At 40.6% G+C, this 109,615-nt stretch overlaps 2 protein-coding genes across 11 annotated transcripts; both read right to left on the bottom strand.

Annotated features, from left to right (window-relative positions):
- Positions 1-18,609: 18,609 nt before the first annotated feature.
- LOC141580688 (double homeobox protein 1-like) lies at positions 18,610-33,548 on the bottom strand. The gene is made up of 5 exons (XM_074383170.1): positions 33,524-33,548; positions 32,404-32,549; positions 25,166-25,271; positions 21,697-21,842; positions 18,610-18,891 (listed from the first exon to the last, which is right to left on the bottom strand). The coding sequence occupies exons 1-5, from the start codon at positions 33,546-33,548 to the stop codon at positions 18,610-18,612; spliced, it is 705 nt and encodes a 234-aa protein (XP_074239271.1).
- Positions 33,549-48,350: 14,802 nt separating this feature from the next.
- LOC101027507 (cyclin-Y-like protein 2) lies at positions 48,351-108,843 on the bottom strand. Of its 10 annotated transcripts, XM_074382473.1 has the most exons (10): positions 80,793-81,769; positions 78,481-78,540; positions 75,801-75,835; positions 69,085-69,185; positions 65,750-65,785; positions 61,604-61,655; positions 60,702-60,821; positions 59,629-59,795; positions 50,944-51,106; positions 48,351-49,760 (listed from the first exon to the last, which is right to left on the bottom strand). In XM_074382473.1, exons 1-10 carry the CDS (start codon positions 81,400-81,402, stop codon positions 49,650-49,652), a joined length of 1,455 nt encoding a protein of 484 aa, XP_074238574.1. In that variant the 5' UTR covers positions 81,403-81,769; the 3' UTR covers positions 48,351-49,649. The 10 variants fall into 10 exon arrangements, 1 of the variants encoding a protein (XP_074238574.1); XR_012512864.1 differs by lacking the exons at positions 48,351-49,760; positions 50,944-51,106; positions 59,629-59,795; ... (3 more) ...; positions 69,085-69,185; positions 80,793-81,769 and adding exons at positions 94,007-94,161; positions 95,118-95,219; positions 95,410-96,156; positions 101,752-107,860; positions 108,755-108,843 and having other exon boundaries at positions 75,811-75,835; XR_012512861.1 differs by lacking the exons at positions 48,351-49,760; positions 50,944-51,106; positions 59,629-59,795; ... (5 more) ...; positions 78,481-78,540; positions 80,793-81,769 and adding exons at positions 81,818-86,956; positions 88,166-94,161; positions 95,118-95,219; ... (2 more) ...; positions 107,671-107,860; positions 108,755-108,843.
- Between the last annotated feature and the right edge of the window lie 772 nt (positions 108,844-109,615).

Below are 109,615 nucleotides of genomic sequence, written 5' to 3' on the forward strand. Positions count from 1 at the left end.
TCCAGGCTTTTAATTTTTTTTCTTCTCCCTCAGGAATGTCTATATATTATATGTGTGGTAACTTTACATCCTTCTATATTTTTCAAAGTCTTTGCTCATTTTTAAAAATTAATTTTTCCTTTATTTCTGTCTGACTAGGTAAATTCAAACAACTGGTCTTCACACTCTGAAATTACTTATTCTTCTTGATCTAGTCTTTTGTTAAAGGTTTCATTTATGTTTTATAGTTCTTTTGATATATTTTTATTTCTAGAATTTGTTTGGTTTTTATTTTTTAAATATCTATCTCATTAGTAAATTTTTCATTCATATCCTGAATTTTTTTTTCTGATTTCCTTATGTTAGTTTTCAACTTTCTCTTGTACCTCATTGAGCTTCTTTACAATTCATATTTTAAATTATTTGTCATTTCAAAATTTTTATATTGGTTAGAATCCATTGCTAGGGAGCTAGTGTGATGCTTTGGGAGTGTCAAAATACTGATTTTTCATAGTTCTAAAGTTCTTATGCTGATTTCTTCTCATCTAGAGAAGCTGTTACTTTTTACTTTTGAACTTATTCTCATTTGAATGGGATTTTCCCCCCAGTTAAGGTGTGACTGTATGTTGTGTATGATCATTTGGCTTCAACTTTATGTGCCTTCCGTGGGTCAAAGCTCTATGTGAGTTTCTTGGTTATAGATAGCTTTTGTGTGGTGGCTTTATTATGCTGATTGTAGTAGCAATGTATTGGGCATATGAGCAGGAATACTGCTTTCTGAGGGGCTGGGAATGAGTAGGTCTCAGGAAGTTTATCTCATTCCTTAGCTCTATGCCCTCTGTCAGCCTGTTTTTTATTTGGTTGTGCAATTCAATCTGTATCCCAATAAGAGCTGGCTATGACAGAGGCTGATGGGTATTTGGTCCCAGTTTTCTGGGAGGGGATTTCTCTTGTCACAGGCAGTTGGCTGGTCTGTGGATGGCCTGATTCCCTGAAGGGGACACAAAGCTTTGGATGGCAACACAAAACTGAGTGGAGCTAAATGACCAAGCTCTCCCTAGGAAACCCCAACGATGAGCAGAAGCACCTGCCCTGATGGGGGTAGAAAGGGGAGCTCATGGTGAAATGCACTGATGTCTCCACCAGAGTGGGAAGCAGTGTACCAGCTCCACATCCTGGGCAGGCAGGAAGGCAACCCACTTTCCAATCACACCCTTGTCACAGAGCTTGTGACCTTCAGTTCAGATAGACATTGTCCTTCATCTCTAGGCTGCAGTGCAATGGAGGTCTGCAGAAAACACACATCCTGTGGCTACCACCAAAATGGCCTTGGGATAGAACCTCTTCCCTCAGCAGCTCTGATACTCCTCTGCATTCTGTTATGGGAATGCTGCTGCTCCGTATGGGGAGGAGGATAAACTCTGACCCTTGTGCAAGCCTTGACCAGTAGGCACACCATCAATGGAAGTGCAGCTCTCCCCCAGTATCCCTGAAAAACTATGCCCAGGTGCACTTCTACCAACTCCCAGCAGAGACAGCCAAGGGTCTATCTGGAGCCATGAGTGAAGGGGTAGGAGAAGACTCCCTTTCCATGTTTATTCCCAGGCACCAGTGTCACCTACCTGCTTGCGGGTGCAGAACCACACTCCTCCCCTTCAGATCCCAGCACCGTGCCTGTATCTCTGCTGGAAGGGGGTTAGTCAACCTTTTATCACAAGTGGGGAGCTCTCAGGCAAAGGAGAGCAAACAAATTATTGGTTTATTTTATCTGAAGGGGTATATTGGCACACACACTCTCCCTTCTCCTGAGGGCTAGACCTCTAGGAATTCCATAGCTCCCCCAGAGACCCACCTGTCCCCTGTAGGTTTTGCAGTCTGAGTTCTTGGGAATGTTTGTGGAGGATCTAGTGATGTAGAAACACGGGACTGAGATTCCCTGGGAAGAATAGAGACCCACAATGGGTACATAACCAGTATGGCACCTGCCACTTCAGCTCAGGTTTTGGGGAGAGCAAGTGAGCCTGCATGAGCCGACCACCCAAAGCTCTTCCCTCAAGAAGTTCCCAAATCATCACTGACAGCAGTGCCTGGGCTTATAGGTGCAGAGGGGCTTTCCAACAAGTTCAGCAGTCTGTAGTCTGCCACAGGAGTGAGGGGAGCAACTCCTGCACCTACCCTCTCCATGAGACTCTATGTTCCTTGGGGATCAATCTCTGCCAAACTCTTCCTTTCTTCTTTTTCTGCACTACAGCGTTTTCCTGGGGGTTCTCCAATAGGTCGTATCACTCCTTCCTCAGTATTCCACTCAGACCATGATTATTCAACTGCAATTTTGGTTCTTTGTTCTGAGGAGAACTGGTATGCAAAGTCTCTAGACAGCCATCTTGGGGAAAGGAAAATTCTACTTGTCTTTATAATTACCTTTACCAGTGAGACTTATACTTTGGTATGCATTTATGTTTCTGTTTAACCTCTTTTTATTTTAACTTCAAGAAACTTTCTTCAGCACTTCCTGCAAGGTAGATCTAGTGGTAACAAACTCCCTCAGTATGTGTTTGTCTAGTTTTTATCTTTCCTTCACTAATAAAAGACACTTTGCTAGGTATAGAATTCTAGATTAACAAGTGTTGTTTTTTTTTTTTTTTTAATATCTTTAATATATCATTTCATTCTCTCCTGGTCTGCAGGGTTTCCACTCAGAAATCTGGTTTCTGGAGGTTTCTGAACCTTTTGGAGGTTCCTTTTTATGTGACAAGTCAATTTTCTACTGCTGCTTTCAATTTCTTTTCTTTGTATTTGACTTCTGACAAACTAATTATAATGTGTTCAGTATAGACCTCTTTGGGTTCATCTTATTTGGGGAATTTGGGCCTTCATGAATCTAGATATCTATTTCCTTTCCTAAATCTGGTAAGTTTAAAGTTACTGTTTCTTTAAATTGGTATTCTGCCCGCTTTTCTCTCTCTCCTACTTCTGCAACACCCATTATACATAGATAAATTTCCTTCATGGTGTCCCCGTAAGTCCCATAGGCTTTCTTTACTTTTTTTAATTCTTTTTTTATTTTTGTTCCTCTGATTGGATAATTTCAAATGACATGTCTATAAATTGCTAATTCTTTCTTCCACTTGATTGAATCTACTGTTGAAGTGCTCTGTTCAATTTTCAATTCAGTTCCAGGATTTTTGTGGGTTTTTTTTTTTAATGGTTTTTATTTCTTTGTTAAACTTCTAATTTTGTTTATGTATTGTTTTCCTGATATTTTTTCATTGTCTTTCTGTGTTCTCTTGTATCTTGTTAAGCTTCTTTAAGATGAGCATCTTAAATTTTCTGTCGAGCAGTTTGTGAATCTTCATTTCTTTTGCTTTGGTTACTGGAGCTTTATTAGATTGATTTCATGGTGTCATGTTTGCCTGATTCTTTATGAACCTTGCATCCTTGCATTGGTGAATTTGCATTTGTAGAAGAAGCCAGATCAGAGATTCTGGGTGGGTTGGCTGATGGGGTCAGCAGACAACCAGCTGTTGGTGACCACAGGTGGGCCTACTGCTGAAATTGGTGGGTAGGTTTGCTGCTGTGATCCATGTGTGTACTTGCTGCACGTGTCCACACGTGGGAGGACCTGCCGCTGGAGTCCACAGTTGAGCAGGCCTATTGCCATGGTTTGCAGGTGGGGTGTGCCTGCTATCAGTATCTGCAGGTATATTTGACTAATGGTTGTGGGTAGGGGGGTGCTGCTGTAGGGGTCTGCAGTGGGAAGGTTGCCTTGGGGGTCTGTGGGTGGAGAGGATCACTACCCAGTCTGTTCGTGTGCATGGTCACTGCTGGTTTGCAGGAGGTGGAGCTGCTTTGAGTTCTGTTGATTAGCCTTCTACTGGAGCCTTGGATGGACAGGCCTGTTACTAAGGGCATAGGGCTTCCTCTCAATGAGGCTTTTTGCAGTCTTAGATACCCCCAAGGAACCGAAATCTTTTACTTGGATCCCAAAGGTTTTATAAAGATATTATGTCCATGAATGGTTGTTAAATTGGTATTTCTGAGCAGGAAGGAAGGCTGGGGATCTTCTATGCTGCTATCTTGTTGGTGTCATGAGACTACAATGTTTTGAATAGTAAGGTTTTATCTTAAAATATTTACCATTTTGCTTTGCAACTAAATTGCAAAGAAAGACAAACACAGGGATCCTGAAGAAAAAAAAAGTGCCATACCTTATGTTCTTCAAAATCTAGAAGCTTGGTAATATGAACCTGTAATCCTCCACCTTCTCCCTCCACCACAACCACACAGAAAGGGTAGGATTGCTTACACTCAAGTGCTATCTATTGATGCAATCTAATCTATTCACTAGATTCTGCAACAATTGTCAATGGGCTGAATCCAACTCACATGCATATGCGTGTTCTCTGAATGCCTAACCTCATAAAAATGACAAAGTGAGAGTGCTTGAAACTACCTTTTTGAATGAGAATTCTGGACACTTTACCCTTTGTTTCTTCAAATATTAACACATTCAATAAAGGAAAAACACTTTACTGTGTGGCTCTATCCTTCACTAGAGAAAGGAGTGCTTAAAGGGAAACATCTCTACTGCATCCTGACTTGTATTATTTCTGTCTCCTGCATCATTTGAAACTACTGGAAAAAAGTATGTCTTTTAATCTTACTGTTGATGACTGAGTCAAAGACAAGGAGACAGAAAAAGAAATATGAGGCAAATGTTGGCAGGAAGTAAAGAGACACAACTATACATTTCAGGAAAAAACAGAATATTCATTTAAAAGCGTGACTTAAAAAACTGTTGTAGAATCCATCTGTTTATTGTGAAAATTTAACATTGTGAGAAAAAAAGTTTAAAATCACCAACACTCTACCTTCCTTAGAATTTTTGTGGTTTGGTTTTTGGTTTTGAGTTTTGTCAATAATCAGTTTTAACATTTTGGTGATCATGTCTTTATTATTTCTCTATGTATGTGTGAATCTGTGCTCTGTGTATGTAAATACACACACAAATAAATATTGTTATATATACTTATATACAAAAATATACATTATATGATGAAAATAATGTAATGCATTTTTACCTTATTAATAGCTTTATTATTTTCTAAAGTGATTTTTTAGTTATTCTCCTGTCTTCCTCTTCTCCATTGACCAGTCTTGTTTTTTAATTCCAGTGGCCCCCACAACTAAGTAACATTTTCCATGTGGAATTTACATTCACTTGTCTATGCTTCTGTGGTCATTTATCAGCATGTATTTATGCTTGCGTGTTGGGAGGGTTTCCATTTTTTAAGGATCATATTAAACTTGCTTCTATTTGTTAAATTTTTCTTTTTAACACTACCTTGTAAAAATTTATTCCATGCATATAAATTTAACCCACTCTTTTTTAGAGCAGTATAATTTTGCATGGTATAAACTTATCAAAACCTTTTAAATATTTATATTAAAGTTGACTTTTTCAGGTTTTATAACCATGAAAAAGTATTACAAAAAATTTCTTTGTCTCTTGTATACATATATATACACACACACATACATATATATATCTGCATGTACGCATCTATCATCTATCTACCTACCTTTCCTTATTATTGGTGTCTTTGTATTTATTAAAGAGATTTCCAGCTAGACACAGTGGTTCACATCTCTAATCCTAGCATTTTAGGAGGCTGAAGTGAGAGGATCATTTGAGGCCAGGAGTTTGACGCAAGCCTCAGCAGCATAGAGACCCTGTCTCTGCAAAAAATTAAAACATTAGCTGGACATCGTGGTTCATTCCTGCAGCCCTAGCTACTTGGCAGGCTGAACCTGGGAAGCTGAAGGATCAGTTGAACCCAGGAGTTCAAGACTGCAGTGAGCTCTGACCACCACTGCACTCTAACCTGCATGACAGAGTGAGACCATGTCTCTTAAACAAGCAAACAAACAGAAATCTAGGAATGTGACTACTGGATTGGAAGGTATATGTAGTTTCATTTTAATAAATATTGCCAGAAGCTTTCAAAAACCTGGTATGGTATCTATTTCAACCAAGAACATCTGAGTACTTATTCCTAGCATCATTGCTAATTCTGAAGTATTATTGCTTTCTCATTTTGCTAATTCTGAAGTATTATTGCTTTCTCATTTTGTGAATATAGTGAATATTAAAATCTTATTGCTATTTTAGTTTGCATTTCTATGATTATTAGTGAGGTTGAATATCCTGTTATGAATTTATAACCATTTGGAACTCCCCTTCTCTAAAACAACATTTACATAATCTCTTTTGTCCCTGTTTCTATTTATTTGTCTCTTTCTTGCACATTTTAGGAGATTGTTATATGCAGTGAGCTTGTGTTTATCTCCCACTTACAAGTGAGAACACGCGATATTTGTTTTTCTGTTCCCATGTTAATTTGCTCTAGGATAATGGCCTCCGGTTGCACCTATGTTGCCACAAAGGACATAATTTCATTATTATTTATTGCTGTGTGGTATTTCATGGTGCATATGTATCCCATTTTCTTTTTTATATTTTATTTCTTAAAAACACATAATAGTTGTACACATTTATAGAGTATATGTGATATCTTGACACATGCATCCAATATATAATGGTCAAGTCAGGATATTTGGGATATCCATCACTTCAAATAGTTATGATTTCTTTTAGTTGGAAATTTAAAAAAATAATTTCAACTTTTGCTAGGTGCAGTGGCTCACACCTATAATCTCAGCACTTTGGGAGGCTGAGGCAGGTGGATCACAAGGTCAGGAGTTCAAGACCAGCCTGACCAACACGGTGAAACCCCATCTCTACTAAAGAGACAAAAAATTAGCTGGGCGTGGTGGCGTGTGCCTGTAATCCCAGCTACTTAGGAGGCTGAGGCAGGAGAATCACTGGAACCCGGGAGGCAGAGGTTGCAGTGAGCTGAGATGGTGCCATTGCACTCCAGCCTGGATGACAGGGCGAGACTCCATATCAAAAATAATAATAATGTCAACTTTTAGATTAGGGGGTGGCTATGCAGGTTTGTTACACGGGTATATTGTGTGATGCTGAGGTTTACAGTACTAGTGAGCCCACTACCCAGGTAGTGAGCATGGTACCCAATAGTTTTTCAACACTTCCCCTTCCCCAGTGTCTATTGTTGCCATCTTTATGCCCGTGAGTCTCTAATGTTTAGTTCCCACTTACAGGTGAGAAAATGCAGTATTTGGTTTTCTGTTGCTACATTCATGCTCTTAGGATAATGGCCTCCAGTTCCATCCATGCTGCTGCAAAGAACATTTTATTCTTTTTCATAGCTGTGTGATATTCCATGATGTATATGTACCACGTTTTCTTTATCCAATCCACTGTTGATAGGCACCTAGGCTGATTTCATGTCTTTGCTATTGTGAATAGTGTTGCAATGAATATATAAGTGCATGTGTCTTTTTGTTGGAATTATTTATTTTCTTTTGGATATATACCCAGTAATGAGATTGCTGGGTCAAAAAGTAGTTCTGTCTTAAGTTCTTTGAAAAACATCCAGACTGCTTTTCAGAGTGGCTGAACTAATTTACATTCCCACCAACAGGGTATAAGCATTCCCTTTTCTTTCTTTTTTTTTTTTTTTTTTTGAGACGGAGTTTCGCTCTCGTTACCCACGCTGGAGTGCAATGGCGCGATCTCGGCTCAACGCAACCTCCGCCTCCTGGGCTCAGGCAATTCTCCTGCCTCAGCCTCCTAAGTAGCTGGGATTACAGGCATGCGCCACCATGCCCAGATAATTTTTTGTATTTTTAGTAGAGACGGGGTTTCACCATGTTGACCAGGATGGTCTCGATCTTTCGACCTCGTGATCCACCCGCCTCAGCCTCCCAAAGTGCTGGGATTACAGGCTTGAGCCACCGCGCCCGGCTTAAGCATTCCCTTTTCTCTGCAGCCTTGCCAGCATCTGCTTTTTGTTTTTTTGTTTTGTTTTGTTTTTACTTTTTCATAACAGTCATTCTGACGGGTGTAAGATGGTATCTCATGGTTCTTATTTGCATTTATCTGATGATTAGTGATACTGAGCATTTTTTAGTATGTTTTTTGGCCACACTTCTTTTGAAAAGTGCGCATGTTTGTTGCCCACTTTTTAATGGGGTTGTTTTTTGCCTGTTAATTTAAGTTCCTTATAAATTCTGGGTATTAAGCTGGGTGCAGTGGCTTATACCTATAGGAGGCCAAGGCGGGCAGATCACTAGGTCAGGAGTTTGAGACCAGTCTGGCCAACACAGTGAATCCCCGTCTCTACTAAAAATACAAAAATTAGCCAAGCATGGTGGCGGGCACCTGTAATCGCAGCTACTTGGGAGGCTGAGTCAGGAGAATCACTTGAAACTGGAAGGTGGAGGTTGCAGTGAGTTGAGATCATGCCACTGCACAGCAGCCTGGGCAAAAGAGCGAACTCTCTCAATTAAAAAAAAAAAAAAATCTGGATATCAGGCCTTTGTCAGATGCATAGTTTGTGAATATTTTCATTTTCTCCACATCCTCAACAATACTTATTATCCTTTGTCTTTTTTTATAGCAGCCATTTTAAAAGGAGTGAGGTGATATAGTAGTTTTAATTTGCATTTCCTCAATAATTACTGATGTTGAGCATTTTTTCATATACCTCTTGACCTCTGTATGTCTTCTTTTGATAAATGTCTGTTCAGATCATTTGCACATTTTAAATCAGGCTATTTATTTTCTGGTTATGGAGTGCTTGAGTTCCTTATATAGTAACCCTTTATCAGATGTATAGCTTACAAATATTTTCTCCAATTCTGTAGGTTCTTTTAACTCTGATGTTTGTTTTTCTTTGTTGTACAGAGGCTTTTAATTTGAGGTAATCGGCAGGCACAGTGGCTCACACCTGTAATCCCAGCACTTCGGGAGGCTGAGGCAGGCAGATCACCTGAGGTTGGGAGTTTGAGAGCAGTCTGAGCAACATGATGAAACCCTGTCTCCTTAAAAAAAAAAAAAAAAAAAAAAAAAAAATCTGGGCACAATGGTGCATCCCTGTGGTCCCAGGTACTCTGGAGGCTGAGGTGGAAGAATCTCGAGCCAAGGAGTGTCCAGACTGCAGTGAGTGAGCTAGGATGACACCACTGCACTCCAGAATTTAACAGTATGTCTCTCTCTCTCTCTCTCTCTCTCTCTCTCTCTCTTTCATTTTTAAAAAAATTGAGGTAATCTTATTTGTCTATTTTTGCTTTTATTGCCCTTGTTTTTGGGGTCACATCCAAAAAATAATTGCCCAGATTAATGTCATGGAGTTTCCCCCCATTTTCTTCTAGTAATTTTTTCAGGTCTTATATTTACTCTTTTTTTTTTTTTTTTTTTTTTTTGAGACGGAGTTTTTTGCTCTTGTCACCCAGGCTGGAGTGCAATGGCGCGATCTCAGCTCACCGCAACCTCTGCCTCCTGGGTTCAGGCAATTCTCCTGCCTCAGCCTCCTGAGTAGCTGGGATTACAGGCACGCGCCACCATGCCCAGCTAATTTTTTGTATTTTTTGTGGAGACGGGGTTTCACCATGTTGACCAGGTTGGTCTCGATCTCTCGACCTTGTGATCCACCCGCCTCGGCCTCCCAAAGTGCTGGGATTACAGGCTTGAGCCACCGTGCCCGGCCCATATATTTACTCTTTAACTCATTTTCAGTTGATTTTAGTATATGGCATGAAATAAGGGTCTAATTTCAATCTTTTGCATGTGAGCATTTCATTTTCCCAACATCATTTGTTGAAGAGACTGTTGTTTCCCCATTGAGTGTTCTTGGAATCTTTGTCAAAAGTCAATTGGCTGAGAATGCATGAATTCATTTTTGGTTTCTCTATTCTGTTCTGTTTGTCTATGTGTCTGGTTTTATGCCAGTACCATGCTGTTTTGGTTACTACAGCTTTGTAGTGTATTTGAAGTCAGGTAGTATGATGCTTCCAGCTTCATTCCGTTAGCTCCATATTTCATTGCTTATTTGAGGTCTCCTATGTTTCCATATAAATTTTAGGATTACTTTTTTCTACTTCTGTGAAGATTATCTCATACTTTGATAGGAACTACATTGAATCCATAGATCAGTTTTGGTATTATGGTCATTTTAACAATATTAATTTTTTCAAACTGTGAACATGGGATATATTTTCATTTTTTGTGATCTCTTCAATTTCTTTTGTTAGTGTTTCACTTGTAGAGATCTTTTATCTCCTTGTTTAAATTTATTACTATGTATTTTATTTATTTTGTAGTTATTGTAAATAGGATTGCTTTTTTGATTTCTTTTTTCAATAGTTCATTGCTGGCATATGGAAATGCTGCTGGGTTTTGTGTGCTCATTTTGTATCCTACAACTTTATTGAATTTATCAGTTCTAAGAGTTTTTGTAAATTATATAGGTTTTCCTATTTATAAGATCATGTTATCTGCAAAAACAAAAAATTTGACTTCCTCCTTTCCAGTTTGAATGATCTTTAATTATTTCTATTATCTAGTTGCTCTGACTAATTATTTCTATTATCTAGTTGCATCATCCAATACTATATTGAATAAAAGTGGTGAGAGTGGGCATCCTTGTCTTGTTCCAGTTTCTAGAGGAAAATACTTCAGCTTTTCCCTGCTCAGCATAACACTAGCTGTGGGTTTGTTATACGTGGTCTTTATTGCGTTCAGGTATGTTTCTTTGATATCTAGTTTGTTGAAGATTTTTATTATGAAAGGATATTAAATTTTATCAAATGCTTTCTCTGTGTCTATTGAGATTGTCATTGTTTTTGTTCATCATTCTGTAAATATTATGTATCATGTTGATTGATTTGCATTGGTCAAACCATCCCTGGGATAAATCCCAGTTGACCACGGTGAATGATGTTTTTAATGTGTTATTGAATTCTGTTTGCTAGTATTTATTTTGAGGATTTTTGCATCTCTGTTCATCGGAAATATTGGCCTATGGTTTTCTTTTTTTATTGTGCCCTTGTCATGTTTTAGTATCAGGGTAATGTCCTCATAGAATGAGTATAAAAGAATTCCCTCCACTTAAATTTTCTGGAAAAGTTTGACAAGAATTGGTATTAGTTCTTTCTTAAATATCTGGCATGATTCAGCAACAAAGCCATCAGGTTCTTGGCTTTTCTTTGAAGGGATACTTTTTATTACTGATTGAGTTTTGTGGCTCGTAATTGATCTGTTCAGATTTTCTACTACTTCTTGGTTTAATCTTGGTGGTTGTATGTGTCCAGGAATTTTTCCATTTCCATTGGGTTTTCCAATTTGTTGTCATATAGTTGCTCACAATAGTCTTTAATGATCTCTTCTGTTTCTATAATATCAATTGTAAACTCCCTGTTCATTTGTGGGAATTCTCTTACATGCGACTTTATGCTTTTCTCTTTCTGTTTTTAGATTCCCTCTTTGTCTTTAACTTTTGATAGATTGAATATAATGTGCCTTGGAATTGACCATTTTGGGTTGAATCTATTTGGAAATCTTTGACCTTCATGTACCTGGATGTCTATATCTCTTGCAAGACTTAAGAAGTATTCAGCTATTATTTTGTTAAATAGGTTTTCTATACCTTTGTTCATCTTTTTTTTTCTGGAATCCATAGGAGGATGACCCTCCATGACCCAAACCCCCTCTCAATAAGGAATAACTTTAGACTACGTTTGTCATGCTGCAAAGCTCACCAGGGCGTCATCTTTAGGAGAAAGGTATCATTCTTATCACACCAATCCAGGCCTCCTCTCCTTGTATGCAAATTTAGTATAATGCAAAGGAGGGGGGAAACAAGAAACACAATAAATTGGGGAGCAAAACTAAGCCAAGAAGCGTCAGCCACTTTAAAACAAAAAAGGAGCATTTTGACTCAGTCCTATGGATAGCACATAACTTCCATCCTCACTTCATGACCTAGATAATTGTTTCCAAGCTCCATATTGCCCCTAGAGAAAGCATGGGAACCAGGCTATAAATGACTTCCCTGAATCTATCATTTCCTGGGAATTGTGTATCATGCAGAAACTGGAACCAAACCAAGATGATGAGAATAGGTGAAAAGGGGACATGTCCAGACTTTTCTCCCTTTCGGCAAGTTTGAAAGTCAAACCTGAAGGCAGGTAAATGGGTAGAACATGGCAGGGTGCTAGATTTTCTCATTCTGTGAGTTCATGACAAGTTTTTATCCTAGCTCTGAGAGTTCCAAATGGGGACTGGAAGTTACTTCACTCTCCATCTCTCAAGGATTAACTCAATGAGCTTATATCCATCCATAATACTGAGCTGTTTTCATGTGTGATTTTCCCTTTGAACATTGAAACAGAGAGAAAATCACAGGAAAATTTACAATAGCCCCATCCATGAAAACATTAAACAAAGTCTATAAACATTAATCTTCCCATCTTGTTAGCATTTTTGTAAATATTAACATGCATATTATGAAGCTGCTCTTTTTATTATAAATAAATTGTACAATAAGTTTAAGCCTCTTGGTTTTCTTCCTTCATTTGTGTCTTCTCTTTTCTATTTTTGTAGCTTCCAAGGATACAGCATGGATTTTCAAGCTCTAGGGGAGTTTCTACTGGTACATTAAAAATATCGTTGAAAACAAAATGTTCATTTTTTTATGTTATTTTATCAGTACACCTCTTGCTCATCTTTTTACAATTCCATTAGTCTTTGCATTGTCTCCTTTCTTATATACACATGAGAGCAAGGACGGGATGCCTAGCTCTAGTTCAGGCGTCCCCAAACTACGGCCAGCGGGCCGCATGTGGCCCCCTGAGGCCGTTTATCCGGCCCCCTGCTGCACTTCAGGAAGGGGCACCTCTTTCATTGGTGGTCAGTGAGAGGAGCACAGTATGTGGCGGCCCTCCAACGGTCTGAGGGACAGTGAACTGACCCCTTGTGTAAAAAGTTTGGGGACGCCTGCACTAGGTTCTGGATAGACCCACCTCCATGGGAAAGTACTCTCGGGTCCTAAATAAACTTGAAAGGCAGTCTAGGTCACAAGGACTGAAATTCCGGTAAGTCCCTGTGCTATGCTGGGCTCAGAGCCAGTGGACTTGCTTGAGGTGTATGTGGCCCAGTGAGACATCAGCTGGAGTGGCCAAGGCAGTGCTTGCATCACTCCTGCTCCAACTCCAGGCAGTGCAGCTCACAGCTCTGGGAGATAAAGGAGTAAAGAGGACTTTGTCTTGCAACTTGAATACCAGCTCAGCCACAGTAAAATAAAGCACCAAGCGGAGTCCTGAAGCCCCAGTTCTAGGCCATAGCTCCCAGATGAAATTTCTAGACTCATCCTGGGCCAGAAAGGAACCCACTGTCCTCAAGGAAAGGACCCAGTCCTTTCAGAATTTACCCCCCTGCTAACTAAAGAGCCCTGGGGCCCTGAAGAAAGATCAGTAGTAGCCAGGCAGTAAGTACCATGGGTTTTGAATGAGACCCAGTACATTGCTGGTTTCACTTGCAACCCAGCACATGCCCAGCTGTGGCGGCCACAGGGAGGGACCCCTTCTGCTTGAGGGAAGGAGAGGGGAAAAGTAAAAAGGACTTTGTCTTGTAACTTGGGTATCAGCTCAGTCTCAGTAAAATAAAGCACGAAGCAGATTCATAAAAGCCCCAATCCCTGGCCCTGGTTCTGGGAGGGCATTTCTAGACTCACCCTGAGACAGAAGGGAAACAGCTGCACTGAAGAGAAGAATTCAGTCCAGTTCAGTCCTGGCCAGGATTCATCCCCTGCTAACTACAGAGCCCTTGGGCATCGAATAAACATCAGCGGGAAGCCAGGAAATGGTCACCAGAGGCCTTAGGTGGGACCCAGCACAATCCCCGCAGTGATGGCCATGGGAATGCTTGTGTCACCCCTTCCTCAACTCCAGGTACCTCAGCATGGATAGAGAGACTCCGTCTGTTTGGGAAACACAGAGAGAAAATATGGAAAGAGAGCAAGAGACTCTGGTAATCCAGGGAATTCTCTCAGATTTTACCCAAGACCACTAAGGAGGTGCCTTTATGAGTCCACAAGAGCCACAGAATTACTGAGCTTGGGGTTGCCTCCATTAAGTATTTGGCTTCAGTGACCAAAGGCTTTGATTACAACACTCAATTCCCTTTGAATACTTAAAAAGGCTTCTCAAGAAGAACAGGTACAAACCAGTCCAGACTAAAAAAATTAGAATAAATACCTCTTTAATGCCCAGACACTGAAAAATAACCACAAGCATCAAGACCACCAGGAAAAACATGACCTCACCAAACAAACTAAATAAGGCATTTGTGACCAACTCCAGAGTTACAGAGATATGTGACCTTTCACACAGATAATTGAAAATAGTTGTTTTAAGAAATCTCAGGCCAGGCGCAATGGCTCACCCTGTAATCCCAGAATGTTGGGAGGTTGAGGTGGGTGGATCACAAGGTCAGAAGTTTGAGATCAGCCTGGCCAACATAATGAAACCCTGTCTCTACTAAAAATACAAAAGTCAGCCAAATGTGGTGGTGGGCGCCTGTAATCCCAGCTACTCAGGAGGCTGAGGCAGGAGAATCACTTGAACCTGGAAGGCAGAGGTTGTAGTAAGCCAAGACTGTGCCATTGCATTCCAGACCGGATGACAGAGTGAGACTTCTCAAAAGAAAAAAAAAAGAAAGAAAGAAAATGAAATTCAAGATAACACAGAGAAGGAATGCAGAATCCTGTTAGATACATTTAACAAAAAGATTGAAGTAATTTTTAAAAATCAAGTGGAGATTCTGCAGCTGAAAAATTTAGTCAGCTTGAAGACAGGATATTTGAAAATACACAGAAGAGTCAAAAGAAAAAATAATAAAAATAATGAATTTTATAAAATAGCTTTGAAAAGGCAAATCTGTTACTGGCCTTAAAGTGGAGGTAGAGAGGAAGATCAGAGTAGAAAGTTCATTCGAGGAGATAATAACAGATAACTTCCCAAACCTAGAGAAAGATATCAATATTCAAGTATAAGAAAGTCATAGAACACCAAGCAGATTTAACCCAAATAAGACTATCTCAAGATATTTAATAAGCAGACTTCCAAATGTCAAAGATAAAGAAAGCATCCTAAAAGCAGCAAGATATAAGAAAAAGATAACATAAAAAGGAGCTCTAATGCATCTGGCAGTAGATTTCTCAGTGGAAACCTTCCAGGCCAAGAGAGAATGGCATTATATATTTAAAGTGCTGAAGGAAAAACTTTTATTCTAGAATATTACATTCAGTGAAAATATCCTTCGAACATGGAGAAATAAAGAATTTCCCAGACAAACAAAATCTTAGGGATTTTATCAACACCAGACTTGTCCTACAGGAAATGTTAAAGGGAGTTCTTCAATCTGAAAAAGAAAGGACATTAACAAGCAATAAGAAATCATCTGGGCGGGGAGGATGGAGAGGGATAACACCAGGAGAAATGCCTGATGTAGGCAAAGGGGGTGGGGGGATGGAGACAGCAAACCACCACAGCATGTATGTACCTATGCAACAATCCTGCAGGATACAGGACATGCACATGTACCCCAGAGCCCAAATACAAAAAAAAAAAAAAAAAAAAAAAAAAAAAAAAATCAATGAATAGAAAAGAAAAAAAAAAGAAAAAAAGAAATCATCTGAAGGGGCCAGGCATGGTGGCTCACGCCTGTAATCCCAGCACTTTGGGAGGCCGAGTCAGGTGGATTATGAGGTCAGGAGTTCAAGAACAGCCTGGCCAACATAGTGAAACCCCATTTCTACTAAAAATACAAAAGTTAGCTGGGCATGGTGATGTGTGCCGGTAGTCCCAGCTACTTGGGAGGCTGAAGCAGGAGAATTGCTTAATCCAGGGAGGCTGGTTCACACTTCACCTCTAAAGATGCACATAGATAAAAATAAAGGGATGGAAAAAGATACTCTGCAAATGGAATTCCATGCAAATTGAAAAGGACAGGAGTAGCTATACTTACATAGATAAAATAAAGTTCAAGATAAAAACTATAAAAAGAGACAAAGAAGGTCATTATATAATGATTAGAAATTGATTCAGCCAGAGGATGTACCAATTGTAAATATACCTACACCCATCCCTGGAGCACTGAAATATATAAAGCAAATATTATTAGAGCTAAAGAGAGAGAGAGACCCCAATGCAATGGAATAATGGTTGGAGACTTTAACATTCCACTTTCAGCATTGAGCAGATCATCCAGAAAGAAAATCAACAAAGAAACATCAGACTTAATCTGAGCTATAGACCAAATGGACCTAACAGATATTTACAGAATAACTCATCAAATGGCTACAGAATACATATTCTTTTCCTCAGAACATGGATTATTCTCAAGGCTACACCATGTGTTAGACCCACAAAACAAGTCATAAAAATTTCTAAAAAAATGAAAATTATATGAAGTATCTTATCTGACAAAAAGGAAATAAAACTAAAAATAACAAGAGGAACTTTGAAAACTGTACAAACACATGGAAATTAAACAATATGACCTATATGACCAATGGGTCATTGAAGAAATTACAAAGGAACATTAAAAATTCCTTGAAACATGAAAATGGAAACACACACACCAAAACATGTGGATATGGCAAAAGCAGTAATAAATCCTCGCATCCACAGTGAACTCATTTTCAACAAAAGTGCCATAAACGTACACTGAGGAAAGAACAGCTCATTTTAGCTCTGATTTTGGCTATTTCTTGTTTTCTGCTAGGTTTGGGGTTTGTTCTTGTTTTTCTAGTTTCTCTAGGTCTCTAGGTGGACTATTAGGTGGTCAATTTGAGATCTTTTAAATTTTTTGATGTGGGTATTTAGCACTATAAACTTTCCTGTTATCTGCTTTAAGGCTGAGTACAATGACTCATGCCTGTTATCCCAGCACTTTCAGAGTCTGAAGTGAGAGGATCTCTTGAGTTCAGGAGTTCAAGACCAGCCTGGACAACACAGTGAGAACTTGTCTCTTAAAAAAAAAAAAAAAAAAATTAGCTGAGCATGGTGGCACATTCCTGTAGTCCCAACTACTCAGGAGGATTACTTGAGCTGGGGAGGTTGAGGCTGCAGTGAGCTATGATCACACCATTGTGCTCCTGAGCGCCAGAGGGAGACCCTGCCATAAACAATTAAAATACTGCTTTAACTGTGTCCCAGAGATTTTAGCATGTTGTATCTTTGTTCTCATTGCTTTCAAATAATTTCTTGATTTCTGCCTTACTTTCATTGTTTACCCAGAAGTCATTCAGGAGCAGGGTGTTTCCGTGTAATTGTATAATTGTATAATAATTGTATAATTGTATAATAATTTCCATGTAATTGTATAGTTTTAAGCAATCTTCTTTGTATTGCTTTCTATTTTTATTGCACTGTAGTCTGAGAGTATGGCTGGTATAATTTCCTTTTTTTTTTTTTTTTTAAAGATGGGGTTTCACCATGATGGCCAGGCTGGTCTTGACTCCTGACCTCAGGTGATCCACCCACCTCGGCCTCCCAAAGTGTTAGGATTACAGGCATGAGCCACAGCGCCCGACTAATATCTGTTTTTCGTAAATTTGCTGAGAATTGTTTTATGCTGGATTTCATGGTCGATTTTAGAGTACGGGCCAGGTACAGTTGAGAAGAATGTACATTCTGTTGTTTTGGATTGGAGAGTTCTGTGGATGTCTGTTAGGTCCATCTGGTCAAACGTTGAGTTCAGGTCCCAAATATCTTTGTTAGTTTTCTATCTCAATAATCTGTCTCATATTGTCAGTGGTTGTTAAAGTCTCCCACTATTATCATGTGGTTATCTAAATCTCCTTGTAGGTCTCTAAGAACTTGTATTATGAATCTGGGTGCTCCTGTGTTGGGTGCACATAGAGTTAGGATAGTTAAGTCTCCTTCTTGAGTTGAACACTTATGTAATGCCCTTCTTTGTTTTTTTTTTTTTTTTTTTTTTTCTATCACTGTAGGCTTAAACCTCTGCCTCCCAGGTTCAAGCGATTCTCCTGCCTCAGCCTCCAGAGTAGCTGAGATTACAGCCATGGGCCACCACGCCCAGCTAATTTTGTATTTTTAGTAGAGACGGGGTTTCTCCACGTTGGTCAGGCTGGTCTCGAACTCCCAACCTGAAGTGATCCGCCCACCTTGGCCTCCCAAAGTGCTGGGATTACAGACATGAGCCACTGCACCCAGCCAAAGATGTTATCTTTTCCTAAGAATCTGTGGCAGACAGGAGTTAATCTAAAAGGCTTAAGGTTGGCATGGTCAGTCAAGTGCCGTGATGGCTTTTCAGGGGCTGGGGCCTGCGCTGCCACCAGTGTCTGAGTTTGCCCAGGAGATGCATGTCCATGAGCAATAAGGGACTGGAGACACCCATTCCAACACTGCATAGAGAGAGCTGTGTCTTGCTGGCCCAGATCCCGTCATTGCTGTTTAGGGTCACCAGGCTGAGGCTGAGCCAGATTCTTAAAGGGCAGGACTGCCAGGCCAGTGTGCTTGCTCCCCTTGTCACCTTGGCATCTTCCTTGGTATGGGAGTCAGAAACAAGTCTGCATATGTGACAGCCCCATTCATAGAAGTGGTACTATTGACACAGAATTTCTAAGTGTCAAAGGAGGGAGGAGGGTGAGAGCCTTCTCTCTGCACAGCCTGGGTAGGCTAAAGCATCATGATTCCTGGTGCCTGACTCATGTAGCTCCCAGAGGGATCCCAAGGAACCAAGGACATGTAGAATGGGAGAAAAACCAGTACAAAGGACTGTTTGCTGCTGAAACACTTGGAAGGAGGAAAGGGACCAGAGCTACATGGGGCAGTAGACAGGCTGCTTTGCTCCATCTTCACAGACATATGAGGTCTCTGACTTGGGCCTGCTGCCAGGGAATTCACAGATCCACCTCTGCTCGAGTCAGGGTGCCGAGCTCTTCGGTTCTGAAACCATATCTAAGACAGGAAAAGGGATACCTAGACATCAGCAGATGTAAAATTCCAGCTGTTTCTCATAATCTGTTAAGCAAGGAGACTATGAGTGTAAGGCCTAATCTCAGGATTATCTGAGATATGTAAATTGTTCTTTAAAATATACCCAAATTAAGGGTCACTGTTTACTACTTTTTTCTTTTTTTTTTCTGAGACTGAGTCTCACTCTGTCACTCAGGCTGGAGTACAGTGGTGTGATCTCAGCTCACTGCAACCTACGCCTCCCAGGTTCAGGCAATTCTCCTGCCTCAGCCACTCAAGTAGCTGGGATTACAGGTGCCCGCCACCGTGCCCTGCCAATTTTTGTATTTTTTGTAGAGACGGGGTTTCACCATGTTGGCTAAGCTGGTCTTGAACTTCTGACCTCAAGTGATCCATCCGCCTCAGCCTCCCAAAGTGCTGGGATTACAGGCATGACCCACAGCATCCAACCAGTTTACTTCTGCTTTAAGATGTATTCTACATTGATTTTCTGAAACCCCAAAGTTGTGAAACTTTATCCATGAGTTCTTTTCCCTTTATATTTCTGGAATTACATAATTTTATATTACTCTTATTCTGTGTTGTGGAACAGGGGTTCCCAATCCCATGGCTGCTGAACAGGAAGCGAGCAGCCAGCAAGCAAGTATTCCTACCTGAGCTCCGCCTCCTGTCAGATCACCGGCAGCATTAGATTCTCATAGGAGGGCAAATCCTATTGTGAACTGCGTATGTGAGGGATCTGGTTCTTATAATAATCTAACTAATGCCTGGTAATCTGAGGTGGAACAGTTTCATCTTGAAACTATTTCCCCCTAACCCCATCCTTGAAAAATTGTCTTCCATGCCAGGCACAGTGGCTCATGACTATAATCCCAGCACTTTGGGAGGCTGAGGCAAGCAAATCATCTGAGGTCAGAAGTTCAAGACCAGACTGGACGGCATGGTGAAACCCTATCTCTTCTAACAAATACAAAAATTAGGCAGGCATGGTGGTGCATGCCTGTAGTCTCAGCTACTCAAGAGGCTAAGGCATGAGAATCACTTGAATCCAGGAGGCAGAGGTTGCAGTGAGCTGAGATGGCGCCACTGCACTCACTCCAGCCTGGGCAACAGAGACTACATCTCAAAAAAAAAGAAAAGTTGTCTTCCACAAAAAAAGAGTGGTCTTCCACAAGACCACTCTTGTGGAACATATAACTTCTAAATCCTTCACCCTCGCCACAGAAGTCTGCATGAAATTTACACAAGCATTCATTCCTCAAGACTTTTTCCCCTCTCGACAATTCCTGTAATCCAAATCTACTTCTTCTGGTCAAGATGTTCCTTCCTAATTTTAAAAATTTTTTTATTTTTTGAGATGGAGTGTCACTCTTGGCGCCCAGGCTGAAATGCAATAGCACGATCTCAGCTCACTGCAACCTCCGCCTCCTGGATTCAAGTGATTATCCTGCCTCAGCCTCCCAAGTAGCTGGGATTACAGGCATGTGCCATCACGTCTAATTTTGCGTTTTTCATAGAGACAAGGTTTCACCACGTTGACCAGACTGGTCTCAAACTCCTGACTTCAGGTGACCCACCCACCTTGGCCTCCCAAACTGCTAGGATTACAGGCATGAGCCACCATGGCTTGCTCCTTCCTAATTTTGAAGTCAAAATTGTAACTCTGGGCCATAAGTGCAGTTGATACATATACAAACACATCGATCAAGGATGGAGGTCATGACACATGCAGCCATGAACTGTAGATGAAATAATACTCTGGCTGAAAAGACATAACATCTAAAATCTACCCTCTAGCTTCAATGCTGGATCAGAAAAAGAGCTCTCTTGACCAGGCTGAATTTCTCTCTTCTCTATCAGGGAGCACATAAGAGCACAAGCCTTCTGAACAGGTATAAGTATGGTCATAGATATTCAACAATACAGGCACAGCATGGTGGCTCATGCCTGTAATCCCAGCACTTTGGGAGACTGAGGCAGATGGATCACCTGAGGTCAGGAGTTTGAGACCAGCTTGGCCAACATGGTAAAACCCTGTCTCTACTAAAAATACAAATATTAGCTGGGCATGGTGGTGTGCGCCTGTAAGGAGGTGGAGGTTGCAGTGAGCCGAGGTCACGCCATTGCACTCCAGCCTGGGCAACAGAGCGAGACTCCATCTCATAAAAAAAAGGAAAGAAAGAAAGAAAGAAAGAAAGAAATACAAATGAAGGTTTTGAAAGTTTCTGCCTAGATTAGCCTATAAATGTGCTTCAGAAATTACCAACATTTAATGTACATTTAACCACAATCCCCATAATTTGCAAAGAACAGGCGTCTTTAACTGGGGCAATCTTATCTTTAAGCTGATGGCGGGTCATTGGAAATATTCCTAGACTTTTTAGGTTTTTACAAAAGTGGGTGGGATGAGGTCAGCATCTCTACTGGCATTTGTAGACCCTGGATGCTGATGAACATCCCACCACACACAGGAGAAAGCCCTTATAACTGTCAGGCTGAATCAACACTGCCAAGGCTTAGCAACCCTAACATTGACTCTGTTCTCAAAATATGTCACCTTTCACGTTTCCACTTCTGTCCTGCTATTGTTTCTCAATGTATGCAATGTGATTAGAAAATACATCCCTTTGCCAGACTCTAACTTGCAATGCCATATGTTTACTATCCCATGCCTTTGCCCTAGATCACTGAGATAACCCAAAACAGCTCAAATATATCCAGCAGCATCTCAGGAGGAAATACCACTCCTCGGTGGGCCACATTTGGTGCCAAAAACATAAAGTTTACCTGAATTCTGGATTCTGGAAGGCTGGTTTGTTTAGCCAGTTCTTCCCTGGTAGCAATTCCAGGGAACTGATTCTTCTCAAAGGCTTGAACTAGGATACTGGCTTGAGATCTTGTGATACATGTTCGAACTCGTCGAGCTTCTTTAGCTACAGAGAACATGGGCACAAAATAGGGTTTTTAGACCAGTTTTCACATTCAAACCTGAAAAATCAAATTTTTGAATACCATTCTGACAACCTTTACTTTCTCTGAACACGCCCTCTGGAACTCAGCCGCCAGTCCTGTCCCTGGGATAGAACCCTAGAGATGACAGGAGAGCAGGACACTGCACTGCTCAGCAGCTGCAGAAATGGGAGGGTCAAAACCCTTCTGTTTTTGTGATAGAGTTTTGCTCAGGCTGGAGTGCACTGGCAGGGATCTTGGCTCCCTGCAACCTCCCCCTCCCAGGTTCAACGATTCTCCTGCCCCAAGTAGCTGAAATTACAGGCAAGTGCCACCACACCCAGCTAATTTTTGTATTTTTAGTAGAGATGGGGTTTCACCATGTTGGCCAGGCTGGTTTCAAACTCCTGACCTCAGGTGACCTGCCCACCTTGGCTTCCCAAAGTGCTGGGATTACAGGCATGAGCTACCACACCCAGCCGAAAACCTATATTGGTAAGAACCTATGTTTCCCCTGAGACAGAAATACAGGGTGGTCACAGGAGAATAAAAAATCCAGGCAGCAGTTACATGCAAGTAGAGGCTAAAGGCTGACAAGACCCTGAAAAACTGGGTGTTGGCCAGGCATGGTGATTCACCTGTAATCCCAATACTTTTGGAGACAGAGGTAGGAGGATCCCTATTTTTTTTGAGTGGAGAGAGTTGTATGTTTTCAACCCCGTGTAATGCACGCATAGGGAACCTCTATTTAGGAGCTGGCGGCCTACACTCAGCATTGCACAGATAAAAATATATGACTTTCAACACAGATCCAAATACCTTCACATTTTAAAAATCAGAATATCCTACACAAGATTTAAGCTGACAGGACTCAAGTTCTGAGTTTTCATACATAGCTTTAATTTGTATTAAATATACATTTATTTACAACAAGAAGAGAGAATAAGGGGCAGATAAGCTCATTTTCTATTGTGAAACACTGTAAAATATGTACATAAGTTCAAGACCAGCCTGGGCAACATGACAAAATTAACCAGGTGTGATGGCATGTGCCTGTAGTCCCAATTACTTGCGATGGTGAGATGGGAGAATTGATTGAACCCAGGAGGTCAAGAATGCAGTGAGCCATAATCACGCCACTGCACTCCAGCCTGGGTGACAAAGTGTGACTACAGCTCAAAAAATAAAAATAAAAACCGGATATGTGGCCAGGTACAGTGGCTCACACCTGTAATCCCAGCACTTTGGGAGGCCAAGGTGGGTGGATCATGTAAGTACAGGAGTTCAAGTCTAGCCTGGACAACATGGGAAAATACCGTATCTACAAAAAAAAAAAATGTGAAGAAACATAAAATAAATTAAAAAAAAAAAAAAAAACAAAAAAAAACAGACATGGACAAAGCTGGCTGAGATAAACTGGATCCAACATGGTGCTGGATTTGAGCTAGGTTTTCCCTAGGATCTCCTTATATGCTCATTAATTCCCTAAATTACACACCCACCAGTGTCATGATAGTTCTGGGAACACCCATATTTAGTGTAAAAAGAGGTGACACCATAGTTCTAAGAAATCTCCACCTTTTTCCAAGAATCTTCATGAATATTCCATCCCTTGGATAAGAAACCCATAAAGGTAGTGGCCCAAACCCTTTGCACACGACTCGAATACACCCACACTCCCCTTTCTTGAGTGTATACTGAAATTGAAGCAGGAGAATAGGGTCTGGAGACAGAAAACCCAAGGCCAGTTTGTGCCAACTCCCTGGAACTAGATCATAGGGAAAACCCCACCTCTATGCCCAAGTAACAGGGGACCAGAAGCTACTTCTCCTCCATACTCCCCACCCAACTCCACTGTCTCACAAATGGAAAGTGCCTCTGATTGGCTGCAGGCCACTCTTATTTGCATAAGGTGCCAATTCACTCAATCCCCTGATTGGTGGAGGGCTGCTCCTTTGTTTGCATAGTGTGCCAACTCTGACCACCTCTGGTCAATTCACTTCTGCCTCGTTTAGCTGCGGGCCAAATCCTTCACTCACTTAGTGGATAACCAACAGAAAGCCTCTAAAGGGTGCTTAAATTCCACAGCACTTTGCAATCAGGACTCTTGCACCAGTAAGTCCCGCTCCCACCCTGTAGAGTGTACTCATTGCAATCAGTCTCTGCTTTTGCTGTTTGATTCTTTTGTTGCTTTGTTTGTGCATTTTGTTCAATTCTTTGTTCAAGATGCCAAAAACCTGGATAACTCACACTCAAGACCTTCCTTCCAGGCACAAAACTGCTTTTGGAGAATTATAACTGACACAGTGATAGACCTCACCTAACCAACTCCATCTTGCTTCTAACATCCAAGCTGTCCTTGTTCATTAATGTGTGTAGGCCAAACTAACTCTGGGAGGAGCCTAGTTTATAGTTTAAAACAAAGATGGTAACAGCCCTTTCCCAAAACAAACCCCCTTCTTGGACTGGTGACTAGACTGCATTTGTAGAACTAACAAGTTAGCCACAAGATCAGAAATTATGGTTTAGAAGCCAAGCACCTAGAGGCCACGAGGTTCTGACCCTCCCCAAATTGCTCCTGGGGATAACATCACTATTCTAAAACCTAAGATCAGTGCTTGAGATACATTACAGACCCCGTGCTTGATGGATCAGCTGGCGCCCCCTAGATCAATAAACCAGCTTAATCTGATCTTGTGGCCCCTACCCAGGAACAGACTGAGCCCAAGAGGACAGCTTTGATTCCCTAAGATTTCATCTCTGACCTGATCAGTCAGCACTCCTGATTCACTGTCTCCTCACCCACCAAATTATCCTTAAAAACGCTGATCCCTGAATGCTCACGGAGACCGATTTGAGTTGATAAAACTCCAGTCTCCCACACAGCTGGCTCTGTGAAAATAACTCTGTATTGTGATTCCCCTGTATTGATAAATTGGCTGTCAAGGCAACGGGCAAGGTGAAGCCATTGTGCAGTTACAAGACTTTTCACTTTGCAGTGAATCTCCCTGCTTTTACTATTTTCTGACTCATCCTTGAATTCCTTCATGCAATGGTGTCAACAGCCTAAATACCTGCTGGGGTCAAGGTCCCACCTGCATTTGAGGACCTACCCCAGGCAACCAGTATCACCCCTACTCCAGATAGTGAGATGATGTCTATATCTCTGATACTAGGATGCCCAGAACTACTATTTAGTCCCTAGTCTAAGCATTCTTTGCAGAAAAATGTGGACACAGCATGCATAGTTGTCTATACACTCAAGGAGATCCATTGAGGAATTGTATTCGGACTGGTGGGTTCTTACCTTGAGTCCTAAACTGAGGATTAGTCTGTCCCTGGGTTTGATATTCCTCAGAAGTGCATTTTAACCCCAGTCGTCTCTGTCTCGATCTGTGGTTCTGAAACCAAACCTAAGTGACCCAAGAAGATGTGGGGAAAGAAGATGTAATTCAGATCATTTCACACAAACATCCAATCAAACAAAACTGATCTGGCATCTGCCGTTGGGGTAATATTCATGAGAAAAGCAATGTATTATTTTAAGAATCATGCCATTGCCTTAAATTATTAGCATGAAATTCAGGACAGCATCACTATGAGCCCAAATTAGCATGTCTTCTAATGGTCTCTCTAGTGGTATCCAAAGTCAATTTTCTTGATTTAAGACACTGTTTTCAGCCAGGTACAGTGGCTCACGCCTGTAATCTCAGCACTTTGGGAGCTGAGGCAGGTGGATCACCTGAGGTGAGGAGTTCAAGACCAGCCTGGCCAACGTGGTGAAAAAAATCCTGTCTCTACTAAAAATACAAAAACTAGCCAGGTATGTTAGTGGGCACCTATAAACCTATAATCCCAGCTATTAGGGAGGCTGAGGCACAAGAATTTCTTGAAGCCTAGCAAAGGACTCTGTCTCAAAAAAAAAAAAAAAAAAAAAAAAGACAGTTCTCTCTCTCTCTCCCTCTCTCGTTTGTCAAGTAGGTAATTCAACATCTGGGGGGTGTGTGTGTGTGCGTGTGTGTGTGTGTGTGTGTGTGTGTCACCAGCCTGGCTAACATGGTGAAAAAACCGTCTCTACTAAAAATACAAAAATTAGCCATGTATGGTGGTGGGTGTCTATAATCATAGCTACTAGGGAGACTGAGGCACAAGAATTGCCTGAGGATTAGTCTGAAGATAGGGAGGCAGAACTGGCCACAGAAAATGGCTGGACTAACATATCTTCACACTTCTATCTTACTTATTTTATTCCAGAGCCAGCAATAAAGAAAGACTCCTGGAAACCCAGATACCTAGCTTTGAAATTATTTTCACTAACATAACCAATTGGATTTTTGCTTTTTTCCTCATTAAAGGAGTAGAAATTACCACATGTTTTTAAATTATTTCTGAACACTGTATTTGGAGATGAAGGAAATTAAAATATTTTACCCCCAAATATATTTATTTGACATATTTTTTAATGGCTGCCATTTGGTCAGCAGGCGGAAGGGGCCTTGAAAAACTGTGGTAAGAATTTTCATCTGTTACTTTACAAAAGAAGACATACAGGAAGCCAACAAACATATGAAAAAATGCTCATCATCACTGGTCATCAGAGAAATGCAAATCAAAACCACATTGAGATACCATCTCACACCAGTTAGAATGGCGATCATTAAAAAATCGGGAAACAACAGATGCTAGAGAGGATGTGGAGAAATAGGAACACTTTTACACTGTTGGTGGGAATGTAAATTAATTCAACCATTGTGGAAGACAGTGTGGCGATCCCTCAAGGACCTAAAAATAGAAATCCCATTTGACCCAGCAATCCCATTACTGGGTATATATCCAAAGGATTATAAATCATTCTACTACAAGGACACGTGCACACGAATGTTCACTGCAGCACTGTTTACAATAGCAAAGACCTGGAACCAACCCAAATGCCCAACGATGATAGACTGGATAGGGAAAATGTGGTACATATACACCATGGAATATTACACAGCATTCAAAAACGATGAGTTCACGTCCTTTGTAGGGACATGGATGAACCTGGAAACCATCATTCTCAGCAAACTGACACAAGAGCAGAAAATCAAACACCGTATATTCTCACTCATAGGCGGGTGTTGAACAATGAGAACACATGGACACAGGGAGGGGAGCACTACACACTGGGGTCCGTTGGGGGGAAATGGGGGAGGGGCGGAGGGGTGGGGAGGTAGGAAGAGATAGCATGGGGAGAAATGACAGATACAGGTGAGGGGACGGAAGGCAGCAAACCACACTGCCATGTGTGTACCTATGCAACAATCTTGCATGTTCACACATGTACCCCAAAACCTAAAATGCAATTAAAAAAAAAAAAAAAAGAATTTTCATCTGTAAAGAGTGTCCATTAATGGAATCGTTACCCCTCCCCTTTCTATGCCTTTCCCAGATCTAGGAGAATGAGAGTCTGACATCTTTGAAAGTCTAAAAATAAACATTTACCACTGAGTGCAGTGACTTGTGCCTGTAATGCCAGCACTTTGGGAGGCCAAGGCAGGGGGATCACTTGAGTTTGAGACAAGCCTGGGCAATATAGCAAAACCTCTACAAAAAAAAAAAAAATAGAAAAAATTAGCCACATGCATGTGGCATGCACCTGTAGTCCCAGCTACTCAGAAAGCTGAGGTGGGCAGATTGATTGAACCTGGGAGGTCAAGGCCACAGTAAGCAAAGATCACACCACCGTACTCCAGCCTGGGTGACAAACTGAGGTCTTGTCTCAAAACAAAACAAAAAATAACCATTTACCAACTATTCTCTTTGAGAGTGGCATCATCCATATATCTAGGCCACCTTTCCTAGCCCAGCTTCTTCTCTCTCTTAACCTGTCTTGCCACTAAACCTGATTTATTTGTTTCAGGCCATGCTCCAAGTGTATATTCTTTAGTGGCCTCAGCATGGTGTGTATCGTTTCTATAACTCTTTGGAAAGTTGGGTCTTCACTCTGAAGGCTCCTGTATACACATTAAATTTCTGTGTCACTTCTGTTGTCTGAGGTATTTGAACCAGAGTGACTCCATCTGGAATAGGGGCTGGTTAAAATGAGGCTGAGACCTACTGAGCTGCATTCCCAGGCATTCTTAGTCACACGATGAGATGGAAGTCAATACAAGATACAGGTTGCAAAGACCTTGCTGATAGAACAGCCTGCAGTAAAGAAGTCAACCAAAACCAAGATGGTCACGAAAGTGACTTTTTTTTTCTTTTGAGATGGAGTCTCTCTCTGTGGTCCAAGCTGAAGTGCAGTGGTGCCATCTTAGCTCACTGCAACCTCCACCTCCTGGGTTCAAGTGATTCTCATGCCTCAGCCTCCCAAGTAGCTGGGATTACAGGCAGGCACCACAACACTCGGCTAATTTTTTGTATTTTTTACTAGAGACTGGGCTTCGTCATGTTGCCCAGGCCAGTCGACAACTCCTGAGCTCAGGCGATCTGCTGGCCTCAGCCTCCTGAAGTGCTGAGATTACAGGTTTGAGCCACTGCCCGGTCTAATTAAAATATATTGGCATCCCAAAAGACACTCCCACCAGCACCCTGACAGTTTACAAATTCCATGGCAACATCAGCAAGTTACCCTATATGGTTGAAAAAGGGGAAGAATCCTCAGTTCTGAAAAATCTCCACCCCTTTCCTGGAAAACTTATGAATAATGTACCCCTTGTTTAGTACATAATCAAGAAATAACTATAATTAGTTGAGTAGCCTACTTTGCTCCTCTGCCTATGGAGTAACTACTTTTTTCCTTTACTTTCTTAATAAACTTGCTTACATTTCATGGATTCACCTCCAACTCTTTCTTTCGGAGATCCAAGAACTCTCTTGGGGTCTGGATCAGGACCTCTTTCCAATAACACTATTAATCAATTGGCCTCAAGTCATTCCATTGTAAGATTTGTAACTTCATGATGACCAATGTCTACTGTAAACCGAATATAAAATCCTAAGGCCCCCCAGCCATCTGAATGGACTTCCTTCTCCATCAGGGCTCTCTTAATATTTAACCCTACTGGGCGAGGTGGCTCACGCCTGTAATCCCAGCAGTTTGGAAGGCTGAGGCAGGCGGATCACGAGGTCAGGAGTTCAAGACTAGTCTGACCAATATGATGATACCCTGTCTCTATGAAAAATAGAAAAATTAGCAGGCATGGTAGCATACGCCTGTAATCCCAGCTACTCAGGAGGTGGAGACAGGAGAATTGCTTGAACCCGGGAGGCAGAGGTTGCAGAGAGCCAAGATTGTGCCATTGAACTCCAACCTGGGAGACAGAATAAGGCTCCATTCTCAAAAAAAAAAAAAAAAAAAAAAGTTTAATCTAAGAGACTGGTTCAGGCCTCCATTAACATCAACACAGACCTTAAGTCTGATAAGAAGCATTTACAATCTATTCTCTCTGAAGCCTGCTACCTGGAAGCTTCATCTGCATGATAAAACATTGATCTCCACAAAGTCTTCTGGCAGCCCAGATATTTTCTTTTTTCTTTTTTTTTTGAGATGAAGTTTTGCTCTGGTCACCCAGGCTGGAGTTCAATGTCACCATCTCAGCTGACTGCAACCTGTACCTCCCATGTTCAAGCAGTTCTCCTGCCTCAGCCTCCCAAGTAGCTGGGATTACAGGGGCCTGCCACCATGCCCAGCTAATTTTTGTATTTTGAGTATAGAGATGAGGTCTCACCATGTTGACCAGGCTGGTCTTGAACTCCTGAACTTCAGATGATCTGCCCGCCTCGGCCTCCCAAAATTTCTGAGATTACAGATGTGAGCCACCATAGCTGACCCTGTATTTCTTAAATGTATTTAATTGAAGTCTCGTATCTCCCTAGAATGTATAAAACCAAGTTGCATCCCAATTATCTGGGGCACATGTTCTCAGGACTTTCTAAGGTCTGCATCATTAGCCAGGATCACTCAGATTTGGCTCAGTAAATTTATTTTACAGACGTTATGCAGAAGTTAAAAAACTAAAAGTAAAAAATGAAAGGCCGGCTGTGGTGGCTTATGCCTATAATCCTTGGTCTTTGGGAGACTGAGGCGGCTGGATTACCTGAGGTCAAGAGTTCGAGACCAGCCTGGCCAACATAAGAAAACCCCATCTCTACTAAAAATACAAAAATTAGCCGGGCCTGGTGGTGGGCACCTGCAATCCCAGCTACACAGGAGTCTGAGGCAGGAGAATCGCTTGAACTTGGCAGACAGAGGTTGCAATGAACCGAGATCACGCCACTGCACTCCAGCCTGGGCAACAGAGCAAAAACTCCATCTCAAAAGAAAAAAAAAAAAAAGGGAAAAAGAAAAAGGAAGAAAAAGGAAAAAATTTAAAAAAAGTTTAAAAACAACAAATACTGAATATTTTACAGAGTTTGACGCTTTTTGTTGGCACTGTTGAGCAGCTCTTAATTTCCAAGCATTGTGCTCGAAAGCTATATTTGTTCTCTAAATTAATCAAAATATTTTTAGTTAAAAAGTCTCACACACAGCTGGAATCTAAACTAATGAAGACATCTGTAAATTCCCTTTGAAAGCTAACAGCACCTTACTTTGTTTCCTGGTCTTTCCTTCTCACCATAGGTTCCAGTGAGCTCAGTGCCTCTCAGGCAGCAAATCACCAAGTAAGTGTTCTCACATGCAGCAATTTTATTACTGGAATTTGAGTAAACCCTACCTCCCATATACAGAACAGATCATCTAAACATGAAACTGCCTTTGCAAAAATTATAACAGTGAGAAATTTATGACAGTGAAAGAGATCTGACCTAACCAGCCCCCATCTTGCCTTGATTAATTAATTTATTTTTGAGACAGAGTCTTGCTTTGTTGCCCAGGCTAGAGGCAGTGGTGCAATATTGGCTCTCTGCAACCTCCGCCTCCAGAGTTCAGGCTATTTTCCTGCCTCAATCTCTCGAGTATCTGAGACTACAGGTGCATGCCATCACAGGCAGCCCCAGCTTTCCTTTAACCTCCAAACTGCCCTTAGGCATTCCTGGGCTTGGGCCAAGCTAACTTTGAGAGACATTTAGTTGATAGTTTAAATGATAATAGCCCTTCCCCAAAACAGCCTTTGTAAAGGTAGTGAAAGACGACCAGGATAGGAGGATAAGAGGAGCCTGAATTCTGCTGAGGTGTGGACTGAAAAGATTACCAGCCACAACTTCCCCAATTACTCCTCCAGATAACACCACTATTGTAGAAGCTAAGATTGGACTTTTGAGATGCCTTTCCAGGTTTTTGCATTTCTGACAACAGACAGCTCCACCCAGAAGCAGACTCAGCACAGGACCATATTCCACACTCCTATGATTGCAGGCCCAACCAATCAGGTATCTCCTCCATTCCTTTACCTGCCAAACTATCCTTGAAAAATCCTAGCCTCTGAATTTTCAGGGAGGTTGATTTAAGCAGTAACTACATCTCCACATGGTGTAGCCAGCCTCATGTCAATTAAATTCTCTATTGCAAAGCCATGGTTTCGGTCAATTGGTTTCATCTGCACAGTAGGCAGGATGAACTCATCAGGCAATTAAAAACATAAGGAAATTTTATTCTCTTGAGTCTTTTTTTAAAACTGGGGTTATTATAACCAACTAATCAGAGATTATAGATTAGATGCTAAAACCTGAACTCAATTTTTACCCCTAAAAAGACATATTCACTTATCTTCATTGGTTTAAATACCATCTCACATGGGACAACATATATTTTATCTTTTTAATAACTTTAAAAAATTATCTCAATTATTGCATCAATAATTTTATTCAAATAATATAGGATTTTAAACATTCTGGTATATGAATCATATTAAGGACATTAGATTAAAAAAAAAAAACTAGGGCCAGATGTGGTGGCTCAATCTATAATCTTAGCACTTTGGGACGCTAAGGTGGGAAGATTGCAGCTGGGTGCAGTGGCTCACACCTGTAATCCCAACACTTTGGGAGGCTGAGGCAGGCAGATCACCTCAGGTCAGGAGTTCCAGACCAGCCTGGCCAACATGGTAAAGCCCCCTCTCTACTAAAACTATGAAAATTAGCTGGGCATGGTGGTGCATGACTGCAGTCCCAGCCACTCGGGAGGCTGAGGCAGCAGAATCATTTGAACCTGGGAGGTGGAGGCTGAAGTGAGCCAAGATGGAGCCATTGCACTCCAGCCTGGGCAACCGAGTGAGACTCAGTCTCAAAAATTTAATAAATTAGCTGGGCATGGTGGCATATGCCTGTGGACCCAGCTACTCAGAAGGCTGAGATGGGATGATTGATTAAGGCCAGGAAATCAAGGCTGCAGTGAGCTGTGATTGAGCCATTACACTCCATTCCGAGTGATAGAGTGACTTCCTGTCTCAAAAAAAAAAAGAAAAAAAAAAAAAAGAGATGCAGCTGTTGCTTTTTTTTTTATTACGTAACAGGAATAAACTTCTGGGCAAAATATGAGACCTAAGAGAATTGCTTGAAAGTGCTTAGCCTACCTTTTCTCTTTACCTCACCTTTGAGAGAAAATAGAAACCTCATGCCCACCTGAATTCTAGACTCTGGAATGTCAATTTCTTTGGCCAGTTGATCCCTGGTACCTATACCAGGATAGGGATTCTTTTCAAACCATGCCTGGAGGGTATCTTTTTGATGCTGGTTCAAAACAATCCTCTTTCGCCGGGCCTCTCTTTCTAGTGAAAAAGCAAAGAAAAAAAGGAATAAAAGAAGAGTATGAAGAATGTGTTTACAGATTTAAATTGTTGGCATGGACACATGCTTTACCTTTATTTCAGATGGAAAGCTAATATATCCAATGATCACTCTATGATTTTACTTTAGCAACACATCCTAAGTCATGCTAATAAGGATACAGAGAGGGATAAATTCATATTTTAGGAAATGTGATAGGTAATGATCTAAGTATACAGAGCAAAAGCTTACAGAAATTCCACAATGGTGGTAGTATATGCAAGAAAATAGGAAGCAATAGAATTAGAAAAATGCATGAAATTAATAAAACAAGTAGCCAGGCGTGGTGGCTCACACCTGTAATCCTAGCACTTTGGGAAGCTGAGGTGGGTGGATCACCTGAGGTCAGGAGTTCAAAACCAGCTTGGCCATCATGGTGAAACCCCATCTTAAAAAAATAAATAAGTAAATAAAACAAGTAAATATCCTGTAAAAAAAAAAAAAAAAAAAAAAAAAAAACTAAAAGGTTAAAACATATCCTTCTAATCACGAATCACAATTCTTTCTTTTTTTTTTTTTTTTTGGAGACAAGAGCCTCGCTCTGTCGCCCAGGCTGGAGTGCAGTGGCATCATCTAGGCTCACTGCAACCTCTGCCTCCTGGGTTCAAGCAATTATCCTGCCTCAGCCTCCCGAGTAACTGGGATTAAGGGGCCCGCCGCTACGCCCTTTAATCCCAGTTAGCTACCCCTAGCGAATTTTTGTATTTTTAAAAGAGACGGGGTTTCACCGTGTTGGGCAGGCGGGCCTTGTATTCCTGACCCCAGGTGATCCGCCCACCTCGACCTCCCAAAGTGCTGGGATTACAGGCGTGAGCCACTGGTCCCGGCTGCGATTGAAACTTTCATAAACTCTGGAAAACAAACAAGGCCTTTGGCATCAACACAGAGAACAGCCAGCAGGCTGATAGGAGCTTACCATTTGAACTTTTGGCCAAATCCATCCTGGGAAGAGTGGCCTGGATTCCAGAGTCTAGTGGCTTCACTGAACAACTGCCAGGAACGTAAGATACACCAAAACTCGGGGTGCCACACCCACTTCTCGACCTCTTGACCTCAGGTGATCGGCCCACCTGACCTCCCAAAATGCCGGAACTACAGGTGAGAGGCGCAGAGCCTAGCTGCACCCATTTCTTAAATACCTTTCCACTTAATTCCTTATTTAAATAATTAACACTACTTAAAAGGATTTTAAAGTAATTGGATGAAGGGTAAGTTGAATTTTAAGTACAGATTCCACTAGATAATTTTGCATCTGTGCTCTCTAGTTTACACATATTCAAGCATTTTGTTCTCTGTGTTCGGGTTCTTTCATTTCTTAATTATTTTGGCTTGGTCATATTATTTAACGAATGGAGAGTCTCACCTTATTTTGTACTTTTCACATTTTCCTCAGCCTTTCCTGAAACGTATTTTATTCCATCATCAATGTGGTGGTCTGGCTATGTCAAGCTGGCTAGTCTAAGCGCTGCAGTTGATCAATCAAACATTAATGCAGGTGTTGCTACAAATGCATTTTGCAGGTGTAGTTAATATATAAAATCAACTGGCTTTGCCTAAAGCCAGTTATTCAATATTATGTGAGTGGGACTGATCCAATCAGAGCAAAGCTCTCTTGAGGCAAAAAAATCCCACTAGTGGAGAGCAACTTTAGCTCCTGCCTCAGAGTGTCGACTTACCTTTTCAGGTATACTTCCCTACAAATATCCTTCTTGCCTAGTCAGCCCCACAATTGTGTAAGTCAATTCCTTGAAAACTGATTGTTTCTCTGGTCAAATTTTGACTGACACAGACTTCGGTACTGTTAGTGGCTGTATAACAAAGGATCTTTTCTGGGCACGGTGGCTCACGCCTGTAATCCCAGCACTTTGGGAGGCCGAAGTAGGCAGATCACCTGAGGTCGGGAGTTTGAGACCAGCCTGACCAACATAGAGAAACCCCATCTCTACTAAAAATACAAAAAATTAGCCAGGTGTGGTGGCACATGCCTGTAATCCCAGCTACTCAGGAGGCTGAGGCAGGAGAATCACTTGAACCTGGGAGGTGGAGGTTGCAGTGAGCTGAGACGCACCGTTGCACTCCAGCCTCAGCAACAAGAGCAAAACTCCATCTAAAAAAAAAAAAGAATCTTATAGATGAGTTTTCTGAATTGATTCTGGGTTTCTGAAATTGGTTCTCTAATGAAATAAACTTTAAGGGCACTAATGACTAGTTCCGGTAATAGAGAGGGCATGGAGTTCATGACTAAATGTGGTAATTCATCATCATTGGACACTCCTAATCATACCTACAGAAAGCATCAGAGGCTAACACTGAGTCCCCAGTATGGCACCATCACTCAGGGTGATAAGCTATATAGTTAGAGGAAAAATAATTATATTAGACCACTACCATTGTGGAAAAAAAAAAAGAAGTTTGTTTTTACTGGAATAGACGCACTGGATGTGATTTTGCCTTCCCTGCACTCAACCCTTTGGCCAAAAGAACTACCTGTAAATTTACAGAATACCTTATCTCCTGTCATGGTACCCCATATAACATTGCTTCCAACCAAGGAACTCACTTCCTAGCAAATGAGGTAAAGCAATGGGCCCACCTTAATGGATCACGGATTCACTGGCTTTGTCGTGTTCCTCAGCATCCTGAAGCAGATGGCTTTTTTTCTTTTTTTCTGACAGAGTCTCACCTGTTGCCTAGGCTGGAGTGCAGTGGCATGATCTCAGCTTGCTGCAACCTCGACCTCCCATGTTCAAGCAATTCTCCTCCCTCAGCCTCCCAAGTAGCTGGGATTACAGGCATGCGCCACCATGCCCAGCTAATATTGTATTTCTAGTAGAGATGGGTGTTCACCATGTTGGCCAGGCTGGTCTCGAACCCCTACCCTCAGGTGACCTACCAGCCTCAACCTCCCAAAGTGCAAGGATTACAGATGTCAGCCACCGTGCCTGGCCCAACTGACTTTAAATAAGTAGTCCTGATTACTGAATTCGTTGGAAAAAAAGGCCTTCAAAGCAGTACTGAGTCTTCCATGAAGAAATTCTGCCTTTGAACAACAGCATCAGCTCTTGCCCAAGAGTTCCAACCTTTCCTGTGGAGTTTGGACATTCCCATGTGAGCCTCCACAATCACATAAACCAGTTCTTGGCAATAAGTCTCTAAATAATACTGGTTCTCTTTCTTGGTTGGAACTCTGATGGATACAATCATCCCATTGTTTATTTGGTAAAATGACATAATAGGAAAACTTATATGGGTAGATTTGTCTCTGGAGACAGGCCATGGGTGATACAAAACTTTTCTGAATCCTAGAAAGATGACAGCCTGGCTGGGCACAGAGGCTCACTCCTGTAATCCCAGCACTTTGGGAGGCCAAAGTGTGAGGATCATTTGAGGTCAGGAGTTTGAGACTAACCTGGCCAATATGACAAAACCCCGTCTCTACTAAAAAATACAAAAATTAGCCAGGTGTGGTGGCATATGCCTGTAGTTCCAACTACTTGGGAGGCTGAGGCAGGAGAATCGCTTGAACCTGGGAGGCAGAGGTGGCAGTGAGCTGAGATAGCGCCACTGCCCTCCAACCTGGACAATGGAGACTTTGTCTCAAGAAAGAAAGAGAGAGAGAGAAGGAAAGAAGGAAGGGAGGGAGGGAGGGAAGGAGGGAGAGAGGGAGGGAAGGAGGGAGGGAGGGAGAGAGAAAAAAAGGCAGGCAATTAAAAGAAAGATGGCATTTATGCCACTGTAAATTTTTGATAAATCTATGTCAGTTGTGAATACCTGGAAGTCAGAAGTGAGAAAAATAATGAAAACGGAATATCACTATCATGACTCACCTGCTCTTAGCTGGTACTGTACATAGCGGACATATTGTACATAGAGTACATGAAGAATGAAATGAGTTCAGAAAGAAATATTTTGCTTAAGAGGGTGAAGGAAATGGAACAGAAAGAACACATCACTGTAAGGTAAGACCTACAGATATATTTTCTCATTTTAAATAAGGAAATAAAAACCTAGAGGCCCACATCCTAACAACAACTGTATATATATATATACTCAAACCTGGGTTATGGCTGTCACACCGTTGGTTAAAAGCAGAAAAGAGGCAAGATGGACAACTAGAAGCCACTGGAGGGTGCTTTATCCACGAAGAGGGACCAAAGTATTGAGTAAGTCTTCACATTTCAAACAGCTTTTTTATTTTTATTTTTTTGAAGCAAAGTTTTGCTATTGTTACCCAGGCTGGAGTATAATGGCGTGATCTCAGCTCACCACAACCCCCATCTGCCAGGTTCAAGCGATTCTCCTGCCTCAGCCTCCTGAGTAGCTAGGATTACAGGCATGCGCCACCATGCCTGGCTAATTTTTTGTATTTTTGTTGAGACAGGGTTTCTCCATGTCGGTCTGCTGGTCTTGAACTCCCACCTCAGATGATCCACCTGCCTCAGCCTCCCAAAGTGCTGGGACTACAGGTGTGAGCCACCATGCCCAGCTCAAACATCTCTTAAGAAAATACCAAGGGTCAATGGAGAGACCACACATACACCATGGTTTTAGAGGATGGAAGATCACAGCCTACTTGGAGTTGCCATGTGCCATGAGATCTAATATACAGCATAGTGACTATAATAAATAATATAGACTGAGCATGGTGGCTCACGCCTGTAATCCCAGCACTTCGGGAGGCAAAGGCAGGTGGATCACTTGAGGTCAGGAGTTTGAGACCAGCCTGGCTAACATGATAAAACCCCATCTCTACTAAAAATTCAAAACCTAGCCAAGCATGGTGGCAACCACCTGTCATCCTAACCACTTGGGAGGCTGAGATGGGAGAATTGCTTGAACCTGGGAGGAGAAGGTTGCAGTGAGCCAAGATCATGCCACTGCATTCCAGCCTGGGAGACAGAGCCAGACCGCGTCTCAAAAATAAATAAATAAATAAATAAATAAATAAATAATAAATAAAATAATACAATACTTGGAAGTTGCTAAGAGAGTAGATTTTAAATGTTTTCACCACAATGAAAGATAACTATGTGAGATGATATATTCATTAACTTCATTGTGGTAATCACCTCACAATATATACATATATCAAAACATCATATTGAATACCATAAATATATACCATTTGTCTCTGTGTTTTCTGAAATTCATTTCTTTATTTCTAATTTTTCTTTTTCTTCCTTTTTTTTTTTTTTTTTTCTGAGACAGATTTCATTCTTGTTGCCCTGGCTGAAGTGCAATGGCACGATCTCAGCTCACTACAACCTCCACCTCCTGGGTTCAAGCGATTCTCCTGCCTCAGCCTCCTGAGTAGCTGGGATTACAAGCATGCATCACCATGCCTGGCTAATTTTGTATTTTTAGTAGAGATGGGCTTTCACCATGTTGGTCAGACTGGTCTCAAACTCCTGACTTCAGGTGATCTGCCCACCTCAGCCTCCCAAAGTGCTGGGATTACACGCTTGAGCCAACGCACCTGGCTCTTTTTTTTTTCCTTTTTCATCATGTAATACATCCATGTAGTGAAATTTATTTCTTACATGCTGGGAATCCACAGTCAAGGGGCCACAGCTGGTCGGCTTCTGGTAAGGGCCTCATTCTACATCACAACATGGTGGACAGCGTCACATGGGGAGAGGCAGGCAGGAGAGAGAGCCAAACAGGCTTTTATAGCAGACCCACTCTCATGATAACTCACTCCCCATTATTCCTACTCACCCATCAACCCACTCATTCAGAAACTGATTAATCCATTCATGAAGGCAGAGGCTTCATGCTCCAGTTATCTCTTAAAGGACCCACCTCTCAATAGTGTCACATTGCAGATTAAGTTTCAGCATGAATTTCAGAGACGACAAACAAATCATAGCACCGTTTTTGTTTATTACACCTCAAGAAGAATTTCGCAATTTTACTTAATCTTTCCAGTGAGTACTTGGTTTTGCAATTAGATTTTGGTTATGGGATATAACGCACAAAAAAATAAACTTTTGTAAAAACCATAATTATTTCTCTTTCTTCCATTTATCAATCTAGGTATTTATAAAACTCAGCTTGACTTTTCAGAAAAACTGTAGAATGGGCTGGGCATGGTGACTCATGCCTGTAATTGCCCACTTTGGGAGGCTGAGGTGGGTGGGCAGATCACGAGGTCAAGAGATGGAGACCATCCTGGCCAACATGGTAAAACCCCATCTCTACTAAAAATACAAGAATTAGCTGGATGTGGTGGTACGTGTCTGTAGTCCCAGCTACTTCGGAGGCTGAGACAGGAGAATTGTTTGAACCCGGAAGGTGGAGGTGGCTGTGAGCCGAAATCACACCACTACAATCCAGCCTGGTGACAGAACAAGAATCTGTCTCAAAAATTTTTTTTTTCAATTGTAGAATGGACATGCAAATAGGCAGATATTCCCCTTTGAGACTCAGCTTCTCCTATTCTTGAGGAAATCAGAAATCAACGTATCTACAGCTGACATTTCAACTGTTGTTGTGATGGGCTACCAAAGGCATAAAGCGACAGAAGATCTAAGATCCACATGGAGCACTTGTAAGTTACATGCTATAGAAACATCAGTTACATTTCCTTCTTTTAGCCACATCAAATCTGAGCTAAGAACTATAACCCACTTTTCAAGACAGCAAATGCTTTATTTACCTGAAAGAAAACTCTGGACAGGGGAGGCTGCAGAGGGGCAGGCTAGTTCCTTTAAGGAGACACCATGAGATCACCAGAGACTATCCAAACTTCCAAATCCCCACAGCAGGCTCCCCATTGCACCTGGACTGCCACCTGACACTCAGAGGACAGACCCCACTGTCAGGATTTGGGCTGGTATCAGGAGGTGCAGGATCCCTCTGCGGCTAGGGCAGCTGTTTCTTCCCAGAGCACACACTGTGCTGCCAGCCATCAGGCCTTCCAGTGGGATCCAGGCCTAGGCCGCACCCTGAGAGCCCTGCACCTGACAGAGCTGGAGGACCTGGAGGGCCGTGGGGGGCTTAAGAGGCCCCAGGGGCCAGAGCTCTGATCAGCTGTGAGTTGTGTCTATCCTGGGTGGCAGGGGCCAGACATCCGGTAACCAGCCACAGAAACTTGGCCCCTCGGGTAGGCAGGAGGTGGTGGTGTCATCAACCATGGGGCATGGGGTGTCTGCAGCACTTCCAGGAGAGAGGAACCTGGAGGGGTCCTGAGCGCCGCAGGATTGGAGTCAGCTGTGCTGTCTCCAGACACTCACATACTGTCCTGACAAGTGGCCGCAGTCAAGCGACTTCGCTCTCCAGGCTCAGTCCTGCGGTCTGAGGGGAGACAAACTCAAGGCTCTCCCCTTGCCTTGGGTCTGGCTCAAAGGCAACAAGGGCACTGCCAGGGCTGGACTTCCTGTGGGCACAGTTGGAATCAGGCTTGGGGTCTGACTCTTGAGACCAGGAGTTTGAGCCCAGCCTGGCCAACATGGTGAAGCCCATCTCTACTTAAAATACAAAAATTAGCCAGATGCAGTGGCATGTGCTTGTGGTCCCAGCTAATTGGGTGGCTGATGCAGAAGAATCACTTAAACCTGGGAGGCAGAGGTTGCAGTGAACTGAGATTGCAACACTGCACTCCAGCCTGGGTGATAGAGCTAGACTCTGTCAATAAGTAAGTAAGTAAGTAAGTAAATAAATAAATAAATAAATAAATAAATAAATAAATAAAATACAGCTCTTGGCCTGGTACAGTAGCTCATGCCTATAATCTCAGCACTTTAGAAGGCTGAGGTGGGAGGATTGCTTGACCTCAAGATTTCAAGGTCAGCTGGGCAACATAGTGGGACCCCTGTCTCTACAAAAACAAATTTGAAAATGAGCCAGGCACAGAGGCACACACCTGCAGTTCCAGCTACTTGGGAAGCTGAAGTGGGGATTGCTTGAGACCGGGAGGTCGAGGCTGCAGTGAGTCATGATTGTACCACTGTACTTTAGCCTCTCCAGATTTGTAGATCTCATAATTTTAAGTCATTGTCCCCCACCGTCGTTTGCTTTAAGTTGTCATATAATGACATCAGTTTTTCTGGAATCGCATTAGGGTCTATAGATGTGATTTTCTTTTTTTTCTTTTTTTTTTTTTTTTTTTTTTTTGATGGAGTTTTGCTCTTGTTACCCAGGCTGGAGTGCAATGGCACGATCTCAGCTCACCACAACCTCCGCCTCCTGGGTTCGGGCAATTCTCCTGCCTCAGCCTCCTGAGTAGCTGGGATTACAGGCACGCGCCACCATGCCCAGCTAATTTTTTGTATTTTTAGTAGAGACAGGGTTTCACCATGTTGACGATGATAGTCTCGATCTCGTGATCCACCCTCCTCGGCCTCCCAAAGTGCTGGGATTACAGGCTTGAGCCACCAAGCCCGGCCTTATAGATGTGATTTTCTTATAGATATCCTGCACTCACATCAAAGCTGTGTTTTCTCTCTTTCTCTCTCTTTCCTTCCTTTCTTCTCTTTTTTTTTTTTTTTTTTTTTCCAGACAAGGCCTTCACCTTCTGGGCTCATGTGATCCTCCTGCCTCAGCCTCCCAAAGTGCTGAGATTACAGTCATGAGCTACTACAACCAGCCAAAAACTGCACTAAATAAAAAGGTATTTGGCAAAAAGATCAAGGTTTCACGTCTGCTGGGATGGCTGCAGTGATGACATTGAGAATTTCCTTTTCTTTTTTTATGAAGGTTCTTAGGCTGGATCCTTTATCTTGAAATGGTGGGCAATGGCAGCTGCAGGCCTCTGTCTACAGCACATGTCAATCAATCAATCCGCCATGTGCTTGTACTGCCAAGACTTTTCTCTGCTTCTTGGGAGCACTTCCAGCATCATCAGTGGCACTTCATGTCCATCCTATTGTATTCTTCAGGTTTACGGTATTGCACTAAACATGAAAATTACATGAGAACCACGATGGATCAGGTTTCACTGTGGTACACAATCTACAGGAGAGACAGGTGCTCACGTGGAGATGGCTAGTGTCCCATGGCATTTGAAGTGAACACTCTCGACACGAGCTCACAACAATGGTAGCAGGAGTGGCGGCAGAATTACTCCAGTAGTACAGTGCACTCCCATTAATCTGTGCAGTTATGACTTAATACTGCATCTTTACGTTTATGTTTCTCTTGACTGAATGGCACCAGGAACTGTGTTTGTGTGTGTAACTTTTGATAAATGTTAACTGTTTATAATAGATTTCTGTATATTTTATGGTACTAAATGATAAACTAGTGTCTACATGTATCTTATGCATATTCATGACATACCTTTTTCTTTTTGTTTCTTTTTGTTGAGAGGGAGTCTCACTCTGTCACCTAGGCTGGAGTGCAATGGCACAATCTTGGCTCACTGCAACCTCCACTTCCTAAGTCCTGATTCAAGCGATTCTCCTGCCTCAGCCTCCTGAGTAGCTGGGATTACAGGCATGCATCACCATGCCCAGCTAATTTTTGCATGACATACCTTTTTTTCTCAACTTTTTCAATATTTATAGGATACAAGTTTCATCTACAAGTTTCTTTAAATGGTTACATCTCCAAAGGATGTTTCAAAATATTTATCAAAAACAGTCCAGGCCAGGTGTGGCGGTTTGTGCCTATGATCCCAGCAATTTTGGAGGCCAAGGTGGGAGGGTTGCTTGAGTCCCAGAATTTGAGACCAGCCTGCGCAACATAAGGAGACCCTGTGTCTAAGAAGGTTTCATTTAAAAATTTTTTTAAGAAAAAATCTGTATGTAGGTGCACCCATGTAGTTTAGACTTGTGTTGTTCAAGGGTCACCACTGTACATGTGGTGACTACATGAAACAGAAGACAAAAAAAGTTAGTCTTATTTCCCCATCTGATCCCATTTTAAAGAGGTGTTTAGGACTGAGACTTTTCACACGTGTGAGGTTCCACAGTCAGGATGCCGAGGAGTGGCACCCCGCTTGCTGGAGTCCAGCTCTCCCCACCACACCTGCTGACTGGTGCTGCACCTTCCATCCCTGTCACACTGTTATCTCGGAAGGTCGTGTGAGTGCAGACACGCAGCATGGGATCTTTGTAACTGGTTGCTTTCAGTAAGAATCATGTTTTTGAGCTCAATCCCCATTGCTCTGGGTGTCGGTGGCCTGTTCCTTTCAATTGTGGAATGGTGTTTGCCTGCACAGGGAGACACAGGTGGTTACCCCTTCATCCATGGGAGGACGTGTGGTTGTGTCCAGATTTGGGTGATTATGGATAGAGTTGTTATAAACATTTGTATGGAGGTTTTCATGTGAACACAATTTTTCCTTTCTTCAGGGAAAATAGCTGTGGGACTGCTGGGCCATGTAATTTAACAGAGCTGTCAAACTGCTTTCCGGTGGCACCTCACTACGTCACTATGGATTGATTTGCATTTCCCTAATGACTAGTGTTGATGGTCTCTCATAGGCTTACTGTCCTCCAAATAGAGCATCCTCTTTGGTGAGGGTCCAAGACTTTTACCCATTTTTGTTTGGATGGTTCTCTAACTGTTGATTTTGAGAATTCTTTGTATATGTCAAATACTTTCTTTGTTGGATGTGTGGTTTGCAGATAGTCTCTCCCAGTCTGAAGCTGTCTTTTCAGTATCTTTTGCTATATTGTTTTATTTTGATCAAGTCTAATTAATGGATTTTTGCTTTTATGTGCACTTGGTGTCTTGTCTAAGAACTCTTTCCCTAATCTCAAGTTAAGATTTCTTCCTATGTTTTCTTCCAAAACTTTAAACACACACACACACACACACACACACACACACACACACACACAAAATGGAATATTATTTAGCCAGATAAATGACATCCTGTCATTCACGGCAACATGAATGAGCCTGGAGGACATTATGTTAAGCAAAATAAGTCAGACACAGAAAGATGTTCTCACTCATATGTGGGAGCTAGAACAATTTTGAACTCATGAAAGTAGAGAGTAGAACTGTGGGCATTAGAGGCTAGAAAGTGTAGGGAGGAGAGAAGGCTGGGAAGAGGCTGGGTAACATACACAATTACAGCTAGATAGGAGGAATGAGCTCTGTTCTGAAACACTGTAGAGTGAATGTGGTTAACAAGAATTTATTGCATATTTTCCAAAAGCTAGGAGAGAGGATTTTGAATGCTCACAAAACAAAGAAATGAAAATGTCTGAGGTGATGGATATGCTAATTACCCTGATTTGATCATTTACACATTGTATACACCTACGGAAATATCACCCTGTATCCCATAAACATATACAATTATTACATGCCCACTAAAAATGAAAGAAGAATTAACTATCACAGAGATGAGCCCAGGAGGTCATAAACAACTTTTTGAATTCCCCTTCCTGAACTCCTCACATGCCATGATTTCCCTGGTCCTTGCCAGCTCCTAGGAGCTCATCTTTTCAGAATGCCACCCAAGCAAAGGGATTATTTACTTCACTCTACACCTTGCTTGCCGTGACCATGGCGTCAAGCAATAAAAGGATGGAAAGAGTGAAACAGCAATGGAGTGTGCCCACCTGCTTAGGCCACCGCTCTACTTATCAGAAATGAGGTGCCAGCGGGTTGCAAAGGACTGAGGCACAAGAAAATGGAGTAAAGAGAAAAGAGTTTCTTGCACTCTCTCTACATGGTAGGAGACTGTTTCCTGCTCCTCAGCTGGGTCAGGAAGGCTGTCCTGAGCCCTGTCTTTTTGCACCCAAGTCCACTTCCAAGCTCAGGTCTCCTTGAAGACAGACTGGGAGACACCAGAGAAGGGAAATGGTAAAACTCAATGACAGCTCAGTGTTACTTAAAATCCTTTTGAGACAGAATCTCACACTGTCACGCAAGCTGCAGTGCACTGGTGTGATCTGGGCTCGCTGCAACCTTCATCTCCCAGGTTCAAGCAATTCTCGTGTCTCAGCCCCCTGAGTATCTGGGATTACAGGCATGTGCCACCATCCTTGGCTAATTTTGGTAATTTTAGTAGAGATGGCGTTTCACCATGTTGGACAGGCTGGTCTCAAACTCCTGACCTCAAGCGATCCACCTGCCTTGGCCTCCCATAATGCTGGGATTATAGGCATGAGCCACATACCCAAACCCTAGAGCTGTTTTTCTTCGTTTCTTTTTTTCTAAGATGGAGTCTCGATCTGTCACCAGGCGGGAGTGCAGTGGCATGATTAAAGCTCACTACAACTTCTGCCTCCTGGGTTGAAGTGATTCTACTGCCTCAGCCTCCTGAGTAGCTGGCACAACAGGTGTGCACCACCACGCCCAGCTAATTTTTGTATTTTTAGTAGAGATGGAGACTATGTTGGCCGGGATGATCTCGATCTCTTGGCTTCGTGATCCACTATCCTCAGCCTCTCAAAGTGCTGGGATTACAGGCATGAGCCATCGTGCCTGGACAAGATTTTACTCTTGCATGATAGATATGGGAATACAACACTGTCTGTGGAGATGTATTCCAGTAAGAAATACAAGACATAGAATAAAATGTATTTGTAGAAATTCTAATAGATTTGATTTTAATTATACTCACCCATAGTTTTAATCAAGATAAAATAGATGGCAGGAGATAATTATTTAGCTTTGTCAATGTAAATATAGAAAAACTAACTGTCATACTTCTATTTGTTCCATTATATTGGAACAGTGGACAATGTTTGATACTCTGTGTCATACTCATTTTCTTAAATTTTATTTAAAACTTTAAAAATTATTGTTATTAAACTGGTTTACAAAATATCTCAACACCATAGCAATTTATCAAATGTATCTCATGTTTCAAAATCCTTGTTTTAGAATCAAGTCAAAATTATTTAAAATTTAACTTAATATGTGTCACAAAATATGCAACACAAAGTATTGAATGGTTGACTTGACAATAAACCTAATAATGAATCATTAAATCACAAAACATTTACCCCTAACTAGTGACTTCAAAAGGAGTAATTTCAGTAAAAATGATGTTTCAAAAAAATCATTTTTCAAAATACAATGAAGACATGAAACTTGAAATGTCTATGTTTAAAAAAATTCTCAAGACAACTTTCTTCAGGCCAGAATACATACTCGTTTATTTTTATTTTTATTCTCTCACAATCATGGAGAATCAGGCCAAAAATTAAGTTAGAATTTATTCAAGAATGTCAGATCTGCTTCAAGTTATTTTTATAAGATAGATAGAAACAAATAAAATCTTTGTTTCCTTAAGATTTATGGGTTTACACAGGTTTTCTTTAGACTATAAATGACAAGAAAACAGGAACCATTTTCTACATATGTTCCAAGTAATGTCATATTAAATGCTCAAACAATATTTCTTCAATAACAAGCCAGCACTAGTATCAAGTGCTAGAAATAAAAAACATTAGAATTATTTCAATTATTCATCTTGAAATAAAATTACAAGAACTATCTTTTTTGTCATGGTGTTTCTTCATTGGGTATGGATGAATGATGAGGGGTAATTGACCAACATAAAACATTCCAGAATAAAGACGGGGTCCTTGTCACATGGTCATGAAATATTAGGCTCACAGACACTTTGAAGGGTGAGAAAAATAAAATTTACTAAGCAAAAAGGATAAAGAGGAACAAGGGACCCTCAGCAGAGTGAGTCCTGCTAGCATAGGCTTCCCGCTTCACAGATTGAATTCCAGGTTCCACACAGGAAGGGAAGAGGCCAGGCTCTCCACACTGCAAACAGTGTGAACTTCCCAAGGCTCCACCCCAGTGCTCACTCCTCCCAGTGTGCAGGCCTGATGGAGGTTCTCTGATGACCCCTTTATACTCAGCCGCCTCATTCCTCTCTCTAAATAAGTCCATCCAACTGCTGTTAGAATAAGGATGCTGCTTCCTATTACCAGGGGCAGTTTTGGGAAAACAGCACTCAGAGTCCCCTCAGAGGCCTATTTAAGGGTCCCTGGCAGAAGGGGTCATTGTCTGAGGCTCCAGCTGCTTGACCATTCAACCTTTAACAGCTGAAGCTGAGACAACACACACCAGATTATTAGAAAACATGTATCAAAACAAAATGAGCTAAGTGCGGTGGCTGACGCCTGTAATACCAGCACTTTTTGGAGGCCTGAGGTCAGGAGTTTGAGACCAGCCTGGCCAACAGAGTGAAAACCTGTCTCTACTAAAAATAGAAAAAATACAAAACACTACATGGGCATGGTGGCAGGTGCCTGTAATCCCAGCTACTAGGGAGCATGAGGCAGGAGAATCTCTTGAATCCGGGAAGTGGAGGTTGGTGAGCCAAGATCTCACCATTGCACTCCAGCTTGGGCCACAAGAGAGAAACTCTTTCTCAAACAAAACAAAACAAATCAAAGTGAATCAAGATAAGGGGAGGGGTAAGGACAGCTCAAAAGTCCCAAGGCCTTTTACCAGTTTGCACAGGAGAGGGAGGCCAAAAACCCCACCGGGAAAAAGAAACTTGGCCCTTTGGCCAGCATGCTGTGCTTCTGGGCTCCCTTCCCGAGCCCAGTCCTAAGCCAACCAGTTTAAGGTTCGAAAACTTAACTTTTCTCAGTTCGGAGGATACATCTCAGGAAGTGTTCCATAGTATAGAGACAGAATTAGCTCTCTCTGAAGACAGGACAGAAGAGAAGAAAGAAAAAGATGTTTTTTCAAAGGAGTACCAGGGTTTCAGGATGGATTTCAAATGGTTACAGACGGAAGATGGATGGCTACCCATCTAAAAACAGGGGAGCCGGCACACCTGGTTTCCTTCTCTTCCTAGCAGATACACCCTGGGTATGTGAGGAAGAGAAGGGTGTCCTCTTTCCCTCTTCTGTCCTTGCATCCCTGAGTCCCAGCAACCTTGGCTGCCAAAGCAGCTTGCACTCATGAAGCAGGGAGGGCCTAGAGAATAGCAATTATCCACTCTCACCCATCTCTCTAGCCCACCTACTCTCAGTAGCCTTGGAGTTCCCTAGACCTCATTTATGCCACGGATACTACTCACCCATGAAAAGGAACAATATAATGGATGAAACTGGAGACCATTATTCTAAGTGAAGTAACTGAGGAATAGAAGACCAAACATCTTAGGTTCTCACTCATAAGTGGGAACTAAGCCATGAGGGTGCAAAGGCATAAGAATGATACAATGGATTCTGGGGCTTTGGGGGAAAGGGCAGGAGGTGGGTGAGGGATAAAAGACTACACATTGGGTAGTGTACACTGTTCAGGTGATGAGTGCACCAAAATCTCAGAAATCACCACTGCAGAACAAGAAAGCAGAAACTGTTTTCTATATACATTCCAAATAATATTATATGCTCAATCAATCTTTCTTCAAAAACAAGCCAGCACTAGTACCAAGTGTTCGAAATAAAAACATTAAAATTATTTCAATTATTCATTTTGAAATAAAATGTAAAGGTCAAGAGATCGAGACCATCCTGGTCAACATGGTGAAACCCCGTCTCTACTAAAAATACAAAAAATTAGCTGGGCATGGTGGCGCGTGCCTGTAATCCCAGCTACTCAGGAGGCTGAGGCAGGAGAATTGCCTGAACCCAGGAGGCGGAGGTTGCAGTGAGTTGAGATAGTGCTATTGCACTCCAGCCTGGGTAACAAGAGCAAAACTCTGTCTTAAAAAAAACAAAAACAAAAACAAAAAAAAAAACACTTCATTTTTTTCGGGGTGGTATAATTTAGTTGGATATGAGTAAGAAGAAAATCCTAATAGTCTTTCCAGAGGTGGGTCTTTTATATTAACAAAATTACACAAATACAAACTATAATTGTTTAAAACAAGACTTTATTTAAAATATTTGTTTATTATGAGCAGAGTCTCACTCTGTCACCCGGGAGTGCACTGGTGCAATCTCGGCTCACCGCAACCTTTGCCTCCTGGGTTCCAGGAATTCCATCACAACTGTGCTTAAGTTTCTCTCCTTCCCCAGCTCCCGGACTCTGCTCTGCCTTCAGTCTGAGCCAACATACAAACCCCGTTTATGCCCCTCCTAAGAGCAGGCTGACTTCTGGGTGAAACATTCCCTAAGCCTGAATCTGATTTTGCCATTCTCCACTCTTCCTCCCACCTTCCTTCTCGTGTTGTTCGCTCCTCCATAAAAAACACAGCCCTTTCCTGCCTCTTGTGAGATGCTTGCAGATCTGATGCTTGGAGCTTTCCCCATTGCAATACTCCTTTAAAATAAAGTCATGTCTTAGCTACATCTGAATTTACTTGACAATATCTAGAAACAGCCTCAGGACAATAACAATTATTCCCTCACAGAGGACATCACAACCCGCTTCCTATTCTCAACTCTGATCACGTCTGCCTGTGCATTCTCAGCTTTCCAGCGCTCTGTAGCTTCTCTCAGTATAAAGGCCCCGTCTATGGCTGCTGCGAGCAGGCTGGGACACCTGAAGGGGAGGACCCTCAGGAAGAAAAGACTGTGCTATTCATGAACTCCTTTGACATGTTTTCATACTAATACTGCAATTTGGGGGAAAAGAAAAAATATTTAAAAAAAAAAACAAAAAAGTTATCTTGTAAAATCTAAAAAGTTTAAACCATTGTTTAAATTTTTAAAAGCCTTACATAGGCCGGGTGCCCCTGTAATCCCAGCTACTTAAAATAAAACATTTAATTAAGGAGGGAGGTTGAGGCAGGAGAACGGCTTGGACCCAGGAGGTGGAAATTGCATTGAGCCGAGATCACACCACTGCCCGCTAGCCTGGCAAAAGAGACTCATCTGAAAGCAAAACACAAAAAGGCTGATACAGTTCACGGCTATCAGCCGACACACTAACAAGTATCTGTGAGTGGGCAGAAGGAGTCTTCACTTTGGAGTGGTTTCTATGACTCTGTTTACATTCAAAGGGACAGAAGAGTGTAAGACTGTGTTGTTGCCCTGACAAGGTCTCATCCTTTACTATAAAGTGCCATCCTAGTTGTCCTTGAGTTAACTTGAATTGACGTATTTCTTCTTTTGAAAATACAAACTTTTCTAGTTATTTAGCAGGAGAGGTGGTATTTTCCTGTCTTTTTTGGTGAGGGGCTCAGATGTTACATTACCCCTCATTTCTTCTGTTCAGGAGAGGACGGCCTTAGCGCGCTGAAGACGAATTAAGTCATCAGCACTCAAAGCCCCAGTCTTGCGAACAGTATAGAACTCTTCCTCTTGATCTATCCTTGATAAAGCCTAAGAATGTCAAATAGAAAAGAGGTACGATTTTAAAAAGGGTTCCATCCTTTTAACAATCACCACTGAGGAGAAGCCACACATGCAGACTCCTTTAGATAGTTCAGCTACAGCTACTTTGGCTGAGGTTTACACTGCCAACTTCTGGCAGCTTACTTAGGTCATCTCCTTTCGGGGCTAGAATTAGATTGCTGGAGCAAAGGGGAGCTTGTTTTATTAAGTTACTTAAAAACTGGTCTCCCCAAAATGTCACCGTATTGCAACAGGCTTCTAACAGTATCATCTGTTACCTGTGCACTTGCGCCTTAAAGATAAGCACACATTGCAAAAAGTTAGATTATTAATCTATTTGCATTCTACCCAATCTATAAAGTTATTACATACTGAAAGAAAATTGTAACCAGGCAGGCATGTGCTGGATTGTATTGAAATGTCAACAAAGTCTAATGATTAAGCATCAAAAGGCACTACACTTTATGCTTATGGTAGAAAATTGTGTTATTTTAAAATACTTCCACGATGCCACAGAATGTGCCTATTTTAAATGTTCATCCTTGTCAGCTGTAATTTTGTTATGTACTTACCAAAAGTCACAAACCATAAATATTACTTTGTTCCAGAAGAGTTATCATTTCCAGTAAAATCCCATGTACTTCCTGCAGCCAGTACTTGAGACACGCACAGCTCATACTGTCTAAGTGCAGGTCTCTCGGCTTAGGCACTAATGGTTTGCCTAACACACCCATGGGACTGACTGCACTGTGGTATACACAGTAGAAAATGACAGAAATTTGCAAACTGAGTAATAAAAAGGAGTCAAGAGTGGTAAATGCATCATGTATGTGGACATCGTTAGAAATACAATGGCAAGAAATCATTTCTGTATGATTATTTGCAAGGGCAAAGGTTCAAAATGTTCAGATTCATTAAGAATGAATTTAATTTGATTAAAACATTCTGAATTATGACCACAAAAGAGATAATATCTATAATTTTTAAAAAACATGAATCCTTATAAAAACCATAAGAGATACAGGAAATAGAATGCTGAAAGGTTAATAAGCTCTTCAGTACGTCAATTTTGAAGCTTTCCATTTTTCTAATCACTACTTCATACGACCTAATCATAAATGTTGGCACTGGGGTTTGACTGAAAACCCACTTAGTGACTTTGTATCCTTACCTTCAGATCCCATGCTCTTTCTCTGTCAAGAGGGTAAGATGGCAAACTCAGGCCATACCTGAATACCAAGTCACGAAGATAGAAGTAGTGTCTGGTATAAATGCTTAGAGAAACGTTGAAATTATAGTTAATAAGCTCCAAGAAGTATCTTTGCAATTCATTTCTGGGGAAGAGAAACACAACAAAACCAACACAGGACCATGTTAGTTCACTGGGCTATCTTCAAAAACATTATTCCTATGTAAGAAATGTGGTAAAGCTATCATGCGCTCTAGTTTATTAGAATTCATGAAATAACTCACACTGGACAGAACCTGATCTAGTGAAGAAATACAAGAAAGCATGCAACTTTCCCAATTCTCTTTGAAAACTCAGAAAAAAACTTGTACCAGAAACAAAACATGAATGTAAAAAATGTGTTAATAAACTTGATTTTCCCCATACTTTCAAAGACATATTCATGTTTAATATGGAGAAAAATGACATAATCTTAAGAAACATGGTAAAGCCTTCAGCTTTTTTATTTCTTTGAAAACATGAAAGGATTCAATGGGAAATTCCTTATAAATAGAAATAGGTGGTAAGGTCTTCAGTTGTTCCAGTTCCACATGAAGATAAGAACTCATTTCTAAAATAAAACCTATGAATGTATAGAATGTAGAAATGCCTTCATTTACATGATATTTTCTCCAAGACCCATAATAATACACAACGGAAACTGACATTATAAATACAAGAAAGCACATTGGATTGGAACCTTGGTAGATTACCAAATACAGAAAAGTTTAGTTTTAAGAATTTCTTCAACACTGATGTGAAAACTTTCCCTAGAGGGAAATCCTACTAATGTTCGTAAATTGAAAAGCCTGATGCAAATTCATTCTTGTATAATCTTCAAATAGATACATAAGTAAATGTTATCCTACTTCTATTTTGTTTCAGTGATTCTTCATTTGAAAGGATCTCTGTATTACTTCTGCTTCTTTTGCAAGAAAACATTGAGGTTACAATTTTGCAGATTTTTTAAAACAATACTATATGCATTTAATAGGCAGTTGTTTTTGTTAAGTCAGTTAACAAAACTTTTCTCTAGTTATTTAAAAATATCACACTGAGCTACTAGAATGGCTCCAAATTCTGTTTTGAAACACATGCAGGTGTGTTCCTACGCTAATGTCCAAACAGGGCACAGCTGCTTGCAGTCCATTCTGAATCCAGCACCCCAAGTTTGGGATGAGGAGAAAGGGGACGGCCTCCTCTGTACTTGTGCAGCTGACTTGGGGCTCATTCTTGAGCGTTCCATTGCACAACTCAGACTTCATGCTCACTCCCAAGACACAGTAGTGATCAGATGACAGAAATGATGAATGCCATTTATTAGCTGTCACTATTACGGGACAGGAATACTCTTTACACATCCAATGGTAGAAAGATCAGAGGGAGACACCTTGGCTAAACTAAACTCATTTTATGAGATGTTTTCTGGTAGGGTGCCAGCCTTACACACAGTTTCTCCTGAGTTGAGTTAGAAATGAAACCCCAAGGTGCTCAGCATCTGTCACCCCTGGCCACAACAGAATGTGGGATGAGTTGAATGCACTGAGAGGGGAACAGGCTGGAAGCAGCCCTCTGCTGCATGATTAGTCACCTGTCCTGGCCAAAGGTTTTGTTTTTGTTTTTCTGAGACAGGGTCACCCAGGCTAAAGTGCAGTGGCATGATCCTAGCTCACAGCAGACTCAACCTCTCAGGCTCAAGTTACCCATGCAGCTAAGCCTTTCAAGGCTTGGAACTACAGGCTCATGCCACTTAGCTGGGCGATTTTTAAAAATTCTTTTTGTAGAGACAGGGTCTCACTCTTTGCCCAAGCTGGTGTTAAACTCCTGTGATCAAGTGGATATTCCCACCTTGGCCTCCCAAAGTGCTGGTATTACAGACATGAGCCACTGTATCCAGCACTTGGTCAAATGTTTAAATAAATACAAAACTAGAGTAATCTTACCACTCTCATAGTAATCACTGTAAAGACTTAATTGTATAAAAACAATACCTCAACAGCACATTTGGTTTCTTGCTTTTAAAGTTTCAATGTTTTATCCACTGGCTAAGTCAACAAATGCTTGAAGTTTTCTGGTATCGAAAGCAGTTAGGATATAAGCAGATATGTGGTTTTCTCATTGGTTTCACTGAAAACCCAGCTGAAACTACTTCCAACATTAATTTCCTATTCATATAACCACAAGGCTATGACGGGAATGTCAATCAGATATGTGAATTATCAGCTGACCAGGACTTAATTTACTATAGGAATGTATGCACTTCATAATCTCTTCTCTGTATTTCCATAAACATATTTTAACTGTGTAAAATATGGTATTTCATAGAATGATCAGTTTATTAATAGTAGTTATTGAAGAAAACAATTCTCCCTACAGGACATGGATCTTCTTAGTTTTCATTGTTTTTTAAATGGCTGAATAGGACACTCTTTACAAGCACAGCAAATTTTCGGACTAGAAGCTGCTCAGTTTAACCTACATGTATGTTGTGTGTGTGTGTGTGTGTGTGTGTGTGTGTGTATAAGTTGTTTATCAATAATGTTTTTAAATTTTATTTCAATTGTTTTTGAGAAACAGGTGGTTTTGGTTACATGGATAATTTCTTTAGGAGTGACATCAGAGCTTCTCGTTCACCTACCACTTGAGCAGTGTACCAAATATGTAATCTTTTATCCATCACCCCCCTCCCAACCTTCCCCCCCAGTCTCCAAAGGCCACTGTAGCATTTTATGACCTTGGATTCTCATGGAGAATACATGATATTTGGTTTTCCATTCCTGTGTCACTTCACTTAGAATAATGACCTCCAGCTCCAACCAGGTTGCTGTAAAGGCCATTATTTCATTCTGTTTTATGGCTCAGCAGTATGCCATGGTATATTTATTCCACATTTTCTTTACCCATTAATTGATGAGCATTGAGGCTGGTTCCACATTTTTACAATTGCAAACCGTGCTGCTATCAACATGCATGTGCATTTGTCTTTTTGTATGACTTCATTTCCTTTGGGTAGATACGCAGTGTGAGATTGCTGGACTGAATGGCAGTGCTGGTTTACATTCCCATCAGCAGTGTAAGTGTTCCCTTTTGACAAAATCCATACCAGCATAGATGATTTTTTAATTATGGCCCATTCTTGCAGGAGAAAGGTGGTATTACACTGTGGTTTTAATTTGCATTTCCCTGATAATTAGTGATGTTTCTGAAGATAAATACATCCTAACAAGACTAACAGATGTTGAAAAGTTTGAAGAAAAATCCGATAGATACTAATTTTTAAAAGGTTCAATGTACAGTCAAAAAGAGACCATTATAAATAATCAACAGCAGAGGGACAAGATAACCTGTCCATTAAACACTTTGTTGTAATGTTTTTCAATCTCCAAAGATTGTGAGCATAGCTCCTCTTCAGAGCATAGCTCCTGATGCTTCTGTGTTCACAAACGGCACTATGTAGAACTGGTCATCTTGGGGCTGGCCTCTGTCATCACTGCCTCTGGAGCTCATATCTGTGGACACCTGGACATTTCTCTGTGTATTCTTTGACCTTGGAACTAGAGCTAGAGCCCCACCGGATTAGCTGCAGGTCTTGAGATCAATTTAACTGCCACTATAGTGGAGCTAAGTGTTCATCATTACCAATTTTGCTCCCTTCAAGAAACCAGTTTACAAGCTGGGTACAGTGGCTTAGGCCTGTAATCCCAGCACTTTGGGAGGCTAAGATGGGTGGATCATCTGAGGTCAGGAGTTCGAGACCAGTGTGACCCATGGAGAAACAACATGGAGAAACTCCTAAAGAGGGAAATTAAATAATAACAATAGTAGTCTGTAATTGCTACATAATAAAAATTTACTCTGTTGTGTTCGATATAAAACCTAACCCCCAGCTCTGCTTGAAATTAACTAACTTCCTATAAAATCTACCTTATCTACTCTCCCTACTTTCTAGGTAAATTTCCCAGGAATCTCAAGACTCCCGTTTTTCTTGCAGACCAGCTGCAAGGTCACAGGGTTATATAACACACAAAGAATGTGCAATGTGTTTCTCAAAATGCGATTTTCAAACATAACATACATCACAAGACATGTCACAAGTTAACTGTTCTTTCCTCCGGCTTCTGTAAACCTGTTAGTTGCTATGTCATCCTGGCTGTATAACAAATTAAGCCCTGTCTTTATTAGGCTCTCAGCCTTGGGATGTAAATCCGCTGAGCTGGTGGCCACCTTAATAAAATCCTCCTGTTTCACCCATTGGTCTCTCCAGGCTCCTGAATATTATGTAACACCCCGTCTCTACTAAAAATAGAAAATTAGCCAGTTGTGGTGGCACATGCCTGTAATCCCAGCTACTCAGGAAGCTGAGGCAGGAGAACTGCTTGAACCCAGGAGGCGGAGGTTGCGGTGAGCCAAGATCACGCCATTGCACATTGTTGCCTAGGTAGCAAAAGCAAAACTCCATCTCTCTCTTTCTCTCTCTCTCCTCTCTCTCTCTCTCTCTCTCTCTCACACACACACACACACACACACACACACAGAAAAGAAACCAGTTTACAGATTGATCACAGTAGTGATTAAGAGAACTTTAGCTTCTGCAACTTTCAAATGACATTCATTTTCTGTTAAATCCTTTACTAAAATGGCTACTAGCAATGTCACCATGACAACTCAGTTTATACTATGAGCAAACTGGTAACTTAGCAGCCATTTGAACAGCAACCAACCATCACTAGTCTCTTCTTGGTTACAAGAAGCCTCATTTCAATTGTAAATATACAATGTGTTAATTCTGAATGAATGTCTTTATTTTTTGGGGGTACATTGTAGGTGTACATTTTATGGGGTATATAAAATTATTTGATACACACCTATAATGTGTCATAATCACAGCAGGGTAAATGGAAAATCCATCACACCTGAGGCATGTATCTTTTTATTTTTACAAATAATTCAATTATACTCTTTTAGTTACTCTAAAATGTACAATTAAATAATTCTTGACTGTTGTCACCCTGTTGTGCTATCAAATACTAGATGTTATTTATTCTTTCTAACCAAATGTGTGCACCTATTAACCATCACCCCTTACTCCTCTCATCCTCCATGCTACTTTTACCAGCAGCTGCACAGTTCTCCTACTCTATATCTTCATGAGTTAATTGTTTTAATTTTTAGTTCCCACAAATCAGTGAGAATAGGTGAATTCTGTCTTTTTGTGTCTGGCTTATTTCACTTAACATTTCCATCCATGTTGTTGCAGATTAAGAGGATCTCATTCTCCTTTATGGTTGAATAGTGCTCCACTGTGTATATGAACCATTTTCTTTAGCCAATCATCTGTTGATGAATACTCAGAATGCTTCCAAATCTTGGCTGTTGTGAATAGTGCTGCAACATACATGAGAGTGCAGGTATCTCTCTGATACACGATTTCCTTTCTTTTGGGTTTATACCCAGCAGTGAGATTCCTGGATCATATGGTAGCTCTACTTTTAGTACTGAGGACCTCCAAACTGTTCTCCATAGTGGTTGTATTTAAATTACATTCCCACTGAAAGCGTACAAGGGTTACCTTTGCTCTATATCCTCGCTAGCATTTATTACTGCCTGTTTTTACAATAAGAGCCATTTTAAGTGTGGTGAGATGATCTCTCATTGTAATTTTGATTTGCATTTCTCTGAACATCAATGATATTGATGTTGAGTATCTTTTCACGTACCTGTTTGCCATTGGCGTGCCTTTCTTAAGGAGTTTTCAAACAGGTCTCATTCTGTCAATCAGGTTGGAGTGCAGCGGCAGAATCACAGTTCACTGCAGCCTTGACCTCCCAGGCTCAGGTAATTTTCACATCTAAGCCTCCTAAGCAGCTGAAATTACAGGCACACGCCACCAAGCCTGCCTAATGTGTCCTCTTTTCAGAAATGTCTATTCAGATATTTTGCCCATTTTAAAAATCAGATTGTTATTCTTTTTTCTATGGAGTTATTTGAGCTCCTTCGTATTCTGGTAATTAATCCCTTGTCAGATAGTTTTCAAATAACTTCCCCCATTCTGTGGGTTGTCACTTCACTTTGTTCACTGTTTCCTTTGTTGTGCAGAAGCTTTTTAACTTGATGTGACCTAATTTGCCCATTTTTGCTTTGGTTGCCTGTGCTTATAAAACATTATGCAAGAAATATTTGCCCAGTCCAATATCGTGGAGAGTTTTCCCACTGTTTTATTTTAGTTTCATATTTGAGGTCTTAGATTTAAATCTATCTTTAGTTTTTTAAAAGACAGAGATACTGCATTGCCCAGATAGTCTCTAACTCCTGAGATCAAGCCATTCTCCCATCTTGGCCTCCCAAAGTGCTGGGATTACAAGTGTGAGCCACCATACCCAGCTTAGATTTACGTCTTTAATCCATTTTGATTTGATTTTTGTATAAGGTAAGAAATAGAAGCCTGGTTTCATTCTTCTGCATGTGGATATCCAGTTTTCCCAGCACCCCTTACCGACTGTCATTACCCCATTGCATGTGCTTGGCACCTTCACAGAGAATGAGTTCACTGCAGATGTATGAATTGGTTTCTGGGTTCCTTTTCTGTTCCATTGGGCTACGTGTCTGTTTTTAATCACAGTGCCATGCTGTTCTGGTTACGACAGGTGTAGAGGGTAATTTGAAATTAGATAATGTAATTCCCCCAGGTTTGTTTTTGCTCAGGTTAGCTTTGGATATTCTGAGTCTTTTGTAGTTGGCTATATATTTTAGGATTCATTTTTAAATTTCTATTTCTGTGAAGAATGTCATTGCTTTTTGCAGAATTGTAGAGGTTCCACATTGGTGGTCTGAGATCAGACCTGAAGGAATTATCCAGATTAACGGACAGAGACTCGCTTCTTCACTTACTTTCCCACAAATGAAGTCTGTCTCTCTGTGCTAAGCTGCCTGGAGCTGGGAGGGGAGTGATACAAGCACCCCTGTGGCCATGACTTCCGGGACAGCACTAGGTCTGTCCAGATGGCACTAGGAGTTGCAGTCCTTGTGACCTAGACAGGCTTTCAGGTTTATTAAGAACTCCAGACTATTTCATCCCATGGCAGCCAGGCTTTCACCACACAAGTTCCAACCACGAGGATGAGTAATTCTCCTATGGTTGGGTCTAGTCTAAATGTTTTTTCTGTGAGTGGGCTTTGGGTGGATTCAGCTTTGTTTTGCTTTCTGCTATGACGAGGCAGCACTGAGTTCAGGCAAAGTCCCACAGCTGCTGTGCTCTCCCTTCCCCAGGCATATCGCCTCTCTCCTTGCCACAGGTTCACAGCGGTGGCATCAACAATTCAAGACTGCCTTTTCTATGCTGTTCAGTGCCTCTTTCACTGATATGACATTAAAACCACATCATATGAACATTTAAATAATTTTCAGTTCTTATTGAGGTGCTTTTTTATTTAGATAGTTGCTAAAGTTGTTATTCCTGTGGGGAGCACAATTGGCAGAGACTTCTATTTGTGACTGTATACATCCTGAATCACAGTCTTATCTGGAGTAACAGGCAAACGTAAAAACAAAGAAACAAACAAACAAACAAACAAACACACACAAAAAAAACAAAAAACAAAAACCTCTTTCCACTGCCTGAGGATCTTCATCTTCATATGCTTCATATGCTTCTATGTCATCAAGAGGTGTTCCTTCAGATTTTCCTAAGTGTCACCCACAAAGCCATTCTCGCTGTGACACTGTGAGAGCCTGTGGACACTGTGAGAGCCTGTGCTGGAAATGCCACCCTGGCTCACCCTACCTCCAAGACCCTTCCCTTTACAGCAGTCATGAGGCCAGACTGAAAGAAAGACCCATGAAGCTCCTGTTTCAGTGTCATGTTGCCATCTATGAGCAACCCCATGATTCAGCAAGATTTCTCGCATTATCATAGATAACTTGGGGCCCCCCAAGAGGTGCTGTGGTTGCATTAAAGCCCTGGGAACCTCCTGAGTGTGGTGAGCATGGGGTGATGCCCCAGCAATGTTTCTCAGACTGCCTGAGGGGAACACTGGAACTTCTGACTCATCAGCCCAGTGATGCAGCACTCCTAATGGGCAGAGGACAGGGGCACAGGGAACTGTGGCTATTCTGTATCTCGAGGTTTCTACAAAACGGATCTTCAGAGAAAAGCGGGAGAACACTAGCAAACGCAAATACACAATGTATGGCTCAGGGTGAAGCTCTACTTCACAATGCAGAGGCCCCAGACCTGTCAATGGGCAAACAATTATTTCAAAGGCCAGATATGCACTCCTCACAAAGAGACTAGAACTTGCAGACAGCTTGTAAAAGCCATAAGGAAACTGACTGTACTATTATGTTTCTCATTGTACACTGGTAAGATATTTGCCAAAAACATTCACCAAAAAAATTCTTTTCCATTTATGAGATTGTTACAATGGCAATTTACCAAGACCTACCAATGACTAGTGAAAAATATGAACTGTTCTTCTAAAGCTGGGGAGAAAGAGTATGTGGTATTTATGCCCATTCTTATTATCTGCATTATATAACCTTTAAAAGTATTTCTCAAAGTGTTTAAGTTTATGGGAGCAAATAAAGTATTCAAAAATGGTGAGAAAGTTCACAAAAACCATACAAACTCACATGTTGTCAAGTGTAATTTTCTCAAAGAGCTTGCAGAAGTTGTCATTGCACCGAGCCACATTGTTCCCAACCTTGCTGACCAGAAGAGTGGCTCCGAAGACAATCCTCTTCCAGTTGGTTGGACAAATGTTGATATCAGTACACTCTAGAAGTCTTTTTACGTATACCTGGAAAACAGAGCACTGGCCTTTGATTTAGTTAAGTTTAAGTGCTGTGATAAGAACTCTTAATGAAAAACCAGAATACTTCTGGTTTTGACCAGAAAGTAGATGCCTTTTATTCTTATGTTCTACAGAGATTTTGTTTCATCAGGTTAAGTAAGGGGCCATATCACAATCATAGCCCAAATATTTCTGCTACCAACTCTGCTCAGTGGGGGTAGATTAACACATCCAAGAACAATGAACGGAGGGCAGTAGCTCTCAACACAACATACATGAGAACTGCTTGGGGATACACCCTGGGACTCAGCTTAGACCTACAATGGCAAGCATTCCTGACCATGAACCAGATGATCTTGTTACTGCTCTTCATTCTAAGCCCTCCACATGCCCTGGATGTGTGCACACTGCGTGTGCATGTGTGCACTGAAGTGTGGGGGGAGAAATCAGAAATCCCTCCTGCTGCCTTTAATAGCAACTGTTCTGTAATGAGAAACGCAAGGCAACATTTAAGCCATAATGATGATTCAACTCAAATGTTTATTTGCTTTCACCAGTTTCTCTTAAAGTTCTGAGATAATTTCAGAAACCTACTTTCATTTAAAATCAGGAACATACTATCCTGTTTACAAGATCAATTTCTTTCTTTTTTTTTTTTTTTTTTTTGGAAATAGAGTCCTGCTCTGTTGCCTAGGCTGAAGTACACTGGCTTGATCTCCGGTCACTGGACTCTGCCTGCTGAGTTCAAGCAATTCTCCTGCCTCAGTCTCCTGAGTGGCTGGGACTACAGGGGCATGCCACCATGCCTGGCTCATTTTTGTATTTTTGGCAGAGACAGGGTTTAACCACATTGGCCAGGCCACTCTACAAGACCAATTTCTAAAGATGCTTTATAAATAGAAAATATCTTACCAAACTTACGATTGCTAAGTAAGCATTTAGCTTTTTGGCATTGCACAGAGTACGTATGAATCTAAAAATTGTTTTGTGTGCAGGATCAAACTTAAAGTGTTCTTCCAGAACCTCTCCTCGCTGAAAGAAGAAAGGATGCAACATAAGTATCCATTGAAGAGAAAATCTGAAGTGCTCTTAAGACAGCAGTGTTCACATTTGTGTCCATGTATCATTTACAATCATTTTGATTGGGGAGATGTCTTTCAGTTTTTACAATATGAACAGTGGGATCTTAAAATACCATAATGATTTAATACTCATCGACATTCACTTAAAAATCATATGACCTAAAGTTCAGAAAATGTTTGTTCTTTTTTACTCTTTGCCCCACATAATTCTATCCAAATGTAATCTATTCTTAGGCTTTAATGTCTTACTGATGGTATCTCATTCTCTGCAATAAACTGAGAAAATACAGTTTCCTGTAACCATGAGGCTCTAAGCCTACACTGTTAAATACAATAGTCACTAGCCACATGTGGCTATTATGTACTTGAGGAAGTACATTTAAAAATTTTTATAACACTTAGGTTGATTTAAACTTAAATTTTTTTTAACTCTCTTCATAAAAGTCACGCTTCTGTGTTGAAAGTATTTACATATACTCACGTTGCTTGATGCTACTAATAACTGTCTTTTAAAAGACACATTTTCTGTTATTTTGATAGTAGATTTAGTCATACTAGTTCACTAACTAAACAGAGCTGCAGATCAGTTCTGATTCTAATACATTCTTTTCACAACACCCAAGAGGACTAAATGCAACACGAAATGGGGAGGATTTAAAGACGGCTTTGACTTCAGCATGAAACAAATACAAGTCTATGATAAAAATACAGCCTTAATAAAAGTGCACTTACGTTAAGTGGAAATATACGTTCATCAAATATTTCCAAAGTTCTATTTCCATCTCTATAAAATAAGAATGTGCATTACTTCAAAAACTGTTAATATCTTAGTATCATACCTGTTTAGTATAATAATGCCTCCTATGTGCTTTGGTGTTTACTTCACCAAAGCAAACAGTTTTTACAAATTCTTCTCCTGGATCCTGCCCTGCAGAATGTTTCCCGACCTCTTCTTCCTCAGCACATCATGTCCTGTACTATGAAGTCTTTTTCACAATAACCAGTCAGAACTGCCTGTAGGTATTGACCCTCCCTAACAGGCAATGGCAATAAACCAAACATATTTTCTCTCTTCTTAACCACACATTGAAACACAAGAATGTTTTACAAAGCAGTAGTGGTGGGCAATAAAGTCTTTAGGACTTTAATAAATATAAATGTGATTCCGATTTCCTAGCTTCCTTTCTTTTTAGTCCTCTGTAGTATAGTTTCATGATGAATTTATTTATTTTCTGTTGTTTGAATTAAAAACTCATCTGCCCTTTTATTTTAAAAGAGGCTAGTCTTTGATTAACTTTAAATTTTGTAAAACTAATGCATTGTGCCTGTGTGATAAACCAGTGGTTCTCCAAATGTGCTCTGTGGACCCCTGGGGATCCTGAAGACCCTTTCTGAGAAGGCCTAAGAGGTCAACACTGTTTTGTTTTGTTTGTTTTTGTTTTTCTGAGATGGAGTTTCACTCTCGTTGCCCAGGCTGGAGTGCAATGGTGGGATCTTGGCTCACTGCAACCTCTGTCTCCCAGGTTCAGGTGATTCTCCTGCCTCAGCCTCCCAAGTAGCTGTGACTACAGGTGCCTACCACCACATTCAGCTAACTTTTGTATTTTTAGTAGAAATGGGGTTTCATCATGCTGGCAAGGCTGGTCTTGAACTCCTAATCTCAGGTGATTCCATCTGGTTGGCCTCTCAAAGTGCTGGGATTACAGGCCTGAGCCACTGTGTCTGCTGGACACTGTTCTGATAATCACATTAATTCAAACTCAGAAAGTTGATACCAAAAAAAATTTTTTTTTAATTAAGAAAGTAATACAAAGACACTGACTACTTTTTCATAGACACTTGCCATAACTGTATAAAAGCAAAAGTGGATAAAACTGCTGGTTTCTCAGCCTAAATCAAGGCAGTGGTACCAATTATACTGGTAGTAATTCTGTTCTTCATTGCCCGTTACAGTTAAAAAGCAGTCTAAAGTACTTAAGAATGTCTTCGTTGAGGTGGTAAAAATTAATGGTGTTACTAAATCTTGACATGTCTCTTTAATATTCTGAATCAGTAGAAAGCTAAGAAGAAGCGCTTCTGCTGACTGCAGTATGGTTGTGCTTAAAAAAAAAATTCATGATTTAATTGTGAGCAGAACAATCACATTTTCACAGAACATCATTTTTATTTAAATGTACTACTGTGCCGGTGCAATGGTTCACACCTCTAAAATCCAAACCCTTCGGGAGACCAAAGCAGCAGATCGCTTGAGCTCCTTCAGAAGTTCGAGTAGCCTGGGAAGCGTGGTGAAACTCTGTCTCTACCAAAAATACACAAAAATTAGCCAGATGTGGTGCCACACCTCTGTGGGCCCAGCTACACAGGAGTCTGAGGTGAGAGAATTGCTTGAGCTGAGATCATGCCAGTGACAGAGTGAGACTCAGTCTAAAAAAAAGGGACAACTATCATTCTCAAAAATAAATGAACTGACGTTGTCACATCAAGGAAAATAAGCATGTGTTCCCAGTGATAAATTAAGCTTTCCTGAGGACTTTGAAAATCTCACTCCTTCTACTGTAGGCTTGACAGCTTTTCAACACTTAAAGACTTTTAAAATAATATTGGTGGTTAAAAGTCATTTTTGACACAATAAAACATAAACCAATATATTCCAAATAACTAATGCATGAGAGTATAAATGTAAGTATGGGGGGAAAGTTCCATTTACCATGCAAGACAGATTAGTGAGGACTGACCAAATAAATTTTTTAATATGTATAATACCACTGCAACTAATTTTAAAAAGTAGCACTTGCCAAGTTTTCACTTATTATTAAATACCCACAGCTGTCTCAAAGCTTTAAAAATGCACCTTTTACCAAGTACATATTTGCATGAGATTAGGGCATGTCATTGCTTCCCTTTTTTGACTACAGGCATGCACTATCATGCCCAGCTATTTTTTTGTATTTTTAGTAGAGATGGGTTTCACCATGGTGGTCAGGCTGGTCTCAACCTTCTGACCTCAGATGAATCTGCCTGCCTTAGCCTCCCCAAAGTGCTGGGATTGCAAGTGCCTCCCACTGTGGGGAACATTCCCGTGTGAGACCCCCAAAAGGCGTGAGTCTCACTATACGGTGAGTTTGATCCCAAACACAGTTTCCTACTGGAGGCAGTCGAGCTATCAGGGGAAAAAAGGAACTTAAAGATGGATGATCAGTTTCTAATATCAACCACGATATCGTTTGGGCCTAAAACTATGCGGTGCTGCTAGACTGAGTGACCCCCTGCCAGCAACCAGTTCCTGCTTTTAACTTTTTTATGACTCTTTCTTTAAGAATAAGCCTTAACCTTTTTTTTACTTGCCTGACTGCCTTGTACCCTAGATAATGGTTTAACTGTCGGGATATTTGCAAAGCAAATGCCACCATAAGGGATGGCCTTGATTTCTGACTCAGAGACTCCTGAATGGGGAAGTTGAGGTAAGTTGAGTCAGGAGTAGACAAAGGACAATCTGGTTAAAAGATATTCTGATGAGGAAAACCAGAAATACCTGCAGCCAGGAGGAATAATGTCTGGATATAAACAAGCTTTGTGATCACAGGAAATTCTGTTACAACCACTGATTGCATATCTGATTTCTCTATCATATAGGTCATGTAAGGTATAGATTTGCATTTCCTCTTGCAACCATTGTGTATCTGATTTCTCTATTGTATAAGCCATGTAAAGTATAGATTTGCATTTCCTCTTGCTATGACGTAAACCAGAGCCAAGAAAGTGTATTTATTCCTGGCCTTTGAAAAATAAAATTTGCTGTTTAGGCACAGCCTATGCAGTCCTCCAGACACCTCGCTTTCTCTCTGTCTCTTTCATATTTCTCCAAGCGCACGCTCTCTTCCAGGTATTGGGACCCTCTTGCAGGCCGAGAGACCCCCGGCAGATGTGCCTACCTGTCCTGGACGGTCCCCGACATCCCACCACACCTGGCCATCTTATTGCTTCTTTTTTTGGGGGGGACGGAGTTTCGCTCTTGTTACCCAGGCTGGAGTGCAATGGTGCGATCTCGGCTCACCGCAACCTCCGCCTCCTGGGTTCAGGCAATTCTGCCTCAGCCTCCTGAGTAGCTGGGATTACAGGCATGCGCCACCAAGCCCGGCTAATTTTTTTTCTTGAATTTTTAGTAGAGACGGGGTTTCACCATGTTGACCAGGATGGTCTCAATCTCTTGGCCATGTGATCCACCCGCCTAGGCCTCCCAAAGTGCTGGGATTACAAGCTTGAGCCACCGCACCCGGCCTCTTATTGCTTCTTAAGGCAAATTGCAAAGAAAGACCTAGAGAATCCAGCTGTCTTCTATTAAGTGTAACATTCGAGGTTTTCAATAATATAAATACATGACACACTTTTTACTCAACTTTTTGTTGTAGAAAATCTATTTTCTCATTAAAAATTTTATGTTAACAATATTGTTCTCAAGGAGTATTTTCTGTTGTCACAACCTGGATCATGGGTAACTACTGACATCTACTTGGTACAGGCCACCAGTGCTGCTAAACTTTCTGCAATGCACAGGACAGTCCTCGTGACAAAGCGTTATCAAGATATCAACAGTAGTAAGGCTGTGAAATCTAAATTAAAAATAGATTTTGAAAAAAATTTCAATTTTATAGTTCTATGACAGTAAATATCAATATCATCAATATAAATACATGCTCTCTGAGATTCCTAATCATTTAAGAATTAAAAGTGTTGAGGACCAAAGAAAACACAAATAATTTGCTTGGATATTTTAGCAGGCCCAATACAGCTCATGATGTCTAGAGCTGTGACCTAAAGAGCTTGATAGCTTGCAAAGTAATTAGCCAGAATAACAAGACAGTTTTTAAAAAACCTTACCTTTCCTTGATAAGAAGATATATCTCCAAGGCCACACTGTGGAAGGAAAAACATTCATAACAATAGGTGTTATCATTTGTTAGGTCTGAAGACATTTTTTTAAAAGGGTGTGGTGGAAACTCTCCTAGCGGCCCTGAAATTAAAACCTTCTAGTTCAGAACAGTTCCATAAGGGTAATCTCTTGTTTTCATTTCTTGGGTTTTAGCAAAAATATGAGAACAAAAATGCAAGGCAATACAATACACTGTTAGAAAATGTATTTTTGTAGATGATTATAACACATAAATAATAATATATTTCCGTTATATGTTCTACCCACAAAACCTTTCATCACATGCAATTTATTTTATGTATATATTTATTGTGACCCAGAGTCTTGCTCTGTAGCCCAGAGCAACGTTGGCTCACCACAACCTCCACCTGCCGAGTTCAAGCAATTCTCATGCTTCAGCCTCCCAAGTAGCTGAGACTACAGGTTGATCCCACTATGTCCGGCTAATTTTTGTTTTTTTAGTAGGGATGGGGTTTTGCCATGATGATCAGGTTGATCTCAAACTCCTGGCCTCAAGTGATCTGCCTGCCTCAGCCTCTCAAAGCGCTGGGATTACAGCTTGAGCCGTCACACCCTGACTCATGCAATTTATATCTATGTGTACATACGTTTAAATTTCAGCCACACAGTAGTGGTTTCTTTTTTAAGATGTTAGGCCCTGAATTTTAGTTTAGTTTACTGTCTCCTACTCACCCATTTTAAAAATTATTTCCCAAAAAATGCATAACATAATGAAAGTGCTTTATAACAAATAAAATTATTTGAAATTGCTTTTGCATAATTACTAGAAAATATATTAGTAAACATAAGCTCACATGACATGAATGATAGGTACAGCAATCCTAAAATAAGCAGTGCTAACAAGGTAGTGCAGCACGACACAGTGTGATATCAATGGCAGGTATCTTCTGTTAGTTTAACTGAAATATTTATGAACAGATACAACTCTTCACATATGTAACTGTATTTCTATGTTACCCACTGATGCTGTGTATCAGAAAACAAGAGGTTCTGTCACATAAGTTATGTGCTTCCATTTGCCCTCCGCATCTATAATGAGTTTCAAAATAACTGAGGGAAGGCAAATTTCAATTTTAGTAATAGCACTTTTTAAAAAGCCTGTAACATTAGCACTTCAGATGGATATGTCTATAGTGCTTCAAGTAGTTTTCATCTCTGAAATAATTTTAAAATCACAGAATTTGAAGTTATATGCTGGAAAGGACCAATGACCTTACAAGACATTTAATCCAACACTCATTTTACAGGTCAGGGAAAAAAATCTTAAAACTGACTTGCCCAAGGTCCCAACAAATAGGAGCAGTTTCTTGCCCTAAACTCAAATTAGGCAGTGGCTCTAAATTTTGCTGCACATTAAAATCACCTGAGAAGCTTTAATAACGGCCTCATTTTCAATAATTAGCATTGGATATAACTTTGGCCATCAGGGTTGTTGGTAAAAGTTTCCCAGGTGATTTCAATGTGCAGCAAAATTTGAAATGATTGAGTTGGGGTGAAAATCAGAATCTTTTGGGATGCTTTTCTTCACATAAAGATGCTATGTTTTCCTAAAAGGCTTCTCAGTCCTGGAGATAGAGGGAAAGTGGAGATTGGAGGATACATGTATTTGCAGACATCTATTTTGAAGACAAACTTTGTAAAAGTGATCCCAATGAGTTCCACCTATCCCACTGATAACAGTGCACTACTAACTTGTGATGAACATTTTTCAAAATCTTTTCCTGAAGCCAATTTGCCCTATTAATTCGCTCAATAAACCTCTATTTCACCAAGAGTGAATGCACCAAATGATCATTTCTCAAACTTGCTGACGGCAAATTAAAACTTACTTTACTTTTGAAGTAGACTTCTAAAAATTAGAAGAATGAGGAAAAAAGCATGAAATTTGTTTCAACAAGACTATCTTCAAAGCTACTTTCGAATTCTATGCTAACACATAAAAATCGTTTAAATTCAAAAGCAGCCAGGGACTTTAGCCAAAGTAGTTTGTTTGTTTCTATGCTCAAAGATTTAAGAGACAGCCAGGTGTGGTGGCTCATGACTGTAATCCCAGCACTTTTGGAGGAGGCAGAGGTGGGCAGATCACCTGAGGTTGAGAGTTTAAGACCAGCCTGACTAACACAGAGAAACCTCAACTCTCCAAAAAAAAAAATGAGCTCGGTGTGGTGGTGCATGACTGTAATCTTAGCTACTTGAGAGGCTGAGGCAGAATTGCTTGAACCTGAGAGGTGGAGGCTGTGGTGAGTCAAGATGGTGCCACTGCACTCCAGTCTGGGCAATAAGACAAGAGCAAAACTCCATCTCAAAAAAAAAAAAAAAAAAAAAAAAAAGAAAGAAAGAAAAAGAAAAAGAAAAAAAGAAAAAAGATTGAAGAAACTTGGCTGACCACAGACATTTAGTGATTACTCAATAGGTCCCAAAGCTCAGCGCCTAAGACATAATTTGATTCCAATTTTTGCTGAAACACAATTTCATCTCAACTATTGTTATAAGGGAGAGAGAAAAGTGACATTATTATGAGTGTAAACCTGCCATTTTTAATTAAAGTTACTGACAATTGAATTAGCTAAAAAAGCTAGTGCATTCAAAACAAAATTGTTTATAAGCTAGCTAGTTGTATTTCCAGAATGAAAAGTAAACTTAAATATAAGGACATTAATATTCTAAATTAGCACTTTCCAAACTGTGCTCTAAACATCAACACTAATAACCAAGGAGATGATCATAATGTACACTGGACAGCCCCTGTGGTGGTGGTGTTGGTGGTTGTTCCTTTTATAAAATAAACTTCATCTCAGAGTGCTCTCCAAGTGCATCTTTGTGGCCCATGAGGTGCTCATGCACAAGGGAGAAATTCAAATGCAGACACACTGAGGTGCCAGAGGAGAAAAAGCTGTTCCTTCTTCTAAGACTAATGTTCAAAGTAGTACACATTGACTGAGGCCTGAAACGCATTGAGAAACTAATTTTTCACAAAAAAAAAAGCATTCTATCAAAGGTTACCTATCCTTCTTACTGCATTCAACATTCTCTTAAGGCATAAAGGCATCAAATAAATAGCAACACTTTTTCTGAAATTGCTTATTTGCTAAGAGATTTTTCCTTCCACCATGATGTAGAAGATGAAAAGAGAAACTGATACTTAATATTTAGAATCTCGTATCAATATATAGTTGACTCCAATTTCTTAAACGGATTGAAGAGGACAAACAAATGGCTGAAATAATTTTAATCTGTCCCTTGGCAGTAGAGTTGTACTCACGATTTTAGTGTCATTTTAAAATGAGGGCAGCTGGCTGTGCTGTCGTCCAGGAAAATCGTCGAGCACGAGTTGCATTTCAAAGAAAAAAAATACGTATCTATCTAAAGAGGAAGGGAAGGATAAGGTAAACTTACCAAAGCATGTTTTTTTTTTTCCTCAGTTAAAATGTCAAATGACAAAGCACTAAGATATTTCTTACACTCCATGAACTGCCTGAGTGTGATATCACATGCACTGTATAGAAAAACCAATGGAGGCTCTTAACTTCCAGAGATGATATTGAGATATGGGTTAGAAAATGCTGCTCTTAATATGCTACCTGTCATCAAACCTAACAAGGATTTTATGAATTCTCTTTATATATAATGACAAAAGTTTAAAATACAATTTCATTTTTTATTGATATAAAGCAGCTGAGAATTTCATTGATATAAAGCAGCTGAGAATTTCTATTAATTTATTACAATAAAATGTAATGTATTAAATAATACTGGTATAAAAGAAATTTATTGCAATGAATACAAGACTAATGTATTTACAAACTTACTAATCCTACGTGTATTATTTCAGGCAATATTGTGACAAAACAGGTGTTTCACATTCAGAGGTTCTGTGTGCCAGGGTTGCTAGGCCACCACCAAGGTAGGAAGCCATAGGTTTCTCTAGTCCTGTTTCCTTATGTGGAGGATAAAAAGATTATCACTTTAATATTCTCTCACACCCTGAAAACAGATAACAACTTAAAAAATGTAACTTTCACTTCATGTTTAAATAAGACTGCCATGACATGATTCAAATGAAACTCTCAGAGAATACTTGCCATTCATTTCAAAAGTTGACTCATTTCATTCTGTAAATCATCTGACCTGCACCTAGGCATTTTCCTGCTATACCCTTGCTCTCTGCCTAGAAGACTGTTTTCCTCTCTCCTTGTTTCAGCAAGCTTGATTCCATCTACCTTCTTGAATCTTTTTGCCAGCAGCCACACAAAAAAACCTTTTGTTTTTGTTTTTTTTGTACATTAATTAATCAAATTCACCACTGGTTACAAGATAGTAATTCTTGCCCAGTATTTCCCTCATGAGAAAGTATGCCTCTCCGTAAGAGTAAGAGAGGGCTCTTACTCTATCTCCAGCTGCTGAGCACAGAATTTTGAGTAAATCAAAAATTTTGACAAGTATTTAATAAATTAATTCAGTTATAATTTGGAAAATAAGTCTTACTACATTTAATTACACCAAAAACACTCCTAACGGTTTACTGTTTATAGGTATTATTTAAGGTAGTCAACAAAAAAGAAACAAATCATCTAACTGCAGTCAGCTTGAATGAAGAGTGTGAAATTTTATCATCTTTAACAAGAAATGGAAGGGGTTACATAGTAGGTTAATAACAAAAACTAGAAAATAATTATACCTAGTAATTTAGTAAGTCAAAACCAAAAGCTTACCATCAAAGGTCCATGTAGAGGTCTTTCACTTCCTTGGATAGGTCTATTCCTAAGTATTTTATTTTATTTTTGCAACTATTATAAAAGGGGCTGAGTTCTTGGTTCGATTCTCAGCATTCACGGTGAGGTATAACAAAGTTACTGATTTCTGTACACTAATATTGTCTCCTGAAACTTTGCTAAATTCATTTATCAGTTTCTTGGAGCTTTCTGGTGGAGTCCTTGGGGGTTTTCTAAGTATGAAATCATGTCATCAGCAAACAGTGACAGTCTGACTTCCTATGTACTAATCTGGATGCCCTTGATTTCTTTCTCTTGCGTGATTGCTCTGGCTAGGTCTTCCAGTACTGTGCTGAATAAAAGCAGTGAGACTGGGGCATCCTTGCCTTGTTCCAGTTCTCAAGGGGAATGCTTTCAACTTTTCCCTCTTCAGTATTATGTTGGCTGTGGATCTGTCATAGATGGCTTTTATTACATTGAGGTATGACCTCTGTATGCCCATTTTGCTGAGGGTTTTCATGATAAAACAATGCTGCATTTTGTGAAATGCTTTTTCTGTGTCTATTGAGATGACCATGTTATTTTTGTTTCGAATTCTGTTTATGTGGTATATCTCATTTATTGACCTGTGTATGTTCAACCGTCTCTGGATCCCTGGTATGAAACCCATTTCATCATGGCGGATTATCTTTTTGATATGCTGTTGGGAACCACAAAACATTGCTGAATGAAATGACGGACACTAACAAAAGGAAAAACACCTCCTGCTCATGAATGGGTAGTATGAATATTGTAAAAATGACCATATTGCCAAAAGCAATCTACAAATTCAACAAAATTCCCATCAAAATACCATCATCCTTCTTCACAAAACTAGAAACAAGTAATACTAAAACTGATATGGTACCAAACAAGACTCCACATAGCAAAATCAAAATTAAGCAAAATCAACAAATCTGGAGGCATTAATCACATTCCCTAATTTCAAACTATACTATAAAGCCACAGTTACCAAAATGGCATGAAACTGGTATAAACACAGGCACATACACCAATGGAACAGAGGAAAGAACCCAGAAATAAACCTGAATATTTATAGCCAAATGATCTTCAACAAAGCCAACTAAAATATAAAGTGAAGAAAGCAAACCCTATTCAACAAATGATGCTGGGAGAATTGGCAAGCCACATGCAGGAGAATGAAACTGGATCCTCAACTATCACCACACACAAAAATCAACTCAAGATGGATCAAGCACATACATCTATGCCTGAAAACATAAAAATTCTAGAAGACAACCTTGGAAAAACCCTTCTAGACCCTGGCTTAGGCAAAGACTTCATGACCAAGAACCCAAAAGCAAATGCAACATAAACAAACAGGTAAGACTTAACTGAAGAGCTTCTGCACAGGGAAAGGAACAATCGGCAGAGTAAACAGACAACCCACAGAGTGGGAGAAAGTCTTCACACTCTATGTATCTGACAAAGGGCTATTACCCAGAATCTACAAGGAACTCAAACAAATAACAATTTACAAATTTCAATTACAAAAATACGAAACCAGCCCAAATGTCCATCAGTTAATGAGGGGCTAAAAAATGGTGATGTACATGTATATATTTTATATACATATTTTATATTTATATATATATATATATATATATGTATGATGGAATGCCACTGAGTTACAATAAGGAATAAATTAACGGCATTCCTAGGAACCTCGATGGAACTGGAGACTATTATTCTAAGTGAAGTAACTCAGGCATGGAAAACTAAACATTGTATATTCTCATTCATATGTGGGAGCTAAGCTACGAGGATGCAAAGGCATAAGAATGATACAACGGACTCTGGGGACTCGGGAAAGTGTGGGAAAAGGGTGAGGGATAAAAGACTACAAATCAGGTTTAGTGGATACTGATCAGGTGATGGGTACACCAAAATCTCACAAATCATCACTAAAGAACTTACTCATGTAACCAAATACCACCTGTTCTCCCCAAAATCTACAGAAATAAAACATAGATAAACTACAGCAATCTTCTCAGCAAACATAAATAAAATAAAAACTAAAGTTTACGTTTTTCTCTCTCCTTTTTGTCAGGACAAATTTTAGGCATGTTTTTAAACTAGTAATAACTTTTTTCCTTTTTCTGAGACAAGGTCTGAGTTTGTCACCCAGGCTGGAGGGCAGTGGTGCAATGATGGTTAACTGTAGCATCAAACTCCTGAGCTCAAGCAATCCTCTGCCTCAGCTACCTGAGTAGGTAAAACTAAACGCATATGCCACCATGCCTGGCTAATTTGTTATTTCACCATTTTGTAGAGATGAGGTCTTGCTATGTTGAACAGGCTAAAAATAAACATATCTTAATTAACTTAAATATTTCTAACACTGTGAGCATTCATGAAAACAGCTCCATCTATGTTGTGAAGTAATGGGATAATATGACAGTGTACAAAGTTTGAATAAAAATATCAAACAAGGCCTTAGAAGACAACTGTAACATGCTTATTATAGATACATCACTAAAAAATTGTCTGGGTTAGTATCATTAATGATATTGAAATTAAACTTTGATTTACACTTTAATATAGGTCCTAAATTTAGATTAAATATAATAGATTGATCACAAATTTATTTCCTCTCCCTCTAGACATCTCATTAGTCACAAAATAAAGGTGACACACAGCACCAGGAGAGAAGGTTGAAAAGAGGTAATTTTTAATAAATGCTGAGACATAAAAAGTAGATAAAGGAGTAGTAAGTAACACAGAAGTACAACTATGATGCCTAAAGAAAGTGACAGGAGGCCGGGCAAGGAGGTTTACGCCTATAATCCTACCACTTTGGGAGGCCAAGGAGTTCAAGACCAGCCTGGCCAAGATGGTGAAACCCCATCTCTACTAAAAATGCAAAAATCAGTTGGCTGTGATGGCAGGTGCCTTCAATTCCAGCTACTCAGGAGGCTGAGGCAAAGAATTGCTTGAACCCAGGAGGAAGAGGTTGCAGTGAGCTGAGATCTCACCATTGCACTCCAGCTGAGGTGACAAACCAAGACTCTGTCTCAGAAAAAAAAAAAAAAAAAGAGAAAGTGACTGCAACAGAAGCGAGCAGTTTGTCTTGGAGAACTAAAGGTGGGCTGTGAACTTAGAGGCAAACAGCACTTTGAAAAGTAGTACAAAATGTAAAACAAAGCCACCAAGGTCAGTTGAAAATCTGTGGTTAGGGACTCAGGTCCACCTGTTCTCCCATCTGATAAGAAACTTAGATGTGTGTTCCCTGGATATACCAAACCTGAGAATTTCTGGCTCCCAACTACCATAGATTAAACCTGAGATATAAAGAAAACTATACACCAAAAATGAAACTCCAACTTTCTTCCCCAACTCTGCTTTTGGAAAGCAAGTAGCCAGGCAGAAACTTGGGAGAATATTCTCAAGAAACTAAACTGTCTCGAATAAAGATACCCAGATAATACACTGAGGTTTCCCAAAAGAAAAGCTAGTTGCTTCCACAACTTCACACTGAGTGTCATCAGTTAACAGAGTCCTGCTTCCAAATCAACCAAGCCAGCCAGGGACCACTACACATTGGAGAAAAGCCTCCAACAAGAGAGATTGAAACAACACACACAAAATTCATGGGACCGGTCAAAATCAGGAGCAAAACTTATTTAAAATGTTAAAACACTCTAAAAAATACATAAAATTCAATAGATATAGTAGACGATAAACTCACAGCGTACCCCAGATGTAGAATAAAAAGACAAACTGAAAAAAGCTGAAGGGAAAAAATTGGAAACCAAATCAGGTCTATTGGTCTAAGCAGCCTAGCACCTGAGTAACACTACTCTCAGAAAAAAGGAACAGAGAAAATAAAAAACATTCTCAAAAAGAGAGAGTCTGCAGACTTAGTGGCCTCAGTAAATGAAAAGATCCCCCGCCAAGCTGTTATTAAGAAATTTCAGAATCTCAGAGACAGAAAAGCTCCGAGAAAGCTTCCAAAATACATAAAACACAGTTATAAATAACGTGTCACACAATGGCAATAGATTCAAGAACAACACTGTGATGAGAGTCAACTGCAGAATATCTTCAGAACCATAAAATTTAGATTCAACCTAGAAGTTTACTCTCTATCAAGGAAGAAGAATTTTAAGACTGGTCAGATCTCTAAACATCTCTGCCCAGGAAAGTGTGCTTAAGTACAATCAGAGAGGATAACAGGACAGAAGGAAGCACAGAATCTAGGACTCAGGGGATCCCACACGAGGCGGCAGTTATGTGAGATCCCAAAAGACTTTAAAGAGATAGCACAGATAGACTAAGACATCAAGCATCTCTAGGGAAAGCCTCTCTATACTGAACTAGGATGACAAAAGGCCAAAGAAAGGCTGCCCACCACCCGCCAAAAACAAAGAGGAACAGATATGCTTTAGCAGATGGAAAATATCTTTGAAAGGCATGTGATAAATGCTGCAACACTTGAGGGGGAGGGATCAGCTGTTAGAAAACAGGCAAATGAATATCGTCAGAAAATTAGCTTCATGCTAAAAAATAATGGCTGTGAAATGTAAATTACATGTAAAATATAATTTAACAATAATTATTATTTTTCAATAAAGTGACAGACCATCCAGAGACTACGTATTGCATTTGGCTGGATAAACTAGCATAGGCTAGGAAAAAAAAGATGATCCAGAAGAAGTGCAGAAGTGCTCAGATTTCAGAACTGTTTCAGAGAAAGGATGAAGGAATATGTAATGAAGAGACACAGTGAAAACAACATATAACTCAGCAGCGAATAATATTTGGATAGTCATAATCATGTCAATATTACTGACTGAATTAAAAAGTGTGCTACAGTTGAAAGAAACAGAGGGAGAAAAATAAGGTCATGGTTAGCAAGGAAGATATGCTTTCACCTGCTGTGACAGAGGGTCAATAGTCCATACTGACAATTAACCGAGCTCTTCTATTTTTGTTATTTCATTAAAAATTAAACATTTAAAGTAGATCTTTATACCACAACCAACTATTAAAATTTAAATTGAGTGTCAGCAATCCTTAAAAGGTGGGCACACTAAGCTGAAGACTTTTCGGGATAAATTTGATAGGAAAGTAGAAGAGATTCAGAAATTCCATGAAACGAGGTCCATCCTATACCACTGGGTCCCCATTGTAATTTAAAGGAATCAAGAGAGACATACTTTTACATCAAACTATCAATTTCTCGACTTTTTGACTGTTTACTTACATAGTTTGTATCGCTGTTTTCTCCTATTTCTTGTGCTAAGAATGAAAGAAAAAAAAACGGTCACTTCTGACACAAACAATATAATAAAAGTAGTTGTTAACATCTTACTGACTACTCCTATGTGCAATCAGAGAAAATTCCATTTAAAAAATTAATTTCAACAATTTTTTTTTTTTTTTTTGTGAGACGGAGTTTCACTCTTGTTACCCAGGCTGGAGTGCAATGGCGCGATCTCGGCTCACCGCAACCTCCGCCCACTGGGTTCAAGCGGTTCTCCTGCCTTAGCCTCCTGAGTAGCTGGGATTACAGGCATGCGCCACCATGCCCAGCTAATTTTTTGTATTTTTAGTAGAGACGGGGTTTCACTATGTTGACCAGGATGGTCTCGATCTCTTGACCTTGTGATCCTCCCGCCTCGGCCTCCCAAAGTGCTGGGATTACAGGCTTGAGCTACCGTGCCCGACAATTTCAACAATTTATAATTTAAACTCTCTGGCATGATAAATCTCGTAAAGTAAAATGTAAAAACTTAGATTTTTGACATAGTTTACTTTCCGTTTTTATTACATACAAGTGAAATAATACTCATGCACAAAAGGGCACAAAAATTAGGCCAGATGAAACATTTAGGTAATAAATTTTTTTTTTTTTTTTTTAGGCAGAGTTTCGCTCTTGTTACCCAGGCTGGAGTGCAATGGCGCGATCTCGGCTCACCGCAACCTCCGTCTCCTGGGTTCAGGCAATTCTCCTGCCTCAGCCTCCTGAGTAGCTGGGATTACAGGCACGCGCCACCATGCCCAGCTATTTTTTTGTATTTTTGGTAGAGACGGGGTTTCACCATGTTGGCCTGGATGGTCTCGATCTCTTGACCTCGTGATCCACCCGCCTCGGCCTCCCAAAGTGCTGGGATTACAGGCTTGAGCCACCGCGCCCGGCCATAAAAAAATTTAATTGTTGCATATATGAGCCCTGATCCGTTAGTATTCTCCCATTCTGCATTTACACATAGCTTAATTACTGGAATCTAAGAGCTAACGGCTCTAAGAACTACTTCCTGGCCAGGCACCCATCTCTAGATGCACCAGAATCCCTGTAAGCCTCTCCAACCACAATCACTGGTCATCTACTAATATGTTGCTACAAACAAAACAAACAAAAACAGGGTCTTTACACAACTGAAAAGTAACCTATCTTAAATTTAATCTTTTGTTTGTTTGTTCTTTTTTGTTTTTTGATACGGAGGAGTCTCGCTCTGTCACCCAGGCTGGAGTGCAATGGTGTGACCTTGGCTTACTGCAACCTCCGCCTTCAGGGTTCAAACAATTCTCCTGCCTCAGCCTCTGAGTAACTGGGATTAGAAGCGCACCCCACCATGCCCAGCTAGTTTTTGTTTTAATAGAAGGGGTTTCAGCATTTTGGTCAGGCTGGTCTCAAACTCCTGACCTCATGATCCGCCCACCTCCACCTCCCGAAGTGCTGGGACTACAGGCATGAGCCACCACACCTGGCCAAATTTAAATCTTAAAATAAGTAGACAAACCTAATTTGGACATGGTGTCTGCAGCAAAAAAAAAAAAAAAAAAAAAAAAGCCAGACTAATAAAAGCTCCAAGAGGGACTTGGGCCATGCTTTATTTCCTATACTGCCTCCACCTTTAATGCTGGAAGGGCCTTGTAGGCAAACATTCCTATCACTGAAGTATGACGGACATGGAATCACTTTTCTTTTTTTGGCTTTCATGCTCTCCAGGTGTGAGAAGCCCATGTCTCTGGAAGGAACTGGGAAATACACCTCTGATATAGTTTGGATATGTCTCCCTCTCCAAATCTCATGTTAAAATGGAACCCTTATGAGAACAGGGCCTAGTGAGAAGTGTTTGGGTAATAGTGGAGCATTCCTTAAGAATGGCTTGGTGCCATTCCCATGGTAAGAAGCAAATTCTCATTCTGGTATTAAACCAATATGAGTTTTTCTTTTTGTTTGTTTATTTGCAGAAAAGTGATTTATTTAGAGAGAGAGAGAGAGAGAGAGAAACAGAGAAGAGAGAAAGCTTCCTCAAGAGAGAGTGTGTGGAAGCCTGACCCCAGAGGGGAAATCCAGGAGGGGAAAGAGACCTCCCACTGTGTCAGTGTCAGATAATATGAGTTTTTCTAAATACTTTTTATAATATATCTGATCAAACAAAATTTTTCACTCTTTTTCTTGGCGGAAAAAACAATGTTGTCTCACTATCTGTTTGGGATTTCCTTGCTTCACAAGGGTTGGACTCTAATGCCATATCTATACAGAGAGAAAAGAAAAAATATGTAATCACTTATAACAATTTATCAACTCATTTATTTGACAAGGAAGCCATTTCACTACCTCTACTTCTATTCTTACCCATTGGGAAAAGAGACAAAGAATTAAACATAAAGATAAATCTAAGTCTCCTCCATTACATAACAAATTGTGCTGATACAAAGATGGGAAAATGTATAAACAAAAAGTTGACATGTTTTCACTAGCATGATAACAACTAAAGGAAAGTATATCACATGTTAAAATAACACAAGTGAACATGTGAAAATTTTAAAAATTTAAACCAATATGAGTTTTGCTAAACACTTTCTATTATACACCTCATCAAACAAGAGTTTTCACTCTTTTTCTTGGTGGAAAAAAAACAATGTTGTCTCACCATCTGCTTGAGATTTCTTTGCTCCTGGATGACCAGAAGGGTCGGACTCCAAAGCCCTATCTATACAGAGAGAAAAGAAAAAAGATGTCATCATTATAACAATATATCAGCTCATTTATTCTACAAGGAGGCCATTTTAATACCTCTACTTTTATTCTTATCCATTGAAATGAACGTATAGACGAGGCGAGACAAGGTGGCACATGACTGTACTCCCAGCTACTCAGGAGGATGAGATAAGAAAATCCCTTGAACCCAAGTCAGGAATTTAGGCCAGCATGAGTAACATATTGAGATTCTTTTTTATTGAAAAAAAAAGAGAGGTAAATGTTTCCTTTGAGTTGTGTAAAATCAACTTTGCATAAAATAAATCAAGATGGCAATACATTTCAAAAGAGAGGCCTATTTTATAGACAAAATATAAGATGTATTCTGGAGTTTAAAAAATTTTTTAAAAGTAAATTCAGTATATTTGTCACTTCCATGTCATTCTGAAGACACAGAACCTTAGTTCCGTTGAGCAGCTGTCTTCCATAGTCATGTGAGATCTCTGTCTTCATTTCTTCATTAGGAATACATAAGGAGAACACACACAAGGCTTCTTTGTATTGGAAGGGGCCAAAAGAGACATACATGAACTGTACGGTAATCCTAAAGAATCGCAATAAAGAGCCTCTTTTGTTCTCTAATCCAACACCACCCATCTATGAACCGTTGTGTAAAATCACTCACAGGCTTTCCTTACACCAGCAACCAGAGTATAAGTTTACACAAGTATTTACACATTCTGTGTATAAAGGTATAATCAATTCACATATTTATTTATTCAAAATTCTTAAACGTCTTGAAGAGTGAGTATTGTACTCCAAGTTACAAAGTCACATTCATCATGAGTCTTAATTATTCTACCTCTGGAAAGAACTAAGAGCCCAACCAATGTTGTTTTTTTGTTTTTTGTTTTGTTTTGTTTTTTTTACTTTAAGTTCGGAGATACATGTGCAGAACGTGCAGCTTTGTTACATACGTATACAAGTGCCCTGGTGGTTTGCTGCACCTATAAATGCATCATCGAGGTTTTAAACCCCACATGCATTAGGTATTTGTCCTAATGTTCTCTGTCCCCTTACACTCCACCCCACAATGAACCCCCCCCCCAGTGTGTGATGTTCCCCTCCCTGTGTCCATTTGTTCTCCTTATTCAACTACCACTTATGAGAAAGAATATGTGGGGTTTGGTTTTTGTTCCTGTGTTAGTTTGCTGAGAATGATGGCTTCCAGCTTCTTAAGCTTTACTTTCTTATCTTTGAACAAGATGCTATTGTCAGGTGGGGGAAGGACAAAGGGAGAGCCATGGCAGCAAACACTCTCCACAGTTTTAACCTTCAATCTTCATGTTACATGTTAAAAGTCTACATTGACATTCCATGTCTTTTCAAAGTTTTGACCACGAACCAACTATACCTCTCTTTTAGAACAAGGAGGTAAATAAAGTCTGTTAAGTCACCAGAATAAATCTAGAGACACATTTTGTGTTAAAGTAAGAATTTTAAAGTCATCAGAGCCTCATAGGTAAACTCCTTTGGGGAAAAACAAACACCCATTTTTCTGCAGCCCTGGCCATGACATTTCATACCTTTCACAATTACTTTAAGCACCCTCCCATTTTCTTTCCTTTTGTGTTCAAATTACAGTAAAAAAAAAAATAAGCACCTATCAAGGTGACTTAAAGCAACCCATTAAGAATATCCTATCATCTCTCCCACGGCAACCTTCATTCTGATTTCAAAGAAGAAATCCCCAAATATTTCAGTATGAATTGTCCTGAGATTTAGCTACTTTAATGAAGGAAATAATTAGGCACTTACCTGGTTCCTTCACTTAGGTACCATCTGGATAGGTACAAAAAAAGAATGAGATGGGTACTGGAAAGTTGGGGTATTTGAGTTTTTATTGGAAAAAGGAAGAGAATATTCCAAAAAAGCCTCAACAAAATCCTACAGAATAATAAACAGAGCTACAGACAAGAAGAGCCATAAATAAATGGTCCCAGGTCAGCCTGAGAGAATGAGATGAGGGAGCAAGAACTGGGTGTTTGGGAAGGGAGGAGAAAAGAAATTGACTGGACTCCGTGGAGAAAGACTAAGCGGTGGAAAAAGGAACGCAAGGCAGAGCCAGCCTCTGTTTCTGACCAGCCCTGGAAAAGCTGGCTACAGGCAAAAAGGAGCCTGAGGTAGGGGATGACACCCAGGGCACCTTGAAGACACCAACACCCAGAGGGGTGGCCAGGGCAGATGGCAGTGTCACCTCCTTACCTTCAGGCATCTCCCTATCACCGATGTCGTGCACAGGACGGTCCTCACCAGCTTCGACAGTCAACTCGGCAGGTTCTACAGCAGCAGCCGTGGGTGCTGGGGCTGCCGTGTCCTCAGCTGCTGCCGTGTCCTCAGCTGCTGCCGTGTCCACAGCTTCTGTCGTGTCCTCAGCTGCTGCCGTGTCCTCAGCTGCTGCCGTGTCCACAGCTTCTGTCGTGTCCTCAGCTGCTGTCGGGTCCTCAGCTGCCGTGTCCACAGCTTCTGCCGTGTCCTCAGCCTCTGTCGTGTCCTCAGCTGCTGTCGTGTCCTCAGCCTCTGTCGTGTCCTCAGCTGCTGTCAGGTCCTCAGCTGCTGTCAGGTCCTCAGCTGCCAGGTCCTCAGCTGCTGTGTCCTCAGCTGCTGTCAGGTCCTCAGCTGCTGTGGTGTCCTCAGCTGCTGTGGTGTCCACAGTTGTTGTCGTGTCCTCAGCTGCTGCCGTGTCCTCAGCTGCTGCCGTGTCCTCAGCTGCTGCCTCACAGATTTTAGACTCAGGAGGACACCCTGACCCCTCATCCTGGTCCGACTCTTGGCAGACCTTGGGGCACACACAGCAGCTCAATATGTTCCCCATGGGGCGCCTCTACTCCTGTCTGCTGCCACCTGTGCCTCCGCTCACAGTGATGGCCAGGCACTCCTGCTGCCCTAGGCCGAGGCTATGCCGCACTTTCAGAGATGGTCTTGCCGGCGGCTCACCTGGCCACCCCACAGCCCGGCCCCAGCCGGGGCTCGGGCCAAGGCCCACACCCTGCTGCCTCTCCTGAGTTGACTTGTCTGGGAGGGTCAAAAACAGATGGCTAATTTAATAGGTTGGGAAACCCAACAAGCGCTGAGAGATACAACTACCTGAAGAGAGCACAAAAGGAGCTGCTCCTCCTTCTGCAGTCACTACAGACTGAAGCCCACTGGCCCAGGTGGAAGCCCAGGCACATGACTCACAATGCCCCGCCCCAAACCTCACAATGCCCCGCCCTGGCTGCTGCCCCTCCCCCGCTGCCTGGGCTACCCCATCCTGTGGCTTATGATGCCCCTGCTCTCCTGGCCCCTCCTTCAGTGCCAGTGGAACTAAGGTTGTCATTCATCACCCGCCAGCTTCCTGAGCTTTTTAGTCCTAAAAACAGGGCGGTTCATTACTGGAAGCCATCTTCCTCTAGGAGTTCTATACAAAGTGGCAGTTAGCAGAGTGGGTCCCATTAGCAACCAAGTTGAACTTTTATTTGTTGACTCAATGTAGATACACCTGAAATATTCCTCTCCTGTCCTCCAACGAGTGCTAGTTTTTGTCTGCAACTTGACCACAGCAATCCCTGGGGCCCTAGCTCTACTGTCACTGAAGAGTTACGGCTGTGTGTCTTGAATGACACCTTGGAACCCATCCTGCCTCCACCTTCTCCATAAAATAGAAACCTATCTTGTCCCCCTAAGCTCTAAAGTGCTGAAACATACCAACTTCCTTTTCTCCTCTGTTTCTTTCTTTGATGGCAGGGACTTTCAGATTTTCTCTCTTTTACTAACAAAGCCCTAAGCATGACTTTGTTATACAAAATCAAGAGCCATAAAGTGAGTTACCACAGTCCTAACTCAATAAAAATGAATACTGAACACCTAGCAAGCAGTATGTGCCTGATAGTGTTCCAAGTGGGCTATGCTCATTTAGCCCTCAGAAACAATCTCACCAGTTTTAGAGAAGACATTAAGATGGAGAAGGTAAGTTATCTCCCCAAGGTCACATGACTGCCCAGGCTGGGGCCAGTATTTGATCTCAGGTACTATGAATTCCCCAATTCCTCAAGCGTGATTATCAGAAAATAATTATTCAATTTTCACACTGTTATAAAGAAATACCTGAGGTTGGGGAATTTATAAAGGAAAGAAGTTTAATTGACTCACATTCCACATGGCTGTGGAGGCCTAAGAAAACCTACAATCACAGCAGAAGGGGAAGCAGTTACTTCTTACATGGCGGCAGGCCAAACAGTGTGAGCATGTGAAGAAGCACATGTCAAATATATATAAAGCAATCAGATCTCATGAGAACTCACTCACTATCACAAGAACAGCATGGGGGAAACTGCCCCCATGATCCAATTATCTCCCACCGGGTTCCTCCCACAACATGTGGGGATTATGAGAATTACAATTCAAGATGAGATTTGGGTGGGGACATGACCAAACCATATCAGAAAGTACAGGTAGAAGTCAAGCTTGGGGGGGAAGTGACATTATAGACTGACATATTTTATATATATATATATTTTTTTTTTATGTGAATTTTAAAATGCCTCCTGTTCATTCAGCATTGATGAAGTCCCTTCTACATGCCAGACACCGTATGTGTGAAACAGTCCCAATCTCAATGAGGGCAGGCAGATACACAAAGGCTTAAGAACTTCAGTTTTGTGAGACCACATTACTGAACAGTGTATGAACCTGAGATACAAACCCACCTCTATTTGGCCCCAGATTTGACGCTGGGGTAGTTTTAATTTTATTCTGAAAATCTGAGTCATTGAACCATACAAAGGTGAGGAGTCTCTGTCAGATGTGTGTGTAGTGGTCTGTATAATAAGGAAGGACTGAAGAAAGCAACAAGACCAATTAAAAGACTATCTAAAGGAAGACTGATGCTAAAGGCAGTGGCAGTGAAAAAAGTGGAGGAAAAATGTTGTGATTATTGGGGAGACAGAATAGGAAGTACTTGGTCATGAGATGTGAAAGCAGGGAAGTAGAGGGAAAAACAGGGCTGCTCGGGCTCTGCTGGGAAAAACTGGGTACAGAGTTGTACCTTTCTCCTGTCAGAGAATGTAGGAAGAGAAATCGCTAAGGAGGAAAAGACAGTATTTTACGCTCAGTGTCACATTAAAATGGAACTCTCTGGTCAAAGTTGACTATAAATCCCTGTAGGCTAAGTCCATTTGTGACATCCAAACATATGTCTTCAAAAATAGCACAAATACTAAATCCAACCATTAAGAGTAACTGGGGAAATTTCCTAAAATTTACATGCCAAGAATATCACCATTTTTTATTTATTACTTTCATGGAGTAACTCTGAATCTATGGTTACAGCAAATGAGGAATCTGACATAAAATAAAGCTAACATTTTAAATTTAAAATTCTATTGTCTTCAGAGAATAGAGAATGCAACTGAAGCCAGGGGCATGGAAGTGATTGACTTGAGAACTTGTGTATAGTAAGGAGAATTGGAAAGAAAGAAGACCTGGAGAATAGAGTGATTTACCCCGCATTAAGTATAGCTTGCAAAAGTGAGCACTGGGAGTCAAGAGACCTGCTTAGGAATCAGGAATGGCTGCTCCTGTGAGTCATTAGAAAGGAGATGATGTCCGATTTCATTTCTGTAACAGCAGCACCTAGCACAGTGCCTGGTCAATAGCTACTCAGTAAGTAATATCCCAATGCACAGAGTCAAATTTTGCTAGGAGGGCATGAAAGCTACAAATCAGCTATGGCAACTTAGTGATTGGGCTTGTGCATGTGTGAGAGTGAGCTACATGTCAGGCAGTGGGTAAAGCGGTGAACTGGAGGTGAGAAAACGACACAAACTAAGGGCTTTTCTTCCCAAGTATTTGGCTGAGAAGAGAGATGTAGCAGTAGTTAAATGGAGATATGTGCTACAGAAAGCCTTTTATTTCAAGATTCAACAAAAGCATGAGTAAACTTCTATGTTAAAGGGGAAGAGCCAACAGAGAAAACACATTTTTGAGGTTAAACGAGAAGGAAGAATGAATGCACTAGAGCCCCCAAAAGGCACAGATGCATGCAATCTGGATCAGGAAGAGATCAGCTTTGGAGTCCTACAAAAGCAAGAAGGGAGAGAGGGCCATGTGACTCCAGAGATATTTCTGGTAGAAGAAAGTTTTAGGAAGGTATCTTTTGATGACCTTTATATTAACAGACTTTTCAAAAATCAAAAACAAAAACAAAAACAAAAACAAATTTGATACACTAATAGCTTCCCTAAAAGTGGGTAACTCGAAATGCAATTTGAGCAAAAATCAGAGTTCAATTATAAATAAGCATATCCAGAAAGTGAAAGATGGGCTTAATTTTTCCCACAAACAGTTAAGAGAAATAACAACAACTTTAGGGAAAGAGGAAAAAATAATTAAGAAGAAAATTATATGCAATTGTAAAATGTATGAATATTTACGAACTCTAACATAAGTAATTACAAAAAGGACCAGAAGAAGCATTATTATAGGAAGCAAAAGGGTCATTTCAAAAACATGGGAGGAATGATTCCTCTTTAATTTAATTCCATTGAAAATATTTCAGTGTAGTTTGAGGACCAAAATAGGCGATAGGCTGAAATGCGAAAAACCACAGTGGAAGGAAAAAGAATTCAAGAAAGCTCAGTTTCAGTAACCAATATCAAGTACAATCCTCAGAACCTAGTGGCTACAATCTGCATGAATAGTGTCTGAAAACCTAGAAAGGACTTTAGATCCCATTTTGGATAATTCTTGTAGACTTGAGATGACATCTATTTAAAGTTACAAAATAGTTCCTGCACTTAACAACAGACACAATCAAAAAGATATCCATGACTTTAAAAACGGAAGAATTTTGAACTTTCTAAACAGGAAATTACTGGGAAGCATTGTTATAAAAACAGATTTTAAAACATTTTGATTTAATACAATATTGAAGTAAATTAAGAAAAACTCCTATCCGCCCATGACATTGGCAAGTCTGAGAGAGCAAAGAGAAACAAATTAAATCAGTGTGATTTGAATTAATCGGGAGTTTGATTCTGTGAAATGAACTCAGACCTTGTTTACTTATGACTCCAGAGTAAACCAATTAATACATCTATTCATTCAATACCCATTTAATACCTGAGCCCTCAGCAAACATGCTGTACATTGTGTTAAGTGCTGGGATATTGCTTGAACTAACTAATGTAAGGTTCTTAGTCTTGTGAAATTTGTCTTCCAGTAAGGGAGTTAACAGACCGTGTTGCCGATCACCCCTGCCTGCATTACATAGGATGACTACTCATCTCCAGCTACTGGATCTTCACTCCAGACTACTGTAATGAAAATGAGGGAGAAAAGAAGAAGGAAGGTTTTTTTAGAAGGTACTCATAGCACACTGCTTACAAATTATTGGCTTAAAATTTAGTGACACGGCCACACCTAACTGCAGGAGAGGTTCAAAAGACAGAATCCTATAGCTAGAGTAATACATACAGAAGAAACAATTGAATATGGAAAGGAAATAGCATGCTATTCCACAATTGCTAAAGAAAGATTAGAAAAGTTTCAGCTTAAATCACAAATAATCGCAATAAAATTTTACAACCCTCTGCAAGCATATATGAAAAACACACAAAAAGTTTGCAATGATCTTTTCTTTGTTGTTGTTTTTTTGAGATGGAGTTTCACTCTATCGCCCATGCTGGAGTGCAATGGCACTATCTTGGCTCACTGCAATCTCCACCTCCTGGGTTCAAGCGATTCTCCTGCCTCAACCTCCCCAGTAGCTGGGATTACAGGCATCTGCCACCACACCCAGCTAGTTCTGGTATTTTTAGTAGAGACAGGGTTCCACCATGTTGGTCAGGCTGGTCTCGAACTCTTGACCTCAGGTGATCCACCTGCCTTAGCCTCACAAAATTCTGGGATTACAGGCGTGAGCCACCGCGCCCGGCCTGCAATGATCTTTTCTTAAGCTAAGAGGACGGGAAAAATGAAAAAAATTAAATTATAAAATGAAACTTTGGTTTAGAGGTAAGAAACATTTTATGACAGCCAAGAGATCAGGACTGTACTGTATATTATGTGAATTGTTGTAGCATAACTTGACATTTTGTAAAAGTTGTTTTTCATGTGAATTTTTTTCAGGTGACTTACAAGGTCCCATCAGAAGTGAATAATAATCTTCCATATTCTTGAGAAATCTTAATGGTGTCATCTACAGTCTTCCATTGTTCAGTTTGGGTTCAGTAAACCTGGAAATCACGTTTGGGTATTGTCTCATCCAACTTCTGTTACCCCTTCCCCATTATAAGTTAGAGAGATCTTGTATATTTTTGCTCTAGCAATTAGTTCATCATGAATCCTGGAGTTCTTTGCTATTCCAGTCATTGGTCCTCCTTTGCCTCCTGTAAGCATAACAAATTCACCACCATTAACCCCTAAACCATATGTAATTTGTATATCTGATTTTACCTCATGAGCAAAAGTTCTATGTATATCCTGTAATTTTTGCCGAGTATAAAACTTATTTTCAGTAGAGACTGTATTTCTGCACTCATGTACCTATGTAACTTTCACTGTTATTGCTGGTTGGGCTTTCCAGGGGTCATCATAACCTCCTGGGTTCTCTGGAAGAGGTACATATTTTTCAGGATGACACTCTTAATATTTTGTTAGCTAAAATTCTTTATCTATCTAAATTGATTGATAGTTCCTAACATCTTGAGTAACAAGGCTGGTACTTTCTATTTTTCTTAACTCTGTGAGTTAACGTGACCAATGCCTGAGGTTGGGTAACCAGTCCAGTGCCAGATTCTGCCAGAACATTTTTCCTAATACATTTTTCTATTGCTTTCCATGGATCACTGGGTGTTAATATGAGTTCTGGAATTGCAATTTTAAAAACTGTTTTGTGAATGACTAGCAACATAGTTGCCAGAACATTTAATACATTTCTCTATTGCTTTCTTTGGGTCACTGGATGTTAATGTGGGTTCTGGAATTGCAATTTAAAAAACTGTTTTAAAATTGCAATTTTAAAAACTGAATGACTAGCAAATAGTAATTTACTCTAATTTTCAAATATAATTTGCAAGTGAAATGTGTAGGACTCCAATAAGGCATAATCACCTAGATCCTAAGTATGATGCCCTTGGAAGAGGCAAATAGTGACTTGAGCAAGTGCACTCATGTCTGCTTACACCAGTCACTTTTGAACTGCTCAATGGCAGGCAGGGGGAATGACCTCTGGTTGGCAGATGTCCACTCAGTATGACCCTGGATTAGACATATAGTTACCGTCTGTCAGGCCAGCCATGTGTTGTTGGACTATTCCTTGGAGATACACTAATCAGTGACTGTTAAAGTACCTGAGTCATTAGGTGCCTGTAGACAATGCCCACTGATACGAGCATTGGGTACAAGCTGCCTAGTTGTGCTGACACTGACTGAAGCTGTGAGGTTTCACAGTAACATGGCAGCCAATTATATATACTCAGATTTACATTTGTCAAGAGGTATTCATTCACATTATCAATTAGGCAATTATCATTCTACACACAGGCAGGAATAAAGTAAATAAAAAACCACAGTGATGGCTCAAGAGACCAATGTACCTCTAGAAGAATCCAGTGGGTCCAGAAGCCCTTTGGGTGCTGGTCAGATGCTCCTTTGGGGCAGAGATTATAGCAGCAGCCACCAGGTCTGGAGAAGTCCTTACAGTTCTCATGGACAAAGCTTCTGAACACATCTTAGACAAGATCTTGTCTCTGCTGGTTTTATGATCCTCTGCAGATGGGTCCATTCTCTTGTTCTCAGCCACCTTTCACTTCCTATCAGTTCACTTCAGGTCTCTCATGATCTCAGGCAGCAATAATTGTTATCACCTCAGCCCATTCATGTGTTCATCTCTTTGGGGATGAGGGGTCAACCCCTCACTGTAGACTTAATTATACTGGAGATGAGTGACTCCATTTTAAGACATGAGGATCACAAATTATCATCACATATCATCAGGGCAGAGAACAGCTACCACCTGGGCTGAAAGCAGATAACTCAATTTATTCTGAAAACATTCTGTCTTGATTATGGTGCTGGTTACTGTGAGGGACTTCCTTTTCTCCACCTGTTTTTTACAAAGTTTGAGTCTGGACTGCTAACATTCTACTGATTTCCAGGTGAAGGGACTGACTACACCATCCCGGCCTGTCGGAGCACTTGCCCCAGTACTTCCACTTTAAGAGTTTTCCACCTTATCCAGAACTACGGTCCATTAATTCCCCCATTTTCTCTCTCAGGAGAATGAACAACACATTTCACTTACATACCCACACACCTCTTCCCTCAAATACCAAACACAAGAACCCAATCTGTCTCTTTCCACCTATGCAATTCTAGACAGTCACTTTCTAATAACTGACTTAAGCTCCCTGACTTGCTGCTTGTCCTTTCTCTGGCAAAATCTCATCCCTGGATGAGCCCCATTTTATGTTGGCTCAGTGACAACACTCAGCTGAACCAGAAAAATATCAAAAAACGGTCACAGGTATCATCACAAATTCAAATTTCTTACACAACAAATTGGCCTTAAATTTTCCAAAAATCAATAAAAGGTTTCTGTCTCCAACGACATCTTTTCTATGTGCTTCTAATTTTTTGACCAATCTTTTCCATGTTCTTCCTTTATTCAACTTCTCTCTTCTGATATCTTGCCAAATCAGTTAAGGAGAAAAGATATCCCATTAGGTAATAGCCGATCATCTTCTCATCACCTAAGAAAATAATATGCACAGAATGCATACACCTCATCTTTCTCTCCCTCATCATGTTAGAAAAATCATCCCTCCTTTTCTCACAAGGCAAATCTGAGATAAAAGATTTAGATGGCCTGTAATTCTGGCAATTGGGGAGGCCAATGCAGGCAGATTATCTGAGCCCAGGACTTTGAAACAAGCCTAAGCAACTGAGGGAAACCCCACCTCTAAAACAAATACAGATAAATAATTAGCTGAGCATGGTGGTGTGGTGGCGCATGCCTGTAGTCCCAGCTACTGAAGGTGGGATGATCACCGGAGCCTGGAAGGTTGAGCCTGTAGTGAGCCATGATCATACCACTGCACTCGAGGCAGGGCAACAGATATTTTTAAAAGGGTCTTCTCTGTGAAAAAAATAATCAGATAAACAGGTGGCCATGAGGCTCAGGATGGCTCCCATGCAGTACACTCAGTTCCTCCTTAAACAAACCAAAACTTGACTCAGTGTAAATTAAAGGAAACTTAAGCTTAGCCAGTCAGAAACCATCAACTAACATCTACCTAGAAACTTTCCACTGTAATGATCCAAATGAGACCCCTGCACTTCACCAGATCAAGCATTTTCTTTTTCTTCTACATTCACAATGTAAGTCTTCCCCCACCCTCCGGAACCCTCTTTGTTGGAGCTCTGAGCTGCTTGTAGCCTGGGGCTGACTGGTTTTAAATTTCTGAATGCTCAAATCTACCTCCTAATGTTTCAGAGTGCCTAATCGTAATCTTTTAACAGCTCTCAAGGTTACATCATTCTTTCTAGATCCTCAAGTTCTCCTTCAGTGGACTGATTCTTCAGTATGTTAACATGCTCTCCTCTATCATCCTAAAGACTCTCCTAATATGGGCAGTTTCTTACAAAACTACACATACTCTTACTATGTGATCCAGCAGTTGTACTCCCTAGGTCTTTATTCAAATGACCAGAAAACTGATGTCCACACAAAAACCTGAACACAGATGTTTATAGCAGTTTCTAAAATAGCGACCAAAATGTAGGAAGAACTAAGTTGTCCTTCAGTAGCTTAACTGATAAATAACACTGTGGTATATTTAGAAAATGAAATACTAATCACTTCTAAAAAGAAATGAGGTATTGAGCCATCAGAAGACACTGAGGAATGTTAAATGCACATTACTAACTGAAAGAAGCCAATCTGGAAAGCTATCTGCTCTATGATTCCAAGAACACAACGTCCAGAAAAATGCAAAACTATGGAGACTGAAAAGATAAGTGGTTTGCAGTGGTTAGGAAAAGAGAGGATAAATAAATAGAGCACAAGATACTTACCATAGTGAAAATATACTGCAGGATATCGTAACAGCTATGATGATACATTCATTATACATATACTGATTATACATTTCTCCAAACCCTCAGAATGTGCGTCACCAAGGGTATCACTCTGGGTGGTGATGACATGTCAGTATAAGTTCATGACTATAGCAAATATTCTACTCTGGTAGAGGAGGTTGTTAGTGGAGTGACCCAGGAGTGCACAGGAACTGAGGGCACATGGGAACTTTGGGCTCTGTACTCCATTTTGCTGCACATTTGAAACTACTCTAATAAATGTCTATCCCATAGCCCTTTTCAGGTCTCCAACTGGTCTGAGCCAGTTCTATTAAAGCTCAAAAAACACTGGTTAATAAGCTAGATCTGACCCAACTGGCAAGAAAAGGCAGGAAAGACCCAGGCCAAGAAAGTATATTTCACATGCATATACAAGGAAACTGGAGGAAGCTTGGAGGCCCTTTAGCCTGTTCCTGAGCCCGTTGAAACTGCAGATGCAGGCACAGATGCCAGGGGCACCAATGTGAATCTGCCAACATCCAAGGTCACATGAACACTAATGTGCAGAATCTCCTCTGCAATTGGTAGCTAAGGATGTTAGGCCATGATAGGAGATGAACTGAGAATAGATTCTGTAGGCTTTTGCTGCCTCTTCCCAGCCCCAAGCATTTCACTCTCTGCTCATGCTACAGGCAGCAGGGAGGCTTCCTGTGAACATCATCCCCACAGCCTACAGTTGTGTCACTCTCAGCCTCTTACACTGTCCTATGGCAGTGTCAGTCAGGACATCCAACCCTGAAAACTCAAGGGACCACACATGGCCAACATCACGTCGGGGTGAACACACCCCCTCCTCTGATCTGCAGACAAATGTGTCCTACCTTCTGGCCCTCTGCCAGCAACTGGAGGCTATGGAAATTTCCAGACACACAACAGTCTTCTGAACTGCAGGCTGCTGCCCCATCCTATGGCAGAGTAGACCTTTTCTCCACTAGACTTGGCCTGTTATCCAGTTGAATGAAATGTCTTTTTAACACAGAAACTAGGGTTCTTTGGCCCTGACCCCATCACACGGTTTGCAGGTACACACCAGTCCTGAGTAAATATCACCGAATTGAGGCCTCAGGCCCTAGAGTGTGCACATTGGCTCTGCTTTCAGAAAACATCAAGGTACTGTTGGAAAGTCTGCAGACTTTATGCAGAAAAACAAAAATGAAAATAAAATAAGTAATGAACACACACACACACACACACACACACACACACACACACCCCCATAGTGACTAACAGGATCTCCCTCCAGCGCATTTGCAGAGAGGGGAGCAGAAAACATTCCAGGGGTCTTTCACAGCTACTTCCTTGAGCTCCTTTTCTGACCGTGCTCTCTAGACCTGTCTCAGCCCAAGCACCACCACCGTGATATGCAGGAGCTAGATTCCTTACCTGAAATTCAACATCAGGAAACAATCTCTTCTACTTAAAACTCATAGGAATATCCTGATTCAATGTCCTCATTGGCAGGGGTGAAGCTGGGGAGTTTCTTTAAAAAACTGAGGCCTCTGCCTACCACCAAGAGAAGCTGGAAGTTTCCATCTATGCCATGAAGTTCAAATCACTGGCCACTGCCCCAGTGTATGGCAGTGTATGGCAGATTAGACCATCTCTCCATCTCATACCATTAAAAGGACACAACCGGTCTTTATATGCCTCCCAATAAGAAAACACAACCACCTGGGAAGAAGTTTTGCTGAAAAATAAAAATCAAATTTAAATCCCATCCAACTGCTACATGTTTCATCCATCAGGTAAATACAATCATGTGGCTATTTAAATTCATCTTAAGATTAAATAAAATTTACAAATTAGTTCTCCCGTCTCACTAGCCACATTTAAAGTGCCCAGTAGCCACAACCCACACCTCGAATATATATTCCAGTCATCACAGAATTTCTATCAGTAATGCTCCGTACCCATTCACAGGAAATACAGGAGGGCCTGAGACACTGCAGAGGGATGCAAAGCAATCCACAAAATCCAGAACATGAGAAATTCTACAGACCAACGACTTGGTTTCTTAAATAAAATGTAATAAAAAAAAAGAAATGGGAAGGAAGATTGTTAACTAAAAATTTTAAAAGACAGACGGAAAGCCCATAATGAAAATCAGATAAAAGTAAACTACGATGCTTATGGAAGCATGTAAGAGGAAACCAGGAAAAAAAGAGTTGCCCCAAGAGGCTGGACCACACCTCCTTCCACAGGGAGGAAGAGGACCCTGGCTGGTGTCACAATCAAGCAGCAAAGCTTGATTTCCCAGCCTGAATGCTGAGTACAGGGGTATTCACCTTCTGGCAACCCATTAAGTTAAACAATTGTTTTTACATGGTTTTCTATATCTGTATTAAATTTCACCATTAAAAAATGGTTAAATGAAATCTCATAAAGAACATTAAGTGTTACCTGGAAAATTACAATAGGCACGATGAGAGCAATTGGGCCTCTGTGAGAAGTGACACCTAAGCCAAACTGAATTGACAAAAAAGAAGGCAGCCTTTGGAAGATCAGAAGATTCCAGAAGAGAATATAGAGAAAAGGGGTGATGCAATGGCTCACTCCTGTAATCCCAGCACTCTTGGGAGGGCAAGGCAGGAAGATCACTCTCGCCTAGAGTCTGAGACTAGCTCAACATGGTGAAACATTGTCTCTACAAAAAATGCAAAGAGCAGCCAGGCCTGGTGGCTCGTGCCTATAGTCCCAGCTACTCTGACGGCTGAGGTGGGAAGATCCCTTGAGCCCAGGGGGTCGAGGCTGCATTGGGCCGTACACTTGTGCCACTGCACTCCAGCCTGGAACGTAGAGCAAGACCATGACTCAAAAAAGAGAGAGAAAGAGAAAAGGCCTAAGAGGAGGGTAGGCTGTGTGGCATTTGAGTACTGAATGAATTCCAGTGTGACTACAAAATGGTGAGCTGCAGGAAGAACATTTACAGGCATCACAGATTTCTGGATGCTTACAAATAGCAGAAACTAAATGTTAACTCAGGGATGCTACGTATATCCTAGTGATAAGACACAAAATACATCAGATGTATAAAAATTTATGTGTGATGCTTCAAAATAAAGATTTGTGCTACTGTTCACACTGGAAGCTGAACCTGTCCTCCATGGGCTGTGCAATGGACTAACTAAACTCAGAATGTGTTATTGCTTAGAATGCATCAAGTGCCCACCACAGTATCTGGGAGGATGACCTGTCATCCTGTAAAAATAAGAAACCAACAACAGGTACGGAATACTGTCATCAGATAATCTTATTTTAGAATAACTCTCTAATAAATCAAACGTATTACCCAGCCTTACCTCCTCTAAATCCCAGTCATGGGGCAACTCCACAAGAAATCTGAAGCAGTCCAAAGAGTCAGCCTTGTGCTTACACGCTCTGTCAGGCTGGCTGACATGAAACAACCCTCCAAGCTCTTCTCAGGTATCATAATCTTCTTCATTATCTTGTGTCACTAAAGAGAACACCATGGCAGAAAAGTGAGAACAAAACCTACAGCCCTAGAGGACTCATTGTTTTCATCCAGTTAGGCCATGATTCTTCCAACTCAGGAACCAAGGGCCTCTGTCTGTGGTGGGTATGGCAATGGCCACATATGAGTCAGGCACTGAGAGGGCAGGTCAGCTACAGGTAAAGAGAGGCCAGGAAGCTACTGCTCTACATGTGTTGGGGCTCCTGCACTCCTGCAGGGTAGCAGCTAAGCAGTTGAGGAGGACTTAGAATTGAGGAGTCAAGGAAGGAAGGGACATTTAAAAGCAGAGCTTTCGATTATTAAAGAAGAGCTCTAAAGAGGGTTGAGCCTCTCATCACTGAGAGTACATAGACAAAAGCTGAACGAAAATCAGTACACAACAACCCTCCCAATTCAGTGTGCCGAGCCCAAGTGTCTCACCATGTGGCCGTGATCTCATCGTGCAGTAACCAGGGAACACAATGTAAAGTTCACCACTCTGTTTATTTTGGCATTAATTCTACCACAAAGAACATATAGGTATGTTTAACAAAGCGTAAAATCAGAGGACAAGGGCAAAAGGGAGAATCAAATGTGTTACACAGGGTTCTCATTCTCAGAAAGGAACAAATAAATACTTTTATGGGCAGAAATATTTTTCTGGCACTAAATTCTACGAAAAATTTCTCATGAATGACTTCTTAAAAGGGGACATGACATGATGTGATGGACACGACTTGCATCGAGTTTTACAGCAAACCCAGAAGTGTACTTCACAAGACCAATGTGTGGTCCTCGTAAGCTGATGATTAAAGACATCTGCCAAATAGGAAATGTGACGGCCAGCAATGATGGATGTCAACAATACCAGCCCAATACTCCAACCAATTCCCTATCTCCTTTTTAGAAAATAATCAGAGAAACTGAAACATTTCCAGCTTTGAACCAGAATTCTTTACCTGTCCCATAAATAAGCTTTTGGAGGTTTGGAGTTGCTTGTTGCTGCCTCAGAAAGGCCTCAGCTGCCTTTCTGGAAAGGTCTTCCTTCAACGTGAGGGCATCTGAAATGACAAATGCCAACCTCCAGTTAGACTTGTTTACGTGTTTCCCCTCCCCCGAGATCCATCCACAATGCAGCATTTCAACAGTTACCAAAATCTCAGAATCAACAGACCCCCAAATGTAGACATTCCTTTGGGTACCATTTCGAGAGTCAAGTTCATAGCAGCAACCAACTCAATTTAAGCTTACCTGAGGCTTCTGTGGAATCATTCTTCTCTTCCTTGCAATCTTCTTCGAGTAAATCTTCTATATCACTGGTCTCATTAATTAATTTTCTTCACCCCAGTTTCTGACCACTGCCCACTTGAGAAGGCTCTGAAACCTTTTTCCTAAAAGGGTCCTCATTTTCCAAGTCCTCTTCCTCTGCACTGAGCGAAGAGCTTTCTTCAGATTCCTCTTCAGATGCAAATGCCTCGTCAGCTGTGCAATGCCCAGAAATGAAGAGGTGAGGGCTGCTTTCTTCATCGACAAAGACTTCTCCAGATTTACAGGGTCACTCCGGGGATTAGCTGGTGACAGCTCTGCTTTACTACCTTCTCCAACAGTCCTTGATCCTGAAATGCCCCTCTCTCCTGCAGTACCATCCTCTTCCTCACTGCTTTCCCCAGCTTATTCCACTTCCCCTTCTGCTGAGCTCCCCTCAAGCTCATTGTCACGGACAGCAAATGCTGGCAAATCTACTTCACTGGCTTCTTCAAACTCCTCAAGTTTCCCCGTTTGATGCTCTTAGCAGGTCATATACTGACCAGTCACCTCAGAATTTTCCTCCTCTTCTGCTTCCTGATCACTAGAGACGGTTTCCAATCTGTCATCTTCAGAAATTTCATCTTCTTCATCACCACTATCTCCATATCCATCTTCATCTGCAAAAATGGCTTTCTGATACATTCGATCAGTTTCAAGCCCATTTGTTTTTCTTCCTTTGGCATCAACAGCCTATATTATTACCAAGGAAATTCAAAAGAATTCAATTTGCGGGTTCATCTGCAAATCTAAAATGACAATATAGTCAATGAAAATACAAAGAAATAGAAAATGTCAAAGAATTGGCCGGGCGCGGTGGCTCAAGCCTGTAATCCCAGCACTTTGGGAGGCCGAGGTGGGTGGATCACGAGGTCAAGAGATCGAGACCATCCTGGTCAACATGGTGAAACCCCGTCTCTACTAAAAATACAAAAAAATAGCTGGGCATGGTGGCACGTGCCTGTAATCCCAGCTACTTGGGAGGCTGAGGCAGGAAAATTGCTTGAACCCAGGAGGAGGAGGTTGCGGTGAGCCGAGAGCGTGCCATTGCACTCCAGCCTGGGTAACAAAAGTGAAACTCCGTCTCAAAAAACAAACAAACAAACAAACAAACAAAAACAAACAAACAAACAAAGAAAATGTCAAAGAATTGTTTAGGATGACATAGCAGAGGTAAAAAATGATCTGATAAACATTAGAAGAGTTAATATGCAAACTCAGGTATGGTTCCCTAATACCACACTTCAAAAAATATAGAGAGAGAATAAATGAATAACCCTTTAAAAAGAGTAATCTAATTTTAGAAAACAATTGCTCAAAAAGGAAGTTATTGTTTTGTAGGTCTTTTGGAAACCTCATCAATCTCTAAGCTAAAAACACATGATCCTTAAGAGAAATGGCTAATTCCAGGCCCAAAGTAGAAAGAAGATAAAATGAGCCTGGATCCTCTTGTTCTGTCAGAAAGTAAGACATGCTCAAAGACTAACAGAGACAGTTGAAAGGACATAGGAGACAGGCTGAAGGCTCTCGCAGCCGAATCTGGGACAGCATAGGCATCAGAAAGAATAATGACAGTGACAGAAAATAACCGGTGGAATAAAACGCAAGTGCATTAGTCACCAGTGATACCGAAATAAAGGGGAGAAGTGAAAGTTCTTTGTTAAAAATGCCAGCTAACAAATGTAGGAGGACTGACAGAGGAAGAACATCCATTTTAAGTCACCAGTGCCATAACTGATAACGAAGAATCATCAGGAGGCTAAAATCACAGGATGAAACACGACTGCATCAAGCTGTTTAACATAGTACAATACATAAAATTATAAAAACATAAACTAGGAACAACTAAAAATCATACCATAAGAGATGGGTAAGTTAGAATACAGCAATAATAGGCAAGGCTAAGCCAAGGATTTTGGGAGGCCAACGCAGGAGGATTCCTTGGGCCCAGGAGTTCTAGACCAGCCTGGGCCACATAGTGATACCTTATCTCTAGAAAATCGTTAAAAAAATTTAGCCAGGAGTGGTTGAAAGGACACAGAGGACAGGCTGAAAGCTCCCACACTCCTGCAGTCCCAGCTACTTGGGGGGCTGAAGCGAGAGGATCACCTGAGCCTGGGAGTTCAATGCCGCGGTGAGCCAAGATCATGCCACTGCACTCCAGCCTGGGAGACAAAGTGAGACCTTATCTCAAAAACAAACAAAAAGAATACACCAATAATAACAAAATAATGATGACATAAAGACTGTATAGAAAAAGAAAATGCTCAGAATATAGAAATAAAATTATGTATTTAAACTGTAACTGTATTCGAAGGCAGTATTCTTGTAGACAAGGATGACTAGAAGGATATGCAAAAATGAAAACAGCGCATAACACTCATTATAAAAGAGTGATCTTTCAGCGAACACTTCGTATCTGTCAGGCACTGTGCTAAGTAGTTTATGCACAGTGTAACAAATTACATACTAGATAAACTCAAAATTTTCAGATACATTTAACTGGGAGTCATAAATCAATACAACAAAACCAATGTTTTGCAAACATCTACTATCTATAAACGCATACAAATTTCCAAACCAGACTGAAAAAGAATTCACATAGGCCACACATTAGTGGAAACCTACCCACAGGAGATAGTACAACATAATCTAGATAAAACTTTCGGAGCCAAGGCATGTGTCTTCTGGACAGCCACAAACTCTGGCTCTGCTCTAGTGTTTTGGCCACCAAAAGAAAGCCAAGTGGCCTCAAGTCCCTTAAAAAACAAAAAGCAGGCTGGGCGTGGTGGCTCAAGCCTGTAATCCCAGCACTTTGAGAGGCCGAGGCGGGTGGATCACGAGGTCGAGAGATTGAGACCATCCTGGTCAACATGGTGAAACCCCGTCTCTACTAAAAATACAAAAAACCAGCTGGGCGTGGTGGCGCATGCCTGTAATCCCAGCTACTTAGGAGGCTGAGGCAGGAGAATTGCCTGAGCCCAGGAGGCGGAGGTTGCAGTGAGCAGAGATCGCGCCATTGCACTCCAGCCTGGGTAACAAGAGCAAAACTCCGTCTCAGAAAAAAAAAAAAAAAAAAAAAGCAACCTATGGAAAATGGCATGGTATTTGAGGACTATTTGAGGTCTGTTGAAAAATGCATCCTGGGAGAGAGATCCAAGATGGCTGATCACTAGCAGCTCGGGACTGTAGCTCCCAGTGAAAGCGCAGAGAACGAGAGGATGCCACCCTTTCAGATGAATTCTTGTTGCTCACGCACCAGGAGATTCCCAGCAGAGGAGTCCCACGGGTCGCCAGCGTGACCGGAGAGGCGGTTTTGCCGGCGCCTCAGCGGAGGGTCGGTTCTTGGTGCAGAGTCAGAGAAGCACCATCAATCTTAACGCCCCTGTTTTAGTCAGCGCAGTGGGTTGCTCAGATTTTGGCGCTGAGAATCAATAAGTTGGATGTCCACTCAGAAACCCAATTACAAAGATGGTAATTACAAAGACCACAGACGGATAAATCTACAACGAAGGGAAGAAAACAGCCAAAAAAGGCTGAGAGTACCCAAGATCAGAACACCTCTCCCTCAGCAGGGGATCACAGTTCCTTATCAGCAACGGAACAAGACTTGATGGAGAACGAGTGTGTTCCAATTACAGAAGCAGGCTTCAAAAGGTGGATACTAAGAAACTTCTGTGAATTAAAAGAACTTGTTCTAACCCAATCCAAAGAAACTAAGAATTTTGAAAAAAGGTTCGATGAAATGTTAACAAGAATACACAAATTAGAAAGGAATATAAGTGAATTGATGGAGCTGAAAAACACAATACGAGAACTTTGTGAAGTATGCACAAGTTTTAACAGCCGAATTGATCAAGCAGAAGAAAGGATATCAGAGGTTGAAGACCAACTTAATGAAATAAAACAAGAAGACAAGATTAGAGAAAAAAGGATAAAAAGGAACGAGCAAAGTCTCCAAGAAATATGGGACTATGTGTAAAGACCTAATCTACGTTTGATAGGTGTACCTGAATGTGATGAAGAGAATGAATCCAAGCTGGAAAATACGCTTCAGGATATTATTCAGGAAAACTTTCCCAACCTAGTAAGGCAGGATAATATTCAACTCCAGGTAATACAGAGAACACCACGAAGATATTCCTCAAGAAGACCAACCCCAAGGCACATAATCGTCAGATTCACCAGGGTTGAAATGAAGGAGAAAATACTGAGGGCAGCCAGAGAGAAAGGTCAAGTTACTCACAAAGGGAAGCCTATCAGACTTACAGCAGATCTCTCAGCAGAAACCCTACAAGCCAGAATAGAGTGTGGGCCAATATTCAACATCCTTAAAGAAAAGAACTTTCAACCAAGAATTTCACATCCAGCCAAACTAAGCTTCATAAGCCAAGGAAAAATAAAATTTTTTGTGAACAAGCAAGCACTCAGAGATTTCATCACCACCAGGCCTGCTTTACAAGAGCTTCTGAAAGAACCACTACACATAGAAAGGAACAAACAGTATCGGCCTTTCTAAAAAATACCAAAAAGTAAAGAGCATCAATATAATGAAGAATTTACATCAACTAATGGGCCTAAAACCCATCAGTATGCTGCATCCAGACCCATCTCACATGCAAAGATACACAAAGACTCAAAACAAAGGGATGGAGAAAGATTTACCAACCAAACGGAAAGCAAAAATAAATAAATAAACAAAAAGCAGAAGTTACAAATTTTGCCTCTGATAAAATAGTCTTTAAAGCAACAAAGATCAAAAGAAGCAAAAAAGGACATTATATCATGATAAAAGAATCAATGCAACAACAAGAAGAGCTAAAGATCCTAAATATATATGCACCCAATACAGGAATACCCAGATACACAAGACTTATAAAGAGACTTAAGACTCCCACATAATAATAGTGGGAGACTTCAACATTAATATTAGACAGATCAATGAGATAGAAAATTAACAACGATATCCAGGACTTGAACTCAGATCTGGAACAAGCAAACTTAATTAACATTTATGGAACTCTCCACTTTAAATACACAAAATATACACTCTTATCAGTAAAACATCATATCAACTTACAAATTTAAATGAAATATTGGTTGGTCCTTGTTTGTTATTTTCTTCCCTCATTTTTTTTTCATGTCTCCATTATTAAGCACAATTATAGGCGTACCCATATTTAGACTGCATTCTGGCCCAGACAATAAAGCAATACCCCCATTCTCTCTCCCTCTTCCTCTTTCTCTTTCTTCCTCTTCTTTATTCTTTTTTTTATTTTTTCTCTCTCTTTCTTTAGAAAAAAAATTTTTTAAAAATTTAAAAAATAAAAAAATAAAAATAAAAATAAAAAAAATCATGCCACAGCACTTCATCCTGGGTGAAAGAGTGAGACCCTATCTCAAAAAAAACTTATCATTACCTAGAAATATAAATACAATGCATAATTAGCGCAAAGAAGATAGTTGAGAGAGAAAAAAAAAAAAGGATCTATCTCAGTAGGGCATTTGGAGATCAGCCAGCAAATAAGGTGGATTATCAGTTCTCCTGTGCTAAATCACGAGTCAGAGTATCGGTTTATCTGCATTTTTAAGAAGTTATCTTTCAATTAATAGAAGATTTACAAAAACAATGCCCTCTACACTCTTAACCCTGACATAGCCTGAGAAACTAGTAGTGTAGAAAAAAAAAAAAACCATTAAGGAATATTGGCTAAAGGTTACTTTCACCAACAAAAGTACTTTAAGTACCAGTACTACCAAGATGCAAAAAAAAAGTAAAAGAAAAAGAAAAATGCATCCTGTATTTTATTTCAAGTAAATACTTTCTTGTAATGTCAGGTAAGTAAAGAGCCCTCAGACACATGCACACACAAAGAAAAACAAATCAACCTAGAATGAATCCCATCAAAATGTGTTCTGATGGCAGAATTACACATATTCTGTAATATGCCTTTTTATTAAAAATAGATGGCTCACGCCTATAATCCCAGCACTTTGGGAGGCCTAGATGGGTGGATCACGAGGTCAAGAGATCGAGACCATCCTGGTCAACATGGTGAAACCCCATTTCTACTAAAAATACAAAAATTAGCTGGGCAAGGTGGCGCACACCTGTAGTCCCAGCTACTCAGGAGGCTAAGGCAGGAGAATTGCTTGAACCCAGGAGACAGAGGTTGCAGTGAGCCGAGATCACGCCATTGTACTCCAGCATGGGTAATAAGAGTGAAACTCCCTCTCAAAAATAAATAAATAAATAAATAAATAAAAATAGAAAAACAGCAGACTTACCCTTGATTATCTATTCTATATCCTCTAACCCAAGTGGCTTGGAATCAGAAAACAGCGTCACTTGACTTGAAGCCATCTTGGTATCAATGATGGAGTTGGTGGAGATCAGACTCTGGACCAGCTCATGAGTGGACCCCACCTCATCCTGTCGAGACCACCAAGAAAGGGTATGTGAGGAAAGCACAAAGATCCTGGAGAGACACTGGTTTCACTCAGTTTCTCAAAATTATCTTAGACACATTTCCTGAGAACCTTTCTTAATGTCTCAAAAAGCAGAGAAGAAAATCTTCACAACAAAGCTTGAAATGGATCCCCATCTCCACTAAACTTTTCCAATATTCTGGGGGTATATAACCTGATACTCTAAACACCTAGCTAGAAAAACCTCAGTTCCAATGGTATAACAATGCTAGCTTTTCTAACATTTTAAAGTAACCCTGATTTTAACCCAATACAATTCAACTTCAGAACTGACAAACATTTGAAACCCACTTTAAAATACAGAGGAGGAGACCACTGTGAATGAGAAAAAGAAAAAGACCAACGAGAGCCGGAAAGCACACTGATTCTGTAGAAACGGGCACGGGCCGTGCAGGCGCCACACTGGCAGCAGTGCTCGTGCTGGGGCCATGGATTGAGGAGGCACGGAGGACAGGACTCTTCTGCGTGGTACAATGAAAAAAAAAGTATTCTTTTAATTCTATAGATTTACAATATGCATTCGGGCCTTTATTATAAGTACAAAAGAAAAGTCTTCAACAAATAAAAGCTGAGTACATTAATTTTTGTGATTAAAAAATAGATTCAGAAAGAAGAATGAGAGTTCAGAGCAATGAATCCTGTCTCACTGATGCCCCAAAACTGTGGCTGCCACCAAGGTCAACACAGACAGTGTCTTTGTCATACAGCACACCCCCAACTCCAGAAAGAGGTGCATAAACCAGCTTCTCCTCCTCATTTAAACAGAACTTCTGTTGTTGAGGAAGACACAAGGGTCTGGGAAGAAACTGACATCACTCACGGCGAAGTCTCCTACCCCTAGAAGACAGGCACCTTTTAAAAAGCCAGCTTCCGCTGACAAAAGTCAGTAAGTATCTACTGTTGACAGTGGGGGTAAAAATGATCCACAGTTCAAGGGCTTGAAACATTTCACTAAAGAAGGGCACTGCACCAAACCGGAACAGTGCCCCTCTAGCTACAGGAGAAGACAGACTTGATAGCACGGTTGCAGGCCTACACATCGCTGGGTTACTTTTAAAACCTCCAGCAAGGCCATCTTCCCTTGTTTGGTCATATTTCAGTTTTCCTGAGAAATCAAGTCATCCCAAGAATCCTATGTGTAATTCTAACATGTTCTAATAACAAGACAATACCTGGCATGTGAATCTGCCTTTTATTTTTTAAGTGCGCTCTTCTTTACCATATAGTGACACCTTCTGGTCCCATTTGATGTTTGTTTGTATATCCTCTCAGTTTGTCAAGTCTTCCACCCGAGAAAAATAAATTCCGTCATAAAGTAGAAATGAATGTCAAAAGTTCCTATACCTCCTTTCATCTGTCAATGACTCACCACACTCTTGTCCACTAAACATGTCATTCAGAAAACTAGAAAATACAGAAATAAGGAAGCACCATTCACCATCCACCAGAGGAAAAGGGGCAGACATACCACTGTAGGCTAAAAGTGACATTCATTCCATAAGACACCAGACAGGGAGATGATATCCACCTGGGGTCAGGGAAGAGTGAAAAACATATTCAGAAAATCCCTTTCTGGAAGAGGGCAAGCCTGTACTCTGGGATTTTTACTGTGATGTGGCTTCTGGCAGGTGGAAAAGGGTATTCCAGGCTGAGAAAACCACATGAGGAAGAGCACAAAGGAAGGAAACTGAAGGCACACATGAAGAACTCAAGCACATGGACACAAGGCAGCATCACTGAAAACTGATGCTGAACACAGGACGGGGCCACATCCTGTAGCCTTAAGTGCTTCCAAGTCCTCCCATTTTCCTAAATACTTCATAATTAATTTACTCCCAAAGACACAGCATCTTGGAGCAATAGACATTTTCCATCAACTACACTTCTACCCCCGCTATTCAAATAGGCAAAACACAAATTCTATCACTGTTCTTTTTCTAGCCTTTTTAGCTTTGAAATCTATGACCCATGAAGAAAAAGTTTACAATCACTTTTTACCTGTCTGCCAGGATATAAGGGTGAGAAGTTTGCCATGTGAGAGGCCTTAACTTCATAACTGTAATAAAACGGCCCAGAGTGCCAGGCGTCCCCAAACTACGGCCCGCGGGCTGCATGCGGCCCCCTGAGGCCATTTATCCGGCCCCACGCCACACTTCAGGAAGGGGCACCTCTTTCATTGGTGGTCAGTGAGAGGAGCACAGTATGTGGCGGCCCTCCAACGGTCTGAGGGACAGTGAACTGGCCCCCTGTGTAAAAAGTTTGGGGACGCCTGCTCTAGACATTAAGGGAAAACTAACAATTATATTTCAATTAAATTCTTGTCAACACTGCAGCAAAATAAAAGCTCTAAACAAGAAGCAATCCTAAGAAGGGAGACTTACAGCAAAGTCCTGAGGCTTCCAGAGCCTCGCTGGCTTCTTTCAGGACTTAGAACCCCACAGAGGCAGACTGCTCTGCAGCCGAGCAGAAGTATCCATCTAAGAATGGTGAGGAGATGGAGATGAGGCTTCTGAGCACAGAAATGGTTCTGGACCAGCTCAAAGGACAGGTGGAATATCTTCACACCACATCTGATGACACAGAGTGCCAAGGGGCAAGCAGCTGGTTGTAGGATCAGGAAGAACACTGGCTTAGATGCCAATCTTTGTCATCTAAGCCAGTGTTACACCCCTAATCCACACACACACCTACACACCTAAATCCATATATTTTGTGTGCCTCTGCATTCTCAGTAAGCTTTAACAACCTAGAGCAGAGCAATCAAAATAAGCTAGGCTAAATAAATTATGGTGCATCCATAGGATGGATTAATAAGGAGGCAGAACTACAGTACTCACTGATTATATACCTCCAAGATGTATTACATGAAAAAAGCAAAGCACAAAACTGTATAGAATAAGCTACCATCTGTGTTTCTAAAGGGTGGCAAGTGTGTTTATATGCATCTAGATGGATCCTGCCCTGCAGGGATCTGAGAGATCAGCAGTTAGAGCAGAGAAAAAGAAGATGCGCATTGTGTGTATCCTGCATTACAGTTAGAGCACTTTACCAAGTATGTGTCTTCCTTTTGAAAATCTTAAAATGATTTACATAATAGGCATCTCTCTCAATGATGGCTAAGAGACTGGGAAGGGTAGCAGGGAGGGAGGGACAAAGAGGGACAGGTTAACAGGTACAAAAATACAGTTAAATAGAATAAATTCTCGTGTCCAAGAGTACAATAGGGTGACTATCATTTATTATATAATTCAGAATAACTAAAAGAATGAAATCAAAATGTTCCTTATGTACAACTATTATGTATCCATAATAATTAAAAATTTAAAAATGTAACGGCATCTCTTAAAATGTACGTCTTCAAAATTAGAAACTTGCTACGGTTTAAATAAAAGAGACAAATGACTCCTATAAACTATTTAAATCATTTCAAGTACACAAGATTTAGTAAGCTTACACGACATTAATAATAACACTTATTTGTACTAATAGTAGCATTACACGTTCAAAATTTAAATGTTATTTAGCTTCCTAACATTACAATGGCACAACTTTAAAATCTGTATTACTTTTTACTTTATATTTTAGGAGTCTTCCTGGGCCAAATTTGTAGCTCTTTGTCACAAAATGGCTCTCCAGTAAAAACTAAATAAAAATGAAACTCCCAAGGCATTTGTCACCTCACACTTCCTAATCAACATGGCTTATTTTCTTCTCATTTATATTTTATTTTTGCTAATTTAAAAGATAGTTAATAGAGTATCAGAAACAGTGAACATTATCATTTCCATAATCAAAAGTGCGTGTACATTTTACATACACTCAGTACTGTCTAGATTTTCTATTGATAAACTCTGACCACTTCTGCAGGGCAATTCATATACTTACTTTCACATTAAGGATGAAGATTCTGGAATCATTAGGAACAAGGGACCCACATTCACACAAGTTACTTAACTGCTGGGAGACTCTATTTCATCTTATGTAAATTACAGATAATACCGAACTCACCTCAAGGGTTCATGTAAGCTAAATTTGTAGAAAGCAGTTAGCACAGTGCCAGGAAGGGTCCAAAAAGAAATGATACTTATTATGATATATTTTGTACATATATACATATGCATGTTAATGACTTCTTATTAGCTGTGTTTATTAAAGGTTTTCTCCATCCTGTGATTTGCTTTTAGATTTTGGAATATATTTCATTGTGTACCTTCCATTTTTATAATTAATGTAAAAACATCTACTATTATTGTTATCATCAATTCAGTCACATGTGCTGTATCCCTGATGATGACCATGATTCCTTTAATAATCATAAAATACTCTTCCCTTTATCATGGGGTAAATAACTTATCACATGCTGTAAGTCTCCATCAGCATCCCAGGTTGCCCCTACTAAGTTACTAGATCTGCTACTTTAGCCAGATCAATAATAATGTTAATGTCATACCCACATTCAATAAGGGGTGAATGCGCTTTTAACCTATAAGTAAAAAGATGAAAATTTTACTTTAAAAAGACTCTGGAGAAACCCTAACCATCAAATCTCATTTTCATTTTTTTAATTGCATCTGCTAATCACCATTTATGTTTACAGGAGTGTATCAGAAGTTCATTTTTACGGGCAAAAACTAGTAACATAAAATAAATTCCATCCTGTTTTTCTTGCTGTGTTCTATACTGAAACAATATTGAAAGTCTACCCAGGTGAATCAAAGTACTCAAACAGAAAATCCTGACAGGACAGACCCTGTGATAACCATGATCCTGCTGTTTAGCTGCAGGCCAATGTCTTCAACTCTAACAAAACTTCCTGTATTCCTACTATAGCCAAAAATATCCTCAAACGTAATACAACAGAATATTCATAACAATAATTATTTCTAAATTAACACAAAAGGAAAACAGTCAAAAAAATATGGGTTGGGCACAATGGCTCATCCCTGTAGTCCCAGCACCTTGGGAGGCCAATGCAGGCGGATCCCTTGAGCCCAGGAGTTTTGAGACCAGCCTGGGACACACGGGGAAACCCCAACTCTACAGGTGGCAGAGAAAGGAAGAAAAATTAGCCAGGTGTGGTGACATACACTACTCAGGAGGCAGGACTGCCTGAGCCTAGGAGGTTGAGGCTGCAGTGGGCTGTAATCACACCACTGCACTCCAGCCTGTGCCACAGAGTAGGACTCTGTCTCAAAAAAAGGAAAAGAAAATACGGATGCTCCAAAGATAAAGAAAAACCCCAATCCAACTATATTATTGCAATAACAAGAGATTCAGATTGTACATTGCCATTCTACCACTGGAAGCTTGTTTCCTTTTCCCTCAAACTTGGAAAGGTCACCATCTCCCAACGCAAATTCTTATAGGAAAAAGAGAAAACTCTCACTTCCACCAGAATGTGGCTTCATCAGAGCAAGCGTGGCACATAGGAGGTACGTGCTATCTGTTAAATGATGTCTTCACGGTGACCAGGCCTGCTAGGCCCTTCCAAGGAACATACTTGGCAAAGCCATAGGCCAGTTAGGATAAGATATTTATCACATCCTTATCTCTGGGAACTTACACGTTTTTGAAGCCATACCCAACTTAGTAAAAGCATAAGAGAGGTAGCATGATATGACAATATTTAACATATTCCACTCAAGAAAACAACAAATACATGCATGTCCCTCAGACGACAACAGCCCCGTCAACTGTGTCTGTGGCAGCATCTCCTACCTGACACGACCGTCACAGGGCCTCAGATCTTGGTCAACTCCTGCCGGGTGAGATTCCAATGAGGCACTGTATCAAACTGCTCTTTCCAACTTTTGGAGGCCCCAACATCATCACCACTATTAGTGGGGACTCTAGCGGAGTTCAATCAACCACTGGAATATGATGCTTCTTTGTCTTTAAATCCTGAGTCCTATTCATGAAAAAAAAAAAAAAATTAAACTTACTTTCAAAATAGAATAAAAGGTATCAACCATATAAGTAGACTTTTTTTAGTATACTTATAGAGAGTACTTTAATATATTAATTAGAGAGTATAACAGACATTATATACATGTATTAACTATTCAATTATTAGCTTGATAACTTCTGGTCCCCATCTAAATAACTGCTGTTCAGTAAGATGTAACAAGATGACTTCAACAGTATAGAGAATTGAAAATTAAACACTCCTTAAATCTGACTGTTTTCTAAGTGATTTTAAGTTTTTTTAAAAAACCAAAAGGTAACTCCTAAGGCAGTGCATCATAACGGACAAGAGCAGAAGCTGTAGAGTAAATCTGACTCTCCTACTTATTGGTTATATGATTGGAGGTAACTTGTTTTCTTCACCTCAGTTTTCTTATCCATAAAATGAGGGCAAGAATAATTCCTACTCTGGTAAGGCTGCTAGAAGCCTTTAGTTGAAAAATGTTTAAAGCACATTGCGAGGCATATCACAAGGACTCACTAAATAAAGTCATGTTAGTATTAAATATTGTAATTTTTGTATTTTATGTTACAACTATGTAAAACATATCTACAGGGAAAAAGCACACATCACCATAGAAACAGCACAAAGCTTAGGAATAAACAGATTCCATGAATTCTTTTATCTTGAGCAAGAAACACCAACCAATGTGCAGACATCGGAGGCAGGGCAGCTTCTATGTGGAAGGTTTTCCACGTTTTAGTGAAAGCCACACAGCATGCATCTCTATGTCCTTTGGAGCTGGACGAGACTCGTGAATAAAAATGTCACCTGTGAGAGGCTCCTCCTATTTAAAAAGAATCAATGAAAGAACCACCAGACTGCAGCTAAACATACCAGTGAAAGGACCAAGCCATCTGCACAGTAGACTGAAGTGCAAAAGCTTTGAGTTTTCTCTTCCAGGCATCTTCTTTGTCTCTTAGTTGGAGATCCCGCAGATGCCACTTCTTTTTCTTTTCAGCTTTGGGCCCACTGTTTTTCTTTCTGTGTTTCTTCTGGTCCTTAGCCTCCATCGTGGCTATTTACCAATAACAAGTTACTCTAACCTACAAGGAAGAAGGTTGAAGTAAGGACTGGGAAAAGCATTTTACAATCCAGGCAATACCCAGGGAAAAACAGTAAATTTCATTTATTTCTTTATGAAGAGATAATGCATTTGTTCGCTGAACAAGGGTAGAAACTGCTTAACCATCCCGAATTTCATTTCTCTCTGTCATGCTATAAATTAGATGAGTTATCTCTGCTAAGGTTATATTTTATGGTTAAGTTACTTTTTATTCATCTTAAGGGTCAACATCAGCAGTATCTATTTCTGCAAGGATGGAAATATTCTACATCTGTACCTTTCAGCCATTTAGCCATTAGCCACATGTGGTTATTTAAAATGTACTTAGGGAAAATAAAAAAAGGAATTTTTCATTAATTTCATTCTAACTCTTTAAGTAGTCACTTGTGGCTACCACACTGGACAGCTCAGACCTAGACAACTGGACTAATGAAGTGATTTCCTAACTTAAATTTCAATAAAAAATGTAAAACGTTTTTATGAACCTCCAATATGATCATAGTATTACTTTTAGTACCTGTTGACTCTGTAAAAGCTCCTAAAGCACAACTCATCTACATACATTTGAAAAACAGCAGCATCTCTATGTGTGAGAAATGACTGGTTCTAGATGATGGCTGGAAACCCCACGG

The sequence above is a fragment of the Saimiri boliviensis genome, chromosome 12, assembly GCF_048565385.1.
Source record: "Saimiri boliviensis isolate mSaiBol1 chromosome 12, mSaiBol1.pri, whole genome shotgun sequence".
NCBI classification, from domain to species: Eukaryota; Metazoa; Chordata; class Mammalia; order Primates; family Cebidae; genus Saimiri; species Saimiri boliviensis.

Coding starts and splice junctions, on each gene's coding strand:
- LOC101027507 (XM_074382473.1), bottom strand. CDS start 81,402: ATGGGGAACATATTGAGCTGCTGTGTGTGCCCCAAGGTCTGCCAAGAG. Junction 60,822..61,603: donor AACGTATATTTCCACTTAAC/GTAAGTGCACTT, acceptor TTCTTCTTTCAG/CGAGGAGAGGTTCTGGAAGA. Junction 59,796..60,701: donor ACTTAGCAATCGTAAGTTTG/GTAAGATATTTT, acceptor TCTGTTTTCCAG/GTATACGTAAAAAGACTTCT.
- LOC141580688 (XM_074383170.1), bottom strand. CDS start 33,548: ATGGATTTGGCCAAAAGTTCAAATG. Junction 32,550..33,523: donor TTTGGCCAAAAGTTCAAATG/GTAAGCTCCTAT, acceptor CTTTTTCACTAG/AAAGAGAGGCCCGGCGAAAG. Junction 25,272..32,403: donor TTCCAGAGTCTAGAATTCAG/GTGGGCATGAGG, acceptor TGGGTCACTTAG/GTTTGGTTTCAGAACCACAG.